This window comes from Tenebrio molitor, chromosome 1 (genome assembly GCF_963966145.1).
Source record: "Tenebrio molitor chromosome 1, icTenMoli1.1, whole genome shotgun sequence".
NCBI lineage: Eukaryota > Metazoa > Arthropoda > Insecta > Coleoptera > Tenebrionidae > Tenebrio > Tenebrio molitor.
Window position 1 is genome coordinate 11,881,937 of NC_091046.1, and position 105,919 is coordinate 11,987,855.

The 105,919-nt window shown below is 34.9% G+C and overlaps 8 protein-coding genes and 1 long non-coding RNA gene across 30 annotated transcripts; 7 read left to right on the plus strand and 2 right to left on the minus strand.

Moving 5' to 3' along the window:
- The first annotated feature begins 207 nt into the window (after nucleotides 1-207).
- On the plus strand, nucleotides 208-2,412 carry LOC138129412 (uncharacterized). Of its 7 annotated transcripts, none has more exons than XM_069045723.1 (3): nucleotides 208-410; nucleotides 1,183-1,675; nucleotides 1,730-2,412. In XM_069045723.1, exons 2-3 carry the CDS (start codon nucleotides 1,232-1,234, stop codon nucleotides 2,393-2,395), a joined length of 1,110 nt encoding a protein of 369 aa, XP_068901824.1. In that variant the 5' UTR covers nucleotides 208-410; nucleotides 1,183-1,231; the 3' UTR covers nucleotides 2,396-2,412. The 7 variants fall into 7 exon arrangements, with proteins under 7 accessions (XP_068901824.1, XP_068901808.1, XP_068901837.1 ...); XM_069045707.1 differs by having other exon boundaries at nucleotides 1,192-1,675; XM_069045736.1 differs by lacking the exon at nucleotides 208-410 and adding an exon at nucleotides 468-777 and having other exon boundaries at nucleotides 1,192-1,675.
- A 4,668-nt stretch (nucleotides 2,413-7,080) lies between these two features.
- On the plus strand, nucleotides 7,081-20,873 carry LOC138122299 (uncharacterized). 15 transcript variants are annotated; one of them, XM_069036462.1, is made up of 6 exons: nucleotides 7,081-7,307; nucleotides 8,589-9,082; nucleotides 9,137-17,479; nucleotides 17,541-18,154; nucleotides 19,643-20,136; nucleotides 20,191-20,873. In XM_069036462.1, exons 2-3 carry the CDS (start codon nucleotides 8,648-8,650, stop codon nucleotides 9,800-9,802), a joined length of 1,101 nt encoding a protein of 366 aa, XP_068892563.1. In that variant the 5' UTR covers nucleotides 7,081-7,307; nucleotides 8,589-8,647; the 3' UTR covers nucleotides 9,803-17,479; nucleotides 17,541-18,154; nucleotides 19,643-20,136; nucleotides 20,191-20,873. The 15 variants fall into 15 exon arrangements, with proteins under 15 accessions (XP_068892563.1, XP_068892566.1, XP_068892565.1 ...); XM_069036465.1 differs by having other exon boundaries at nucleotides 8,598-9,082; XM_069036464.1 differs by lacking the exon at nucleotides 7,081-7,307 and adding an exon at nucleotides 7,507-7,666 and having other exon boundaries at nucleotides 8,598-9,082.
- A 2,332-nt stretch (nucleotides 20,874-23,205) lies between these two features.
- LOC138122298 (uncharacterized) lies at nucleotides 23,206-26,680 on the plus strand. Its single transcript, XM_069036458.1, has 6 exons — nucleotides 23,206-23,335; nucleotides 23,418-23,545; nucleotides 24,728-25,468; nucleotides 25,579-25,959; nucleotides 26,010-26,363; nucleotides 26,418-26,680. Exons 1-6 carry the CDS (start codon nucleotides 23,313-23,315, stop codon nucleotides 26,669-26,671), a joined length of 1,881 nt encoding a protein of 626 aa, XP_068892559.1. The 5' UTR covers nucleotides 23,206-23,312; the 3' UTR covers nucleotides 26,672-26,680.
- Nucleotides 26,672-47,621, minus strand: LOC138122297 (fibrillin-1-like). Of its 2 annotated transcripts, XM_069036456.1 has the most exons (12): nucleotides 47,305-47,621; nucleotides 40,675-40,755; nucleotides 33,330-33,500; nucleotides 32,904-33,278; nucleotides 31,390-32,427; nucleotides 28,140-31,316; nucleotides 27,878-28,090; nucleotides 27,710-27,830; nucleotides 27,379-27,658; nucleotides 27,229-27,331; nucleotides 27,049-27,176; nucleotides 26,672-26,997 (listed from the first exon to the last, which is right to left on the minus strand). In XM_069036456.1, the coding sequence occupies exons 1-12, from the start codon at nucleotides 47,360-47,362 to the stop codon at nucleotides 26,827-26,829; spliced, it is 5,916 nt and encodes a 1,971-aa protein (XP_068892557.1). In that variant the 5' UTR covers nucleotides 47,363-47,621; the 3' UTR covers nucleotides 26,672-26,826. The 2 variants fall into 2 exon arrangements, with proteins under 2 accessions (XP_068892557.1, XP_068892558.1); XM_069036457.1 differs by lacking the exons at nucleotides 33,330-33,500; nucleotides 40,675-40,755; nucleotides 47,305-47,621 and having other exon boundaries at nucleotides 31,390-32,437; nucleotides 32,904-33,042.
- Nucleotides 47,622-49,805: 2,184 nt separating this feature from the next.
- On the plus strand, nucleotides 49,806-50,777 carry LOC138122720 (transmembrane protein 70 homolog, mitochondrial). The gene is made up of 3 exons (XM_069036998.1): nucleotides 49,806-50,089; nucleotides 50,138-50,380; nucleotides 50,523-50,777. The coding sequence occupies exons 1-3, from the start codon at nucleotides 49,880-49,882 to the stop codon at nucleotides 50,715-50,717; spliced, it is 648 nt and encodes a 215-aa protein (XP_068893099.1). The 5' UTR covers nucleotides 49,806-49,879; the 3' UTR covers nucleotides 50,718-50,777.
- Nucleotides 50,778-55,267: 4,490 nt separating this feature from the next.
- LOC138122713 (catalase-like) lies at nucleotides 55,268-65,281 on the plus strand. Its single transcript, XM_069036991.1, has 2 exons — nucleotides 55,268-55,439; nucleotides 63,628-65,281. Exons 1-2 carry the CDS (start codon nucleotides 55,269-55,271, stop codon nucleotides 65,074-65,076), a joined length of 1,620 nt encoding a protein of 539 aa, XP_068893092.1. The 5' UTR covers nucleotide 55,268; the 3' UTR covers nucleotides 65,077-65,281.
- On the plus strand, nucleotides 55,446-56,871 carry LOC138122724 (uncharacterized). The gene is made up of 2 exons (XR_011156614.1): nucleotides 55,446-55,796; nucleotides 55,849-56,871. It is a non-coding gene; the product is annotated as an uncharacterized lncRNA (long non-coding RNA).
- A 3,056-nt stretch (nucleotides 65,282-68,337) lies between the features above and the next one.
- LOC138137419 (uncharacterized) lies at nucleotides 68,338-70,883 on the minus strand. The gene is made up of 5 exons (XM_069056795.1): nucleotides 69,980-70,883; nucleotides 69,625-69,909; nucleotides 69,365-69,572; nucleotides 68,952-69,310; nucleotides 68,338-68,891 (listed from the first exon to the last, which is right to left on the minus strand). The coding sequence occupies exons 1-5, from the start codon at nucleotides 70,091-70,093 to the stop codon at nucleotides 68,403-68,405; spliced, it is 1,455 nt and encodes a 484-aa protein (XP_068912896.1). The 5' UTR covers nucleotides 70,094-70,883; the 3' UTR covers nucleotides 68,338-68,402.
- Nucleotides 70,884-93,150: 22,267 nt separating this feature from the next.
- Nucleotides 93,151-103,820, plus strand: Deaf1 (deformed epidermal autoregulatory factor 1). Its single transcript, XM_069044054.1, has 3 exons — nucleotides 93,151-94,835; nucleotides 102,620-103,110; nucleotides 103,166-103,820. Exons 1-3 carry the CDS (start codon nucleotides 94,232-94,234, stop codon nucleotides 103,349-103,351), a joined length of 1,281 nt encoding a protein of 426 aa, XP_068900155.1. The 5' UTR covers nucleotides 93,151-94,231; the 3' UTR covers nucleotides 103,352-103,820.
- The last annotated feature ends 2,099 nt before the right edge of the window (nucleotides 103,821-105,919 follow it).

A 105,919-nucleotide genomic window follows, 5' to 3' on the forward strand; every position in this document is an offset into this window, starting at 1 on the left:
TGAAGCAAATCGCACAAAGTGCATAACAACAACATGGACTCCTAGAGACGAACGAATGTGAATCTTTTTAAATAATCCCCACATAGGAGCAGAACAACGTCCTCTGTGATAGAGGCATTGGCCGCATTATACATAGTCATTATACGTCTATTTTTTTCTATTAGTTCCTCGTCGTCCGTATTTGGCGCTGCGATACAGAGTTTCTCTTTTGTTTCAATTCTCCATCTTTGTTTCCATGGTTGAGTTTACTGTTTAGTTACTCTACCATGCTTTGACTGTTTTCAGAGATAACTTAAGTTATCTCTGCGGTTTTGTTCCATTTTGCCATTACTACCATTCCAGTTTTACGGTAGAACACGTATTATTTGTGAACCCTGCAATTAAACATGTTCATTTTCCCTCACTTTGAGGTAAGTCATTACCTGTCCTAAATGAGTGGGATAAGTAAGATTTATTGCAGTCATAGATAAACATAAGTTTTTCTACAATCGATATAGAAAAATGCATTTGCCTTAACGTTGATGTGACCACCAAATAGATAATAGCTCATCAAATCATAACATTGAAAACGACCGTGAACAAAATTTCCCCGCTCTGCGCATGCCCGTTTCGTATCTGTCAGGGGAAAAATTAACCTAAATTATCATTTTTGTTTATATTGATCTAAAAAACTCAATCCATCTTTAATTATCAGTGATTTACGTGATGGAAAAAATAGTGCAGTACTTTTTCACACTTGTTGCACAATAACCCGTTAAACGGAATCAAACCCACTGTGTAAGTGTGAACTGTGCGAAATTATTTAAATTGCATGTTTAATAATAGAGTGTGTAATTGTCAATTTTCGTATGTAGGAAATGAAATACTTTTTTACGTAACGGTGGGATAAACAGTGTATACAACTCATTGGAAAGTGTTTTTCGCAACTTCGTGTCATTCCGCTCTCGGCATCCAATTCGTGCATCAATATTCCCTCCCACTCGTGCGAAATGTATCTACAAGTGTCACTTTCCATGCGCGTTATGTAACATATTATTTCCTACGACCACATAAAATCGTATTATATGTATAAAGGAGGTGCGTTGTAAAATATGTAGTACAGTTCACACCCACACTTACACCGGTAATGGGTTTAATTCCAAACTTGAAAGTATTAAAGTTATGTTTAAATTAATTTGACAGTTATTGCAGTGAACCATTCATTCGTGATTTGAAGTGAAGATCACATTATATGTCAAAAATGGATACCGACGCCAGCAACGATTCGTCCATCGATTGTAAGTCGCCGAGTATCGTCGAATCGGTCCAAAACACATCTGTGAACGTATTGGCATCCAAAAAATCCCTGCAAAGGTACGAAATAATATATAATCAGTTCATGAACTGGTGTGAAACTAGAGGCATCAAATCATCCTTTTCCGAAAATATATTGATGACCTACTTCGGAGAACTATCTAAAAAGAAAAAACCAACTAGTTTATGGACACAATATTCAATGTTACGAAGTACTCTCAGTGTGCACCATGATGTGGATATCTCAAAATACCTCAGATTAAAAGCACTGTTGAAGCGTAAATCACTTGGTTACAAACCAAAGAGATCAAAAACTTTGACATCGCTGGAAATAAATAGATTTCTCAATGAAGCCCCAGATGAAAAATACCTCTTCACAAAAGTATGTTTAAAAGAAAGGAGTCTTTTTAAACGCTCACTTTTACTGTTATTCTAGGTAGCATTAGTTATTGGTATTAATGGTGCATGCAGCAGACAAGAATTATGCAAACTAAAAATCAATGATGTCGAAGATTTAGGGTCTGCTGCTCTCATTAAAATACCCGACGCTAGAACAAAAAAAACACGCATGTTTACAATCACCGGCGAATTTTATGAGATCTACAAGAAGTACGCCACTCTTAGACCCTCAAATGCATATGAGCGCCGTTTCTTCTTAAATTACCAAAATGGAAAATGTACCGTACAGCCTGTAGGTATTAACAAATTTGGTAACATACCGAAACAGATAGCTGGCTATTTGCATCTGAAAAATCCAGAATTATATACTGGGCACTGTTTTCGGCGAACATCGGCGACAATACTTGTTGATACAAGTGGCAATCTCAGAACATTAAAGGGCCGCATACAGATAGATGAGTCTTTAAATAAAATAGAAATTGCAAATAACATGCTGCAAGTAGTTAACGATTCACCCCCAAGCCCTGTGACAACCCCACCTCAGGATACATCACCGCCAGAAACATTTCCTGAAGAAACCAAATTTGAACAGCACACACTGTCACATACGATAAATGCTAGCTCATTAAAACACCCCATAAGTTTTACCAATTGTCACAGTAATCATATTACCATAAATTTTTACAATGATGGCAAAAAATAATAAATTATTAAGGAAAATGTGACGTTTTTTTTGTAGTTTTGGAAAAATAGTGTGTTCAACTTGTTGAATAATGTGATTGATACACTCTTGTGAGTTCTCAACATTTTCATTCATGCAAAATGTGTCATTTTCCATGTGTATTACGTAATATACTATTTCAGCAGCATTAATCATCAGTAGTATACTATGCTAGGTAAGTGCCTTATAACATCAAGAAACCTTCAAAGAAAAGAAACCACAAAGGTCATATTTTTTTCAATTTTCAAGATATGCTACAGGGTGACATGTTTCTTACATCACAGTTTGTTGTTATTTACGGTAGGTACGTAGTGATTTGGGGCCTCGACTTGAATTGAAATTTCACATTTGATAGCTCCTACTTTACAGTTTTCATTATTTATCAATTTTCAAAATTTTAATTACGAATTACGATGTTCTGAATTATTTAAAAGAGGGCATTAGTTGTAGAAAGAAATAAACATTTCTTCTTGCTTGCTTCAGCAACAAGCAAAATGATTTATTTCTGGAATAACATACTTTTATTGTAATCTTATTATCGAAATGGAAGGTTCAATAATAATGAGTCGAGTTAATCAGCGTTGGCTTGCAAGAATAAATTCCTTATGAAATATCCTAATATTGAAATACAGGAAACATCTTTGGTGGCCCACATTAGAAATGTAATCGATAAATTTATTCGAACTGGACATCTAAATAAAGGAAAACCAATTGGAATTCCTTCAATATATGAAAAGGTTGTTAAGGATTTAAGGCAACGTCAGAAGTATACCTCACAAATATCTTTAACAAGATTGTCTCAACGGTCGGAAGTACCTACCTCTTAGCACATCCCAAAATATCATCGACTGCATATTCATCCCTATAAAATAAACATACAAGAAATGTTACCAAATAGTCTCCAATGGTACCTACCTTGAATGAATGAATGAATTTTGCAAATGATTTCAAAGTAGGTATTTAATTAAATGATCATAGATTATTGGACCTTACATTGTTTGGTAATAAATCGTGATTCCATCCATCTGTCTATGTTAATTAACAAAATTTCAGAATCTGGTCTTCCGACATGGTTTTATCAAGACATATCTACATAGCTACTTAACAAGTGGAGTTACAATTTTGGAACGCTGAAGGTGTGACGTTAACTTGTCTGCAATTTTCTGGCGACCGTGTAATATACAGAGTTACTCACAGTAGAGTTCCCGCGAAAATTTAATGTTATGCAACACAAAATACCAAAAGCTCAAACTCTTAGATACCATATTTAACGTTTTACAAATAAGGAAACAAAATAGTTTCATTTAAAGAATTAAAGATCAAAATGACATTTTGTTCTGTATGTACGGTCGGTGGACAAATAAAACTGGGACACTTAAAATTTAATCTGTGTAAATCAGACCATTGAATTGTCAATATATTTGTCAGTGTCTATATAATATGTCATACCAAAGTTAACCTATTTGTGATAAAGCCGTAATTAAACGATGCAAATTTGTAAATTTTGACTTATGTGATTGTCATTTTTGTCCCAGGTTTATTTGTCCATCGACTGTACCTAAGGTTATAAGAAGAAATATTGGAAGAAATCAACATTAGACAAAAACTTTGGAAATAGGCCTATTTGGGTTTCTTTGAGAGTAAACATGTGCAGCTTGAAAGATCAGAATCATGTCTGTTTTTTCATAGGTACTATCGGTGGACATTAAAAGCTGGGACATCATAAATTTACTCATTGTGTATCGGACTTTTGAATTGTCACTCAAAATAAAAATTGTCATTAAAGAAGTGAACTTTAACTTGATGTTTCTGACAGTGCGTCATTGATATGCCATAATTTTTATAACCTTATTTGTAAAAAGTCAAATTTACACGATGTATATTTGGGATTTTTGACTTTATACAAATTTGATGTATGTCCCAGTTTTTTATGTCCACCGATAGTACATGATAAAATGGCGTAAAAAATGTACACGAATTATTCGCAAAAAACGCAATCAGTTTTGCCAAACATTTTGGTTGGGTTGGTATTCAAGTACTTAAAGTTGACTCAAGTTGCAAAGAACCACTTTGCATTTGCAACAGCACTTTTATGGCATTAGTCATTTGAAATTACTTTTAAATTGTATTTATATGGAAAATATTCAATCCAAATTATGATTTTATTATCCCTTTGTGCCTTTATTTGGTTCAAAAATATGAAAAAAATGCTGTTGCAAATGACAAGTAGTTTTTTGCAACAGCATTTTTTTCATATTTCTGAACCAAATAAAGACACAATTGGTGCGATTCTGTTTTAAAATTAACCAATATTGCTACATAACAAGGTTGTAGTTGCTATGATATGAAGCTGTTGATTGGTTGGATCTATGCAAAATCAATGTTGTTCAATAACAATCGCACTAAATGGGACCAGAAAATCATAGTTTGGGTTGAATATTTTCCATATAAGTACAGTTTTAAAGTAATTTCAAATGACTAATGCCATAAAAGTGTTGTTGCAAATGACAAGTGTGTCTTTGCAACTTGTACCGAGTTTACCTACGAATTTTTTTATTATGTTAGATTCTAAAATGATGATTGGCAATGATGCCATCATGGATTATAAATTATTTGAAATCGAATCAAGGAACTGTTTTAAACTGTATTTTGTGTTACATAACATTAAATTTTCGTGGGAATAACCCTGCATTATTTATAATGTATTCTGGCAATGTTCATGTACAAAATAATGTAGTTTTGAACGTTATTGTTTGAAACAGGTACTGTAGCAGGTAGTCCTGCCTACTTTCTTTTGTGAGAGGGGTGAAATCACCCACCTTTATTTAAGTCGGAATATAGCGGTAAAAACCAAGCTAAAACACCCCCCAATAGCCCTCCTCTCGACAGCCTACACCGACCTACCAGATGACCTCCAGGAGGTTGTGGACTCAACCCCCTTGACCATGCGGTAGCCGTCGACGACGCCAGGACTACCGGGACTCAGGACATCTACCCCGGTAAGCCCTTCTAACCCCCTTGTTCTCTTTCTGCTCTTCTTTCTCCATTCCAGATACTGAACAACAGGACCCAGAAGATAAAAAGAACAATCCAGTAGCAGAACCATCCACCCACAGGAACCTCAAGGACGCCCAGGACACCATCTGTACCCCCCAGCCCCATCTGCCTCACCTAGTATATAAGTTTTTGTTTCACCTAGCATAAGTTCACTGTTACCATCAAACGTTATTTAACTTCCATTGTATTCAGCTTTGTTTTTTTTCCGTTCTATTGTATCATTATTGTATTATAACCATATCATTGTCTAACATTAAGTATAACATTGTAATTAGAATAATCCCAGCGCTGAAAAGGCCTTAAGCCTCAGCAGCGCCCCCTTGTAAAAATTTGCCATAGCCCTAAGAACGAATGAAATGTAATAAATAAGCAAGGAAATAAATGAAGTTGAATTTGCATTTGAATTTGGTAAAAACCAGAGTCTACCACTATCCTTGGTACTTAACACTTGTACATCAACATTTTGTCTTAAATTTATACAATAAAGTTCTTAAGTATTTATACAAAGACGACCATATCATTTTGTTACGGCTAATATCACCACCCAACCCAACAGCGATTACCTAATCGTACAGTTCAAATTCGACATCGCTGAATTTTACATTTTGAAATTTGAAAGATCAAATTGTTAAACGACAACTAAATAACTTATAAGAGCTACACGAAAAGTTACACGTTGCTGTCGTGATTTTGATGAGACAATGTACGATTCACGAATAGTGTCTGATTTATTTACAAAAATAAATACAGGGTTATTCTAAATGATTGTAGTCGAAGTAGACGAGAAAACTGAATGTAAAATTTATGGTTGCCGCTCCACATAAAAAAACATCAAAATGATGTGAATAAGTGAGTAGGTACACACCGTTCATCCCCAACCCTTCGCTACCTGCCTCCAAGATTAGGATATTTTGGGTACCGGGAGGAACTCGTCTCCGCCGGCCTAACTACAAAGGTGTTTTTTTTAAGAGAGTCGATTGAGAGGGCACCACTCGTGTAAAAGCGTAAGATTTAAACAGCTGATCCGTGATCCGTAATCTGTATAGTGCGTTCACAATCGACAGTTCAACGCCTACTTCGACGCCAAATTAAAAAAAAAACACCCGTTACAGACTGGTCCCGATATAACCTGCCAAAAGAAATCCAGTAATAGGTGATGATGAGTAGAACTCACACACAAAAAATGTTTCTAATAAGTCTTTGGGCTACCCTCGGGATCGACCACACTTGTTCTAATTTAGAAAGAATGAACACTTTCACGTTTTCGTTTAGATTAGGCATTTTGTTTGTCTGTTTGTTTTGTACTGTAGAAAATTAAGTGTACTGTATAATTTTGAAATTAACTGTACTCTGCATAGAAGTCAAGCATTATTTTAAGTTGTTCCTGAAAAAAATTACAATTTTGTAAACATTTTTTTACTCAATCGCAGGTGTGCGATACAAAATTTATTATCGAATACGCGCGATGAAGTAAGTAAGTCATAAGAACAAGATAGAGACGAATGTGAATCTGAGAATCTGTATAATCCCCACACACTCCACACACCACACAGGACAATGTCCTCTGTGATAGACCTGCCTTGTATCTATATCTATTTCTTTCTGTTAGTTCGCCGTCGTTTGGCGCTGCGATACAGAGTTTGTCTTTTGTTTTAATTCTACTCTACTATCTACATCTTTGTTGGTAGGGTTGAGTTTAATCTGCGTTAAGTTACTCAAACTCAATCACAATCATGCTTTGATTGTTTTGTTCCATTACTACCATTCCAGTTTACAGTGGAACTCGTATTATTTGTCAACCTTGCAATTAAACATGTTCACTTTTCCTCACTTTGTGGTAAGTTATTACCTCTCTGAAATGAGTGGGATATTGCACAGTCGTAGATAAACATAACTTTTTCTACAATCAACGTAGAAAGATGCATTTTTCTCATCGTCTACATGACGACCAAAGTGATAATTAATTATTCATGACGTTTAGGCAAATGCAAATGAGAAATGAATGACCGAGGGATTGGGGTGGGTAAAATTTGTCCACTCTGCGGCTGCGCATGCCCGCCTCGTGCGTGTCAGGTCAAGTGACAAGTTAACCTAAATTGCCATTTTTGTTTATATTGATCAAGTGATGTGAAAACTAAATCCGCTTTTAATTGCCAGCTATTTACGTGATCGTAGAAAAAGTGAAATATGTAACACGTGCGAACAGCTTCTTTCTCACTTGTGCGACCGCGGCACTCGGCTTGTCTCATGCTGAAGCTTCTTCACACTCGTGAGAAATTTGCGTGGTACTTTTCCACACTTGTTATTAAACGGAATAAAGCCCACTGTATAAATGTGAACTATTATCGGAATGGCAAATGTGTGTTGTTAATAATAATGTGTGAAATTTAGAATTTTCGCGCCTAGGTTACGGGTATGAAATAAATCACACTTTTACGTAATCATAGGAAAAACAGTGTAAACAACTCGCTGGAAAGTGATTTTCATGCATTTGTACGATTTTCGCTTTGAGCGTTATGTAACATATTATTTCCTACGACCACAGAAAATACCTATAGTACCTATTATTACTTATTTAAGATATAAGTGTAAAAAGTTATCCTTTATTGCACGAACGGGTTTAAAATACGACCGAGGTACGAGGGAGTATTTTAAAAGATGTGAGTGCAACAAAGGAACTTTTTACACGTATGTCTTACAACATTTTATCTACGATCGTGAGATCATCACACCGGTTTCAACATAAATTTGTATCTATAAAATAATTATCATTGGTTCAATATTTCATGAATAACCAAAGTGTTTGAGAACCACGTCGTTGAGCAACCTTCTAAACAATGTTTCCAACAAATTCGATTGTTGTATTCTGACAGTTCTGTGCCATAAAAGCGAGAAATCGTGCTCTAAAACTTTTAGAGAACGATTCCGTCAGTTTCTCTAAACGTCAACTTTGACAACGATTTTTAGTGCAAAAAGTGCCTACTTTTTACGCAATCGTAGATAAAAATATTTAAAGGCTATGGGTTGTAAAATCACACAGTCGACACTTATATCTACTTGTAGTGGGCTTGATTCCACACTTGAAAGTATTTGAGATATGTTTATAATAATTTGACAGTGATTGCAGTGAACCCTTCATTCATGATTCGAGGTTAAGATCACAATTATACGCCAAAAATGGATACAGACGCCAGCAACGATTCGTCCATCGATTGTAAGTCACCGAGTATCGTCGAGTCGGTGCAGAATACATCTTTCAAGGTATTGGCACCCAAAAAATCGCGACAACAATATGAAATGATATATAATCAGTTCATGAACTGGCGTGAAACTAGAGACATCAAATCATCCTTTTCCGAAAATATATTGATGACTTACTTCGGAGAACTATCGAAAAAGATAAAACCAACTAGTTTATGGACACAATATTCAATGTTACGAAATACTCTCAGTAGGCATCATGATGTGGATATCTCGGAATACCTCAGATTGAAAGCACTGTTGAAGCGTAAATCAATGGGTTACAAACCAAAGAGAACAAAAACTTTGACATCGATGGAAATAGATAAATTTCTCAGTGAAGCCCCAGATGAAAAATACCTCTTCACAAAAGTATGTTTAAAAGAAATGAGCCTTTTTAGACACTTACTTTTATTGTTATTCTAGGTAGCATTAGTAATTGGTATTAATGGTGCATGCAGTAGACAAGAATTGTACCAACTGAAGGTCGATGATATTGAAGATCTGGGGTCTGCTGCTCTCATTAAAATACCTGACATTAGAACAAACAAAAGGCGCATGTTTACAATCACCGGTGAATTTTATGAGATCTACAAGAAGTACGCCACTCTTAGACCATCAAATGCATATGAGCGTCGTTTCTTCTTAAATTACCAAAATGGAAAATGTACTGTTCAGCCGGTAGGTATAAACAAATTTGGCAACATACCGAAACAGATAGCTGGCTATTTGCATCTAAAAGATCCAGAATTATATACTGGGCACTGTTTTCGGCGAACATCGGCGACAATATTTTACGATCCAGGTAGAAATTACAGAAACCTAAGGGGCCGCATACACGTAGATGAGTCATTAAACAAAATAGAAATTGCAAATAACATGCTCCAAGCAGTTAACGATTCACCTCCAAGCCCTGTGCCGAGTCCAACTCAGGGTCCATTACCGTCAGAAACAGTTCCTGAAGAAACCAAATTTGAACAGCACACATTGTCACACACGATAAATGCTAGCTCATTAACACACCCCATAACTTTTACCAATTGTCACAATAATACTATTACTATAAATTTTACCAGTGATGTCAAGAAATAATAAATTGTTAAGGAAAATGTGGCGTTTTTTGTGGTTGTAGGAAAAATAGTTTGTACAACTTGTTGAAAAATGTGATTAATGCATACGTGAGTTCTCAACATTTGTGCAAAATGTATGACTTTCCATGTTGATTACGTAAAATATATAGTAAAGTCGACTCAAGTTGCAAAAAAACACTTGTCATTTGCAACAGCATTTTTTCAATATTTTTAAACCAAATAAAGGCACAAAAAGGCCAGAAAGTCATAGTTTGTAATGATTTGAATACATTACTTTTTCTGCCAAATATTCGAACCTGCGCAAAACTGTAACAAAGGTGGTCGTGATCGTCATCGAGTCGGAGGAGCCCTACGTTGTGTTTTTCTTTTGGCGGAAAAAGGTTCGGAATGCAAACGGTGAGGGTTCCAGTTGGAAGAGTGCCGCAAATCAAACACAGATGTGAGGGACACAAAATACCTTTTATTAAAAATGCCTGTAATAACTTTGATGAAAAAAAAATGAAACGAATCCAAAAAGACAGAAACTAAGTTTAACGAAGTACCTACAAGAAATTAACTAGTTGAGTACATCACAAAGATAAACGACAAGATGAATGCAACAATATTTAAAATAACAGGAAACGTGTACATAACAGACAAAATGAGAGGTTAAAGCTTGCAGAACAAGTGAACAAATTATGGTGCAGTTATTACAGACAGGGACGGATGAAAAACCCTCTTCAAAAACCGTATCCCAGGTATTACTTATATTTTACAATTCGATTAATGACAAAACAATGTTTAATTTGGAACTACGCGGTCAAGGTACGCCAACGGGAGCTTAGAGCTGGAGGTAACAAACTTTCGGCCGCGAGGGGACTCAGAAGAATAATCTGAATCATCTTGAAATCAAGCGACGTTTATAGATATTCGGGGTATTAATGAACGTCAGACTATTTCACCGACCAAGCAAGAGTGACAGAGCGTTTCGGGGTCGTACGAGTAGCATTCCTAGACCGCATCCGCAAAGACCTAGGTCCGCCGTCCCCAACCAACCGTTTCCGGACAAAACCCCGAAGTCTCTATAACCGTCGACGGAAGCTTCACGAAAACATCCCGACGCCGCTCCCGCAAAGACTAAGGTCCGCCCCCGCTAACGGCTCTAAATAACCGTAGCTTCCACAGAAATTTACTAAACAACCCCACGACTTCCTGATTGTCATCTAGCTCCCACAGGGGCGCACTTACAACATTTTACTTTAACCTTTCCGAAATCTAGCAACAACACAAAGGAAAAAAAAACCGTGTTTAATTCTATCGAACAAAGCGCAACATTAAACAAGGATAACATAAGCAAAACAAAACGCAACATTAAACAATGAGGAAATAAAATAGAACAAAACGCGAAGTTAAATAACGATAAAATAAAAGCGCTTTAAATGGCACAAATCTAATAATCGCTGGTAATGTTAAACAAAAAGAAAATGGCGGGTCGAGTGCCGTTAGAAAATGTTAGAGAAAGAAAAACAAAATGGACGCACGCGGTCCGGACGACGGCTACTAATTTTCGAAATTAGCAGATTGCCAAAAATGAACCTCCCGGGAGAAACTTAGGGATAACGCTTAAAATTAACAAATGGGCGCTTCGTAAAGAAACAGAATGCAACAAAATGAAATCTACAACATACCCTTACCACGTGGTCCTGGTCCCAAAAAACAAAAACAAAAAACCAACGAACGTGGAATAAATTATTACTCGTGTGGATTAAAAAAACGCCGGATTCTTCACGGGGACACAAAATATCTACTCGGAACGGTAGTGTAATCGGTTCAGATGTAACTTACAGATTTTTGGAATATTGGATCGCTCTTCGCAAGGTGTGTTAGTTTCGAAAAACCAAACAAAAGTGCCCTACCCCCTTCAACTACGCGCGCGAAATCTCCTTTTACCCCCGCTCTATTTCCGCTCGCAGAGTTCACCACTCCCCAGGATTACCAACCCCATCCCTTAGTACCGAGTCTAGCCGCTAGCAAAGCCAGTCGATTAATAAAGTACCGACACGATTTGACGTTTATATAAAAGGCAACCGTAACGATTTTTTTGCTACAAGAGGCGCTGATATCGCTATTGTGACTGGCTTTGGCATGGATTTATTAGTAATATATTACTAATTATTACTAATAAATTACTAATTATTACTAATAAATCCATGGGCTTTGGTGAACAAATGTTCACCAAAGCCAGTCAAAATAGCGATATCAGCGCCTCTTGTAGCGAAAATATCGTTACGGTTGCCTTTTATGTAAACGTCAGATCGTGTCGGTACTTTATTAATCGACTGGCTTTGGCCGCTAGTACTATGGCGCGCTCTCGTGGCGGTACCGGTAATAAAAATTTAAATTTTAAACTGGGTCACTACAGTTTGGATTGAATATTTTCCATATAAGTACAGTTTTAAAGTAATTTCAAACGACTAATGCCATAAAATTGCTGTTGCAAATCCAAATTGGTTTTTTGCAACTTGAGTCAACTTTATATTATACTACAGGTGACCAACAATAACTGATTCAGTTGGCAAAAAAAAAAAATTACATAAAATTTTCAAGACTGAATTGTACCTATTTCGGTTTGTTTTATTGACATTATTGACAGCTGGTATACATTTCAAATTTAAAACTCTTGGTTTTTGTAATCGTTTATTAATAAAATGGTTTTCTCGTTGGAACATGACATAAAAGTCACCAAAAATCACCAGAATTTATTGCCAACTCAATCAGTACTTGTTGCTCACACGGTATTTCGCAGCATTAATCATCAATTAGGTATAGTATATGTACTAAATGTAGTAACGGGTGTTTTTTTAAATTTGGCGTCGAAGTAGGCGTTGAACTGTCGATTGTGAACACACTATACAGGTTACGGATCACGGATCAGCGGTTTAAATCTTACGCTTTTACACGAGTGGTGCAATCTCAATCGATTCTCCAACGCCTACTTCGACGCCAAATTTTAAAAAACACCTTTATATTGTGATGAACCAAGTGGGCGATTCAAAAATCCCACCAAGCGGCCATCTTTTTTTTTATACCAACATATGCAATGAAAATAAAACCCTCGAAATTCAAAAATGGCCAGGAGCGCGTGATCGTACCTCGTTAATTTCCCTACGTTGTGTTTTTTTTTTTAATACAAATTAAACATTACCAGATTCGTTCCAACAGGGTTTGTGAACCACACAGAAGAGTGCAAATAAAACGACACAATAATTAAAATCAGCTATTTATTCAATGTTATGATTAATAAACATATTGGGAGAGGGCACCCAAGTCTCCCCAAATGTGAGAAGATCCGCGAGTTCTGGGACAACCTTAATCTAAATAGATTAAAGGCCAGTTTACAGAAGCGAAATTAAGGTAATCGTAATCAAATGCGAGATTAACTGAACACGTGATCAGATTGAACCAATCGAAGTTTCGGATTTGTGGGTTAATCGCGGATTAAAATTTAATTCGAATTAAATATTTCATTCTCTTTCTACAAACTAAGCCCTAAGCGCAATTATTATTAGATTGGTAAACATTAAAAAAATAGGTGTCAGCACAAACAATTAACTAAATCACTCGTCCGATCCAACGAAAATACCGTGTGAGCAACAATTACTATTTGAGATGGTAATAAATTCTGGTGACTTTTATGTCATGTTCCAACGACAAAACCATTTTATTAATAAAAGATTACAAAAACCAAGGGCCAGTTTACAAAAGCGAAATTAAGTTAATCGTAATTAAATGCAAGATTAACTGAACACGTGATCAAATTGAACCAAACGAAATTTCGGATTCATGGGTTAATCGCGCATTAAATATTTAATTCTCTATAAACTGGAACTAAGACGTTTAAATTTGAAATGTACCTGTCGGCTGTCAATAATGTCAATAAAACAAACCGAAATAGGTACGGTCGCGATCAATAAATTTTTACATTACGACACTAGTGTCATCGTGCTGTCATACATTCTAAAACGACCTTTATGTATTAATAACCTTAATTTTGATTGTTGTGTCAATTTTGAAAATGTGAATATCAGATTTACCGACAAAACATTCAAGAAGTTTTAAAAATCACACAAATGGAATAGAACGAGGTTTAAATTAATAAAAAATAGAAAATAAATAAATAATAACTATAAACTTAATATTTTGTCATCGCTCATATTGACAAATTGTAGATACATTTTACAACAATTTCATCATTCATGCGTGACAATTTCAATAAAACATGATTTGAAGTAGGTATTTTTTTTTATATGACAGAAAAATGATGTGCAAAATTTAATGATTCCAATTGTACAGGGTTATTCTCAATGATTGTAGTCGAACAGGCCATGCCCATGTTATGACATTTTTGCCGCTTTCATGTGAACTGTCAATTTTTGTCGCTGTCACTTGTCATTTTTTAGGTGAAAAGTGCGGTGATGAGGATTTTATTTATTATTTTTAAATTAACGATTGAATCCAAAAATATTGAGTTGTTTTGCACCCAATTTAACTCCTGTCTGTGAACGGTGTGTACTCACTTATTCACATCATTTTGATGTTTTTTATACGGAGCGGCAACCATAAATTTTACATTCAATTTTCACGCCTGCTTGAACTACAATCATTTAGAATAACCCTGTACAATTCACAGTCTTGAAAATTTCATGTATAGTTGACTGAAGTTGCAAAAAACCACTTGTCATTTGCAACAGCATTTTTTTCATATTTTTCAACCAAATAAAGGCACAATTGGTGCGATTCTGTTTTAAAATTAACCAATATTGCTACATAACAAGGTTGTAGTTGCTATGATATGAAGCTGTTGATTGGTTGGATCCATGCGAAATCAATGTTGTTCAATAACAATATTGCTAAATTTTGAAACAGAATCGCACTAAATGGGACCAGAAAATCATAGTTTGGATTGAATATTTTCCATATAAGTACAATTTTAAAGTAATTTCAATTGACTAATGCAATAAAAGTGCTGTTGCAAATGCAAAGTGGTTTTTTGCAACTTGAGTCAACTTTACATTTTTTTTTGTTCGACACTCAGAATTTGAGAATTTTCTCCTGTGTGAACGGATTTTGATAAATGTGACATCTTGTCAAAACGAAACGTCAAGCTAATTTTAAAGATTTTAAGCGATTTTGAGCCTTTAAGAGTTTCGTCGAACAAAAAAACGTTGTATTCAACTCGTTCTTGTGTAAATTGGGTTTTTTTTTGCATGAGTGGGCCAGTTTAAAACGCGAGTGAAACTAACGAGCCTTCAAATAAATTTATATTTAGAGCACCCTATGGAAATTCAATTGTTTGCAACATTTTTCTAGCGTAGAAAGTGACACAAGAAACATTTTAACGGAATAAAATTAGGTTAGAAAATATTTTTAATTTTTGTAGTGCTCCACGGAATATGACAATATGAAATTGGGAAAAAGCTTGCTATGTAACCTGTGTACCTCGGGAGAATAATTGGTTACCTACAAAAATTACTTTACACTGTTAACAGAATCAGAATGTCGCCTACGCCTGCTCTAAATATGTATTTATTTGAAGGTCCGATATTATTGCCAACTGAAACAGTTCACCCGGTATTAGATTTTGTTGTTAAAAATTTAATCTAAATTTTGAAGGTATTTGAGCAGTCACCTTTTGAAACAATTGATCAAAAGTTGCCAAGCAACATTTTGTACACCCCTTAAAATCTGTCAAAAGTGGGCGCGCTTTATTAGAAAAGTCAAATTGTGTAAATTTATTGAAAAACTTTAAAAATAGACTACAGTGGCAGAAATTTCAATATTGTTGAAAAAGGAAACAATTTTTGCCTACGAAGAATGTCGTAAGAACTTCAATGATGCACTTCATTTTCTCGTGAACACTATCCAAAATTTAAGGTTCAGAGAGTCGTCAATTTATTTGAAGACACAGGAAGCGTATAATACATACGTGAACTAACTAAATTACCTTGCTAAAATATCCCGATCGTGTTTTAGTCCTTTATGGAAGAATTCAATCATCCAGTATGATAGGTAAATTACGTCCAAATGTTGTCTTTAACTTTGTAACTGTAGTGTTTGTAAGGTTAGAAATTTAGAAAGAATGAAAGATAAACGTCAAAAATGTCACCTGCGTTTGTGCGAAGAAGGGTCACCAAAATTCGGCGATAGTGCGCGTTTGTCTCAATTGTCTCATACCTACGCGTCTACGTTTTTGCATCTGCAGCCATGTTTAGCACAGTTTTTTTCTTTTTTCTTGCAAACCAGACGTCTTTGATATAAATCTTAAGTGATTCAACATTTTAAAAAGGCATGTAAAAATTACGTTTTTAAGATTTTGGTCATTCCATTAATGGGATTTTACTCTTCACCGTCTAAAAAATCTGCATTTTAAATTTTACAAAAATCCGTTGGAAAATAACCGAGATATTAGGCTCGAAAGTCTTAGCTGAGACCCTCTCTATTTAGAAATGTGTTCCGGCAATGTTCAGATTCCATATGGCTGAATTTTACATTTGGAAATTTGAAAGATCAAATTGTTAAATGACAACTAAATAACTTATAAAAGCTACATTTTTAAAAACAATTGAAGAATAGTATATTGGGATATAAGGTTAGAAAGTGCATTATAATGGAATCGAGGAAGAGTTTGAAAAATCGAGACTTTGTCAACTTCCAAGATTCTGTTATGGCACTTAATAACCGTATGGTTCATAACGTTTTTCGCACAATCGCCTATACGACAAGAATTGACTATGAAGTAATTTTTTCGACAGAAGTATTTTGAAGACATTAATGTCATTGATGGCTTACCGCAGTAAGTATCGGTGTCGTTATTTACTAACAGCATTAGGGGTGTAAGTTCAACTTTCAGATTGTGTCAACAACAATGGTAACTAGGTATAACAACACGATTGTACGAAAAAGTAATCAAGTGTTTGGGGCATACCTAACTGCGAACATCTTCAGTTTTTCTAAGGCCATGAGAAAAATGTCATAAACATTTAATCTTCTTTAGTTTCGCAGTTGTAAGGACTCAGTAGTTGCACTTTTGACTTTATTTATTTTAATTGCTGGAAAAGATTTTGACGATTTGGTTTTTTCGTAGGTTAAGGGAATGACAATTTTAAAGCATGATAACCCGGTCTGCAATTGTTTACTGTACCATTTGGATTATTTACAAGAATTGCCTTTGTTGACTTTAGATGAAAAAACCTATGGCACCATTGCATCTTGCATCTGAATTCACCCATAAATTATTTCAACGTATGTACAGTCATGTTCAAATAAATCTGAGACAACAGTTGTAACTTAAGTAACTCTCAATTTCACTTGTTCATGTAAATCTGGAACAACTTTTTTTTTGGGGTTTTAAATGTGATTTCAAGCAGTTAATTAATTAACATTTTATTTAAAAAAATATGTTGGCTAAAATTAACAATTTTGGCTGTTATTTTATTGTCATTAGGCAGTTTGCACTAAAATTGCTTTGAAAATATAATCACTTGTCAACTTTGACAAATAAATGAAATCTGCTATTTGTTCTGGCAGTTAAAAGTCCATGGAAATTTGTTCAATGTTCAGCCCACATTACCCTCGAAAAATAAAATTGTCCCAGATTTATCTGAACATGACTGTACGAGGGGTGTATGACCCGAGTTAGGTAAGAAGCAAAAACTAAAAAAAAAAAATTCGATATATTTTTCAACATAGTCTTATTTTAGCTCAAAATACTTGGTCCAACGTCTGTCTAACTTTTCCTCCTTCGATGCGATGGAAACAGGAAGAAGTCGCAGGGGGCTAAATCTGGAAAATACGGTGAATGTGGAAGCAATTTAGAGGCCAATTCCACCAATTTCGCTGCGGCAACGAGAGATCGGTGTGCCGGCGCATTGGCTTGGTGGAACACCACTTTCCTCTTTTGCCAAGTGGGGCCGTTTTCCCTTCAATGCATCGTCGAATCTGCACCGTAATTAATCAAAATACTGCCCTGTGATCGTTCTTCCCCTTTCCAAATAGGCAATGAAGATTATACCTTTTGAATCCCAGAAAACGGTGGGCCATGACCTTTCCGGCCAATGGAACTGTCTTTGCCTTCTTTGCTCTTTGGTGCCTGTTTGCCGGGTGAAGTCCACTGTTTTGACTGTTCCTTCATTTCTGCCGTGTAATGATGGATCCATGTTTCATCAACAGTTACGAAAGGGCGAAGAAACTCCTTAGGACTGCGCTTAAACAGGTCAAAACATTGCTTCGAAGTGGTCATTCGATTCCGCTTCTTGTCGACAAACGTAGGTTTGGAGTAACCATGGATACCTGGAAATAATTTTGACAACTCTAGGTGAAAAGAAAAATACAATTTCTAGTATAACTAATTTTTTTATTAAAATGACTACATTTTTATAAATAAAAGTTCAAATTCTACAGTCTTGATATTTTTAATAGCTGTTTATTATACAAGTGTCTTATAAGGCAAATAAGTCACGAAAGAAATGTTTATCGATTTCTACATAGTAAAATGATTGAGTACACAAAAAAATTTATTATGGAATGGGCGCGGTGAAGTAAGTCACACAAAGCGCATAGGCATAAGAACAAAGTAGAGACCGACGAATGTGAATCACCACAGAGGACAATGTCCTCGATGTTCTCTGTGATAGACCTGCATTGTGTATCTATTTCTTTCTGTTAGTTCCCCTGTCCCCGTCGTCTTTATTTGGCGTTGCGATACAGACTTTGTATTTTCTTTTAATTCTCTATCTTTGTTCCCATGGTTGAGTTTAATCTGTTACTCAACCATGCTTTAACTGTTTTGTTCCATTACTACCACTTCAGTTTGCAGTGGAACTCGCATTATTTGAGAAATCTGCAATAATTAAACATGTTCACTTTGCCTCACTTTGTGGTAAGTCATTACCTGTTTGAAATGAGTGGAATAAGTAAGATTTATTGCACAGTCGTGGATAAACTGAACTTTTTCTACACTCAACGTAGAAAGATGCATTTTTATCATCGTCTACCTGACGACCAAAGTGATAATTACTCATGGCATGGCGTTTATGAATTTATGTATTAATCTGGTATTAATGAATGACCGTGGGCAAAATTTGCCCACTCCCCCACTATGCGCATGCTCGTCTCGTGCGTGTCAAGTGACAAGTTAACTGAAGTTAACCTAAATTGTCATCTTTGTTTATATTGATCAAATGATGTGAAAACTAAATCCACTTTTAATTGCCAGCTATTTACGTGATCATAGAAAAAGTGTAATATGTAACACGTGCGACCAGTTTATGTGTATTTCTCACTTGTGCGACCGCGGCACTGGGCTTGTCTCATGCTGTAGTTCTTCGCACTCGTGAGAAATTTGCGTGGCACTTTTCCACACTTGTTATTAAACGTATTATTGCATTAAACGGAATAAAGCCCACTGTATAAATGTGAACTATAATCGGAATGGCATATGTGTGTTGTTAATAATAATGTGTAAAATTAAGATTTTTCGCGCCTAGGTACGCGTATGAAATACATCACACTTTTACGTAATCATAGGAAAAACAGTATAAACAACTCGCTGGAAAGCGTTTTTCGTGCATTCGTACGATTTCCGCTCTGGGCTAGCAACTCGTGCATCAATATTCCCACTCATGAAATGAGAAATGTGTCACTTTCCATGCGTGTTATGTAACATATTATTTCCTACGACCACACAAAATGGTATTATATAAAGGTTATGGGTTGTAAAATCACACAGTTGACACTTATACTTGTAGTGGGCTTGATTCCACACTTGAAAGTAATGTTTATAATAATTTGACAGTGATTGCAGTGAACCGTTCATTCGTGATTCGAGGTTAAGATCACATTATAATCATTATACGCCAAAAAATGGATACCGACGCCAGCAATGATTCGTCCGTCGATTGTAAGTCACCGAGTATCGTCAAGTCGGTCCAGAATACATCTTTCAAGGTGTTGGCACCCAAAAAATCGCTACAGCGATATGAAATTATATATAATCAGTTCATGACCTGGCGTGAAACTAGAGACATCAAATCATCCTTTTCCGAAAATATATTGATGACCTACTTCGGAGAACTATCGAAAAAGATAAAACCAACTAGTTTATGGACACAATATTCAATGTTACGAAGTACTCTCAGTAGGCATCATGATGTGGATATCTCGAAATACCTCAGATTGAAAGCACTGTTGAAGCGTAAATCAATTGGTTATAAACCAAAGAGATCAAAAACTTTGACATCGATGGAAATAGATAAATTTCTTAGTGAAGCCCCAGATGAAAAACACCTCTTCACAAAAGTATATTTAAAAGAAATGAGCCTTTTTAGACACTCACTTTAATTGTTATTCTAGGTAGCATTAGTTATTGGTATAAATGGTGCATGCAGTAGACAAGAATTGTGTCAACTGAAAGTCAATGATGTCGAAGATTTGGGGACTGCTGCTCTCATTAAAATACCTGACATTAGAACAAACAGAAAACGCATGTTTACCATCACCGGCGAATTTTATGAGATCTACAAGAAATACGCCGCTCTTAGACCCTCAAATGTACTTGAGCGCCGTTTCTTCTTAAATTACCAAAATGGAAAATGTACCATACAGCCGGTAGGTATAAACAAATTCGGAAACATACCGAAACAGATAGCCGTCTATTTGCATCTGAAAAATCCGGAATTATATACTGGGCACTGCTTTCGGCGAACATCGGCGACAATATTTTACGATCCAGGTAGAAATTACAGAAACCTAAGGGGCCGCATACACGTAGATGAGTCGTTAAACAAAATAGAAATTGCAAATAACATGCTCCAAGCAGTTAACGATTCACCTCCAAGCCCCATGCCAAGTCCAACTCAGGGTCCATTTCCGTCAGAAACAGTTCCTGAAGAAACCAAATTTGAACAGCACACGTTGTCACACACGATAAATGCTAGCTCATTAACACACCCCATAACTTTTACCAATTGTCACAATAATACTATTACTATAAATTTTATCAGTGATGTCAAGAAATAATAAATTGTTAAGGAAAATGTGGCGTTTTTTATGGTTGCAAGAAAAGCGATATACATAACTCACTGGAAAGTGTCATTGATTCAAGCGAAATGTGTCATTTTCCATACTAATTATGTAATAAATATACTATTTCAGCTGCATTTTAATCATCAGTAGTGTATCACGCCAGGTAAGTGCCTTATAACATCCAGAAAAATTTGGAGAAATGAGACCTCAAGGGTCACGTTTTTCCGATATCCGAGATCTGGTACAGGATGATTATACCTTTTCTTTCTTACCCTTTTACTCGTACTTTCTTACATCGTGGTTAGTTGTGATTTATTGTATTTGTATAGATTTGCCGTCTCTTCTGGATTTGTAAATTTGACGTAGAATAGTTTACACCTTTGACACTTTGCTATTTCATTGTTTATCAATTTTCAAAATGATAATTACCATGGTCTGAGTTATTTAAGATATGACATTAGTTGTCGATAGTAAGAAATAACCATTTTGTTTACATTTAAATATAAACTCTTGCTTTAACAACAAGCAAAATGGTTTATTTCTTGCATGAGATACCTATATTATAATGCCCTTTAATCGAAATGGAAGATTTAATAATAATGAGTCGAGTTATTCGGCGTTGGCTTGCCAGAATAAATTTCTTATGAAATAGCACAATATTGAAATACAGGAAACATGTTTGGTGGCCCACGTTAGAAATGTAATCGATAAATTTATTAGAACGGGACGTCTAAGTAATGGAAAATCAACTGGAAGGCCTTCAGTATCCGAAAAAGTTGTTGAGAATTCACAAAAACCTCACAAAGATTTTTAACAAGATTGTCTCAACAGTCGGAAGTACCTCTTAGCACTTCCCAAATGTTAAAACAAGATTGCATATGCATTTTTATAGAATAAGCAGCGTATAAGATTTTTTTCAAATGATCTCCAATGAATAATGCAAATGATTTCAAATAATTTAAGTAATCACACTTTATTGAAATCTACGTTTCTTTGTGGTAAAGTGTCGTTCCATCCGTGTGTTTGTATTAATTGGCAATAGGTATGTCAGAATCAGATCTTCAGAAAACCACAGTTTCTAACAAGGCACAAGTTTAAAAGAGTGGTTAACTGTTTCTCGTGGTCGAGTGCATGGGCCGATCTTTAACAAGACCATTAACGGTATGAGATGTAGAGATTTTGATTTTGCAACCGTTCATCACTCAACTTGATGATGAAGGTCAGTTTGAATATTTTCAACAGAATGGAGCCACGGCACACAGCAGGTGCAACGTTGATTAATTTTCAATTTTATGACTATTGTATAATATATTTAGAAATAGATACTCCCACCACGTCCTCCTGATCAATACGAAAAAGAGTAACCAAGTAGGTATATTTTCCATAAGATTTTAAGTGAACAAAAAAATCCGCTATAGGGTGATGTGGTTTTAATTATGTGTGATATCTACATATCTAATTTACATTTAGAAGCCCCTTGTTTTTAGGGACCATACCTATAATTTCATTAGGTTTTTTAAAATAGGTACCTACTTACTGTTTGTAGGTGACAAATTCTATAGCATATTGCGATATCAGAAACATTTGTGATAACCTTGTTTAAGCAAATAATGCTAGAGTAGCGTATACTTTTTGCGCTTTATTTAAAAGCAAATATTGTTGCTCTTGTAAATTTTAATAATCCTATTAATGGGATCAATTGTATTTTTCATTTTTCATTGAATAAATTATTTTTGTATTTTTTTACAGTTGGGTGATTTGTTTTGTTTAATTCGTCTTATTAATGATTAATAAAAAATAATTATCTTCCTTCATCACTGATTGTTTAAACTTATTTCCTGTTCATAACAGCAGTAGTACCTACCCTTATAGTCTATAACAGTTCTGCCATTTTGTTGTTTTTGTAGGATTTATCAAGGATTCGGTAAATGGTAAGTTAATTCTAAGATCTGTCTATTATGTTAAAACTTAAAAAATAAGAAGCCAAATAACCAAGTAGGTTATATTTTATTTGAGATAATTAAAAGAGCATTCAAATTTCTCATTTGCAATTTTCTAAAAAAGTGAATAAGAAAAGGAATAAAAGATAAATGTAATAAATAAAATAATTTTCTACAAAGTTCAAAAAATTAAATTAAAAAGTGAACTGGATGGTATGGAATAAATTTCAAATGTAAGGATAAATTCCAAAAATGTGGCTGCTTCTAAAATACGTGGACCTTAGATTACCCCTGCTACGTTCCTATATTGAGTGTTGCAGCCAAGATATTTTTAAAAGCAATAAAATAAATCAAATATTTTTATATGTAAAGATAAAATATTTTAGCCATTCCAATTTTTTATAGGAGAAACGCAAAACAATAACGACATTTTAGTTATTACTAGTTTTTCAGTGTCTCAATAAAATATCCTGTGAACGTTATAGATTTTAACAACGCTCCACGTTGCGGATGTTTTATTTTATTTATTACAAGTAAGTGAGCTTATCATGGCAAGAATGTGCTTCCTTTTCCTTTTTAATTTACAAGTTAAAATGTTATTGTAAGCTTTTTTAGTCGCAACATTAGATGCTGCGTTACTGTGAAATGTGTTCAGTTCCTATTTCTTCGAGTCAGTGCGCAACATATTAATAAGACTATGTATCGGCTAATTCAAGTTTTTGTTTATTTCCTTTGTGTAATAGGTAAGGCCCTTTAATTTTTACATATTACATAATTAGTGAAAAACAAGCAAACATTATGAAAATTTTGAAACAGGTTCTACAAACAATATACCTATGTATTAATTAAGAAAATAATAATAAATCCATACATTTAGTTTTCAATCCAATATTAGCATCAGCAAAATTAGTTTCTACCCGAATTGAGTGTTTTTAACATGTGTACTACGTAGGTAGGTACTAATTAACACAAGCAATTAAAAATGATAAAGTGGTGTTATTGCTAAAATCCATTTTTGTATCAGAACAGACACATTTTTAACAATTAATAACAATTTAAAATTATTTATAACAAATGTAGATGATTATTATTTGAAGCAATTTAAATATGCCACTATTAAGATCTATTATATGTCTATTGTCGATTAAATCACTTTGACTTTAGCGAGTACGGTGACGTTAGTGGTCCTACAGAAAGCAACACTATTCTTCTTTTTACACGTCTTTTGTAAAATATTACAAGAAACATTTATAACAGAGGAGCATAATAAAATATAGTTGTCCAAATTACTAAACACATAAATTATAAATTTACATTTTTAGTGGGTGTGATACATATCTTGAGGCTAACGGTTGCTAAAACAAATTGACTTAATGAACATTATACCCATTTATTTTAATAAAATGTACGTCCATTTACATATAAAGCATTTCATTTCTTCTTAACAGTGACGAGGAACACATGAAAATATAACTCATCTAAATTTGCAGTACTTAAAAATAATCTGATTTGAGGAATGCTATAAGTAGGCTAAACACAGCTGCATCAGTGTAGTAATTACTTAACTTTTGACTCTGATAATTGGAATGTCAGTTTTATTCACCAAACTCATATATTTCCACCAAAATATTGTTCTGAATGTGGAACGAATTTATAAATTAAATTTTGTTTTCGTAGATGATAAATCAACCAGATTGGTTGCCAAAAATGGACAAACTATTCATATGGTATTGATTTATGCAGCAGTCATGATAATGTAGGCGTCAAGTGTCTATCACATCAGAATAAATTATAAAGAAAATGTAAATTTATTAAATGTCTTGTCAAACATGTGGAGCAGTTATCTAGTAGATACTTTATTTTTATAAGCAGTCGGAATTTAACAGGATTTTAACAAAGAAATTGTTTTTTTTTACATGTTTTAGAAGTCTACTGTCTAACTCAAGACAACAGGACATCATCTGATGAAATAATATTACCATTGCAACCAGATACTAATTTAACGTTAAGTTCTATTAAGGTAGATTCGATTAGCCAACAAGGAATTACAGACAAAAAACTAATATTATCTGAAAAGCTTGAAACTCTAAGTAACACCATTGAAGACAATCCCAGGGATAGAATGAAAAAACGCAGAAGAAGACGAAGAAGAAAATATAAGACTAAAAAACACATTTTGGTTCAAGGTGAAACGACTAATTCTTCTCTTGTGGAAGAGACTACTGTAGCAGCTCAAAAAAAGAAACGAAGAAGGAACAGGAAGAAGAAAAAACAAAATCGCAATAACACTCTGGAAACTACTACAATAAGTGTAATGAGGAGTAATACTTTCGATTCAAATGAAAACCTAATGGCGAATTTAAGTAACCACAAAAATGAAACTGATGAAAAAGAAGATTTCAAAAACATCCGACTCAACGCGGACGAGATACAAGAAGAACTAAAAAAATTCTTTCAAAATAATTACACCTCAATTCATGATTACAGTGGGCTGAAGCTTGGCGAAAACTTTGTAATTTCCGATGACCATCCCAAGCGTGTGAAAAAACGTAACCGATGTAGCATAAATAACGGAGGTTGCTCCCAAATATGCAGGCTAAGAGGCAAAGTCAAGTGTTCCTGTTTAAAAGGCTACACTCTGGCAAAAAACCGCAAGAAATGCGTAGGTGAGTTGACGCAATAATTCACACAACGCCTGCCTTTAGACGTACATAAAATATTTAATTCAGCGGAAATTTGAATAATGTTAAAGTGAATGGTCGGTTCATTTTTGCAGACATTGACGAATGTCGAGTGAAAAATGGAGGCTGCAGAGAGATCTGCAAAAACACGCAAGGCGCTTTCTACTGCGACTGTCCTGCGGGACTGCGACTGTCAGAAAATTTACGATCGTGCCAAGACATTAACGAATGTCATCTTCGCAATGGTCACGGACCTTGCCAAGACACTTGTACAAACACATATGGTTCGTACATTTGTGACTGTTCACACTTGAATGGTACCCGACTGAGCACCGACAACCACTCTTGCGAAGACATCGACGAGTGTAACGAAGCAAGCCCGGGGTGCTCCCATCAATGTATTAACACTCAAGTTGGGGCGTTTTGCTCTTGTCCAGAAGGGATGGAACTAATGTCGGATTACAAAACCTGTCAAGGTGCAGTCAATTTTTTCTATTTCGCCTATCTTTATTTAATTTTTTTGCAGACGTTGATGAATGTGAAGACGTCACCGTCAAAGCGTCCTGTACACGTGGATGTGTAAACACGGTAGGGTCATATTATTGCGAAGAAGATTTCCAGAACGACGAATCTTTGCAAAAAAGAAAAATCCCCGTATGTCCTCCCTTATTTCCACCCCAGTATGGATTTATAACTTGTCTCAGAAATAATTCTTCGCCTTACGACACTTACGACAAGAACGGACGAAAGATGATAAAAAATAGTCCAGGAACCAAGTGTTATCTCGAGTGTCCTGTCGGGTTCAAGCTCGTTGGAGAAGGACGATACATTTGCGGCATTTCTGGTCAATGGATCACCAAAAAGCAAGGATTTTGCAAAAGTACTTATTTGTAACAAAATTGATTATTGTTATAATAAAATATTGTGATTGCAGAAGCACCGTACCCAAAACTGGAATGTCCGCCTGATCAAGAGTTATCTTTGGAACAAGGACAAGAATCAGTTGTTGTGACTTTTCCTCCCCCTCGAACTAACACCCGGTGGAAAATGGTTAAATCCTACCCTAGATGGGCCAAGGGTTTAAAAGGGGAATTAAGAGAAGGACGTCACAATGTACAGTTTTCTGTAACAGACCCCAGCTCAAAACTGTCATCCTCTTGCTCGTTTACCATTGTAATTAAAAAATAGTTGTCTTTATTTTTTGTTTTATTTAAAAGAATACGTATCAATATTAGTCTTACAGTGACACATTTATAAAACATCAACTATTGGCAGTTACTAAGCACAGGATATAATACGCATGACACTAATAAAACACTCAGAAATTTTTGACACAACAAAAATCAACAACATTTGTCGTACCAGTCGAAATACTTATGTTTCGTTCGCAAATGAGGAGGCAATCGACTTTCACTGTGGATCTTATGTGGCGGTATCTTGTAGCTTTGAGGCTGCATAGGTCTCGTCACCCTGACGTGTCTCCAATAACACCCAGCTTCGCTTGTAATTTGATTCTAAAATTCTTTAATCAGATTTTGTCAACACCACAAGACTCAGATACTTACGTTATAGTAATCTGGTGGTTTCGACATGTACTGGACCCCACTTGGACAAATAAGTACTGCGCGATATTTATCTGACCTCCGTTCTAAATTTGATGCTACAGAATTGGAAGGTGAAACCTCAATCTCCTCTAAAATAATTCATCTGATGAGTACCCAACTATTTGTAACAATACCTCTCACCCTTGATATCTACAGTGAAGTGGCAGAAAGCTCTATTCCCCGCTTCGTCGCTTCCCACGTAATTGACATGATGCAAACCAGGTCCAAAAGTGGTACCAGGTTCCTACAATGACTCATTACTTTTTTGTACGACAAAGAGTAAACTCGTACCCTGGATTTATACAGAGTTGAGACACCAACGTTATCTGTAAATTGCGGCTCCTTCCAAAAGACCAGTTGATTGGATGCACCCTTGGGAAGGGTGTATTCCATGTTTGTAGGACAACCCGACACTTTGGGATTTTCTATGTCTAATATGGAAATGATCAGGTTGCAAGATGTCGTATTGGAACCAAGCGAAGGGTCTTCAGCGTAAAATGTCAGTTGGGTTTTTCCAGCTGGCAGTATCGTACCCAACTGCATACCCCAGTTAGGCTCCGATTTTACATCTCTACGACATCATCACAATTAGTACAGCATACTTGTGATTCTTCAAACGTACCTCATCCAGTTAACATTTGTTTCTGGTTGGGGTATTTTGGCATACATGTGACGTTGTCCAGGGGGTAAAGTGTAAGTAATTTGACCACCACCGGGACATTTAATGTAGGTGTGCGAAACATCTGCAAACATATTTTAAATCTAAAGTAACGATTAAGTGTTCTTCTACCTCTGGTACAAATGTCGTGAATATTGGCGACTGCTTCTGCCGGTTCCCAGGTCAAATTCTCACGACAGGAAAGCACTTGATATCCCGCGCGCAGCTTGTAGCCCCTCTTGCAATATATCTGACATTTTTCACCAGAGTAGGTGTATCCGTGATTGCAGTTGCTTGGCATGAGCCATCCGTTGTGAATCGGAGCCAGTCTGGGACAAGCAGCGGCTAAAACTCTTTGATTGATACAAATCTTCAAAAACACTTGTACACTTACAGACACAGTACGATTCTGAGGATCCCCAAATTCCTGTACTCTGACAAATCCGCATGGAGTCCCCCACAAGCTTATACCCTTCGTTGCACCAAACCATACATTTTGTCCCGACCGGGACTAAGTTCCCTTTGTCAGAATCCGTGTTAATACATCTGATAATCCCTCCTTCGGGCGCGGCCGGGACTCGACAATCCGTAAAAGTGATTGCCTTGCAAGATCTTCCATCTTCCTGCAGAACGTACCCCTCGTTGCAGGCGCACTTGTAGCCGCCTCTGAAATTTTTGCAGACCACTTGACAGTTACCGTTGTTCTCCAGGCACTCATTGACGTCGACGCAAGTCTTGTTGTTGTAACCCAAGCGGAACCCGTTGGGACAGGTGCATTGGTAAGAGCCTGGCAGATTTTTGCAACCATGCGAACAACCCCCTCTGCGTATTTGGCATTCGTTGATCTCTTTGCAAATGAGTTTGTTGGGTCTGAGGATGTATCCTGAGGGACAAAAGCAATGGGCTTGTCCGTCGATAATCCCACACTTGTGGGAGCAACCGCCGTTGTTCCTGGCGCAGGGATTTTCCCGGATGCAAATTTTATCGTTGAGCTTGTACCCTGGCGGACAAGAACACTTGACGTTGCCCCTGTTGTTGATACACGTGTGTGAACAACCTCCGTTATTACTCAGACAAGGATTTAATTGGAAACAGGTTTTGTCGATTAGTTCGTACTCTGGTGGGCATTTGCAAACAACTTTTCCATTAACAGCTTCGCACACGTGGGAGCATCCTCCGTTCTTCACAGCACACGGATTTTCGCGAATGCAGGTCTTGCCGTCCAATTTGTAACCGTCTGGGCACAAGCAGTAGACCAAGTTGTCCTCGAATACGCACTCGTGGGAGCAACCCCCGTTCCTGATGGAACACAGATCCACTCTTACGCACTTTTTCCCCACCAAATTGTGAAGAGTTGGACAGGAACACTCCGCTTTGCCGTCGACGTTTGTGCATCTGTGCGAACAGCCACCGTTGTCGATGGCACAGGGATCTTCGAGAACGCAATTCTTGCCTTCCAATCGGTAACCATCCGGACACAAACAGTAAACCTCGTCATCTTCGTATCCGCACTCGTGGGAGCAACCACCATTATCGACTTCACAAGGATTCACTCTTACGCACTTCCCATCGACCAAGTTGTAATTGTCAGGACAAGAACATTTTGCCCTACCGTCAACATTTATGCACAAGTGTGCACAACCGCCGTTGTTGGTGAGGCACGGGTCATCGAGCACACAATTTTTACCTTCCAATTTGTAACCGTTGGGACACAAACAGTACACCACATCTCCTTCTTCGACACACTCGTGCGAGCATCCTCCGTTTTCTACGGAACATAAGCTAATTCGTGCGCAAGATTTTTCATCAGACAATTTAAGGTTTTTGGGACAGGAACAGACTGCCTCTCCGTTGGCGTTCTTGCAGATGTGTGAACACCCTCCGTTATTTTCTGAGCAAGGATCGACCAAAATACACTTCTTTCCGTCACCGTTCAAATAATAATTGACGGGACAAGAACAAACTGCTTCATCATCTATAAATTTGCACGTGTGGGAACAACCCCCGTTGTCGTATTGACAGAGATCTATTTTTTCGCAGTCGGTACCATCAACTAATTGATATTCTTCAGGACATGAACATTGTACTTTATTGTGAATGAAAGAACAAAGATGAGAACAGTTTCCGTTGTTTACTTCGCACGGATCTTGAACGACACAAGTTTTATTGTCTAAATTGTATCCTTCAGGACAAGAACATTCAACTTCTCCATTATCGTCAGTGTAGCATTCATGGGAACATCCACCGTTATTGACTAAACAAGGGTCGTCTTTATAGCAAATTTTGCCCTCTAAATAGTAGCGCTCCGGGCAGCTACATGATAATTCCTCATCGATGAAATTGCAGATGTGGGAACAACCTCCGTTTTCAGTAAAACAAGGATTTTTAAGGAAACAGTGAGTCTTATTGTGCAAGTCGTGAGTTTCGGGACAGGAACAAACAATTGAATGGTTAACAAAGTCGCAGACATGCGAGCAACCTCCGTTATCTTCTAAACAAAGATCGATCTCGACGCAGAGAGTCTTATTCTTCAGTTCGTACATTTCTGGACACGAACAGCTAACTTCGTCGTCGATGAACTCGCAGAAGTGAGAGCAACCACCATTGTTGATGGTGCATTTATTTATTTTGACGCAAGTCTTGCCTTGTAATTCGTAGTCTTCGGGACAACCGCAAACAGCTTCACCGTCGACGTTGTCACAAAAGTGGGAACATCCACCGTTGTCCACCTCACAAGGATCAGACTCCACGCAAGTGCGATTGTCCACGTCTAGATGGAAACCTTCACTGCAGGTGCATTGGAACGAACCAACCAAATTCGTGCAGGTGTCAGAACAATTTCCGTGGTCTATCGCGCATTCGTTAATATCGTCGCAGTGGGCTTCGTCGTGTAACAATCGAAAACCTGGTTTACAAGAACACTCGTAGCCGCCCTCGTGGTTGGTACACAGCTGCTCGCAGTAGTTGAAGTGTTTTTGCTCGCATTCGTTGATGTCAATGCAAGTTTTCTGATCTTGGTCCAGCTCGTAACCTTCCTCGCAGTAGCAACGGAAGCTGCCTATCGAGTTTTCGCAGTGTTGCGAACAAACCTCTTGGTAACATTCGTCGACGTCGCTGCAAGTTTTCTTGTTCTCGTCTAGAGCGTAGCCGGGGTCGCAAGCGCACGAGTACGAACCTTCCGAGTTGACGCAACGTTGGGCACATCCGTGCTCACCGTTGCATTCGTTAACGTCGTCACAAGTAACGTCGTTGTTGCTGCGGATGAAACCGTTGGTGCAAATGCAGCGGTAGACGTCGTCGATGATGGTGTGGCCGTGGGGACAAGTTACTTTGCTGCAGCTGTTGTTGCGGAATAGGGCGTATCCTTCAGGGCATTGGCAGCGGAATGTTCCTCGTTCGTTGATGCATTTGTAACCGCAAGGATTGGAAATGCACTCGTTGACGTCCTGGCAAGTGTTGAAGTCGGGCGGGGTTACTTCGAATCCGTCAGGACAAGTGCACTTGTAACCACCTTCTAAGTTCTCACAGCCGTGAGAACAATCAGAAGTACCAGTTTCACATTCGTTGATGTCTAACAATGAATAACAATCAAACTGTGTTGAAATTGAAAGAGCAAAAGGGTCCTTCTCAGTTGTACTACTTACCAATGCATTCTTCCTTGTCGTTCACTCGATAACCCTTAGTACATCTCCTGGAATAAAAATCTTCATCGTCTTCGTCGTCATCGTAGTCATCACTATCTTCATAATCTTCATCGTCTTCCTCGTCATCTTCGTCATAATGGTGTACAGTCGTGGGTTCTTCCTCAGTCGTTGTTACGACAGGTTCTGGTGTAGGAGTGAATCCTCTTGGTCTCGAATCCAAATTGGATTCATCAGGTGTTTCGGTAATCGCCTCAGTATATGTTTCTTCGTCGTAATCTTCGTTTTCTCGTATGGGAATATCTGTGACAACTGTAAATGTGCTAGTGGTGGTTTTTTGTGTAGTTGTTGGTGGTTCCGTGTCACGAACTGTAGGCACTTCCACAGTGGTGGTAATAAATTTGTTAGATTCTGTTAAAGTTTCTTCATCATAGTCATCATCATCTTCTTCTTCGGCGTCGTCATAATCATCATCGTCTTCGTATTCGTCATTTTCTGAATCTAACGTGACATTTGTTTCTTTATTGGTGCTGATATTACTTATCACTTCTACAACTCTTCTGTCCGCTTCCTCCTCGTTGTTCTTATCATTTTCTTTGTTAGAACCGTTTGATTTATCTTGAGTTGTATTTTTTATGGTATTATTATTAAAATCTTCATCGTCTTCATCGTTGTCCTCGAACTGCAATTCTGGAATGTTGTCGGCGCCCCCGTCTTCATCTTCAGATTTTTTTTCAGAATCAAGAGTCTTATTTTCGGTCTGTGCATCTTGTAAATTATTACCAACACTGTTTCCTTTAATCACATTTTTGTCATTCTCTTGTTCGTAATCGTCTCCATCTGAATAATCATCTTCAGTTTCGTAATCTTCTTCATCTCCATAGTCATCCTCGCCTTCGTAATCGTCATTTTCATTTTCTTCGACAGCTTGATCGGACATGATGTCCTTTCCATGTTTAACACAATAATAAGACCCTACCGTATTAACACATCCGTTAATACAACTCTCTCTGATTTTCTTGTCTTCACACTCGTCTATATCTGCAAAAAACTGTGACTTGATGTTGTTGTTCTAAAGTCAAATAAAAAAACCACCAACGTCGCATTTTCCTCGATAATTACTATCGGCAACGCTGTTTAGTGTAGAATTTGGTGAGAATTGTAATTTTGAGGTTAAGTGTCAAATTACTCAAATTTATCGGGGGTTCGTGTGAATTCTGTTCTGGGCATGCTTACGTAAAAATAATAAGAACTAATAAATAAATGAAACCTGCTAAGCAATAATAAAACAATTTGAACGAAATTCAAATAAATGTCATAATTTATAGTCACCAACATATGTAGTATGAAAAAATAACTACCTAGAATTTTTTAAATTCTAGCAATAAAGCAACAGGTGATGGTTTTTTGATTTTTTAATGGACTTTAATTATATTGCGATTTGTCTTATTCTCAAAATAAGCAAAAAACAATTCAGAAAAGACAGTGCAAGATCACTTAATAATCAAAAACTCTACCTTGACAAGTTTTCCAATCGGAACCCAATTCCCAACCCAGAGGGCAAGTGCAATACACTCTTCCGTGGGTGCTTATGCAACCATGGGAACAACCAGACTTTGAGTCTTCACATTCATCTACGTCAATACAAGAATGTCCGTTTGGAGATAGTTGGGTTCCATTTCGACAACTACAAACATACGAGCCGTACGTATTTTTACAAATGTCTTGACAGGGCCCGTGACCATTCCTCAACAAGCACTCGTTGATGTCTGCGCAAGTTTTTCCGTCCGGTAACAACTTGAAACCTTCCGGACAAACGCACTTGAAGGATCCAGGAAGGTTTACGCAATTCTTGTCGCATCCGCTTGTGCCCAGTCGACATTCATTGATGTCTGAAGACAAGGACATGACCGCTTGGCAATTGAGCGCGTTCTTTCACTTACCCACGCACTTCTTGTTACGCATAACAAACCCAGGAAAGCATTTGCAAATGGGTTTGTTGTTTTTCATGATACAGTTTTGTTCGCATTTCGCTTTAATTTCGGGTGGACACTTTTTCAGATGAAGTAATTGTGAAGGTGTTGCGTTTGGGTTGTCATCTTGTGAGTACGCCTCTGCAACGTATAAAACACTTAATTACGACATCTTAGTGGCAGTTGACGATATATTTTTTAATACAATGAACGATAACTGTCAGAATAGTCGGTTTTCGGCGATGTCTATATTCACATCGCCAAATTAGGGAATATCCGAGATTTATAAATCAAAACGGAATGGCGGCGGTGCGTTTTATTCGGTTTTTCCTGCTTCTCACAAAATGTAAATCGCTTGAAAAAGAAAATGTGCGCTACGTAAGGTTTGGTTATCTCATCAAGAGAAGAACATATGTAGCAACTCTGGACAATCACTTCTGAATAAATTATGACAAATCCCACGTATATCATGCCAATGACATTTTTATGCTAACATTGCCGTATTTCAAAACGGTCACTCTGTACTTGAATGAATCAGTTACATTTGCCAGTTTTTTTGTGAGTTACACCCACACCCCGCAATTTCACAACTTTCCTACAATTAGATGCACCATTACATGGTATCACGTTACAAAGTCTTGTGCTGTAACGTGTTTAACGTAAGTGCAACCTACGTTTTAGATAAATCCTGGAAATATATGTGTTTTATTGTGAGGCTTATACAAATGCGGTTGTTAAAATACAAGATGCATGAATTTGCTGCTTGGGAAAAGTTACAGCGTTATTTTCTAGCAGCTTTGGTATTTTTATTGTTTTGGGTAGGTTGAGATTTATTGTCGTATCTAATTAGCGTCCTGTTTAAGACCGTTTGACGAAAAGAGTCTCATTGATCGCTGCATTTGAAGAGTGCTAACTATTGCTTCAAACGTCCATTTTCATCAAATTTTAGATGTGACAGGGTTTGCAAAATGTTCGATCACGCCTTGTTTGGATTATTCGGGTGTAGCGTTCGCCATTCTCGCGAATAGATCTAAATTTAGTGCTTTACGACAACCCAGTGGGTGTCCTGTCATATTTATAATTTAATTCACTAGGTACTGATTGTGAGGTATCGCAAAATTTTACCATAACTTCCTCGTATAAAATTTCATTGGAAAATGTACCTACATAATCGAAACCAATTGTTTTGGAGTTATCGTTTTTCAAAGAAGAAGAAAAATGGATCGATTTTTATTAAACATTTGAAATAGTGTGCGTTCGTCAAGTTCGGAATAAATTCGATAAAACTGTAAGTACCGTGTGAGCAACAAGTATTAGGCATTCACGATCTTTTTGAGACCGAGTTGGCTATGATTTTTTCTTTTCATGTTGGACTTACTGACTCAGTAATGCAACGGATGCAATTTTTTTTGTGTCAGTGTCTGTTCGACATTTTCTTGCCACCGCATTGACAGATTTATTAATTTAATATTCGTAAGGAACGAAATGATTTATTAAATGTGTAAAAATAATTTAAATTTCCGTCAAAGGAACAGTCAAAATTGCCAAAATAGTTTTATTACAATAAAAAATTCTATTAAACGATTTCATTTAATTTAAGAAGAACAGACCAGATTTAAGAGATCCGGCACCAAGGTACCTATTCAAAAAATATAACCCTAAACCGAAAACAACCTAACCTAACACAAAAAGTGTCAATTTCCTTTAGGGAATTTAGTTATCACCGAGGTATTGCCAACAAAATCACTAGCCAACTCGGTCCCAAAAAGATCGTGAATGGCTTATACTGATTGAGTTGGCAATAAATTCTGGTGATTTTTGGTGACTTTTATGTCATGTTCCAACGAGAAAACCATTTTATTAATAAAAGATTACAAAAACCAAGACGTTTAAATTTGAAATGTATACCAGGTGTCAAAATTGTCAATAAAACAAACCGAAGTAGGTACAATTCACAGTCTTGAAAATTTTATGTAATTTTTTTTTTTGCCAACTGTAACAGTTATTGTTGCTCACCCTGTATTAATTTCTGAGAAAAATCCTTGAACAGGTCAATTTTGTTTTAAAAAAATACATATTGTTCAGTACTTTGCTTATATTGACAGCTTATCATCTCTTAATAAGACGTCATCCATAATTTTTTTAAATGACAACCCCCATTTTTTCTTATTTTTCTGGTACGCCTTCGTACTAGCTAAACGATCAATGAAAAAAATTGACACCTTACATAACAATTTTTTTGAGAAAATGACAAATTTTACTTCAAAAAATTTAATTTAATTTTTAACTTATTTTTTTTTTTCAATTGATTTAGTTACAAAGGAAGGTTTATTTTAATCGACCAAACAATTTAGAACGGTAGAGAATTCGCACTGAAACGGAACAAATAAGCCCTCACATTATTGAGCGCAGTGTACAAAGTGTCGGTTAGTGCCAAATAGCTGGCGGGAGGCAATTTCAACATTTGCGCTAAATTTTATTGTTAACCTGAGATGTTTGTTTGATTTTGTTTGAGGTCAATTACAACTTTTACATTAAAAATTAAGTTAAATTTTTTAAGTAAAATTTGTCATTTTCTCAAAAAAATTGTTATGTAAGGTATCAATTTTTTTCATTAGTCGTTTAAGTACTAAGAAGGTCTACCAGAAAAAGATGAAAAAAGTGAGGGTTGTCATTCAAAAAAAATTAATGATGACGTCATGATTAGGAGACGACAAGCTGTCAACTTAAATAACGTACTGTACAACATGCACTTTTTAAAAACAAAGTTGACCTCTTCGAGGATTTTTCTGGAAGAAATTAATATAGTCGTTTTCAATGACATCCGTGCTGTCAATATGTAAGTATGTTGGCATCACGTGCTGTTTCAGTTTAGTAATTTTGAGTTTCATAATTTGGCAATTTACCTTGACGCGGCAAATTGACAAATTCAAATTATTTTCTATCATTTTCAACAAAACAAAGAAAATATGTATGTCATTCGGATTCCGAGGGTGACTTACCTAGCTTAACCATGTTTTATACCAGTTGAAGATTGATTTCTTGTTTGTTGTTGATGTTTCACCAAATATAAATTTTCTTTTATCATAACCTTAAATTCTTGTTTGACATTTTTTTAACTAGGATTTGCTCATACTCTGAATACTGGTTATGAATTTTTGTGTACAATCTGCACCAACATATTAAAAATGACACTGACAGCACGGATGTCGTTGAAAACGACTATAGTTGAATTTTTTTAATAAACAATTGTCAAAACGTTGTCTTGTTGGTGTGAGCCAAACTGTGATTTTCATGATAATACGCTTGGTCACATTGAGTGTCAACATTTTTTTTATGTAACTGGGCCTGCGCCCTAACGAGCGAGAGTTTATTTCAAATTCGAAAAAGTTTCTCCTGATTTCTCATTAAATTTGTTTTGAAAATGAATTCACGGAAGAAAGGTACGGGAAGTGAACCTTAACCATGATTTGGTGTCAAATTTTTATACAGCTGGTCCATATGTCCAAATTTTAGGGTGGTACAGTATGGTTTTTTACTTCATTTTGACACTGACAATTGTTTATAAAAAAATTTTGACTATATATGTACGGGGTGATCAAATAGGACTGTTTAAGTTGGTAACACTGAATTGTATTTTAAATCGTATAACAGGAGTAACTTTCGGTTGTTGATGGCTTGTCGTTGTTAATGCTATACCTACATCAGATATTTGTCAAATAAACCAACAAAACATATCCGGTTGCAGTGTTATAAATAACCGAATTAAAAAATTTTCTTAATTGTACTGCCAACTTAAACAGTCCTTCTTGATCACCCGGTACTTATAAGGCATTCACGATCTTTTTGGGACCGAGTTGGCTATGACCATATAGTGATTTTGTTGGCAGGACCTCGGTAATAACTAAATTCCCTAAAGGAAATTGACACTTTTTGTGTTAGGTTAGGTTGTTTTCAGTTTAGGGTTATATTTTCTGAATAGGTACATTGTTGCCGGATCTCTTAAATCTGATCTGTCCTTTTTAAATTAAATTAAATCGTTTAATAGAAATTTTTTATCGTATAAAATTATTTTGGCAATTTTGACTGTTCCTTTGACGGAAATTTAAATTATTTTTACATACTTCATTTAGTTTCTTACGAATATTAAAATAATAAATCTGGCAATCCGGTGGCAAGAAAATGTCGAACAGACACTGACAGAAAAAAAAAATTGCATCCGTTGCATCACTGTGTCAGTTAGTCCAACATGAAAAGAAAAAATCATAGCCAACTCGGTCCCAAAAAAATCGTGAATGCCTAATACAATTGTATCGAATTTATTCCGAACTTTACGAACGCACTGTATGTATTAGGTAAATAATCATCAGATTAAAGAAAAAAATAGTGGTATGCTAATTAGAGTGAACGACAAAAATGAAAATGCTCAATTATGATGAAAATTAAAAATATAAAAATGTTAACAAGAACTATGTATTAGGATCTACTTCTGATACATTCTTCATTAACTTGACAAAGTAGATCAGCATTGAGACTGTCTTTCCATTTCTTTACCAATATGGGACGTCTTAGTACCTTTATCGTAAGGTCTTCTTTATCATGAGCTTCATTATTTTTTAAAGAAGTCTGAAATTACTCATCAAAAAGCATTTGACATGAACATGAAACACCCTCTTTTACAACAATAAACGAATATCCGGGTTGTTAAAATGTCCTTTTCCATGTTAGTGTCAATACTATCAACAACCAGGAAGGTTATACGTATAAACTAAAAAATTAGCTGCTGGATGCATATTTAAAAGGTGAAATCACCCATTATGATTAAATATCCAGTAGCTGCCGCCTCATAGAAAACAGGCACGTCCCGATAGTAAAAGAGGCTCCAAGATTACTAAAATAAATTTTCCTGTAGCTCACATAACCAAATTATAAAGTTTTCAATTTCACCAATCCCAGAAGCTCGTCCTCAAGTTCTACTAAAAAATCAGACAGGTTGCTAGACAGCAAAAATTATTATTGATATCGCAACAATCAACGAAAAGTTTACTTGGAATTTTGAGAATAGAGAACTTCTAAACCCCGGTAACGCAAAATTGTGGTCATCTTACCTTGATGGTGCTGACTGGTCAAGTTTAGGATGTCTTTTCTCGATTATCGCTTGAGATAGAACTTTTTTTCTTTAAATATCAGATTATCACATTTACCCAAATACTCCCTTTTTCTCTGGGGAGGCAGTTCTGGGATACAGGGTATCTAAATGATTGACGGGTCAAGCCAGCTTTGGAAAAAATATTATTGTGCCGCCTTTTTGAAACAGATGCTCAATTTTAATTTATTATTAACTGTCACTTTTGACATTAATGGCGCTATATTCGGGCTTTTAATCCAGTTTTCGTTCCTTGCTTATATTCGTTCTATCACAGTTAATAAACACCAAAATTTTCTATTTTTCAATACAAATTGCAAATACATTCGGTTTTAGAGCTAAACAAAATTTGTGAGGGTAGGATTTAACTAACAACCTAACCTGAAAATGTGACATTTAAAATTTGTCGTATTTATTCTACAGGGTTATTCTAAATGATTGTAGTCGAAGTAGGCGTGAAAACTGAATGTAAAATTTATGGTTGCCGCTCCACATAAAAAAACATCAAAATGATGTGAATAAGTGAGTACACACCGTTCACACACGGGAGTTAAATTGGGTGCAAAACAACTCAATATTTCTGGATTCAATCGTTAATTTAACAAAAATAAATAAAAATCTCGTCACCGCACTTTTCACCTAAAAAAATGACAGTGACAGCGACAAAACTGACAGTTCACATGAAAGCGGCAAATATGTAATAACATGGGCATGGCCTACTTCCACTACAATCATTTGGAATAACCCTGTAGGTACATACAGGCTGTTTCCTAAAAAACGCCGAGAGCCGTATCTCCGTTATGTATTGTCCGGTTTTAATAAACAAAAGAAGCAATACAATGGTTAAAAAAATACTAAAAAACGGCTTTGTTTTTTATTTTTTTCAACATTAACTGTTATATCAAATAAGTGTCACTTTTTTTTTTAATGGAAACATACAAGGTGACTGACGAAAATCCTTTGATGCTGTATCTTGCTTATTTTTTATCCGATTTGAATAAATGACACATCAAATGAAATAATTTTGAAAACACTTCAATACCAACTAAATAAAAAAATTCTTGCGTCCAGTTTTTGACAGATGAACATCAGCTTCTTTTTTTCAAATAGCACTGTACATTTTTTTTTATTCAGTATTGTAGAGATTTGTCTTCTGAATATAAAAATGCAAAAGAACTATACACTGTACCTATTCATTTAACAAAAGTCAAGAAATTAAAGAGTACCTAAATGTACAAAATTAAAAATCAAGTTACCAAAATAAACAAGAGAGAAGTTTGTTCTAAATGCTCGAAATGACTAAGTAAGCTCTGAATATTCATTTGTCAAAACAGTTTGATAATAATGTTGCTGTGGAAGAAAATTTCCAAAGACGGTTTAGTGTTAACGTGTGGTGTGGCATTTTTGGAGATAGAATGGACTAGTGGGTCCCTTTTTTATTGATAGCAGTCTCAATCAAAAAATAATATCATATTATTTATTATCAAACGAAATATGCAACTTTCTGGATGAGATACCATTAGCAGTGTTGAAATTTTTTACTGAATGCAAAGGTGGGCATTTCTAGAAGGTATCCACAGTGTCTGCAACAGCATTGAGGAAATTTTGGGCAACTAGAATATATTTTGTATTGTTGATTAGGTACTTGATTTTTGATTTTCAATTTTTTTCAGTTAAAATACATTTTTTGTTTTTTCTTTTAATGTACGAATATTTAGAAGAACATTCTTTATAAGAACGAATAAAAAATATATAGTGTAATTTGAAAAAAAAAAAAAAAGTTGGTTATCGTCTGTCAAAAAATAGACAGGATAGTAATGAAGTGTTTTTCGAACTACATATTTCATTTGATGTGTCATTTATTCAAATCGGATAAAGAATAAGTAAGATACAGCGTCAAAGGTTTTTCGTCAGTCAACCTGTATATTTATTTATATTCTGGAAGAGAATTTTTTTCTGATTTCAATGATGTCTAACACGTTGACTTTTGTGCAATAAAAATTCATTTATTTGAAAACCTGTGGTTGAAGATAATAAAAATTGGCCAATATTAAACATCGGAACTTTATAAAATTTACAAAAATGCGAAAAATATGATTCGTAAAATAATAAACTATTTTTTTCCTAAAACTAATTAAATAAAATTACGTCTTCTTATTTGCAACTTACCTCCTTTCAGATATGCGGAGCTTGATTTATGGGTATGTTCTTTATGCGGTGATAAATTTTTACAGCTACAATAGTGACAACCTGAAAAAAGTGACTTTGTTGTAGGTATGTAGGTATACATATAACAATAAATAACGTTACACATTTGACACGATAAAATAAGAATGAGACACGACTGTTAAATTTATTTCAATCTCATTTCAATGTTACCTATATATTTTAAGTCACATACCATTGCCCAAACATAGTGAACAGTTCCAGAAGTCTTTGTGAAGCCGTCACCATTAGCATCTTAATAGGTATTATCTTTTTATCTACTTGCGCAAGTAATTTCACAGTTATCTAGTGACAGTCGGTGCATAAAAGCATTTTCCGTTGACCGCTTGTTAATTTCAATATTAATGAATAATTTTGTCTAAAATAGTATTAATGGACCTCATTAATACACTATTTTTCATTAATTAACGATTCTTGCGATTTTGACGTTTTAATGATATTTTGATGTATAAACAACCTCGAACATGCATTGTTTGCACTTACAGTTGGCTTCAAAAAAAACGGGAAATGAAATTTGAGCTAATGTGAAATGGAAATTTAATTTGTCAATTTGTGTTTGTTTGACAGTAGTATTTCTGACACATAAGTGCAGTTTTTTAACCTAAATTCTAAAAAGCCGTTTCAAACTATAAAAATTTAATAAAATCTGACAGAACTTTTTCTGACAGTTCCCGTTTTTTTTGAAGCCAACCGTACCAACACTGCAGGAGGTAGCGCAGCAGGGTTTTCTATATTTTATAGCTCTATAACTGCACAATTACGAATTCACTTTTTCAAAAGCCGACTTTTTTGGTTATAATTCGCATGTCATATTTTTCAAAGGTAACTAGGTTTTCTTAGCAACCGTGATTTTTACGTGAAATTGAATGTAAATGGAGTTGACGTCTTCTGACGTTCTTTGTGGAAAAGTGAATAGAAAGTGTTGAAAAATTTAAAAATGGCCTACCCTGAGGACAAAAAAAGGATGAAGGTATTTTATAAGGTCTCATCTTTATCGAAAAAGATGAAATTGGTTTTGATTTGGCTTTAATTTGAAATTTTGTCACAAAAAAAAAGTTTGCGGTCAACTATTAAAGCATTCTATTTAATGCAATATTAATTATTTAATTTAAAAAATGTAAGGTGTGTAAAATAAGTTAAAAATAACGCTGTCTTTTTTTGATGGGTATTTTCAATGCCTCGGGAGCTTCCCATCATTCTTTTTGTTACTGATTTTATAAATAGAAGAAGATTTATGTGTTGTAAGGGTTTTAAAACAAATCACAGTCTCGAAGATTAAGTTACGCCAGATAATGAAGTAATAAAATGATCTTTTCAGTAAGAGTTGTTTACTGCATGCATGTTAACGGTTTTAAATAAAACTCGATGCATGACATTTAAGTAGGAGTAATTACAAGTATCTCCTAGTAATTAGAAGTAATTGTGGTGGATTGAAATCACCTACTGACGAGTGCTGTTGTCAATTTCTAAATCACTGGTTAATAACATATTATACTAACACAGAGACAACTAAATTAGAACAGCAAAAACGCATATTGCAAATTGGTTTTGAATCACAGCCGTGAACTTTATGCGACATCTATTAAGGGGTTAATCGCTTCTTTTCTGTTTATTATAGCAGTGATTTAGCAGATTTATAAGCTTGATTTGTCAATGTCCTAAAAATTACGATAAAAAGCGTTATGGCGTCTACTTTGTCATTTTGCACACGAATGAACATAATGTAATCTGACGAGCGATGTTAATTTACAATCTAAATTTATCACTTTTTACAACGTAAATAGGCATTAAATTGTATTAATAAAAAGGTGTTCTTACATATTGCTAAAAATAGTTTTGCAAATAATGACAGTTTTTGTGTGACCACAAGATTCAAATAACGGAAAGGAAATCGAAATACGAGGCTGGTGCATCATTTATTGTTCCATCATACAGAAGGTTCATAACCGAGAAATTGTTTGTTAAAAAATGAAAAGAGCATTTTTGTGGTGCCCATTTCCGAACGATAAAGCAGCGATGACGGAGATGTGTGGCTTCAAGTACAAACGAAAAAAAATTCATCTAAAGCCGTAAAAATAATTCTGCACCATTGTGTATTAGTGTCTCAACTAGGTTGAGAATAAAATTGTTTCGATATTGATAGTTTTTTGCTTCTAGTCAGACACAATTAATAATGAACCACCCTCGTATGCTTGCGTTAGTGAAGAAGTAAAAAAATATTAAAAAAAAAAAAATCATTTTCAAACTCCATAACCACAACTTGGGTAATTTTGGAATCAACTTTTTGAGTTGTTTTTAACTCGATATAAAACTCCCCACAACTTGGATAAAATGGAAATCAATCTTTAGAAGATGTTTTTGATTCTAGTTGTCAATACTGTGATTTGGTTTCTTCTTCAATGCTATATTTTAATATTGAGAAAACAAGTGAAAATCATCAAATGAGAGTGTTTTCGGAACAACTGGTAAGTAAATGTTATTATTTTGCATGAAAATTATATAAGTAACATTTTTAACACGGAAATCAGAGTAAACCCTAAATACACAATTTTCAGCAATATCATATTCCCTGATTGGATTAATAACGAAACCCCGTATTTTCATCTGAACGATTTTTTTCCAAAATACCTAATTACTTTTTATGCAGTTTTACCGTGACAGAGCTGTAAAATCACTTGTCACTGTTTTGAGAAAACTTTTTCTGAGATATCCGTCCAAATAAAACAGGCAGCTGGCTTATACATTGCATAAGATTTCTAGATGCTTTTTTTCTCAAATAATTAACTTTTTGGACTTTGTGTATTCAGGAATTTGAGCGAATCAATTAAAATTATATTGAAAAATAAGTGTCAACACTGTCAACATTCTATTTAGTAGTAACATAAGTAAAAGCGTATTGACTACCAATTTTTAAATGTTTTCTGATAAACAAAACTGTCTAGTCATAACATATTTTAATTTGCGCAAAAAAATACAGTGTGGAATAATATAAATTAATAAAAAACAAACACTTTTAATAAATAAATCTAAAAGCTTATCCCCTTAGATATTTAATCATTCAAACAACAATGATTTACATCTAGTTACCTTTGCATTACCCTTGTAAAAATACGAAATGCCGCTCTACAAAAAAAAGAAAGCCTAACCTCAAAATATATATCCAAATTCCAAATGTGATTTATTGCGAGGGGATGATATGAATGCAAAGTTGAGATTAAAAAAAGTTGAAATTAAAAAGGAGCTAACAAAAGCAAGTCACAGCTAGTGTTGAAAGTGGCCACCAACGTTTGTTAATTCAATTTAGTATGTAAATTGTAACAATTGTCAATTCGATTGATGACATTTATTGACAGAACTAATAGTTCGGCACTTCGAAAAAAAAGTAGAGCGGCACAGGAAAATTTACATGTGCAAAAATTCCAAAGGTAACTAGATGTAAATCATTTTATTCTACACTGTATTTGAAATATAAAATTGGTCTCTACATCTTGTGTTGTTAGAAAGGTCAAAATAAATTTTATGCTACTCAGGAAAAATAAAGCACCTAGGATTACATTTTTTGACAGTGTGATTTGTAGCGACAAACATTGAGGAAAAAATAGACTGGATCTTTTCTTGTAAGCTGTTTGTATAAATAACAAGCTTTTTAAATGCTTGTAAGAAGCCGTGGAAACAAACCTACATACTAATAAATAACAATCTAAAGACATTATTTTTCAACTTTTTTTAAACAAGTAAACTTTTTTTTTCTTTTTTTTAGTTCTTTTGATATTAACAAACCTGCACCAGTTCCTGAAAAACCATAATATTAGAAATAGTTTTCTTTTTAATAAAGGTTTTAAAGTTCATTGAAAAATTACACTTTCATACACAAATGCTTGATAATTTTGTCTACATTATTAAAATGCCATATTGGTAATGCTGATTTTTTGCAATGCCTTATTTCTCTAATCTTATAATCTTATGTAGTTTAGAGCACATTCAAATTAACTTGCAAAAGCATATTTTAATTTTTTTTTTTTTTATTAATGTATCGGGTGTTTTTTTAAATTTCACCTCATAGTAGATGTTGAAAAGTCGATTGTGAACGCACCGCTTGTGTAAAACGTAAGATTTAAACAGCTGATCCGTGATCCGTAACCTGTATAGTGCGTTCACAATGGACTCTTCAACCCCTACTATGAGGTGAAATTTAAAAAACACCCGATATTTAAGTGCATAAGTAATTAATGTTAATATAATGTTTATGTATTTACATATTTGAAGAAGAGAATTGTTAGTTGTTTTGAGTTACAATTAATTATATTTTTGATATTATGTAATTTGATTCGCCGCAGTTTCATTTGCTTGACCTTTTGCAATGAATCATTCATTACAAGATGACAGTCCATCACGTTACTAATATTATTTTGGCGAAGTCTGCTCAGCCAATAAATTCATACTATGTAATTATTCAATGACGTACCTACCGAAGTTCTAAAAGACAAATATATTTTAAAATAACCAAACTCACCCTAATTGGTTACCTAAATATTAATTAAACAACTTCAATTTCTGATAATGCTGCTTCAAGTCCAAAATTATGGATCTTACATTATTTCAATCTTCTTTAATCACGTATTTACATTATACATTAATCTAAATACGATTTAACTCAAACGAAAATTATTTTCATTAAAAAGAGTTCAACAGAACAATTCAATTTGTAATGACCAATCATAATGAATAAAGGACGAGAGACTCTTAGACAATTTAAAAAAGACACTGAACAGTTGTCTAAGGGCTCTTCAATTTTTTGTAACATACGTAACGAAGACGAGCTGATTGTATACCTACATACATGAGAAGGTACTCAGTTTTATAACCACTAAGTATATCATTTTGAAAAATGAAAATGAAAAAAATATTTTCAGAAATTGTTCATATTTTCAACATACGTATTTTAGAATACATCAAATCAAATCAAATATCTGAAATTATTGACAAAGTGTGCTATTAATTTGAAGTTCTAATTTTTCACCTCAATCGAGGGAATAATTTACAATATACTCGTACCTAAATTTGTTTTTATTTTTACAAATTCCTAGCATCATCACATTTCATGCACTTGCATGCACTGATAATTATTGTGGCTGAAAAAGTGGATTTATTCTAGTCATGACTGACTGTTATTGTCGAGTGATTTATTTTGGCACCTATAAATTTATTTTAAGATATATGTGGTGGCACTAATATGACATTTGCAAATGCTATCCTTCTTCCGCCAATGATAGATGACAGATAAATTGAATAAATCTAATAGGCTTAAATCAACACGTTAGTTACTTAAAATATCTCTCCTATTTTCATTGATCCCCTAAAGCATTATAATGCCGTCCTCTTAACTAACATAAACTATTGGATTAACTTGACATCTCTGATTTAAAATAGATCTTAATAGAAAAATAAAGAATTGCAGTCAACATTAGAACATTTTTACTTTATTAATAGTCTTCAAAATGTACAAGAAGTGTTTTTTCACAGAAAATGCCAAAAGCCCAACCCTTCCGGAATGTTGTAAAAGTTTCACGATGTTGCAGTCTATTTGAAAACGGATGTGGTATGGTGTAAATAATGTTTAACAAAATTTATGCAACAAACAGTAAAAGTTTACTGCAGTGTACAAAGGAGATAAGTACCTACGACAATCACCACCTCCCCGAACAAATAAAACATTTTATTTTTGATTTGTCGAGTTATTGAATCGGAAATTTAGTAACCCACGAATTTGTGTAATAATCGGTTTATTAACCAAAAAATAACAAAAAGCAGAGACAGCTGTTGAAAAATATGACCTATTAAACGTGGTACGCTTCATTTATCTATTTTTATACCTTATTATTTCCAATTTAAATGTGACAAATAAATAAAAAGCGTGAAAACTTTACATCGGATCTGATCGAGAATAATTGCTATTGTCACAGCAATTACAGAAAAAATACTTTGGTTCCGACAGTGAAAGGTGATGGTCACTTAGGAATCATGCTGCATCTCCCGTGACTAATGGAATTAGCTGCTTTTCTTAAAGTGATCTTTGAAAGTGATATTTTCTAGCAACGGATAATGTTGGCTCATTATACTTAAAACCTAAATACGGAAGCTTTTTTTTTATTTAAATCATTCAATTATTTGAATCCAAAACGTGGTTTTGCGGTGGATTTATACTGTTATCATGAGAACTTTCATCTTCTGGTTTACTGACCTCTGTTTACTTTATTAATTTATGGTACCTGCTTTGTATGATACAATGATGAGTTTATGTTATTGGCGCATCTGCAAAAACTATACCAATGACTCACCGCAATCTTGCGCGATCGTATATTAACATAACGAAATTCTTCTAAGAAAAATTGTAGATTAACTATATTAATAAGTAAGAGACACATTTCGAGGCAACTTCGTTCAAAAATCATTTGGTAAATGGTATAATGTGTGACAATTAAAAATCCATCTGAATTGATTGTGACGAAGCGAAGTGTGTTAATTTTTTGGTACATATTTATTGAAATAGAAAATTAAAAAAAAAAAACTTACAGAAGATGATCAAAATTCCGACGAAACTGAAGCACCATTTGCAATCAAAAATTCTCATCCTGCACTATTTTTGTGAAAACTGAACATTTGTTAAGTCGCTGGAATCACCGGCGCCAACTTTCAGGATCTTCGGTATAACCTGAACCGTCTGTGCATCCCACAACCAAACTACTGAACGACTAGGAGGTCCAATTCTATCATTGAACACTATACAGAATGTTCTGTCGGCGTTGCAACGTATCGACATGATTTTAAATCTTATTTCACGATGAAATGTGATCGTCAGGCTGTGTAGAATTGTTGCACAAGAATATCGTTTCTTTTTGTGTGCCAATGAAAAGAATGATAATGCATAAGTGTACGGTAATAACAATTTGTTAGAGCATTGGTTGTATCGATTGTCGAGCATTTTGCATATCATGTATTATTTAAATTTATTGTGTGGGCTATCGCCGTCGTTGAGCTATTATAGATTGAGGCTATTTCGATTGCACTTTAAAGTATGAACCGTTAATCGTCGCCGGTGATACCATACAAAGTATTGTTTCTTTGCTTTGTTGTCTTCTCTTTATTATGTAATGAATACCTAATTAATAAATAGATTTCTACTTTTTTTGGTTACAGTTTTGAAAATTAGGAATTTTAAATAATTTTACTTGTTGCGTTTTTTTTTATATTGACGAAAGCATCTTCAAGGTTGTTGAATTGAAAAAAAAACATTTACATTGTGGTTTTTCCATTTTAATTTTCAACTTACGATACCAGAAATATACAAGATCTGTTAAAATAATTTACTTTTACTTTATCCACAAACACAAACATTTTAGGGTACAGATGATATACAGTGTGGAAACTTTAACTGGAATAAAATTCTTAACTTGGACATAGGTGATATTTGTACAAAATCCCGAAACAGGTCGATTTTTATTTTTCCTTGCCCACATTTTGGCGTATTTGGTTTTTGCAAATCTGTTCCCGGAAGCTCGCAAACACCCCTAACTTTTTTTTCCAAATGGAAGGGTATGCCAAGTGATACCTCGTTTGGAAGCCCACTTCGCAAAGATTACAATGCACTATTTGTTTCCTGAATATTTTCAAAACCTACGTGCTAAAAAATTAAAAAAAAAAATGCAACAAATGTTCAAAATGGGCACAGTTTGTTTCTTGGCCAATTGCAGATCGATAGTAACATGCATCTCTTACGTTTTATAACATTTCCGGTGTGATTTGCCTAATTTCATGCCTAAAACCGAACAGTATTGAAGATCTTAGGCAACGTATTAGGAGTAGAGATGAAATTAGGCAAATCACACCGGGAATGTTACAAAACGCAAGGGATGCATGTTACTACCGCTTTGCAATTTGTCAAGAAAGAAATGGTGCCCATTTTGAGCATTTGTTGCATTAAATAGAATTCAATTTATAAAATTGGATTTATTATTTTAGCACGTCGGCTTTGAAAATATTCAGGAAATAAAAAAGTTACGGGTGGTTGCGAGCTTCCGAGAGCAGATATGCAAAAACTATATGCGCCAAAATGTGGGCAAGAAAAAACAAAAATCGACCTGTTTCGGGATTTTTTACAAAAACCGTCTATGTCCAAGTTATGAATTTTATTCCAGTTAAATTTTCCACACTGTATAAATCCCTGCACTGAGTTATCTTATGTGTCTAAAACATTATTATTATTTAAAAAAGTGCTTTGTGAAAGAAGTCACAGCAATTTATTGATTATTACAATGTTGATTTATTTTTATTGTTTCCACATTTTAACATTTTTAACATTTTGACAAGCAAAACCAATTCTTTCCTTTATTCAATTTCAAGTGTAATCATTACCATTATTAAGCAGATTTGTAAATCACACGTTTTCTAAAGGAGTACGTACTGATTGCTGATGTCTTCCTAAATTATTATAATTACAATGAAACTTCCCTATACAGACACCCACGGGGAATGAAATATTGTCCGCTATACAGAAGTCTCCGCTTTTGGGAGAAAAGTAAAAAATGTTTGGAATTAGGGGACATATTCATTTTGCAATTTACCAAGTGTTTACAAAGTGCCCTTATATGGATCTAGGAATTCGAGAATTTTTAATAGTACGAGGCAAACCAACCTCATAGCGGAAACCGTTTTTCTCAGAAAACATTCATTTTCGTGGCTCTACTGTTCGCTTTAGAGAGATTTTTGTGGTTATAATTTAATGAAAAGGCTGTCCTCGTTCTTTATTGGGAGTGCCCGTTTTATAGATGATTTTAATATGTAGACACTAATGGGACGACGCCGGGGAATCAGAATTTGTTCGCTCAAGGGAATGGTTCGCTATTCAGAAGTTTCATTGTATACATTTCTAATTTACTTGAGGATAAATTGAAAAAAACGTAGCAAGGATTTAAAATCTTTACGAAAAGTTTTAACGAATCACATCTTTGTTATTATTTTTTAACCTTTCATAAAAAAAATATGAATCTGAATAGGTAGTCAACCAAAAATACACGCTCAATCACCATAGTCACTAATGTTATGAAATCAAAGATTTTTCGAGGTTAGGTTTGGGTAAAATTTAGGAAGAATGTCTCTGAAAACGTGTTTAACATTACTCCCAGGACTAGTCAAAACAGCAAAACATGGAAAAATTAATAAGTTAAACACATTATTTTTAAACGTTGCGAGAAGGCCAGAACAAATTATTCTGTTTTCAACGGACAAGAAATCTTCAAACATTAGAAATTACAAAGAAATCTATTATGGTGTATTGACACCGCAAGTTAGAGCCGTTAAGGTATGTTTCACACAGATTTTATTTCACTTGTGTAATATTCTGTTTCAGGTGTTTTCGTTGTCTTCTAGTATAATTGGAATCACTTGTCAACCATTCTTGTATGAGGCAGTGGTATCAACTGGAAGTGTTCCAATCATTGTTGCTGCATATTCATTTATTGGATTTTTCACATTTCTGACGCCTTTTTTGTTGCACTTAATAACAAAAAAATATGTGACACAATTGCTATACAAAAGAGATACAGACAGCTACGTGGCTAAAACAGTAAACTTTTTCAACATTACAAGAGAGGTATTTAAAATATTTTTGGTTATAGTTTATATTAGCACACTGAAAAAAAAACTAGTCAAAAGATCTGATTTTAAATTTTATTTAATGAGGAAATGAATATCAAAATTTGTAGAAAAGAATACATGTGTTTTCTTCTTTTTAGACAGAATTTAAAGTGGAAGATGTGAAAGTTCCAGATGTTCCAGGCATGTTTACCACTTTACATGCGAAAGGTAAACCACTTTTCATTGATCCAAAATTTTTTGAAAATCCTGATCACTACGCAAGAATCATGGGCTATGATAAACCGATTGATTTTAAACTGTATGAAACACCACCTGTTGAGAAGAAAGGTTAAATTGTTGTCAACAAATCTGTAAATTGTTAGCTAATATTAATAATAAGTAATTGATTATGAGAGTGTCTTTTATTAGGATTAGAATATGCATTTGAAAATATCTACTAGTTAGAGAGAACCTTACAACATGTAATTAAGTAAATGTAAAATAAGTTACAGCAATTGTTTGCGTTATCACCGAGGAGACTAATGTTACATGTATGAAGTCTTGAAATGATTTATCCTAAAGAATTCTAAGCAATCTTATAGAATTCGTTTCAAATTATTTAAAAATGGTACTACGGGGTGATCAAGAAGGAGTGTTTAAGTTGGTAACACTGAATTGTATTTTAAATCGTATAACATGAGTAACTTTCGGTTGTTGATGGTTTGTCGTTGTTAATGCTATACCTACATCAGATATTTGTCAAATAAACCAACAAAACATATCTGGTTGCAGTTTTATAAATAACCGAATTAAAAATTTTCCTTAATTGTACTGCCAACTTAAACAGTCCTTCTTGATCACCCGGTATTAAGCTAGCAGTGGCGTAACTAAAAAACTAGAGAAAAGTGATGGTTAGTAAACAGAGACGCTTATTCAATAAGGCCCGGTTGTATAAAGCGATGTCAAGTTCGTTGTTAAAGTTAAAGTTAACATAATGTCAAGCGATCTGATTGGGGGATATGTACAGGATTATTCTAAATGATTGTAGTCGAAGTAGGCCATGCCCATGTTATTACGTTTTTGCCGCTTTCATGTGAACTGTCAGTTGTGTCGCTGTCACTGTCATTTTTTAGGTGAAAAGTGCGATAATGAGGATTTTATTTATTTTTGTTAAATTAACTATTGAATCCAGAAATATTGAGTTGGTCTACAATCAATTTTAAAAATATTGAGTTGTTTTGCACCCAATTTAACACATCATTTTGATGATTTTTTTATGTAGAGCGGCAACCATAAATTTTACGTTCAGTTTTCACGCCTACTTCGACTACAATCATTTAGAATAACCTGTACATTGGATTTGAATCAGCCAATCAAATGGGCGGATTTCGGATTTGACACGATGTTAACTAAGCTTTATACGGTGCGATGACTTTGACAGTGTCAGCTTTTTCGTATCTTTGCTAACTCAGCTAATAAATGTCACTATGAATCAAATTTTAATGCAACATAAAAGATTAATCTTACTTTCGTAATGGTGTTTTCAATAACGAAGAAATACAGCGTTGTTGCCTGTTTGGCCGATTTTCGGCAAAAATTTCAAAATTTAAATTGAAACGGATATATGCAACCAGAAATACGACTGTCTATAAAAGAATGTGGGATTGCAGAGGGCTTTGGAATTTGAATTTGCCAAACCCTTTAAAATTTAAATTCAGCCATTACTATTATAATTGCAAATTGTCAAATGCACGGATGATAGTCAAATGTTCACAACATGTCAACTTAACCTCATTTAGTCATTTCCGCTTTGCAAGTTCTGCTTTGTTGTTTCTTGCGTTCCTGGTCTATTTATTCTTAAAAGAAAAGCATCTTCCAAAGCTACCAATTTCCGGTGTGTTACAAAGGTATTGTCTTTATCTGTTTTTATATTGAAAATCAGTATAATTTTATAACCTCGCAAATATTTTAGAAGTAATTGCTAGAATGGTCTTCACACTTGAAAAAAATGTCTTATTACCGCAACGGCGTTGAAAGAAACGGAGAATGGGCGTACAGCGTTCAAGCTTGCAAAGAAGAATTTTTAGCCAACTACCTGGACCAAAATGTTTTAGAAAAGTCCCTCGCAGCTCACATACATCTAATTGTTAATTATTTTGTTACTACCGGTAGTGTTGAAAACGAGAAATCGTCAGGTCGTTCAAGGTGAAGGAAGATGAAGTTGAAAATATACAAGATTATTTAGAAGCACATCTGAGAACATCCCTTACTAGACTGTCTTTCCAAACTGGTCTGCAGTACATGTTATAAATTTGTTAGAGGAGAACTTGCATTTACATCCATACAAAGTAACAACTGTACAAGAGCACCTCCCTAATGATCCTGAAAGCTGCATAAATTATTGTAATTGGTTTCAGAATAATCTGTTCACCTGACTTAACTCCAAGGGCGTAGCAATGATTTTTTGTTGGGGTGGGCCAGATTTTAAACCACAGATAGATGGGTCCACCTGAACCCCCCCCCCCTTTGCTACGCCCTTGCTTAACTCTCTAACATGCAATTCGCGTGAACAAAAGTTTTACCTTCCTCTCTCGTAGTGTAAATAACTATTATATAGTTATAAAGTTATAGCTAATGCCGCCGCCACTACATACAAATATAACTTGATATTTATTCATTCATTAAAACCTTTAAATAAAGCTGAAGTGTGTGTGCAACTCGTGTTCATCGTTTTTGTTCGAACTGACTTGTTCGTCGAACAAAAACGCAGTATGTGGGGCCCTTTAGATTTAAATACAGGGTTATTCTAAATGATTGTAGTCGAAGTAGGCCATGCCCATGTTATTACGTTTTTGCCGCTTTCATGTGAACTGTCAATTGTGTCGCTGTTACTGTCATTTTTTAGGTGAAAAGTGCCGTGATGAGGATTTTATTTATTTTTGTTAAATTAACGATTGAATCCAGGGTCATTGTTCACTTTAACTACTTCTGGAATTTTCCCGTTTTTTTCTGGCTAGACAGCCTCAGGGCGTCCTCCTACATACATCGTTTCCCATCACTCAAACCTTGTGCAAATGAAAATTTTCCTTACCCTTTAGTTATACCGTAGGTTATACTAAGACTTGGCGCGACCTTGAAACACAACAAGAGAGAAAAAAAGGCATTTGCACAAAGTTTGAATGGTGGGATACGATCTAGGAGGACGCCCTAAGGGTGTCTAGCCAGAAAAAACGCGAAAATTCCAGAAGTAGTTAAAGTGAACAATTACCGAATCCAGAAATATTGAGTTGTTCTACATATAATCAATTTTAAAAATATTGAGTTGTTTTACACAAAATTTAACACATCATTTTGATGATTTTTTTATGTGGGGCGGCAACCATAAATTTTACATTCAGTTTTCACGCCTACTTCGACTACAATCATTTAGAATAACCCGGTATAGTCCAATTTTTACCCTTTTGCGATGACGTCATTATCTAGTGACTTTACGTATGTTTGAGCTAGGATCAGAAACAAATTTGACTTGATCATAAATATAATAACTTTAAATGTGTCAAATTTGTTGACAATTGCTTCGAAAGGTTATGTTTGTAATAAATGTAATAAGTGAAAGAAATTAAAAATTGTCAAATTGACAGGAGCATAAAATAACCTCAAAGTGATCATCAATAAATAAACGTGCCTTTTTTTTTGTTTTTTCTGTTTCTGTCGTTTCAATAAAGAGAAAGCGAGGAAGGAAATCGTGACGTCACCTCAAAAGGGTAAAAATTGGACTATAGCTGATCCGTGATCCGTAACCTGTATAGTGCGTTCACAAACGACAGTTCAACGCCTACTTCGACGCCAAATTTAAAAAAACACCCGTTAATGGATGGAGTTTATTTGTAATGTTTTTTTTTAGTGATGGATAAATGACCGGTCATTTATTTTTGGTCAAAGTTGACCGGTCCTTGATCGGTCAATTACCAGTCATTATTGGTCAAAAAGTAGGAACTAGTTAAACATCACAAAATGATTCTTTCAATGTCAAGGATTATTTTAATACCAAATAATGGTTCTTAATTCCATTTTTTATTATCGATAAATTATTGTTCTAAAATTGTGTAAGTGAGGTTAAGTTTGAATTGTTTGAAGTTATACTTTGTTTTTTTTAACATATTTGCTTGAATTTGAATTTTTTGTTAATTTAAAACGCTTTAAAACTTTCAACACAACTGTGTGTGTATTTTCAGTTTTTTAGTTTCTTTTAAAATACTTAAACATTCGTTTAGAATTTAAAAAAGTAGGTAGCTAAGTATTTTATGGAAATAAAAATATATTGTACGTCATGTTAAGAAGACACAAAAACGATTGAAAAACAAAAACCACTTCTTCCTAATAGACAAAAAGCTTAATAATCGTTTTCCACAATGATCTTTATTAAAGTTTTAGATTTTTCATTGTCATAATTTACTTATTTATTGTCATAATCCATTTCTTCATTGTCAGCAGCTACGTAAATGAAATCAGACAATCCAACATAACCTCATCTCATCAGTCAAACAGTCATCATATCCTATAATCTTCAACATTATAAGCTGGAAATTTAAATTTTAAAAATGACCGGTCAAATTCGTCAAGTCATTGACAATTATTGACCGGTCAAATGGGTCATTGACATAGGACCGGTTGCACCAACGCCAGTTAAAGTTAACTGTAGGTTAAAATGTTTCGTTACTTTAGTTACCTATTGCTATAACAATGTTTTCGTATATTTTAATCTATAGTTAAATTTAACTCACGTTGGTGCAACCGGCCCTAAATTACCGGACCTCACAACACTAGTTTTTTTATAAACTTATTTCGTAAAACAGGACGCCACTGGTAGTCACGTGACCTTGTTGCCTAGTTCATATAAACACATGGCGAATTGGTCCGCTCGACATTTGTATTCAGTCAAGTTGTTTGCTCGTGTTGGTGTGTGGAAAATATCCACAAAGTTACATTTTCCAATCAATATTCTTGTTCAATCGTTAAACATGCCCACCGATAAAGCAGGGAACCAGCTCTTGGATTACAAAAATAGTACCCAGGTAGGTTATAATTTCTCTTAGATTTACATTTAGTGTACCGGTGTTATCACACCGTATCAGTTATTAAAGTTGCTAGTCATGAAGCATTTAAATTGTAAAAATAACAATTCTAATTATACCCAGGTTTACACAATCAAAAGCATAAATTAATACATAATATCAAGTTGGAAGTTGGACATTGATTCTTGACAAACAAATAACTTTTTAACATTAATTAAAACAGGAATAGAGTATTTATAGAAGTTTCAAAAACAAAAAATAGAAGAAAAACCGGATTTTGCAATACGAATACCTGTCCCGAAATTAAATTTTATATTATAGCCGGATGGTTGAGATTCTTAGGACGTTCCTTCTTTCGTATACATCAAATTAAGAAGTGATAGGTAATTTTTTAAACAATTTTTTACAGAGACGACTTTGTCGTTTTTAAGATAAAGCAAAAATTTAGCACAAGTAGTACGACTAGCAAAGGGGCCCCTGCCGTAAGACTCGCCCAAATACGTTACTTGTTGAAGCCCCAAATCGAATTACCTAATTTACAACCGAGTTAAATTGATGTAATGGAAATTTATAGTTATTCTAAATCTTAATAAACCTTATTATCATGCAATTTATGTATCATTTAATTTTAGATTAAAACCAATCCTTCATTAAAATACTCATGATTCATTGTTGCAAAAAAATATACTTAATCTACTTGATATTCCTCCGAGGCCATTTTCGACGTTTTTTGATTAGAACGTGCTTTGTCATAAATTTTGAATAAACATATTTTGTGGAAATAACCCATATCTGAACGATTGACCTATGAACACATTTTTTGCGTTCTGATATAGATAGAAGTCGGTGCTATTTGTTTACTAACAAGACGGACATGCAACGTTGACTCTACAAAAACTATCGTTTTAACAATAGCGTGATGCGAAAACGCACAAGAAAATGTTTTTCCTGTAGTAAAAATGGATGAGTTTTTTTACAGAGGCCTCTTATAAATAATGTTAATTCCAGTAATAACCTTCAATTCTTATTTATAACTTTTATGACGGAACTTATTTTGCATCTTGGCGCCAATGGCTTAAGCAAATATTGTTGTCTAGGGGCGTAATGTGCATTATTGAAAAAATCTACATTTAATTTGCATTGTTTCGGGAATTGCATTGCCATTGGTTTGAAGGAAAACTGCTTCCAGATCTTCGCTGTCGGCAAATGAAATCGCGAGGTTTTTGACTCTTGTGTTACGTAGAGTGGCCAGTATCATTGCAAGTACATACAAACTTTCACTTGCATAATCAGCGTGTAAGGATTATGTAATTTTAAATGGACTGGATAAATATAAAAAACAATATGTTGTCGGTGTCTCTATCTAAAATAAAAATGTGGCATGCGGTAATTTGGAGGAATTTTGTTATCTTTAATAAAATGAGTTATTACATATTTTGTTCATTATTTTATAGTTTTATGAGACAATATATTTAGCGACGCCATATATCGCTCGATATAAATGTAAAAGCTTATCTGTTAAGAGGTCACATGAGAGGTAAATGTGATAAAATTTCGTTCGTTTCAATTGATCTTATCTAATTAAATATACAGTATGAGTCAAGTGTGGCGTATTTCTGAAATGGCCTTACAAAGGAGGTCGCCAGATATGCGACGGCTTTTTGAACAACCAAAAATCAGGTGGTTGCCCCGAGTAGGTACCCATATCACCACCCTGGTACCCTGGAAGGAAACGCCCGAACATTCGTAAATTTACGTGTTTCTCCCGCCGGTGGCGGTGGCTCAAACCGAACGCTCAATTTGAATCTTTTTGCTCGAGCTGAAAGAAAGAAAACACATTACCTTCTTTTTATTTTTTTTTTATTAAATTTTGTAAAGTAAATTAAGTTTTAAAAATTTTATTTTTAAAGTGTTCCATAAGTGTTCCATTGTTTTTTCTAGGAAATTTAAGAACGTTCGAGGGGGAGGGGGGTCGGTGATATGGGCAGTCGGGGCAACCCCACCCTGATTTTTTTGTTGAAAAATCCGTCGCACATTTGGCGACCTCCCCTGGTTGAATGCAACCAAAAATACTAATTCCACCATTCACTACATCTGTAATTAAAAAAATAAGAAAACATTGCATTGTTCTGAGTATTGTCGACTTTGTCTTGACAGTTTTACTAAAACTTCGTTATGAACTATTATTACTCAAATGATGAGAAAGTAGACCTGTTTCTCATGTATGGGTTATGCCATGGCCGTTGCGGATCTGCATTTACAGAAATATCCAAATTGCAGGCATATATTTTTTTATTTACATTTTTAACAAAATGAGGTAGCCTTATTGTTGGAAGCGCTGAATACACGACAACGCATGTGGTTCCAGCAAGATGGGATCCCACCCTATTTTCATAGAAATGTCAGGCAATATTTAGATGACAATTTTACAAATATTTTGATAGGGCGAGGCTCCAATAACCTTTAGCCACCCCAAGTCCTGTAGATTTTTTCTTGTGGGGCGTATTAAAAGAAAGAGTCTACCTGTACTTATTGTTTTCTCAATTTGGTTGTAGGTCGTAAATTTTATGGTACTTTAAGTTAAAAGATCTTGGGGGGCTTATAAATCCTAGTTTGCCACTAGCAGGTAATATTTTAAGGAGGGTTGTATTGTACATTTTGCAGATTTGCATTGTACGGCAAATGGCACGTCCCGCTTCCCAGCCTTTTCAAATCCGACCATTATGCCCGTTAATCGCTCATAATATGCAATAAAATTTTAGGACCTACAACGATTTTGAGAAAACAGTACGATTGAACGCCATAAAGTCATAAAGAAATTACGCCACATTCATAGGTCCTTTTTAAACAGGGTTGAAGCGTGTTTACTCTCAAAATGGAATGCATTTTTAAGTTCTTTTTACGTTGTTATTTTGCTGATTAAATTTCATACCAATGTTTGACGTTTCTAGCCAAAAACGCAATTTTGATTCATGCTGTATTTTTCTTATTTTAAAATATGATAAAAAAAAACAAATGATTTTGTAAATACATATACAAGGTATTTCACGAGTAGTAATGAGCCCGACGAAATTGAAAATGCAACCCACATTACATTTGAAAAGTTAACGTGGATATTTATTTTTCGATTTAAAAACATAGTTAGCTGAGCAGTTTCGTAAATTTTGACATAAACGTCATTCACTTGGTTAAATGAAATTGTGAAAAAATGAAGAGTTTTTGGGAAAATATTTATTGTCTGCGTTGCGCCTGCAACGAAGCATTTTTATTACATACCTAAATCAGGATCATGTTTGTTTTCTCATCGTTGTATTTTAACTTTTTCGTAAATGTCATTTGTGACAATAGTTATTTACACAATTAGTGGGATAAAAGCAATATTACAGGATTCGAGTGTGAAGATTGCAGATAACGAGGGCGTTAGCCCGAGTTCATCTGTAATCACACGAGTTTCCTGTAATATGCTTTAGCCCACGTGTTATGTACAAAATTTTATCTAAGACCGCCCGGAATTAAAAAAAAGGTAAATCTTATTTTCCTGCCGCCGGCCGGAATTTGGTAAATTACAGATCTCGAAATCGTCCAGAAACACATGCATTGCCGGCCTAGTCCGGCTAAAAGTAGGGATTTCGAGTTGTCATCGGTTTCGGTTGGCATTTGTTATCAGAATTCTATCAAACGTCAATGTTTGTTCTGTGGATGGCTCGTTAAAAATGTTTTTCTATTTATAACAACGTACAAACTACAAAGAAGCGATATTTAACTAAAGCGATGTTGATTTTAAAATTTAAATGTTTAAATGTAAGTGTTGCTAATACAAAAAAAGTCCCTAATACCAATTATTAAAACAAGTGCTTTAACTTTCATTTAACAAAAATCCGCAGAAGTCGGCATGAAAAATGTTGTGTATCACACGTCCAGAAACTGTTCTGCGAGCATTCGTACTTACAATACTCGTCTATCGACTCGTATTTGCAAACCGTACTCATGCTCGCAAACGTGCAGTTTCTGGCCGTGTGATACAAATAACTATTATATCCGCCAGTTTCATTACACCACTCAGTGGAATAATGACTTACTTATCCCACTGAGTGGGGTAATGAAATGCGTCCGGTAATGAAGTTCCTTATTCCACTCAAATGAGTGGGATAAGTGTCATTTATCCCACGGGATTAGATAAATAAAATTATTGGAAGCAAAACCATCATTGAATCATAATTTCATTTTAAAACAATTCGTTTTTTAAAATAACCACGTTCCTTTGGAAATGTATTGTGGATTGCATTTTCAATTCCACCGGGCTCATTATCACTCCTGAAATACCCTGTATAGTTATAGTATTAATCTTAATAAGCGAATCTTTTCTGCTTGGGAATTCACTAATGAAAATTTTGATCGTTATTCGTTGATTGTGTCAAGGCTAAAAACAATATAAATTTTTATTGAATTATTCTTTTAATCGTTTTATCTTTACAACCAAATTGGATCGTCCGTTTTATTGCAAAATAAAAACTTAACTATTGTTAACATTTGTATGATTGGTGGATGACATCGGTGGCTACCTTCTTTATAAAAGAGTTTCTACTCTTAGGTGGAGTAACACCAATTCAGTCATCAAGATGCAAATTGCTAGAGAACAAACACCTCGACAAACACATAATACAAACATTTCGTCTCAAATCAACACAAACTAGTAGTCCTTCTCCAATTTAATAAATTCACAAAAACAGTGGTGTAAAGTTTAATGAAAAAACAAATCAATTTTACCTGTTTAAAATTATTTAAAAAATTTGATTTAATTTAAATACTATTAGAAATCGAATTGCTATTTTGAAGGTCTCAGGATGAAACCAGTCTTCTCCGATATCATCTAAAGTTACTTCTTTTGAAAACATTAGTATTAGTTATCAAAAATTTGATACACCAAGTGTTCCGTAAAAACTGCAGTCTTTACGACTTATTTTTTCATGTTGATTTAAATTTTTCGCCAGATTCTTGGTTTCTTGCCAACTTAATCATGCTTATGTTTACATAAAACGTTAATAAACAACTTCATACCCCTTTTTTCGTCGCTTTCATGTTTTTTGTCTGTTTTGTATATTGTTACAATTTAATAAAATACTCGTAAATGTCCACGTACAATTTTTTTTTATTCTCTTACTTTTAAAACAAATTGTATTTAAAAATGATTTTTTCTTTTTGTCGGTGCAGTTCAATTGCACCAAAATTAATTTGACGCTGACTGGTTTAAATGTTTGCGATGGAATTTAACATACCAATGTAATATACATATTTGATGATTATTATGGATACCTAATGAAATTCTGTCTGTAGCCACGTTCATTTCAGAAACATTAACTTAACTGTGTCGCCATAATTGAAAAACTAAACAAGTAATTATTTTTTATGTGGACATTTTAAATGAATGCTTTTTTGTTGACAACGCACACAATTTCTTTTAATGATATTTAATGATATAAAAGTATTCTTATCTTGCCTCTGCATTACAAAATGTCTACACTTCTTTTATGGCCACTCGTCAGTACCTACATATGGTAGATGTACTATCGAATTCATGAAAAACTAGTACAGCAAAACGTCATAGTTTTGTCAACTTTTCAAAAATGTTGTAGTGTAACGTTTCTACGTGGCTATTATGTTAAATCGTTATGAATGTCCACCATGTCAAGTAGATAACCTAAATACGTTTGACGTTGGATTGAGCATTGCTAAATTCGAACTGTCATAATGACAGACGTTTATATTTGACATTTTCATGTAGCCTAATTTACTCCAACAAAATTTTGCTGTACTAATATCTGTTCACGTTGGAATGAACATCAGTGGTGCAAATGACTTGACCTGTTACTATGACAACTCATATGAAAGTTAATGCCAAATGTGTGCGATTTGCACCACTGATGTTCAGTCCAACGTGAACAGGATATAGTTTTTTATGAATTCGATAGTACTATCGGCGCCATCGAAATGTGAACGCCAAATTTTCCTAGTGTGTGTTGTAGCATCAATCATAGGCGTGCGTTAATGTGTCAGATTTGTGACAATTTTCACAAACATAATTTGTCAACAGATTCAACTTATTTTTATCTAATCCCGTGGGATAAATGACACTTATCCCGCTCATTTGAGTGGAATAAGAAACTTCATTACCGGACGCATTTCATTACTCCACTCAGTGGGATAAGTGAGCTTCATTACCCCACTCAGTGGGATATGTAAGTCATTATTCCACTGAGTAGTGTAATGAAACTGGCGGAAATAAATAAGATTTACCTTTTTTTTTAATTCGGGGCGGTCTTAGATAAAATTTTGTACATAACACGTGGGCTAAAGCATATTACAGGAAACTCGTGTGATTACAGATGAACTCGGGCTAACGCCCTCGTCATCTGCAATCTTCACACTCGAATCCTGTAATATTGCTTTTATCCCACTAATTGTGTAAATAACTATTAAACAATATACATGCCACGACACTTGACCAATATGGGAAAAGCGAGGGCTGTTGCCAAACTCGAGGAAAATTGTAAAAATTGTAATAGAAAGTTATAGGTAATATGTAGAAATCTTTTCTTAACTTTCATACATATACCGGGTGATCAAGAAGGACTGTTTAAGTTGGCAGTACAATTGAGAAAAATTTTTAATTCCTGTTATTTATAACGCTGCAACTGGATGTGTTTTGTTGGTTTATTTGACAAGTATCTGATATAGGTATAGCATTAACAACGACAAGCCACCAACAACCGGGAGTTACTCCTGTTATACGATTTAAAATACGGTCCAGTGTCACCAACTTAAACAGTCCTTCTTGATCACCCCGTAGTACGCCACCGAACAAAGTTTTATTTAATGTAGAACAAAACAGAAGACGTTTCTATGGCACCAGAAATTCATTCACATTTCGTTGGCGCCGATAGTACCTATAGTTTTTGTAAAAAGAAACTTTTGTAATAATTAATAATTAAAATAAGTACATAACATTTTTGTTTTACAATACAAAAATTTCCGGTAATAATGCGGAATCTGGAAAAGTGCCCCGAATGCTTGCAACGTTTCCACGTTGAATGGCAAGGGAAATCCTCTAAATTAGATTTATCCTTAGTTCGTAACGACAATTTGTAGGTAGTGTGCTGGACTTCACTTAAATGCCAATTTTATGTACGTTTCATGTTGCAAATTTTATTTATTTTATTTTATTAATAAAAATCATTGAATAATGGAGGTCAGTTAACTTGATTTTTTGATATGAGAATAAATCTAATTTTGATGCAACATATTTTCCTTTTTTTCTCGAAAATTTCGTTATCAAAGGGTATAGTTTTTTATGCCGTTACAATCATAAAAAAAAACTCCCAACAGAATCAATTAAAAAAATATAGGTTACTATTTGAAAAATAAAGGTTGCCCATTGCCCATAAATGGGTAGATGGTATAAAAATTGTATGGACACTCAGGTTTGTAGTGTTTTTAGAGCCATTTCGTTTTCTGTATATTTTTTTTCATTTGGGTCATCAATAGCTAAGTTACAGCGTGGGCCGTTTTTTGTAAGACAGCTTGTAGGTATAACAGTCTCTTCCGAAGATGATTTTGTTTGGTGTGCTAACTAACACCTAGAGGGACGAGTTATAAAATGTTTATTTTCACAGCCAGCGTTTCTAAGATCAAAGTTGTAAACAGTTAGAAGCTTCAGATAGCCCAAATTTTGCAAATAATTGAAGGCGGTATGTAATTCCACGAAAAATTGAAAAAATTCCCACACCAAAAATTTGTGGAATTTTGTCGACGCGTTTCATCCAACCAAGTTGGCATCATCAGGACGATGAACAAACTGATGTCCTGATGATGCCAACTCGGTTGGACGAAACGCGTCGACAAAATTCGACAAATTTTTGGTGTGTGGGTGTTTTTTCAATTTTTCGTGTAAAATTGTCACCAAGTGATCCATTTGTATTCAGCGGTATGTAATTACATATTAAGTTTTTGGATAAACGATAAACACAAATGGAACAATAGAATCCAAGATAAGATTACATATTTCCCAAATATTAGAACAAACTGTTGCGGTTATTTCTGAAACAAATAACATATTTAACCAACATCGTAAACTTCGGTTGTACCACACTTTGGAGATAACGTGTTTACATTTTCATATTATTATTTGCAGCCTGACGGTCCCGCAACCACAGGCCACGGTACGCCCATCGCGGAGAAGGATGCTACGCTAACTGTGGGTCCAAGAGGACCCATCCTACTCCAAGACAACGCCTTCATCGAAGAGTTGGCTCATTTCGACCGCGAACGCATTCCCGAGCGTGTGGTGCACGCCAAGGGAGGCGGCGCTTTCGGTTATTTCGAAGTAACTCACGATATCACAAAATATACGGCTGCAAAGGTATTTGAGAAAATCGGCAAGAAGACGCCGATAGCTCTCAGATTCTCAACTGTAGCTGGCGAATCTGGGTCGGCCGATACCGTCCGCGATCCCCGAGGTTTCGCCATGAAGTTCTACACGGAAGACGGTATTTGGGATCTGGTCGGCAACAACACTCCCATCTTCTTCATTCGCGATCCGATTCTTTTCCCCCATTTCATTCACACCCAAAAACGCAACCCCCAGACGCACTTGAAAGATGCCAACATGTTCTGGGATTTCATTTCTCTGAGGCCCGAGACCACTCATCAAACAATGTTTGTCTTTTCTGATCGCGGTATTCCAGACGGCTTCCGTCACATGAACGGCTACGGATCGCACACGTTTAAACTTGTCAATGACAAGGGGGAGACAGTTTATTGTAAATTCCACCACAAAACCGACCAGGGAATTAGGAATTTGGATGTGAAGAAGGCGGAACAGCTGGCCGCTAGCGATCCCGATTACGGTCTTAGAGACTTGTACAACGCCATCGCCAACGGCAATTTCCCATCCTGGACGACCTACATCCAGGTCATGACCATGGAACAAGCCGCCGCGAGCAAATTCAACCCCTTCGACTTGACCAAAGTCTGGCCCCAGAGCGAATACCCTCTCATTCCCGCCGGAAAATTCGTCCTCAATCGCAACCCCCAAAACTACTTCGCCGAAATCGAACAAATCGCGTTCAGTCCGGCTCACATGATCCCGGGCATTGAACCGTCACCCGACAAGATGTTGCTGGGTCGACTCTTTTCATACGGCGACACCCACAGACACCGTCTGGGCCCCAACTATTTGCAGCTTCCGGTCAACTGTCCCTTCAAAGTTCGCAACTTCCAAAGAGACGGTCCTCAGGCCATCAACAACCAAGGAGGCGCTCCCAACTACCATCCGAATAGCTTCAACGGTCCAGACAACGACTCCAGGGCTAAGGCTCTCAGTCCTCCGTTTGCTGTTTCCGGCGAGGCGACCAGATACGACACTGGGGAAGAGGACAATTACAGCCAGCCCAGGGTGTTCTATCAGAAAACTCTGGATGGGCCCGCACGAGAGAGGCTCATTGCTAATATCGTGGGGGCGCTGAAAGATGCGGCCGATTTTATCCAAGATAGAACCGTGAAAAACTTCTCTCAAGTTGATGCCACGTTTGGTCAAAAGTTGGCAGAAGGTTTGAAAACGCAAAAACGAGCCAACTTGTAAAGTTTGCGGCGCAAGTTGTTATGATCGATTACCTACATTAATTGACAACACTGCTTCTAATGGGTTATCTTAAGTGTTATTATTTCATTGGTGAGTGTTTTGATGATATAAAAGTATAAATACAGTTTTCTAACATATATCTGATGGATGTGTATTCAATATGATATATTTTACAGTTTTATAAATAAAAATATACACTCTACAATAGTTTTTTATTTTAATCTGTTGGTTCAGTTTCCAATTAGAGTGTGCCTGATTAGATGTACGGATCACTTCTGTGATATAGTAGTAGATAGGGATGACAATAAACAAATTATTTTTTGACGTGATCAATATCATTCACCTTTGGCATCGATGTACTCTGGACTTGTAACATGTTTGATAACTAATAACACTGTTTCTGTACAAGTTAGTGTTTCTTTAAAAAAACCCGATTTACGTAAGTGTTAAAGCAATGTCGTTTGTTGTTATCACATATTTCCAGAGTATGGTACGTAATTATATGGGATTCACCTTTATAATTGTTTAAAAATAATTCTATTAAAATATTCATAACCACATTTGTATATTTGACTAATGGATAGTATTTTGAGTGGCAATGAGGGTGACAAAGTTAAGTGATCGGATTTGATAGCTTTGTCAACAATCACCCTGGTAAAAAAATGATTTCATAAATTATTTGAAAATAGGTACTGAGGCTTAATGAAAATTAACGGAACACGTATTTGTAAAAGTTGTAAACTTCGTCCAGCGAGAGAGTGGGAGGTTTTAAATTATATTAAATTAACCCAACACTACAAAATGTACTAGAATACATTAATTAGAGCATAATTTCAGGGCAAAAATATTACTGCTTGAAGGATATACAGGGTGATTCTGAAATAAGTTTGAAAAAAAAACGGTAATTGGTGATGATGAGAAGAAGTCATTGACAAAAATTATAAAAGCTTTTTCGTTTCCGAGATACAAATGATTGAAAATTTGGTCAAAATTGCTAGTACGCTGCTGAGTTAAAGGTGATTACCTGATTATCTTTAGTTTAGTAGTTTAGCAACAATAATAATCAGTCACAAACGTAACCTTACTCCTCTCGATCATTTCCATAGAAACATTTACCTACAAAGCAGTGTGCTTGTACCTACGACTTTATTGTGGAGTTGATGTAACAATGGTTGTTAATGAATGAAGTGAACAAATTCGGACAAATTTTCCCTATTCATAGGCGTTGGAAACACAAGGATATAGGGTAATTTCCATCCTTTTGATTTCACCTCCAAAAGTCATTTACGCAGAATTATTTTGTATACTCCACATTTTTTTTCCAAACTTATTTCAGAATCACCCTGTATTTCAAATTTTACGTGCGCTAGGTATATACTACTTTCACTACGTAGAATTTAGTGATTTTTATGTCAACTAATCTCTCGCTGGACAAACTATAGCAGCTGTGATATGATATAGGTAACTTTATAAAGAGCTTAAAAAACAAAGGTGGACTTTGACTATATAAACAACTTTGTATTTATTCCTGTAAAGATTAAAAAATATAAAATATGTAAATAGTGATAGCTATCTTTCTCAAACTGAGAATGAGAATACCTACAGTTTTTAAATGCAAGACCGTTGAAGGTCAACCGTATCTAATAATAATAAATATTTTGAAAGTTTTATTTTCAATCTTAGACTATGGAAATTGTTCGTAATAAAACTGATTAGGATAATATCGACTGAACATGCAACTTGTTAAGTAGCATGTCGTGCAATGCAAGTTTTTTTTTTATACAGGTATGTACTTAGATGCAAAACGTAATTAAAATAATTAAGATGGTTTTGTTATTTTAACATTTATACAGATTTTGTTACAGTTTTGCCTTACTAACAAAGAGGTGGAAAATATACCTACTCGGCGGCAAAATTAACCACCCACCAAAATTTTATTAGCTATTTTCAAATAAATCAAAGTTTAGCTGAGTTTTTATTTGATTGATCTCATTTATGTATTCAGTGTGTTCCCGGATAGGTGAAACGACTCTTGTGAAAGATAAAAAAAGCTCGATTTAAATTTTCATTTTTTGGGGTTTAGAAAAACGCATTAAACCTCCAGAATTTAATAAAAACAGTAAAATTTTTGGTTAACACTCTTTTTTTTTAGTAGAACGATGTGTTTAGGCTTTACAATTACTGCGTCGTGGAGTGAAATGCCATTAATAACGTGAAAATTGTCATTTACAAGTGAGGTTAAGTTTGTGTATTTATTGTTTTTGCGTAATTTTTACTTTGTGAATCATTTAAATAACACCAAATCACAACAAATGCTTCTTACGTCTTAATTATATGTGTAGCAAATATAGTTTCAACTAAATTGCCCTTACAACGACTTGTAATCACGAAAATATTGATAGGGTATAAAAATACTTCCCAGGTTTCAACGTCTCTTGCGACGTCCTATGAACAGTAAATACCTTGGTATCAACTGAAACTATTATATACACTTGCCACCAAGCTTTTGCTTATCTCACAATTTTCCATAAGAATGATTAAAACACCGTATTTGATACTTTCTGAAAATGTAAACAAATGTCAAATTTTGACGTTTGGCCTTCCTCGTGACGTCACACGCTGTCTGGCTTAAGGCCTGGAGTTCGAGATGGCAATGGTTTAGCCCTGCTTGGTTTAAGACTAATTTTTAACATAATTTTAATTTTGAAAAGTCAAGTATGCCTTGGAAATTTTCAAAAAACTTATTTTTCTGTGAACTACCTTTCATGTGGTAAACACGACAAGAAGTTATTAAGAAAATTTGTTCAGAATCAACATCTAGATCTTTAGACAAAATTTCAAAAATCATTACTAGGGCCCGGATTTTAGGCAATTAAAAAGTCGGAAATAGGTGCCTAAAATAGTCCCTTAAACTACTGCAAATAGTCCCTTAAAAACTGAAAATAAGCCATACTAGGTCCTTAAAGTTGTGGTTAATTAAATTAAAAAATGTGTTTTTAAAGTTTTAAGTAGGTACAGTGGCGAGCACGGAATTTCGCACACATTGGACATTTCACTGACTTAATTTTATTAAAATGAGATACCTACTGGCGGCAGTTTCGTGACAGTTTAGGTGAAACATCAGTCATGATCACATATATCATGCGTATCCCACCTCATTATTGATTATAATGACAATAAAGCTTAGACTAGATAGTTTTTTTTTAATGACGTACAAATTGGCGTGCGAAATTCCGTGCTCCCCACTGTACACACAACAAGATATTTACTAATTATTTTTTATTAATTAATATACAATACTACAAGTTTGTTAGTTATTTACATTGTTACGTATTTACATTGCATACAAGATATTGCTCTAAATTTTCTACTTTAAAACATTGTCGGTTATCCACCAAAATGGACTTATATTTTGAAAAACTTCTTTCTACCTCGCAAGAGGTAATGGGCGCAAATTTGTAATAAATTTCTTCCATTTTGGTGTCATGTTCCGGCACATCTTCACCTCTAAAAATTCTTGCCAATTCTAGAAGAAATTTGTATCCAGGATTTTTTTCAGTAACATCTTCAAGTTTTTTTAATGCTACTGCTGCTACAGGGCCTGGAGATTTTTTTAGGGAGGTAAATACGTTTTCAACAATTTTGATTGAATCGGTTAAAGGTAACCCATTTTTTTCCAATTGAGTAATACTTTCGCAGATTATTTTAAAATTACTGCGAACATAAATTAATTGGTTTTTTATTCCGGGTTTCTTCATTATAGACTGTGCTTTTTGAATAGCAACAGCAGAACTTCCATCAAAGGACATGACAACCTGTGAGTAGTTAAAAACAGTTTAACAATCAATTAATTTGCTTATCTTTTATATACTTACTTCTTTAATGGAATCAAAGTGTTCGCTGTAAAACATAGCAGCCTGAAGCCATTTTCCCCATCGTGTTAAAATTGGCTGTGGAGGCAGTGGCATTTCTTTTAGTTTTTCTTTGTACATTTCAACTCTCAAAGGTGCCTTAACGAAAATTTTTTTCACGTTCGAAATTAAATTATCCACATCTTCATATTGATAGCGAATTTTTTCAGCCACTAGATTTAAAGCATGCGCTAAGCATGTGACATGCACAATTTTTGGATAAAACACCTTAAGGTGTCTACCAGATTTTATCATATATGGTGCTCCATCCGTTACAAACAAAAGAAACTTTTCAGCAACAACTCTGGTACTCCACAAGATTTCTACGCATAGAAATTTTAAATCAAAATAAATTTAAAAAAGTGAAAAACCCTTACCTAAAGATTGATTTACGAATCTAGCTATTGTCTCATGATTTGTTCTTTCTAATTGTTTAGACGCCAAAAGATAAGATTTTCCAGGTTCATCTTCTGAAAGTTTCCCAACCAGACAATTCGCCACATATCGCCCAAGTGCATCTGTTGTTTCGTCAACTGAAACCCATATGTTAAAAGGATCCAGCTCATTCCGAATGCGGTCAATAGTCTAAAAGTGAAAATAATTTTAAATTAAATATTAAAAGATAGTATGTTCATACATCTTTGTAGCATTTTGGTAAATAATTTTTCCGTAAAGTAGACTCATCCGGAATTTTTCTACCACAATATTTTGTCAGAAAATTCTGAAACGCAGGATTTTGTAGTTTGTGCCATGGTATATTGGCAGCTAAAAAGACGTTACAAAGTTCCATATTGAATGTACTATTTGCCGATTCCTCCAAGTTCTGTGTCAGCAACGTTTGCCGAAGCGGTGTCATAATGTTCTCTTTATGGATGGCCGTTTGCTCATGCTGTTGCAAGTGACATTTTTTTTCGCATATAAACTACAAAAAATAAAATTTTCAAATAAGTAAAAAATATAAAATGACATATTTTTAATTATGCTTAACTTACCAGTTTACCACAAGCTTTACAAAACATTTCTCGGGTTGATTTTATTTCATATAAATCTTTCTTGCTTGTCCACTGTAATATTTTTTCGCGTAAACTAATTTTTTGTTTCGGCATTATGTTCACTTTAAACAGGTTCACAAGAAACACGACCACTGCACGGAGATAAAGTAAACGAGAAATGACAAATTTGTAATGCTTATATTTACGTCTCCCACCAAATTTCAGAGGAGATGGTTAATTTTATATTTCTTAAATTTTTAGAAAATGACACCCTTAAGGTTTCTCTTATTGTTTCACTTCGGGATTTTAATTTTCGTTTTTATGGCAAGGACCATTTTATAAACGTTAAAGCTTCTAACAATACCTAAGTATCAGAAAACATTAGACCGCGTATACCTGCACCCCTTCGAACAGAGGCAAACAGATAAACTCTGTAATTTATGCCAGTCCAGTCTAATGGTTTGTGGTACTTAGGTATTGTCGGAGTATTTACCGCTGACATCATGGTCCCAACCGTAAAAGCGAAAAAGTAATTCCTGTATTGTACTGCACTTTGTACATTTCAGTAATTACATCTCCTTAAATTTTAAAATCATAAAGCATTGTAAATTTTATTGAGGTACCACTTTTACATTTTCAATACCGTAAACTTCCCAGAATTCGAAAATTGGGAAAAAACCGCAAAAATGAAATTGATTTTTGGTCATTTTAGGCATGTTCAGGCAGTTAAAAGGTAAAATAGGTATTTAAAGGGCATTTTAGGCCGAATAGGCAGAATCAAATATGGCTCTAATTACTCTAATTAAGCCAGAAATCATTTATAGACAAGTTTCATACATGTGCCTTAAAAAATAAAAATAGTCCATTTTGCCTAAAATCCGGGCCCTAATCATTACAGTTTTTCATTTTTGTTATTTTTAGTGACAGATACGTCAAAAAGTTATTTAAAAAAGTTGCTTGAAATCAAAATCTTTGGTCCGTATAATTTTGATTTGTGAAATAAACATTAAAAAATGAATAACCATAGTTGGCCGATGATTTTGAAATTTGGTAAAGGAGCGTAAAGTCCATTCAAAAAACATCTGGACTGTCAAAATCAAAATTGCAGTTGTTAGGTTGGTCAAATCACTAGTTATTTTCATATTGCCTAGTTGTTTTCTACGATTTTTTAAACTATTCATTTGTTTAAATTGACATTGTCAAACAAATTGCAAAATTATTTATAAGTGTATTTTGTAAAAAGGTTAAAATGGAAAGTTCAAAACGAACTAGGGTGGTTCTATTGGTGCGAGAGAAGAGAGCCATAAGAAATGATGATGAGGAACAAACAAAAAAGTGATAATAACGGGAAGAAATAACAAATTTGTGCCAAAGCCGCTCCAGAATTGTTAACTAATAATTGGTGTTCGTTCTTGTGATTCACAAAATTTTGCAGATAAGTGTTAATCAAATGTTAAATAATTTTCTTCCAATTCTGAATAAATGAAACAGATCACTTTATTTTGGATGATTTTGGTTGTTGTTTAATTTGTTACTTGTTTTCAGTTTGTCGTGTGTTTTTGATAAACTTTATTAAATTGCTCCAATTCATTTAGTTGCTGCATTTCACTTCAAGTGTTCGAAGCAATGAACGATTCAAAACATTTTTAGTTCAATAATTAAAAATGAAAACATAACCTAAATATATTTTGTAACTAGATTTTGATGTCGGTACACTCTAGCGAACATTTTTTATACCCAAGTACAGTCAAAACAAGCATTTTATTTAAAATTTAATTTTGACAGTCCAGGAGTTTTTTGAATTTACTTTAGATGTTGATTCTAGACAACTTTTCTTAATAAATTTTTGTCGTATTTGTCACATAAAAGGCACTTCACTCTATAGAAAAATAGGTTTTTTTGAAAATGCACATTTGATATTTCAAAACTAAAATTATGTTAAAAATTTGTCTTTAACCAAGCAGGGCTGAACCGCAGAAAATGAAAATTTAAATCGAGAATTTTTTATCTTTTGCAAGAGTCGTTTCACCTATCTGGGGACACACTGTAGGTATATTACAATAGATTGAAAAACCAATATTTAGATATTATGTTTGATTTTATTTCTTTAAAACAGAGAAAAACCAAAAAACAATAATAGCCGCTGAGTATAGGGACATACTCGTACATTCAGGTGCGTCCTAAAAAACGCTCTGTACAGTTGCGGCCAAATAAAAGCGACCACTGAATTGACATTTTATGTCATCTTTATAAATTTTGGTAATTCAGGCTTTTAAAATAAAAGTTTCTCTGGCAACCCATACCTGTGGCACAACATAACAGTGACGGGTGATGTCAATTTGAAAAATAGGCAGAATATAGCCTAAGGGAGTCCGTTTCGGCTCAGGGACGGGAGGGTCGCGGGTTCGATTTCGACCCAGGGTGAAATTAAAAAAAAAAAAGGCAATATTCTATCTCGTGATTCGGAAGTCACGTCAAGCCATTGGTCCCTGTCTATTGAGTTGGTCATCATGCCCCTCATAGATTTGTAAAAACCAGTCCTAGACTGTGAAACAATTTTTTTTTTTATGTTATCTCCTAGGAGGTGATTTTTCAGGTGATTTAATATTTAATTCCGATTTACAATAGAAAAAATTGCTGCCCAGTTTTATTTGGCCGCAACTGTACCTACATAGCAGTAATTTACTAATTACAAATGTGCATAATTTAAAAAATGTTGTTTACTGACGCCTTGGAGAACATACAATATACCTACGTAGGAATTCTACAATCGATAAGACCTTGACTTTGAACCTAAAATACATTTTGTAGTGTTGGTATAAGTACTTAAATGAAACCTCGTCCGTTGTTGAATTTGCAAAAAAAAAACTTTAAAGATGTTTTAATTTTGATAAATTATAAAGACTTTAATTTTCATATAGGTACACATAATTTGCGTTAATTGTCTCTAATTGGAAATGTAATTAAAAAAAAATAAAAGCCAAGCAGTTTTCATAATTATTTTTGAAAAATACGTACAATATATTTGTTTCAAGTCTATAAATATGTTACTAGTATTTGTAATTACAACTAAATAACAGATATATCTATTATCTTTTAACAGTATCCAAATGTTTCATTAAATGTTGCAAAATGTAGGCAACACTCTGTACACGCGAAATTATATTTGTGATACAAAAAATATGTATAATAGACCTATATGAACAGTAATAAATAATATCTATAAGCCTTTACTATTAAAAAAAACACCTTTGCTTATTTTTAAAAAAAATAATAGAATTCGTTAAAAATGTTGTATCCAACATGGTTACTAAATAGGTAAATAATTTTTTAATCACATACAGCGTGTTACTGAAATACGTTAAGAAAATTTAAACGGTGACAGAACTCATCAAAACAAATAACTTTTCTATTTACCATTTTTTAGAAAACTCATATTTATGCTCGAATTTATTTTCACCGTATTCCGTGTCATCGAGTCGTTTATGGATGGGACGGTGAAAGAACAACGGCTTCGTACGAAAAACGTTAACGCAAAAAAGTAAATACGGCAAAAGCGCAAAAGCCCAGGCGGATAGGTCTTGCAAAAATTTACTGACACAATTTAGTCTATGAATTTAGTCACGTCCTTCACCTGCATGCGGCCGTGTTTACAATTTATTAGAAACTGAATTTCCCGTAATTATCGTTAAAAATGGTGCAGTCACTAATCCGGAGTTAACAGACATGGTGCTCATCTACGGGGAAGCTTTATCAAATGCTGATGCAACCAGGCGTTTGTATGTAGGTACATGAAGAGATTTCCCGGTCGCCAAGTTCCCTGTCCACGTACTTTTGTGAATGCTGTCCAGCATTTAAGGGATTATGGTACTTTTAGTCCTGTCCTGTCCTGTTGACGAAGAACCCAATGTTAGAGAACGCTGCACGAATAGGGATTACATCCTTATCATCTTCAACGCATCCAACACTTAAAATCAGAAGATCCACCACGTCGAATTGCATTTTGTCAGTGGCTTCTTCAATAGGTCGTAATTGACCAGTTTTATCGCCAGCTCGTTCACCGGACTTAAACCCTTGTGACTTTTTTTATGGGGCCATTTAAAACAGATGGTGTAGGTATGAGACTCCAGTTGACACCCAGGCAATTCGATAAAATTCTGACATGTTGATGAAAACTCAAGCTTCTGTGGCTCGAAGGGCACACAAGAGCGTGCATCGATTACGGACATTTCGAACATTTAATTTAAAGGTTAGTGCCCTTACTACAAATAAAGAATTGGTTTTTGCTTGACTATCTAAGTTTTTATCTTTTTTCGCTTTTAATGCACGCACGGAGGACATTGGCGGGTACTAGAATTTACGATAAAACTAATTAAAATTTTATCTGGGTTTAGGAAGATTTTTCGAAAAAATGGTAAATAGAAAAGTAATTTGTTTTGATGAGTTCTATGTATCACCGTTTAAATTTTCTTAAGGCATTTCAATAACATACTGTAGATAGCATTTTCTCATTTCTGTATAATGAAAAGTAGATTTTACATAATGTTGAACTAGTAAGAGTAATTTAAACGTTTAAATAATTTTGATATTACCTATACATATGCCTATGTTTATGTTTAATAAGTATTAGAGATATTATTTCTATTTAGAAAGCACAAAACATGTAACCAACAATACCGTTGTCTTTTTTGAATCGTTCAAAGAAAGTTAATAATTTAGGAAAGACGCTGATAGTGGGCGAAAATAAGTCTTTATCCTGTGATATTTAACACAGGATAGATAATGTGTTTCCATCATCCGATTTTAACTTTACAGAAAATGTTGTTTATTGGTAATTAACAATTAATTAATTAAGTTGGTGATTGTGTCAGGTTGCAGGATAATATTGATTTAATCTCAACTTGGTGCATACGAAATAGCCTTCAGTTAAATATAGCCAATTGTGTTGTAATTTTGTAATGACTCTTAGTAATAAAAAACAAAAGATTGAATTTGATTATAATATTGATGGTGCTGTTTTGGAGAGACCTGAATTGGTCTCTGACTTGGGAGTGCTCTTTGATAATACGCTGTCTTTTACAGGCCACATCAACTCTGTTATAAAAAATTCCTGGAAGACCTATGGCTATATTATTAGGATTACCAGAGATATCTCTAATATTTCCACATTAATACACTTATTTCAATCATTTGTCAGAAGTAAACTTGAATATGCGTCGATTGTTTGGTTTCCTCATCATGCTGTTCACATTGCTGGTATTGAACATTTGCAGCGTAGATTCTTAAAATATGTACTTGTGTTTCAGAGAGGATGGACGCTATCCTCCTATTGGATATTCACAGACCATTTTATTGGAACGTTTCTCGTTTAAAAGTTTATCTGAACAGTCCAGTCCAGTCAATATAAACATTCGACCTTGCAAAAGGTCATGTAGTTCTGATTTTTTAATATGTTCTTTAGACCTCAGCCAAGAGTAAAAAACCAAATTTGCAACTTCGAAAGACTTGTGCGCGCTGCGTGGTAGCCGAAGAACAGCAAAATTTTCGCACTATTTTCAGTTTTTGCTCAATATCTCTTAAGATGTGAGTCTAACAGAAAAAGTTGAAGTTATCTTTTTTAAACTAGATTAAATTCACTTCAGTTTGAGGCCTAAGCAAACTTTGTGCGTCCAGCAGTTTCCGAGATACAGATACAGATACAGATACAGAATTTTTTTTTGTTTATTTCTCGTTTTATATTAAATATGGTCAAAAATAATGGCCCCATGAGAAAAGTCAAGGACAATGAACTTGAAGCGTATTTATTTAGCTTTAAACTGAGATCTGATGGGCAGCTGCAGATCCAATGCTTCTCTAAAAAGTGGCATATAACCGAAAACCTCGAAAAAGGGAATTTGGGAAAAATAAATGAAAACAAGTTTTCAGCGCATCAAACATCACGTATACAGGGTGTTTCTGAAATAGGTGCATTAATTGTAACTGGTAATAGAACTAATCAAAAGGAACAACTTTTCTCTCTGCCATTTTGACGAAAAACGTTGCGTAATGGCTTAAAAAAGTCGGAAAGATTTTCCTAAAACCGTTCATATCTCCAAAACTAATCTACCTAAAAACCTGAAACAACCAGATTCTTACGAAGTGGATTTTTTGCTATATGGGTAGATTTCTTTGAATTTCGATTTCTGCGTTAAAACACGTTTTCTGGATGAAAATGGACGTTTTTTTCATATTAGCGCTGATCTCAATTAGCCATTGCAGTATTTAGTGGCATAGGGCTATTTTAGTGAAAAATCTCTCCAATTTTTTTTTGGAATTAAACATTGTTTTTCGGTAAAATGGTAGATAGAAAAGTTGTTCCTTTTGACGAGTTCTATTACCAGTTAAAATTAATGCACCTATTTCAGAAACACCGTGTATAGGGCCTAAACCGATCAAATAAGTTATTTTAACGTAATTTAGTATGTGTGATTATTAACAACTTGAAGTCGGTGGAGAAATACTGCCCTCAGCGCCAGACTTGTTCTGATTGTATGGAAAATCATCAACTACCCCAAGTATGCTCCTTTGGAACGGGTTCATTAAGCAGGTGACAAGTGGTCTTGAGTTTTATGCCTCAAAAATTATTTTCCTCTCATTTATCCGCACCCCACCTACTGATTACGATACAGTATTCATATCACCTTTTGAAGCCAGTGAGACAAGTAAAGATCATTTTCAAAAAACCTGCTTTGTTACTTTTGATCAACCACTGTTCTTTAAGGCCAGAGATATTGTTAAGGCTGGCCAACATTCTATTCACGAGCGGTACGAGCACACATTTTGACTAATCTGATATTAGCTGGCATTATTTTGGATGAGGTACACTTGACTGGGAAAGAAAGAGCCGAAACTGAGAATAAGCTACGTGAGAGTGAGAGGTCTCTCATATTGTTTGTAAAGGAAAATAGGACTTACCAAAGCCTAAGAGCCAAATTCAAAACTGCATTGCATAATTTGGAAGGTAATCAAAGCTGTGGGACCAATATTTTCACACGTCTAATGTTGGAACTTCGTCCAACCACTTTTGGAACACCCCCTCTGTCGAAGGGGTGGGGACATCAACCCTCGAACACAGATCGACTCAAGCCTCGAGACAAGATTCGTCTCAATACAAACACTTTCTTGTTTTACATTACTCAATAAATTGTTAGTGTTACCCAATATACGACTATCAATTTTGGTCCTTCGACACAAGAGAACATCTAATCCCGTAAAACTATTCATCCAGGCAGAGCGTTAGGGTGATTAAGAACCTTCACCTGTATACTATCGATAAAATGCTACCTTGTTTTCATTCAGTTGGTCACTATTTCTTCACGAAGAGTGCCTACTTATATTTGCAAGATATGATGGCTCTAGAACAGCGGATGGATCCAACTGAGTTTAAGATATTCATAGAACAAAATTTTACAATCCCCCGATCCGATAAATTTTGGCCCGGCCTATGGTCAGATTTGATTGCTGATGTGGTTTATGAAAAGCTACGGTGGATTGGCACATGTGCGTGGAATCTCCAGCAGTGAGCTAGCACAGTGGACCGTAAAAATGGGGTTCATGATAAACATACTTGTATACGCCAGGACATGTACCCGCCGGAGCTCAAATTAAAGCGCGCCAATGAATGAGAGGAAAATAATTCTTGGTCAATCAAAATCAAGACCACTTGTCACCTGCTCCATGAACCCGTTCCAAACGAGCATACTTGGGGTGTTCGATGATTTTCCATACAATCAGAACCAGAACAAGTCTGGAGCTGAGGGCAGTATTTCTCCACCAACTTCACAGACTCTCTTCAAGTTTTTAACCACACATACTAAATTACGTTAAAATAACTTATTTGATTGGTTTAGGCCCTATACGTGATGTTTGATGCGCTGAAAACTTGTTTTCATTTATTTTTCCCAAATTCCATCTTTAGAGGTTTTCGGTTATATGCCACTTTTGAGAGAAGTATTGGACCTGCAGCTGCCTGTCGGATCTCAATTTAAAGCTAAATAAATACACTTCAAGTTCATTGCCCATGACTTTTCTCATGGGGCGAGTATTTTTGACGATATTTAATAAAATAAGAGACGTAAACAAAAAAAATTCACTTCTTGGAAAAAATATCCAATTTTTGAAGAGCTCTATCTCGGAAACTGCTGCATGCACAAAGTTCTCTTGGGCCTCAAACTGTAGCGAATTTAATCTAGTTTAAAAAAGGTAACTTCAACTTTTTCTGTGAGACTCATATCTTAGGAGATATTGAGCAAAAACTGAAAATAGTGCAAAAATTTTGCTGTTCTTTGGCTACCACCCAGCGCGAAGTTGCAAATTTGGTGTTTTACTCTTGGCTGAGATCCAAACAACATATTAAAAAATCAGAACTATATGACCTTTTGCAAGGTCGGACCCTTTTTTATGTTTATATTAACTGGACTACAATAAATTAATGAATTTATTGTTCGTGTACAAAAATCCTTCATAACTTGATTGACTGCTGTTCTCTGCTCAGTCAGATTAATTTTTGTGTTGGTAAGCATTCTATTACTACTCGTAGTAAAAACTTATTCTATTTATCAACTCCAAGAACGGATTTTCTTAAATTTTCTCCTTTGAACAACATGCTTAATATTTCCAAGTCTGTTGGTGATCTCGTTGATCTGTTCTCCTGTAGCATTGAAGGGTTAAAATCGTTGGATTTGTCTGATATTTAATTTGTATAGGTCGAATTATACGTGCTCTTATTGGTATTTTCCTGTTGAGCATGAAATTAATAATAATAATAATAATAATAACAATAATTGACATTTATAAACCAGAAAGTTGTTAGAAAAGTTGTTACATTTATAAACCAGAAAGTTGTTTAGAAAATGACAATTACAAATTATATTTTGACCGCACAGTTTTAACTGACATTCACATTCAGCATAACAGACCAGACATTATTATTTTAAATAAACAACAAAAGCAAGCATATCTTTTAGATATAGCTGTTCCAAATTCACACAATATAACACAGACATATAATACAAAAATTAATAAATATTTAGAACTCTCCGTTGCTATGAGAAATCTTTAGTGTTTAGAAAAAAATTCGATTTTACCATTTATAATTTCAGCAACAGGAATAGTACCGCAATCTCTTTTTAAAAATTTAAAAATTTTGGACTTAGAGAACACATTGGTGGTTGAAATTCAAAAAGGTATATTATTATACTCATGTCACATCGTGAGGAAATTCCTTAACATTGACACAGAACATAAAACACAAAAAAGTCAAAATGTGGAGGCGAGACGCCGGTAATTATGTTGATAAGCACTGCACTATTACTTGATAGTATTATCCGTAATAGTGTATGTACTCCGGCAAAATTGCCGTGCCGCCGGGTGGAGGTGGGATAGTACAATTGAAAATCGCATTCATGAATCTACTATCCAATGAGAAAGCTATGTTTATTGTTATAATTTTGACAACTCTAGGTGGTATACTTATTATGATATGTTCCACATTATTTGTAATCAATGTAATCAATTTTGTAAAGCGTTTAATTACAGTGCCATCATATCAAATAATAAAAGCTAATGGCGGTGGCTGCCGATGAAATAAACACTAAAAATATTATTCCTGCTGAAACATACACGAGACATAATAGAACAAAATATAGAAACATTATAAACATGATAATTGATAAATTTCTATTTCATTTAAAAACATAATTTGTCGAGATGTTACAGAAGCAGAATAAAATATATACAGAATAATGTATAGAAGAACAGTATGATTTCTGTTAATTTTTGCAAAAATTTTGTAATTTTTTTTTCTAGAAAACGGAAACTAATTTTAAGTATATGTATATTATAAATTTTGTATTCAGCATATGAAGATTAATAAAAAAAGTACTTTACGCGAAGAATACTTTTTTAAAGTCAAAATTTGTAGACTAGTGTAATTAGGTAATAGTGAAAATTGCGATCAAATATCAAGTTAAAGAAAGCTGGAATCCAAGACCGTTTATGGTAGAGCTGAATAGGATAGCTCGTAATGTGATGGCCCCCCAATAAATCTTTTTGACGCAGGGCTGTCGCTTCCCTCGAAACCATTTTTCAGGTCAGTACTGGTGAAATTCCAGTGTATCGTAGAAACGATTCGCAGCTACTTTTCATCCGTAAAGAATTTCTTTTTTAATAAAAAATGGATATTTTAGAAAACTGAATATTGAATAATTTCAACGTCATTACGTAATTAATTTGAAAATTTCTTCAGAATGTTTGCCGAAATTGCTAGGCGTAAAATAGTCGACTTCGGTCCTGACAGGGTAAGTATTATTTGCTGATGGGGTGTTGGAAATCTTACTTCTGGTTTGGCTTGTGATTACTTAATTAGGCAGTTAGTGTAACTACGTCATAAATTCCTGTAAGTTGTGCGGCACCTTCATTAATTGCAAATAATCGGTAATGTGATGCATTTTAATTTTTTTTTTAACGTCCGTCAAAAAAAGTGCAAGCTTTTTCATTCGTTAAAAAAAGTGCAATAGCGGTTCATTTTTGCACGCATTTTGTGTTAGAAAAAGTGCCGTAGCGTGTCATTTTTTAAAGCAATTATAGAATTTTTCATTCATAATTAGTATTTTTTTTAACAAGTTCGTATGTAAATTGGGATTTTTTTGGCATGAGTGGGCCACTTTAAAACGCGAGTAAAACGAGCGTTTTAAAAATTCACGGGTTCACACAGGAGAAAATTTTCAAATTTTGAGTGTCCAAAAAATTGTTATCCAAACTTACGGGCGCCAAAAATTTTTGTATGCAACTTGTTAGTAAAGTATTTTTTTTTTACTCGGCGGATTTGCAAATTTTCCTTCTCGTAAAAAAAAGTATAACTTTAGTCACTTGTTGCATAATAGTTATTTAGACAACAAGTGTTTGAAGTGCAACTTTTTTTCATAAGTGTGGAAGTTTATTAAACGAGTCGTAGACGAGTTAAATAATTCACACGCGTGAAAAAAAAGCACGCTAACACGAGTTGTCTATAAACATTTTTAAAATTTCATAAATCAAAACCTATTTTAACTGTAATTTGTGCTTCCATTTTGGTCAAGTGCGGTGGCCGGTTGTGGTAACTACGGAAACATTATATGTATGTTTATTGTTGTAAAATTAATTTGTCAGTTTTTGATAAGCACTGCACTATTACTTGATAGGAATATCCGTAATAGTGTATGTACTCCGGCAAAATTGCCGTGCCGCCGGGTGGAGGTGGGATACGTTGTTATGTCAGTTTTATGTCAGTCTCAATAAAAGTCAAAATGAGTGATTCAGATGAAGATCCTGAAATTACTAGTGGACTAAAGAAAGGTGGGTTTAATGTTACTAATTGTTCTAATCGATATTTCAATTTTCATTTTGATGAATTACTTCTCTGTAGAATACGTAGGTATATCGTTCATTCATGGATTAAAACCAAGCAGTTAAAAAAAGTTGCTGACATCATAACTTTTTTTCATTAAGTGAAAAAAAGTGATACTTCTAACACTAAAATCAATGAAAAATAGTCACCTTTATTTAATGAAATTTTAAAAATAACTATTTTATTTTCAAATTTATGTTTTCTATACTATTAGGATGTCCAAAAAGTTCTGGGCGTTTTTGTGGTATTGTGTTTCTCGATATAAAATAAATGTAAAATCAATTGGTATTTTTTTTTAGTTTTTTAAAATAGGAAGTACACTTGTCCATTAACAATTTGACGTGTCTCAGTTAAATAATTTTCAATTGGTTACATTCTGGTAATTGATTGTTTATCATGGAAAAAGAACGAAATCGTAATTTAATGTTATATGAATTTAAATGTGGACATTCAGCGGCAGCAGCCACAAGAAATATATGCAGAATTGAAGGTGCGGGGACGGTAAAAGAGTCTACTTGTCGGCGATGGTTTGCGAAATTTCGGACTGGGGAGGAAGGTCTTAGAGATAAAAATCGTTCGGGACGACCGTTAGCTTATAATCTTGAAGACTTCCGACAAACCATTGAAGGCAATCCAAGGACTAGTGTTCGGAGATTGGAAACAGAACTCCTGTTGTCAAAATCCACCTATTGGAATCATCTTCATCGTATTGGAAAAGCGAACAGAAGGGCCCGGAAAGTTCCCAGAGAATTAACGGCTGAACAGAAGCAACGACGTATCGACCTGTGTCGTCAATTACGCCAAAATGCCTTTGATGGACGATTTTATGGGCGAATCATTACATGCGACGAAAAATGGATCTTTTTTCAAAACCCAGATCATGCTAATCAATGGATTACACCTGGTCAACCTGCTCTACCAGTACCAAAAATAAATTCTTTTGGGAAAAAGGTTATGTTAAGTGTTTGGTGGAATTCAGAAGGAATGGTTCATTTTGAAATGATTCCAAATGGTCGTAGCATTACCGCCGCACTTTATTGTCAACAATTGGACCGAGTTCAAGAATCTCTGCGTCTCAATTATCCTGCATTGGTTAGCAGAAACCAGGTAGTGTTTTTGCAAGATAACGCAAAACCGCATACCGCACTGTTAACAAAGGCAAAGCTGGATGAATTAGGGTGGGAAGTTCTATCCCATCCACCCTATAGTCCAGACCTTGCCCCATCAGATTATCATTTGTTCCGCTCAATGGAACACTTCCTAAGAGGACGGGAGTTTGAAGATATCGACCAGGTTGAAACTGCTTGCCAAGAGTTTTTTAACTCGAAAGAGCCCATCTTCTATCGTCGTGGAATTGAGCTTTCGGGACAAAGATGGTTGGAAGTCGTTGACAATAACGGCGAATATTTAGTTTAAATGTTGTTTAATTTTTTAAGTAATAAATATATATTTATTTTTCTTAAAAACGCTCAAAACTTTCTGGACACCCTAATAGTTTATCTTTATCGCCTCCTGACGCGAAACCCAATTGACTCGTATCCCACCTCCACCCGGCGGAACGGCAATTTTGCCGGAGTACATACACTATTACGGATATTACTATCAAGTAATAGTGCAGTGCTTATCAACATAATTACCGGCGTCTCGCCTCCGCATTTTGACTTTGTTGTGTATTATGTTCTGCGTCAATGTTAAGGAACTTCCTAACGATGTGACATGAGTATAATAATATACCTTTTTGAATTTCAACTACCAATGTGTTATCTAAGTCCAAAATTTTTAAATTTTTAAAAAGAGATTGCGGTACTATTCCCGTTGCTGAAATTACAAGTGGTAAAATCGAATTTTTTTCTAAACACCAAAGATTTATCATAGCAACGGACAGCTCTAAATATGTATTAATTTTTGTGTTATATGTCTGTGTTATATTATGTGAATTTGGAACAGCTATATCTAAAAGATATGCTTGCTTTTGTTGTTTATTTAAAATTATAATGTCTGGTCTGTTATGCTTAATATGAATGTTAGTTAAAATTGTTCTATCAAAATATAACTTGTAACTGTCATTTTCCAAACAACTTTCTGGTGTATAACTATAATGTGGTTGTGTATTCTTTAATAAATTGAATTTAACAGCTAAATTCATGTGTATAATTTTAGCGAATATATCGTGACGTTTTTTATATTCGCTTTGAGCCAAAACGGTGCAAGAAGAAATTTTGTGTTCAATTGTTTCCCCTTCAGTTCCGCAAATCCTACATTTATCAATTATCGATTGTAAACCGCATATGTGTTTTTTATAATTTCTTATATTTATAACACGATCTTGTATTGCAAATATAAAACCCTCCGTCTCAGGGTGAATATTTGATTTCTTAAGCCATGCATGAGAGGCCTGAATATTAACTTCCGGTTGTTCCAGTTCTTTAAAGTATCTCCCATGTAAAGACTTCTGTTTTATATTTGCTATTGTGTCAGGTATATTTGGCTTAACAATGTCTGAAATTATATTATCACTTAAATTTAAAGGTGTTTAGCCTTTATCGGCTGAAACCAAAGCATTGAAAAAGGTGTTATCACGAGCTCTATTGAGGAAATAATTTTTTAGTGAAGCAATTTGATTTTTTAGCAGTATTTCTAGATTTGAAAAACCCCTACCACCGTTTTCGCGTGGTAAATTAAATCTTTCAATAGCAGATTTAGGATGGTGTTTACTAAATTTGGTAAAAAGAACTCTAGTTTTAATGTTTATGTTCTGTAAATTAGTTTTGGACCATTTTATAACACCGAAAGAATAGGTCAGTAATGGAACAGCATATGTATTAACTGCTTTAATTAAATTATTACCGTTTAATTTTGATTTTAAAATAGATTTAATTCTTAAATAAAATTGCTTTTCTAAATTTTCTTTTATAATTGAATGTTGAATATGATTTGATTGATTATGTTTAGGACTGTAACCCTTTTGTATGCTGTGTTTTACTGGGTTGTTGCGATCGAATTGGACGCTTTGAGATGGACGTCTTTATTCGAGAAAAAATAACTGTCACTTTTGTTGAGTACTTTATTCGTCTCTGGTTTCTAGTTATTCTCTACCTACTATTTACAAAATTTTACCTTAAATACTACCTACTTCTAGAAAAATGAGGGTGGGGGTGTAAGCACCCGTCCAGACCTTCGTGGGTACAGTTGGACGTAACAGAAATGCAACATGCCGCCCACCATTGAAATAAAAATGAGAATGTGTACATACATATTTTTGTTTCAATAAGACCTTAATACTATGAACAATGAAATACAAATAAATAATTAACAACAAAAAAAAAAAAATGCTCGATTGTTAACCGCATAACCGAAAATTCATTAGTCTGTGGGCAACGGACACAAATAGTTTATCGAACGTTTGAATTCACTTGAATTGCACTTCACTGACACTACACGCACCACCTTGTCTGGTCCGGGATGCAGCTGAGTGATGCGGCCAAGTTTCCACTGCAGTGGAGGTGCATTGGTTTCCTTGATTAGCACTAATGAACCCACATGCGGCACCTTGTCCTTGGATGTGATCCACCGGGTTCGTTGCTGTAGCGTCGTAAGGTACTCGTTGGACCAGCGCTTCCAAAAGTGTTGTCGAATTCGCTCGACGTGTTGCCACCGTGAGAGTCGATGGATGTTGACATCTGTGAGGTCGAACTCCGCTGGTGCATTGAGAGGCTCGCCGACGAGAAAGTGGCCGGGGGTTATATAGGATAAGTCATTGGGGTCGTTGGAAAGAGGACAGAGAGGACGTGAGTTCAGGATTGCTTCAATAGAGGTTAAAACAGTGTACAGTTCCTCAAATGTCAAATTCGCGTTCCCAATTACCCTTTTTAAATGATTTTTGACACATTTAATATTTGCTTCCCACAAACCTCCCATATGGGGACTACGTGGTGGAATGAAATGCCATTCTATATTGTGATCAGATTGAATTCTTTTTTGTAACTCGTTTTTTGATCCAATAAAATTCGTGGCGTTGTCAGAGTAAAGTTTTGAAACCATACCCCTTCGCGATATCAAACGTTTAAGTGCATTTAGAAATGACTCGGTTGTCAAATCACCAACCAATTCAACATGTACTGCCTTTGTTGTCATACATATAAATAACGCAATATAGGCCTTAACTATTCGCTTACCGCGACCTCTACCTTCCTTGAGGGAAATTGGACCGGCAAAATCTACACCACTAATTAGAAAAGGACGATTTTGAGTTACTCTATCGGATGGTAAATCACCCATGATTTGATTGAATGTGGTAGGATTTGTTTTGAAACACCTGATACATCGATGTATGACTTGTCGTACAGCATCACGTCCCGCAATTGGCCAATATTTTTGTCTTATATAGGCTAATGTGCCTTGATGACCTGCATGTAATTGACATTCGTGAGCATGTCTGATAATTAATGTCGTGACAAAATGTCCCTTTGGAAGCAAAATAGGAAATTTTTTATATGCACTTATTGAACGTGAATTACGCAATCTTCCGCCCACCTTGATCAATCCGTCTGTATGGTCGATAAAGGGGTTAAGAGATTTGATTTTACTCTTGTTAGAAACTAAATTGTTATTCTTTAAAAGTGACAATTCTTGGTGAAATGATTCCAACTGGACCAGTTTTAATATTGTATTGGTTGACGCACTTATTTCCTGTGGAGATAATCTGTTACCTGCGATTCGTTCAGTCTTTACTTTACGACAGTTGGAGATAAATCTTTTACAGTAACCGATCACGCGCTGTAATTTAGGAAATGTTGAAAAACGTCCCAAAATCTCTAGGTCCAATTCACATTGCGTTACGAAAGTGTTTGTTTTGACTTCTGGTATATTTTCTGACCGCGTGTAGTTAGATATATGATTGCAGCGCCATGTATCAGGGTGTGAATGTAACCAACTTGGACCATGAAACCATAATTTTGAATTACGTAATTGACTAGGTAATAAGCCCCGCGATATTATATCGGCTGGATTTTCTTCACCTTTTACATGATACCAACGGTCGCTATCCGTTTGTGATTGAATCTCTGACACCCGATTAGCAACAAAAACCTTCCACTGTGTGGGCTCACCCGAAAGCCAAGACAATACGATTGTACTATCCGTCCAAAAATAATGATCATCAATTTTGTGAGAAATGATTGGATACACTTTGTTGAATAATTTAGCTAATAACATCGCCGCTGACAATTCTAATTTTGGTAATGATATTGTTTTGATAGGTGCAACTCTGGATTTGGCGCAAAGAATGTTAACATGACAATTTTGTTCTTGATCTATGAACTTAATATACAAAACCGCACCGTAAGCTGCTTGAGAAGCATCACAGAAACCGTGGAGCTCTGTGCGCTTAATTTTCTGTTTTCCCAAAACAAAACGAGAAATTGAAATGTCGTGCAAACTAGGTAATTCTTCTACAAACTGTAACCACAAAATTTTAATGTTTTCAGGAACTGATTGATTCCAATCTATTTTTAAAAGCCATAGTTTTTGCAACAGAATTTTTGCCTTTGTAATTATTGGACCAATTAATCCCAAAGGGTCAAATAATTTTGAGATGGTGGATAAAATTGTTCGTTTTGTGATTGTTGACACTTCAGTGTCGGGTTCATACTTGTAATGTAATGTGTCTTGTTTATTGTTCCAAAATAAACCTAAAGTTTTATTAATTTCCTTGTCTAAATTTAAGAATTCTGATTGGGATTCATTAGGTGGTAAAACATCAGATTCATTCGAGACCCATTTACGCAATTCGAAACCTCCTAAACTGAGACATTTAATCAGCTGATCTCTTAATTCAATCGCGGTTTCCTTTTTGTCCACGGAATGTAATAGATCATCTACGTAAAATGAATTTTGTATGACTGGACATGCTAATGGATACGTTTTCTCATTTTCTAAAGCTAGCTGCATTAAACACCGAATCGCTTGATATGGAGCGCATGTTGTTCCGTAAGTTACCGTTTTAAGCCGAAATACTTGTAGCGGATCATCGGGATGATTTCGCCACAAAATTCTCAAAAAGTCCCTATGAGCAGGGTCAATGAATATTTGTCGGTACATTTTTGTGATATCGCTGCATAAAACAATGCGATGTATTCGAAAATTTACAAGAATATGAAATAGGTCCTTTTGTAGGGTAGGACCCCCCATCAAGTTATCATTTAAGCTCAGATTGTTCGATGATTTGACTGAACCATCAAAAACAACTCGCAATTTTGTCGTTAAACTGTCGATTTTGAACACCGCATGATGCGGTAAATAAAAATGTTTATTGTTTAAGACATCGATATCCTTAGACGGAACTACCTCCATATGGAGATCACGTGACAATTTTCGTTCTAGTGATTGAAATCTCTTTAATGCTTGGTCAAATGAGAGACCAATATTCGGACTTTCACTTTTGAACATCAATGGTACCTGAAATTTACCGTTAGCAAGCCGTTTGTGACATTCTAGGAATTGTTTCTCGCACCTTTCATGTTCTCTGGACAGAATTGGTTTATGGTCTATTTCCTCAATTTGCCAAAACTTGACCATCTGTTTTTCCAAGTTCTTGCTGGAGAAAGTGCAGATCGTCTTTGTGTTTTCTTTGTTACTGTCCCAACAACCGCCCAAAATCCACCCCAGCTGGGTATTTTGAGCTATCAACCGTTTGGCGGGACCTAATTGCACCTTGCCGACGCACAGTACCTTCCAGAACAGCTCGTTTCCGAGAAGAAGATCAATCGGACCGGGTTTATTGAACGTCGGGTCCGCCAATTTTATATTACTAGGGATTTTGAAAGTGTCGTAAACTAACGGACTGGCTGGGATGTTTTGAGTGATCTTTGGCAACACTAAACATTTTACTGAAGCTTGGAATTTATTGAAATTCGATTTGAAAATTAGCGTGGTACTTTTGTTTACCTTGCTGTGACTGTTGTTTACCCCAGATAACGTGATGTTTGTATTGTAGGATGGCAAATTTAAGATTTTCAAAACTGACTCAGTGATGAAATTTGACTGTGAGCCACTGTCTAGAAGAGCTCGTAATTGGGTGAAATTTCCTGCTTTATCTTGCACCTGCACCAGTGCCGTTGACAAAATGCCATTGATTGGCAAGGTAGTGCTCGAATTTAGTACATTTACATGATTGTTAATTTCATCCAATTGCTCCGATGTGTCCTTGTGTAACAATGTATTGTGTGTATTACTGCCACACACTCGGCAACAACCACCTTTGCAGCTGTCTGAATCATGATTTGTTCTTAAGCAATTTTTACAAAGTTTTCGCTTGTTAATTTGATCAATTCTGTTTGATACCGCTAAGCTGAGAAACTCCTTGCATTGATACAAGTAATGATTTGACTTGTTACAATATAAGCATTTTTTGGTGGTAGTTTCATTTTTGACGCTAACAAACGATTTTTGCGATTGTTTGGGTTTTTCAATTGTTGATGATTTTCCCTTATATGAATCGCTCAAAGCTTCTAACGTGAGACAATGATTTGTTAGTATATCGCTAAATTCTTTCAGTGTCGGAATGTTTGTTGTTTTGCAAGATGTTTCCCATTCTCTGCGGGAATGATAATCTAATTTTGACAACATTAACTGAATGAGAATGATATCCCAACTTTGTACTGGAATATCTAAATTTTGCAATATACTTAAATTGGTCGAAAGCCCATCTAACAGTTGTCTTAGGGACGCTGGCGATCCCTTTGTTACCTGCGGTAGATTTATTATCGTATTGACGTGCTGTTGTACGATAATCCGTTTGTTCTCAAACCGAGATTTTAAAAGATTATAGGCTGTAACGTAATTGTCATGGGTGATTGCTAAATGAACAATTAGCTTTTGTGCTTCCCCCCTTACACTTGATTTTAAATAATGAAACTTTTGTATGTTGGTTAAGTCATTACGCTCGTGAATCATAGAATCAAATGTATTTTTGAAATTTACCCAATCAATATAATTTCCCTCAAACGAAGCTAGGTTTATTGGCGGGAGTTTGGCTATTACACTTTCAGCAATACCTTGACTTGAATTGACTGATGTTGACGATGATGTAAGTGTATGTGACTCTAAATAACTGCTTACATCCGCGATAACTTTATAGTAATCAGTTTCAAAACTCTCTCGATACGCTTCTTCATCATCTTTTAATAATTCAATTGACGTTTGAATGTCATTAAAATCGTTGAAGGTTTTGTTTAAAACTTCTTTCCGAATTGAAATTTGTTTTGCGTGTGCAATATTTGATTTGTGATTTTCAAAAAATGTTGTGAATCGAGTTAAACTTGACTTTAATATCGCGCGTCTTTTCAATAGCTCTGGTAATTCTGCCATAATCAATTTGAGAAACTGTTCTACTGATAGGAAATGACTGGAAAATGGGACTGACCTTTTGTTTGTTGAATTCGACTTGCTTGTACCTCTGGCGGATACGATGTCACCTTGATGTTCCACAGCCGGTGAATCCGATTCGAGGAGGACCACACGGTTTGCTTGTTTCACTGTAGCGACTTGAGTTGATTTGGATTCCAATGTTTTGTTTGTTACACTTTTTTAATGCACTGTCACTGGATCCGGTTCGAAGGACCAAAAATGTTTAGGACTGTAACCCTTTTGTATGCTGTGTTTTACTGGGTTGTTGCGATCGAATTGGACGCTTTGAGATGGACGTCTTTATTCGAGAAAAAATAACTGTCACTTTTGTTGAGTACTTTATTCGTCTCTGGTTTCTAGTTATTCTCTACCTACTATTTACAAAATTTTACCTTAAATACTACCTACTTCTAGAAAAATGAGGGTGGGGGTGTAAGCACCCGTCCAGACCTTCGTGGGTACAGTTGGACGTAACAGAAATGCAACAGATTAATACCTAAATATTTATAAAATTCTCCTTTATTTAAATTTTTAATGATTTCTCCTTCTTGAGTTATATATTCTAAATGTTCGTAATGACCGCGACATATTGATTGCATTTTACACTTATCAATACCAAAACTCATCCCAATATCATTTGAGAAATTTTCAGTTATTGTTAGTAAAGATAAAATGTGATTCTTTTTTGATGCATAAAGTTTTATGTCATCCATATAAAGAAGGTGATTTAATTTGGATAGTGTGGTCTTATTAAGTCTAATATTGAAACCATATCCAGTGCTATTTAATAGATTTGTCAAAGGATTAATGGCTAGACAAAACCATAAAGGACTTAAAGAATCTCCTTGATAAATTCCCCGTTTAATTTGAATAGGCTCGGATTTTAATTTATTATTGTTTATTGATAAATTTAAAGTAGTTCTCCAAAATGTCATAACATGAGATAAAAAGTTAATCAAATCCAAATTAATTTTATAAATTTTAAGAATTTTAATTAACCATGAATGTGGTACTGAATCATAGGCTTTTTTGTAGTCTATGAATGCGGTATAAATATTTCTATTACATAAATAATAGTTATTTATGTATTAAGGGCATAATCGACAATTATACCCGTGGTACTATGGCGGACAATAAATTTAGGCCGGCAAATTTCTGACATTTCAAAAAAGTCAATGCAAGCGACCATTTATTGTTATTATGACTGATGTGTCAGTTTGTCAAACTGAAGGTTTTCAAGCTGTTTGGCGTTTCCTTCGCCTTTTTCGTAAGTTACAGATCATGACGCACTAGCATAACTGATTTGTAGGTAGTAGCACTTCTCTCTGGTGCACGCTTCTTTCCCCAATTTTAATTTTGATTATCGCTGTCACGATGACAAGAATGACAAAAATCGAAAATGGGGTTAGTTGAACATAATGCCAGCTTCACATTTTGATGTCAACTCAATGACAGGCCGGCCTAAATTTATTGTCCGCCATAGTACTATCGCGGCCAAAATACTTTGGTCGTCACTTTTTGACACTTCAAATGTAAATCAAGTATTAATGTCAATATACATGACAATTTCAAATTATTCTTGTCAAAAATATGGCACCTTCAGTTTTTGATAAATATAGAATCGTCTTACTTGCTTCTGAAGGTTGTCTAAACCGCGACCACGTTGATCTTTTGCTTTTGAACCCTGCCTCCGCAGCTGGGATTTACCCCATCCGTATGACACTGATAGATTAAAATAATTTTGACAGTAGTAAAAAATAAGGTTAAACATCCTAAAGTTTGCTTTACAATTGAATGTCATTTATGTCACATTGACGACCAAAGTATTTTGGCCACGATAGTACATACAACGTTTTATTCTATTTTATAATTTCTAAAAGATTCAAACAAATATTTAGTATTCCTTAAAAGAAATCAACTAAAAGTTGTGTCCATGCAAATTTAGTTAGCTATTTTGATGTTGTTAGGGTTACTGTGTATATAATGTATGATTTTCATTAATAAAGTAATGTTTGATACTACCTATTTTTTGAATTAAACCAACCGTTGCTTGGCAGATTTTTGACAGATCTATGCCATAAAGGCCAATTTATGCCCTCATTTGGGGGCGTATAAAGACGATTATTGACTAAAATAGAATAAATAAAAAATGGGACAGGCTTATAGCTCCATTATGTGTGTCGCTTCCTAGACAAGCGTAAAATTTTTTCGATAATAATTAGAAACCGCGTATTCGCAAAAATGGTAGGTAAGTGTTGGACCACTGTTGTGGTACCTATAGATCTTTCAAAGCTTGTATTTTATCTCCTGTGTAAGAGAATTTTAAAAACGCAACAGAAAAACTACCTCTTCCACCCCAAACACGTGGCTCATAAATTATGTTCTGAAAGGTCCTTGACTCGGGGGTGATTTTTAACAGTTCCACAGGCGAGAGAGGCAGTGTGGGCTTGGCAGCTGAAACCGACGGGCTGTCCAAGGTACGAGTACGAGAGTGACGGCAGGTGAATAATTGTGATCCGGGAGTGGTGTAGTGAATAGAGATACAGTTACCAGATGTGTTGGTAGCAGGTTCGGGCAACCTGGGCTATAGATCAGTACCTTAATGCGTAAAACCTCCCTATACCATGGTATGATTCCTGAGCACCGGATGTCTGGGTGGGGCACCTTTGGCTCATGACACGGCTAGGCCGTTGACCGGGCGCGTCTCGTAGAGATGGCTGGTGGTGGCAACCAAATGCACCGATCATACGTTGCTGGTCAAAAGGTTATGAGGTCATCCCGGTCCCCAGGTACTGAGGGGGCATAGTGACGTATGGAAGTGGGTTGTAGGCTCATACTCTGGCCGTGGCGGTCTTCCTCTGTGGAGACTGCGGGCGGGCTGTGCACCCCAAACTGCACACGGGGCTATTACAGGTGCTACTAGAACATCCAACGCAATCCCGGAATGTAGCGCTCTGAAGACGACGCCAGTGGTTCGAGCCCCTCATCATGATAGAAGCTAGGGGGAGGAATCCCCCGGGTGAGTCACTGTATGACCTTGATTCGCGACAGATGTGTCAGGTGTTTATCATTTACATGTTGTACCGTCCCATTGAGCAAACCCGTGTCCGGACCTGTGCTTTACCCTTCGAATGACTGAATGAGGTGGAGGTGAGTCCGATTGTAGATTATCGTATGACTGTAGCTGAGATTGTCTAATTTAATGTGTACCGATGAGTCTGATCGATTAATTATCAAATATTGAGGGATAACGCCCTTGGGCGAAAATCAAGTCTTACACCTGTAAAAATCTTATTTTATGAATAATGAGGTTTTATTGCGTCGCTGAGATTATAAATTATTTCGACGTAAATGAATTAAAATCAAAATTGCTTACAATGTATAACGTCATTCTGATCGTTAATTTTCACTTTAAAATTCTGGATAAACCGAAATTGTTGTATTGTTGTCATCACACTTCAGAAACTGTCTACTTTCAAAAACAAATTTGTTGATCGCCATTTTGTTCACATGCCGAAAATCGAGTAATCGACACCCTAATCGACACCGTCACCGTCACTCTTTAATCAAGCGTTCAACGCCGTCGCCCTGTTAAAAGTTATTCTGTAATTTTCTCCTCGACTTTTCATTATATTTAATACAGGGTTATTCTAAATGATTGTAGTCGAAGTAGGCCATGCCCATGTTATTACGTTTTTGCCGCTTTCATGTGAACTGTCAGTATTGTCGCTGTCACTATCATTTTTTAGGTGAAAAGTGCTCTGATGAGATTTTTATTTATTTTTGTTAAATTAACGATTGAATCCAGAAATATTGAGTTGTTTTGCACCCAATTTAACTCCCGTGTGTACTCACTTATTCACATCATTTTGATGTTTTTTTGATGTGGAGCGGCAACCATAAATTTTACATTGAGTTTTCACGCCTACTTCGACTACAATCATTTAGAATAACCCTGTATTAACAGAGATTACAATAATTATTAATAATGATTACAAATTGTAAGAGGGTAGGTAGATATATGACAGATTGTTGGAAAGGTCGACGTCGGGTAGAGGCATGAAACTTGAGACAACTTGCAAAATTTAGTTTTAAAGAGTTTCCAATCGTGTACACGTTGAATATTAATTAAATGATTTAAATGGTTCGGAGAAAGGTAAAATGTGGAAGAGAACAAAAGAGAAATGAGCGAAATGTGTCATCGTGGCATTGAGCGTGCAAGGTGATACTTTTCAAATTGGCGCGACGCATGCGCACAAACAGATACGCCGCCTGCATATCGGACACTGTAGTAACCAACAGTGCATCCGTCATCGTCAGCAAATGGAGTGGCGTCATAGAAAATCTTAATTTGCGATAACTAATGAATCGATAATCCCGACAAAGTCCCGAAGAAGTAATAAGTGCACGCATTTTTGGCCATGGAGAACTCAAACTCGGAAGGTGTCGTCCTACCGGACATTTCCGAAGCCGAACAACTTGCGAGTGAGCACGATGGCGGCGAGAATGGCGAATCTGTTGTGGAGACGAAACACCCGCGAGTTTCCGCCGTTTCCGTTAGACACACCGGCGTTCCAGTTTCGTTACCTGTGGGTTCGCTCATCACCAGCACCTTCAATGTCATCACCCAAGACCAGTTACCCCATTTCAAGCCGATGTTGTGCGTCGACAACAACGGCTACATCGCCACCGACGGCTCGGGGGGCGAACTCAAGACCATCGTCATCCAGGGCGACGTCTCAGAGGGAAGCACGGTTTCCACACCGGTGACGGTGTCGGGTCCCAACCTAGGTTCGTGGAACGAGGCCGCTAGTCTGCCCGTGTTACCTGTCAGGTGCAAAAACACTTCCGCCGAGTTGCACAAGAATCGGTTCGGATCAGGGGGCCGAGGTCGCTGCATCAAGTTGGGTTCGTCGTGGTACACGCCTAGCGAATTTGAGGCGCTCTGTGGAAGGGCTTCGAGTAAAGACTGGAAAAGGAGTATTCGCTTCGGAGGGAGGAGTCTGCAGACTTTGATCGATGAAGGTACTGGCTCTTGACCGTGGTTTCGCTATAATTAAGGGTTGTTTATGTTCGATTGCAAGGTTTTCCATGATGCGTGCACTCTTTGTGCGTTGGAAAAACTGCAGGTATGATATGCACAGTGAAAATTGTCTTCAAAGAGTACATATTTCACCATGTCACCTCAGTCATATATTCTTTGTTGATTCCAAAAAAGGGGTAAAAATGCGTGTCTCTAGAGTAATTTGTGAGAGGCAACTACTTTTAAAAGAAAAATTGTGGTTATGTTAATCGTCAAACAACATAGATTTTTAAAATTTAAAGGACTTTTTGTTGGTGTTCTAGTTTGTTTGTAGTAGGTTCAAAAGGTTGACAAAACAATCTACAACTATGTCTGATGTCTCAATAACTCAATAAATTTAAGGTTAATTTCTCATACGCGAAACGGTTTTAAAGATTTTTTTTTAACACAATAGAAGTATGTACTTGATATTTGTACTGCAAAAAAGTCAAAAGTAAATTGATTTTTCTTAAATAACATTGGGCATCGCTGCGTACTACTAAGAATATTTTTATATCATGTTTTTCTTTTCGTAGAATTGTATCCAACAACAAATTATGAAAGCAGTTCAAGACAAGCATTCATTGAAGAAAATAACGTCATTCCAGATGTGTGTTCCGTTGTAGATATTATTTTTTGCAAATACATACTAAAAAACCTTATTAATAAAATATCTATTTTGAAAAATACACCGTTTGTGTGAATTAATAAATAAGAACTGTTTTGGAAAATATTCCTGTTTAGAGATTTGTAAAATCAGCTCGACAGGAGACATTAAAATTTATCTTATAACGTTTTTGGTTGCTGGCGTATGCATTGCGTTAGTTAGCTTTCCATAGTTTAATGCGTCCCTGGCTGCTTTCTATACTTATTTTTTTTTTAGAATTATCTAGATTGTGGCTTTGCTTAACAAGAAATTCACGTCGAAGGCACAAAAATAAATTTTACGAAAACCAAACCAACTACTCTCAACGATTTTTAAAGAATAGTTTAAAACTATTATCGTGATTGTTTTGTTTATCTAAATCAAGATTGGTTCACTTAGGGCCGGTTTCTGGAAACAATTTTAATTAGCCAGTTAGTTAACTCTCCGATAAATCCAAAAATCATGTAATGTGATTGGTGACTGGCGTTTCTAAAGCAACACTTGATTTAACCGGCCGTTAAGTTATCGGGCCGTTCCAGAAACCGGACATTAGTAAATTATTAAAAGGGTATCTGCAATCGTTATATGAATAATAATAAAATGTAAATCATGTAAAAGACAATCAACAGAAGTTCATTTGGTATGAAGTAGACATGTTTAGTTTTGTAGGGAAAGTTGTCCTTGTAATGAATTTGTGATAATTACTAGATAAGAAAAAATAATGTATAGCACCTGCTTGATGAAAATATACCTATACATACATATTTACTACCTTTTATTTTATTTTGTTATTTTGTGATTTTAACAAAATGCAAGGAAGTCAGTCAAGATTTTTTCGTTTTCGTAAGTTACATGCAGATACCTATATAGAAAAAAACAGGTGCGTAATAACTTGGACAACGCCCTTACACACTTGTTTAAAACGTACATTTTTAAAGTTATTTTTGCAATTGTCAAAATTGAACGGTTATTAAGTATATAGAGTGGTTTTGAGATACGTGTGTTAATTTTAGCCAGTATAGCATATTCTCAATAAACCATACTTCTAATCATCCTAGAAATTTGAATTTTGCGGTCAATAAATCTACACTGAAAGTACGGTCGGTGGACAAATAAAACTGGGACCGTCAAGGGTAAAAGGGCGCTTCAACCCTTACCTCTCTAGCCGTCGCCAGGTACCATTGTTGTTTACCATTACGTGGACTAAAAAAATGTTTCAAACTTTAGAAAGTTACAAATACCGTGTGATCAACAATTATGTTGTAGGAGTCATTGACTTCAAATTAATTGACATTTAATAATTTAATAATTTATTACGACGACCTTCCATGGATAATAATTCTTGAATGACAATGGTCGCTTACCCCAAACAACCAGCAACCAGCTGTAAATCATAAACTGGCGGTACGGTCCTGGATTTGTAAGGTGTCGACGACACAGCTTGCAGAATAAGCTTTATTGGAGACCCTTGTAAATCAAACTTTACCACCGTTTAATGATTTCCGTAATTTTAAAATACTACCATAAAAATGCTAAATGCTTTGTTCATAGATGTTTAATGTCGATTTATTCTGTTATTATCCGATAGTGAATTCCAAAAACATCCGAACTATCAACAAAGTTCCGTCAAGTTGTCACACTGATTGTTGACAAAGCTGTTGGAACAGTGGTCAACCAAGTATGTACATTAAAAAGTATAATACTAGAGTATTATATCGGGTGTTTTTTTTAATTTTACCTCGTAGTAGGCGTTGAAGAGTCGATGTGAACGCACCACTCGTGTAAAACGTCAGATTTAAACAGCTGATCGGTGATCCGTAACCCGCATAGTGAGTGCATTCACAATCGACGCCTATTATGAGGCGAAATTTAAAAAAACACCCCCTATAATAATCTAGTATTATACTTTTCAATGTACATACTTGGTTGACCACCCTGCAGCAATACAAATCCTGCCAACTTTTTATGACAGTATCAATTACATACTTACAATTTGTCAACAATTCGAAAAAATGGAAAAACCAAAGAGAATAGTACTTAAAGGCAGAAAAAAGTCCAATTTACACACGAACGAGTTGAATACAACGTTTTTTTGGTAATTGTTCACTTTAACTACTTCTGGAATGAAAATTTTCCTTACCCTTTAGTTATACTAAGACTTGGCGCGACCTTGAGACACAACAAGAGAGAAAAAAAAGGCATTTGCACAAGGTTTGAATGGTGGGACACGATCTAGGAGGACGCGCTGAGGCTGTCTAGCCAGAAAAAACGCGAAAATTCCAGAAGTAGTTTAAGTGAACAATTACCATTACTGTTCTACGAGTTTCTTACAGGCTCTAAATCGCTTAAAATCTTTTAAATTAGCTTCACGTTTCGTTTTGACAAGTTGTGACATTTATCAAAATCCGTTCACGCAGGAGAAAATTCTCAAATTCTGACAGTGTCGAACAAAAAATTTCGTTTTTCATCCGCTCGTTAATCGTTAATTTCATACTGTTGGTATATAGTTCGGTTATCCTTGGCAGAAGTTTAACTTACGGAGTGTATTAAACAGTGAAATAAAAGAATTATAAATATAATAAAAACAACATAAAACATCAAACAACCCGTTATAAAAAAAAAATATAAAATAATTACACGAGTTCCCTAAACTGCCAAATTGATTGAAAAATATTAAATTAAAAATTTAAAGCAAGCCGCAAAATGGATCTTTAGGGACCTAATGATTTAAGTGCATGAAATAGTCATTTTAGAGAGCGAATGCAAAAAAAAATATGCAGTGGAATTAACAGCATAGTTTGTCCTGTAATTAATATGTAATTCTGTTGGGCAAATAATAGTTATTTATGGTATAAGTGGGTTATTTAAGATATTATCCACGAGAGGTACCTACATATTTGTAACCTACAAGGGCTTGCCCGAGTGGAGAGTACTTAATAACCCAATATTCCAAAATTTTTAGATAATAACATTATTAATGAAAATCTGCTCCCGATTGGATTTTATCACCCACGGTGCTAATGGCAACGTGGGTAATAACAACAGACTAGTTGTAGCCCAGTTTACTTAATTAAAACTAACTAGTAAAACACGATATTACTATTGAATATTGGATAAACGAGTATCATTATTATTCTTATTAACTCAGTTCAGACCAGAAAAGCAAATTGAATTGCTTTTTTTATGAGCGAAAAATTCTCTAAAAGTAAAATCAAATGTATTTTTTGTATGTACGAATGGCGTAAAAGTTGTTTTCTTTTAAAATGTTTTTGAAAAATAGACCGCAAAGGAGCATTTAAATTTTTTATTTGAAATTAATAAAACAGTCAATAAAATGGATTTTTTTTAATGCTCGGACTGGTCAACCTAATTCTTAAAAAATGCATCTTATCAGATTGTTGTCATTTTTCGATCTTTTTTTTTGTATGCACAATATCACGTCACGAACAGCTTTTTGAATGCCGTATTTTAATGGAGGTTAGAATTCCAAATGGTGACTATTGATTTAAAAAGTTATTATCTGACGTAAAACAGTTTTCAGTAAATTATGTACTGGTATTCCTTGACTGTAATCTCTTAAAAAATTTCCATGAAATTGTTGCTTGATCCAGAAGAGCAGATATATTTTTCTTAAAGTTTTTCCAACCAAAAAGCAAGCATTGCTTCAAAGTTGATTTTGTAGAAAAATTCCGAAAAAAAATAACTCCATGTATTTAGTATAGACGCTACGTGAGGGATTGTGGAGCCTTAACTAGCCTGCAAAATCGGATCATTAATCGGAATGTTCCAGATTTCTTACTTAAGCCATGAGAGTGTTCAATTCAGTTTCAGATGTTCTTTGTCTTTTGTTTTCATTTTTTCTATAATAATTTGAAATGTGAAGAACTTATGTTTTACGAACTTTATTTTGTGACTGAAAACTGGATTTTTTGTTGTAGTTTCAAATTAAAAAAAAAAACAATTTAGGAACTACATACATATTTCCATTATCCTAATATGTATAATAACATTATAAGAAGTTTTACCACTAGAATGGAAACATTAATAGAAATGACATTTTTTGTAGTTTTTAATTACGACCACTAAATTGACATTTTATGTCATCATTATACAGTGTGGAATAAAATGATATATATACATCTAGTTACCTTTGGAATTTTTGCACATGTAAATTTTCCTGTACCGCTCTACTTTTTTTTTGAAGTGCCGAACTATTAGTTCTGTCAATAAATGTCATCAATCGAATTGACAATTGTTACAATTTACTAAATTGAATTAACAAACGTTGGTGGCCACTTTCAACACTAGCTGTGACTTGCTTTTGTTAGCTCCTTTTTAATTTCAATCTCTACTTTGCATTCATATCACCCCTTCGCAATAAATCACATTTGGAATTTTAGAATATTTTGAGGTTAGGCTTTCTTTTTTTTTATAGAGCGGCATTTTGTATTTTTACAAGGGTAATGCAAAGGTAACTAGATGTAAAACATTTTATTCCACACTGTAAATATTGGTAATTCAGGCTTTTAAAATGAAAGTTTCTCTGGTAACCAGATACCCATACCTGTGGAACAACATAACAGTAACGGATGATGTCAATTTGAAAAATAGTTTTTTATGTTATCCCCTAGGAGATGATTTTTCAGGTGATTTAATATTTAATTCCGATTTACAATAGAAAAAATTGCTGCCCAGTTTTATTTGGCCGCAACTGTACTTACATTATGATGGCTAAAAAAGGAATTAGATAACAGCTGATTAAAATGTGTGAGAATGAATGAAATGAGATACTTTTTGAACATTTGAAATATAATTATTTATTATTTACATTAAAGAGATTTTCACAACCGAAATCTATTCTGGAAACAATTTTTTATATAAATTTTAGCCCAATCGCTATTAATATTTTGTCACAAACATTGTCATTCCCATAATTTACGTAAATAAATCAATGATTTTTTTTTATTTATTTCTATATTTTTTATGTTTATAGGTCAAAGAGAATGTATTGTTTTTGTTGCCAGCACGTATATTTAATGTAATTAATGATACCAAATACAACTTAATTGAAGTAATTTTTTTATTTCGAATCAATTCGTTTACAGTTTGTAAATTATATCCAAGATAGAAACGTTTTGATATGTCTAGGAATATGTTCAAGAGATTGATTTTCATTCTTACTGTTCTTCTATTGGCGCTTCAATTTCATTATACGTGAAGATAACCGGAATGAATCATTAGATTGTTTAATGCACTGTCATACATGTGCAAGCAATTGACTATGGAAACGGAAATTGGTAGTTCGTCATTGTTTTCGGAGTTAAGTGACGAATATCTTGGTAAGATCACATTACTATCATTTTTTTAGTTACAAATTTACAAATCTGATTGATCAACGTTATTGATTTAATTAGAAGAAATTGTTTAGTGAGAAAACCTTCACACCAAAGTTGAATTACTGTTTCAAGTCTTTATTCACCTAAAGAATTTAAAATATTTGGCGGTATATACAGTCTCAAACACATCGTTCGAGATCGAGTTTAAAATAGGTTAATGTTCATCTCAACTATCCATTTATTATTGACTAGATATGATTTATATGCATGCATAAAAAGAAACATCTTAGTTGGATCTTAAGATATAATAAACATATTTTCAGTCGATTGTACCTACCACATAAAGTACCTAGTATTTTTCGGTGTGAATATCTGGACGAAAACCTCATCTTTTCGTCAAAGCTTTATTTTTCGTCCGCTATGTTGTTAAACAGTAAATAACGTTCAACAATCGACAACAGTAAAGTTGTCAATAACAACCTGATAGCACTCAAGGTTGTTAATGAAAATTTTAACCAGTATTTTTATTGCAGTCGACTAAAAAATAATGTATGATACATGGACGAAATAGTTATTTGTATCACTAAGCCAGAAACTGCAGGTTTGCGAGCATGAGTACGGTTTGCACTACGAGTCGACAGACGAGTATTGCAAGTACGAATGCTCGTAAAACAGTTTCTGAACGTGTGATACACAAAATTTTTTGCCGACTTCTGCGGATTTTTGTTAAATGGAAGTTAAAGCACTTGTTTTAATAATTGGTATTAGGGACTTTTTTTGTGTTGGCAACACTTACATTTAAACATTTAAATATTAAAATCAACATCGCTTTTCCTGACATTTATTAAATTTAATTAATTTGTTTTGTTTTTGACATTTTCCTGAAACATTTGTTGTAATAAATACACCAGCCCATATTCAAGAAGTGGCTCGAAACGTAATTTTAATTAATTAATTTTAGTTAAATATTGCTTCTTTGTAGTTTGTACGTTGTTATAAATAGAAAAACATTTTTAACGAGCCATCCACAGAACAAACATTGACGTTTGATAGAATTCTGACAACAAATGCCAACCGAAACCGATGACAACTCAAAATCCCTACTTTTAGCCGGACTAGGCCGGCAATGCATGTGTTTCTGGACGATTTCGAGATCCGTAATTTACCAAATTCCGGCCGGAGGTACGAAAACAATATTTCGGACTCATTGCTGTTGCTGGACAAGGCAAGCCGAGTCCGAAATATTTTCTTTTTCGTCCTTGTAACATAAATAACTATTTTGCACCTCCATTAAAAAAAGTTTTGTTTTGCGGGTCGTTTACAGATGTCCCAGAACTCGCGCGGCATTCGTTAATTGCAAATTCAAATATTTATTTGGAACTCTTCACAAAAATGTCTAGCCAGATTTGTAGGATAGACCAAATAAATGTTGAAATTATTTGTTCATTAATATTAATTTTGCTGACACATAAACAAATAGTTCATGGGACAGTTTAGCTGAAAAATTAATGATTAATTAATTGCTGCTAATAGTGATTTGTTATCATAAAATTGCCACAATTAAAGCTGTAGGGTTCAAAAAAAAGTCCAGACTAAACCGAAGAGCAGAACTCGTAGTTGTCGGCTGACGCGTGAGTTGTGGGACACCTGTATATTTAATTTAGTTTGAGGAAGTTGAACTTTAAATATTTTTTGTTACTATAAATAAGAGTTATTTTAGTCGAGACACTCAGTACGTGCAGAAATAAATGAAATCAATTTGCAGGTATTATTTTGCCGCATGCAACAAGTTGCACATGCGCCGCCTGCTGTGATGATGAATCGGCGACGGGCCCCGTAAGACTGTTCACCCCCTACAAGCGCAAAAGAAGAAAGGAACATGATTCGTCGGGTAAACGGATCTGCGGCGACGACAGCGATGGCAATCACCAGACAAAAGAAGAAGCGTGGCAGAATCTGGCCGAAGGCCTGGACTCGACCGATTATCAGCTGATGGAGCCCGTGGTGAACACGGACCCGGCTGCGTCGCTTAAGAGGTTGGAAGACCTGGCGTGTCAGATAACGCGCTTGGCTAGTGATTTTCGCAAGGGTGTGGAGGAGTTGCGGGAGGCCGTGAACAGACAATCAGAGAAATTCCAAAGAGAAAAAGATGCAGCCGTGCTTGCTGCCAGGGTTGAAGCGCAAGTGGCGGCGCTGCAGCCGGATGGCAGTTCGGATTCCACGTTACAACCGGCTTTGGACGATAACCAGAAAAAGGTAGAAAAAGTAATGAAATTTGTTGTGTTGTTTTTATTTTTGTTGTATGTTGTAGTGCGCTAACTGCAACAGGGAAGCGCTGGCGGAGTGCTCGTTGTGCAGGCGGACTCCGTACTGTTCGACGTTTTGTCAAAGGAAGGATTGGGTCTCGCATCAAGTCGAATGCGTAAGGGGTGTAACGACAGACGCCAATACTCAGCAATCGATTATGTTGATCGTTGAAAGTACAGAACAGCAGTAATTTATAGTTGGAGGATTTCTGTACAAAATCACAAACGGTTGTTTGTTTTTAAGAATAAAATACAAAAGTATTTATCTGTAAATTATGATTAGTCTCGAGCAGTGCAAGTGATCGTTGATGTTTAAATCAATTTACTTGCACATATCCACACGTGTGACACTTACGCTGTGCTCAGATGTTTGAGGATTCAATTCTATGTTTGACGAAAATCCATATTTTATTTTAAAGAATAATCAATCGTGCACGTTTTTGAGCAATTTATGGTTCTGATTTAAAGATTGACACTTGATTGCACGTTTGGGCACAGTGTACCTGGATTCGTTCCAGTGGATTCCTATGTCATCATTTCTTTACAAATGTAATTAAGAATGTACATATGTATATATATATATTTCCTTTTCTAAAATTTGAACTGTTTATTGCTTTAACTAAATACATGAAACGAAACTATTCAAATTTTTATATTTAAGGAGTTGTATTTTTTAAAACCTACCTGTTTGATCCTACAGGAATCCAAAAAAAATAAATCTAAAGGATTTTCGATCGGTGACTTTTGTGATGATTTCTGAGAATGTGGACTAATATATTCTGTGTCGGTATAGTGGAAAAGAATCTCGATTGCTGAATTGTTTGATATAAAAAAGCAGTAATTAAAAGAATTCATTTGTTTTTGTAAGAAGTACATGCGGAGCCAACAACCTGCCCGAAGCTGACATATGAACAGTGGCGTAACCAAACTATTTCAATAGGGTTTTTATTTAATTTATTTAAGATAAATTAAAGTACTGTTGCGAGCATAAAAAGTGGGATATCAAATTTCTGTCAGTTTTGAAAAATTCGATGTAGTTCAAGCTTTATTGTCATTTGGCCTTTGATTATTGTCATAGAAATTTGACACTATTCTAGCCGTAGAGGGATATGGAGGGAGCACTGCCTATGGTGGCAATATAAAGGAAGCGACACGTCGCGAGACCTGTGCGGAGACCTTTTATGACGCCTTTTAAAATGACCGCCAGTACTTCGTGAAATTTCGTGACGAGGGTCGTTGGGCATCAGATGCTTCATAGGCGTCGGTGTTCCGTCATTTTACTGGGATTTGGTTTTTTACACGTGAACCGGTTGGTGAATTGTCTCTGTATTTTTTCAGTTGTATAACTCTGATCTGTTTTTATTTTGAACTAAATATTTACGGTCGTCTTCCTACAATTCCTACAAAAATACAAAAAGTTAAAGAGACCCCACTGGAAAGATGAAATATCTGCGTTAACTTCGGTTTCCCTCGGCTCATCTGGAGACCTTTTATTAGGTCTACAGAAAAGCGCGGTCGTAGCCACTTTTTTGAAGAGTGCTCCCTCCATATCCCTCTACGATTCTAGCTGACAGTTTAAAAATTTATTTTATTCTATTTTAGTCAATAATCGTCTCTATACGCCGCCAAATGAGGACAATTTAGGTCCTCATTTGGCGGCGTATAAAGACGATTATGCCTTTATGGCACAGATCTGTCAAAAATCTGTCAAGCAACGGTTGGTTTAATTATTCAAACAATGGTATCAAACATTATTTTATTAAAGAAAATCATACATTATACAGTGGGTTAGGTAAATGTCCTGCCAAACTTTAACCGCGAGCTACTGGCTTCATGTAGAACTCTGAAAAAATATTTAAAAAATTCTGTCAAAAAATAAATTGGCATTTAATTTTTGAGGTAAATTTTGTTTTAACTGCTTTTAGTCTTCTACGTTGTCCCATAACCTCGTAGGTAAAATTGCGGCATATTTTAAAAATATACCCTGTATGTATATCATATTTTATAAAACGTACGCGAATGCGAAGTAACCTCTTTAAAACAAGAAAACCGCCTGTGTCGGCGTCAGACAAACGCAACCCCTCATAAATCTTCGTCTGCCACGGTCTGCCATAAATTTTCATAAAGTAGAACGGCTCAAATTAATTTTTTTCACGATCGGGAGTAGAAATCAACTTTTCGGATGTCAACATCGTGACAGAAGTAGAGCATTTTCTCCCTAGGGAGCAAATATTTGCAAATACTTGCTCCCTAGGGAGTTTTCATTTTTTTGACAGTTGTGACAAAAATCTAATGGGAGTTTTCATTTTTTTTGACTGTTGTGACAAAAATCTAATTGTGTTGTCAAGGCAACTACTAATTCCATTAAATTCATCGAAAGATGACAACTCATTTGTCATCATTTTTTTATTCTTAAAATTTGAGATTTTTGTGCTGTTTCTACTCCCTACCGTGAAAAAAATAGTATATATACTTCTGGAGAGAATGCTCATTTTCCCCTCGGTGCTTTGTAGCCCTCGGGCTTCGCCCTCTGGCTACAAACTGCACCTTAGGAAAAATCATGCATTTCTCTCCCTCAATATATAATATACTATAACCAAATATCTCCTCTTTTTTACTTATTACATACCGGGTGTCCCATCACTTGTGTCCCGTAGGAAAATGACTTTAAAACTAAATTATATTTATATGAAGGTATTATAGATGCATAAATACTGTTCACCGCCACAAAAATTGGGTATTACTTTTTTGTTAAAATT

Coding starts and splice junctions, on each gene's coding strand:
- LOC138122713 (XM_069036991.1), top strand. CDS start 55,269: ATGGCGAATTGGTCCGCTCGACATTTGTATTCAGTCAAGTTGTTTGCT. Junction 55,440..63,627: donor ATTACAAAAATAGTACCCAG/GTAGGTTATAAT, acceptor TATTATTTGCAG/CCTGACGGTCCCGCAACCAC.
- LOC138122299 (XM_069036462.1), top strand. CDS start 8,648: ATGGATACAGACGCCAGCAACGATTCGTCCATCGATTGTAAGTCACCG. Junction 9,083..9,136: donor AAAAATACCTCTTCACAAAA/GTATGTTTAAAA, acceptor TTGTTATTCTAG/GTAGCATTAGTAATTGGTAT.
- LOC138122298 (XM_069036458.1), top strand. CDS start 23,313: ATGTTTTATTTTATTTATTACAA. Junction 23,546..24,727: donor TTATTTCCTTTGTGTAATAG/GTAAGGCCCTTT, acceptor TACATGTTTTAG/AAGTCTACTGTCTAACTCAA. Junction 25,469..25,578: donor AAACCGCAAGAAATGCGTAG/GTGAGTTGACGC, acceptor TCATTTTTGCAG/ACATTGACGAATGTCGAGTG.
- Deaf1 (XM_069044054.1), top strand. CDS start 94,232: ATGGAGAACTCAAACTCGGAAGGTGTCGTCCTACCGGACATTTCCGAA. Junction 94,836..102,619: donor GCAGACTTTGATCGATGAAG/GTACTGGCTCTT, acceptor ATCAATTTGCAG/GTATTATTTTGCCGCATGCA. Junction 103,111..103,165: donor TGGACGATAACCAGAAAAAG/GTAGAAAAAGTA, acceptor TGTATGTTGTAG/TGCGCTAACTGCAACAGGGA.
- LOC138122297 (XM_069036456.1), bottom strand. CDS start 47,362: ATGAGAATTTTTGATTGCAAATGGTGCTTCAGTTTCGTCGGAATTTTG. Junction 32,428..32,903: donor CGATTGGAAAACTTGTCAAG/GTAGAGTTTTTG, acceptor AGTTTTTTGCAG/ATATAGACGAGTGTGAAGAC. Junction 28,091..28,139: donor CTCAGAATCGTACTGTGTCT/GTAAGTGTACAA, acceptor AAAGAGTTTTAG/CCGCTGCTTGTCCCAGACTG.
- LOC138122720 (XM_069036998.1), top strand. CDS start 49,880: ATGTCTCTGAAAACGTGTTTAACATTACTCCCAGGACTAGTCAAAACA. Junction 50,090..50,137: donor CGCAAGTTAGAGCCGTTAAG/GTATGTTTCACA, acceptor ATTCTGTTTCAG/GTGTTTTCGTTGTCTTCTAG. Junction 50,381..50,522: donor TTTTCAACATTACAAGAGAG/GTATTTAAAATA, acceptor TCTTCTTTTTAG/ACAGAATTTAAAGTGGAAGA.
- LOC138137419 (XM_069056795.1), bottom strand. CDS start 70,093: ATGCCGAAACAAAAAATTAGTTTACGCGAAAAAATATTACAGTGGACA. Junction 69,573..69,624: donor TACCAAAATGCTACAAAGAT/GTATGAACATAC, acceptor TTTCACTTTTAG/ACTATTGACCGCATTCGGAA. Junction 68,892..68,951: donor ACTTTGATTCCATTAAAGAA/GTAAGTATATAA, acceptor AACTACTCACAG/GTTGTCATGTCCTTTGATGG.
- LOC138129412 (XM_069045723.1), top strand. CDS start 1,232: ATGTCAAAAATGGATACCGACGCCAGCAACGATTCGTCCATCGATTGT. Junction 1,676..1,729: donor AAAAATACCTCTTCACAAAA/GTATGTTTAAAA, acceptor CTGTTATTCTAG/GTAGCATTAGTTATTGGTAT.